General features: G+C 40.7%; 1 protein-coding gene and 1 non-coding gene across 12 annotated transcripts; both read right to left on the bottom strand.

Moving 5' to 3' along the window:
- Window positions 1-16,667: 16,667 nt before the first annotated feature.
- On the bottom strand, window positions 16,668-112,093 carry Mia2 (MIA SH3 domain ER export factor 2). 11 transcript variants are annotated; one of them, XM_028885114.2, is made up of 29 exons: window positions 111,771-112,093; window positions 106,115-106,248; window positions 103,427-103,513; window positions 98,173-99,421; window positions 87,697-87,879; window positions 87,486-87,586; window positions 74,973-75,104; window positions 73,507-73,528; window positions 73,317-73,405; window positions 67,289-67,360; window positions 65,616-65,642; window positions 65,049-65,159; window positions 63,875-63,946; window positions 62,110-62,214; window positions 57,402-57,524; window positions 53,143-53,263; window positions 51,508-51,554; window positions 50,696-50,786; window positions 46,609-46,747; window positions 42,347-42,448; window positions 40,737-40,797; window positions 40,229-40,264; window positions 38,065-38,132; window positions 36,868-36,950; window positions 33,608-33,736; window positions 30,754-30,909; window positions 21,050-21,108; window positions 18,199-18,400; window positions 16,668-17,206 (listed from the first exon to the last, which is right to left on the bottom strand). In XM_028885114.2, the coding sequence occupies exons 1-29, from the start codon at window positions 111,883-111,885 to the stop codon at window positions 17,043-17,045; spliced, it is 4,080 nt and encodes a 1,359-aa protein (XP_028740947.1). In that variant the 5' UTR covers window positions 111,886-112,093; the 3' UTR covers window positions 16,668-17,042. The 11 variants fall into 11 exon arrangements, with proteins under 11 accessions (XP_028740947.1, XP_037066456.1, XP_037066453.1 ...); XM_037210561.1 differs by lacking the exon at window positions 33,608-33,736; XM_037210558.1 differs by lacking the exon at window positions 65,616-65,642.
- On the bottom strand, window positions 76,949-77,072 carry LOC114704068. The gene has a single exon (XR_003736227.1). It is a non-coding gene; the product is annotated as a small nucleolar RNA SNORA26 (small nucleolar RNA).
- Window positions 112,094-113,420: the final 1,327 nt, after the last annotated feature.

Genomic DNA, 113,420 nt, shown 5'->3' with positions numbered 1-113,420 from the left:
CAGCTCCAATACCACATCAGCATCTATGCTGCCATGCTCCCTGTTACAATAATAATGGACTGAACCTCTGAAACTGTAGGAAGCCACCCTAATTAAATGTTTTCTTATAAAAGTTGCCTTGGTCATGGTGTCTCTTCACAGCAATAAAAAACCAAACTAAGAAGTTGGTAACAGAGACTGAAGTATTGCTGTGGTAGACCTGACTGTGTGTCTGAAGGAATTTGGACTTTGGTGCTTTGGGTTTGGGAAGCAGTTGGAATGCTTTAAGCCATATGAGTAGGAGCATGGAAGACAGTGGTACTAAGTTATTTGAACTATGGGGGGCTCACTCAAGGTTTCAGAGGAGAAGAATTTTAGTATGTTGCCTAGAGATCATTCTTGTAATATTTCGTGAAGAAAGTGGTTGCCTTTTGTCCTTGCCCGAAGAGTTTGAAGTGTTTTGGATTAATTCTGTTGGCAGAAGAAATCTCAAAACAGCCTAGTATAGACACTTGTGTGGTTTTTAGTGGTAACGCCAATGAAGATTTATAATGAAAAGGAGCAAGCTGTGCAGGGTAAATTACAAGATGTAAATTTTGTGGAGACAAAGAGCTCCAGGAAGTGGAATGGAGCTAAACCCTATGTACAAGAAGATAAACGGACTAAGAAATAGAATAAAGGGAGTGGTGACCTCAGGGCAATGTTGTTTGTTTCTGCTCTTTTGAGGGGCTCGACACCCAGCTCCCAAATAAATCATACACAGACGCTTATTTTAATTATGAATGCCCAACCTTAGCTTGGCTTGTTTCTTGCCAGCTCTCCTTAAATTATCCCATCTACGTTTTGCCTCTGGGCTTTTCCTGTTCTCTTCTGTAAATCTTAATTTTACTCCATGGCTTGCTGTGTAGCTGGGTGGCTGGCCCCTGGAATCCTCTTCCTTCTCTGGCTACTTCTCTTTCCTTTTCTATTCCTGTATAACTTTCTTTGTTTCTTACTTCTTTTTTTCCTTCTCCAAAATTTCTCCTATTTATTCTCTCTGCCTACCAGTCCCGCCTATCTTGTCTCCTGCCTTGCTATTGGCTGTTCTTTATTAGACCACCAGGTGTTTTTAGACAGGCACAGTAATGCAGCTTCACAGAGTTAAACAAATGCAACATGAACAAAAGTAACACACCTTAAAATAATATTCTACAACAGGGCAAGATCACATCCAGCTAAGCTTCCAACTTGTGAAAAGGAACTGAAGAACAATTTAGAGCCGGTGTGGTGGGGCACACCTTTAATCCCAGAACTGGGAAGACAGAGGCTAGCAGATCTCTGAGTTTAAGGCCAGCCCCATCTACAGATCTCATTTCAGGACAGCCAAGTTTAGACAGTGAAGATGTAATTGAATGAGGGTACCATGTTCCAGCCCCAGCAAGCAGCAGAACTTGGCAGCTTTCCCCATGTAGTTCTAGCCTTAGGGAAAGAGAAGAAAGGAAGTATGGAATAAAGCTGCTGAGGCCAGGCATGTGTCAGCAGTGTCCCTGAATGGAGGCCTAGCAGAGAGGTCATTGAGTGAAGCTGTGAGGATGAAGCCTGGATTGCCTTGGAGAACCCAAAAGAGATGCCAGAGTTAGGAATGCCAAGGGGAGCTACTAGGAGGGAGTGGGACCAGCCCAAGAGAAAGATGTGTGCTGCGGCCAACAAAGCTGAACAGAGTTGGAGATCTGGAGTGTTTTGACATCAGACATGGAGATGCAGAGTTTGGAGTTTGCCTAGCTGGTTTTCTGTCTTGCCTTTGTCCAGTATTTCCTCATAATGCTCCCTTCCCTGCAATTTGAAATGATAATGTATATCCTGTGCCATTATATGTTGGAAGAATGTGATCTGCTTTTTGATTTTGATTTTTACAGGTGATTACAGTTAAGAGATTGCATGAATCTCAGAAGAGACCTTGGACTTTGGACTCTTAAACAAGTTTGAGACAGTTATAGACTATGGGGACTTCTGAAATTGGATTGAGTGCATTTTTTGCATTGTGATATGGCTATCAGCCTTTGGGAGCCAGGAAGTAGAATGTGGTGGTTTGAAAGAAAATGGTGACAGTCAACTTCTTGTTGCCTACAAGATGTAGCACTCTCAACTCCAGCACCATGTCTGCATGCATGCTGCCATGCTCCCCATCATGATGATAATGGACTGAACCTTTGAAACTGTAAGCAAGCCACCCCTTTAAAGAGTTGTTATGGTCATGGTGTCTCTTCACAGCAATAAAAACCCTAACAAAGACACCAGCACTGCCAAAAAGACAGTATGAACAAAATGAGTCAAACAATTTTTCCATATCTCCCACCACCCCATGATTAAAGAATTTAGGGAGCCAGTAGTGTGGGGCTGGGAAGGACAGTGTTCTTATGGTTGAACACAAAGATGCAGAAACTGCCTTGCTTGGGCTTATGACATGACACATACTTTAGGATGCATTAACATTAAAATGGAATTCAGAAAATGTATTGCTTTGGGGAAGAGGTTATACTTTAGTTTCCACAGAAAACGAAAGGCTGTGGATTCCTTGAAGATTGATACACATCAGGTTTGATTGGGGAAAAACCCCTGAAAATCCTGGCTGGAGACTAAAAACATAAACCTAGAGAACTACTAGACAGGTCACATATATTTTACCTGTTCAAACATAAAATAATCGTCTTTAGCTGGCTTGCATATAGTGCAGTCCATATGTGTGTTAATGCAGATATATATGTTACCTTTGAAAGTTTGTATTTTCAGAGCAAGGAGACCAGATACTAATGAAAACAGGTGGGCCAAGTGATCCAGCCCCTCAGAGTGCCTGTGTTGCAGTTTGCTCAAGAGTTCTGTATCCAGAACAGCTTCAAGGTTGCTGGCTGAAATAGTCCAGCCTGATAAGACTATTCCAGCCAGGTCTACAGATAAGTCTTGTGCTTTCCCATTGCACAGACACTGGACAACAAATGTTATGGCTAGTTTTTCCAAACGACCATTATCCTAATTTTCTCAGGGTTTCCCAAAGATGTCATCACCCACAGACAATAGGAAGCAGTCTAGAGAACATGATGACCACTTTCCCAAGAGGTGGGAATGGTTAGTTTTTGGTCATTCAATGGGTTATGGACATTTGTCATCATTTAGGGGGTTTGGCTACAAGTTGTTCATGGCTGGGGAGAAAACTAAACAAAGGACATTAAATTCAAGAATCTCTAAAGGCAAAAAGGGGGAACATAATATAAAAATGATGAGATAAAAGGGTGGATTATTGAGTCTGCTTTTGAACAATCACTAGTCTCAAATATTTTACATTTTGGTATGGAGTTTTGCATATTGATATAAATTTAAGGGTTTTTTTGTTGTTATATTGTATATATGTTTCTATTCTTGTTTAAGATATTGTACCAATGCAGCTTATTTAAAAAGGTAAAGTTTTAGTCCTTAAAAACTCTTTAGGATAATAAAGAATACAGGTTAATAGTCATCTGTAACAATCAAACTTAGTCATGTTAGGCATGTTTTCAAGGCCATACAAAGATATATTTTAAATAGATAGTCTTCAAACACTTTAAAGACCTATAGAACATGGCATTTAAAATGTTTTAATAACCTAAGGCTTTTCATGACAATGAGACATATCTGTAGCGGGAATTCAAATTGGTCTTAGTAATAAAAACCCAGAGTCAGATATTAGGATAAATGCTGAAAGATCAAAGAAGTAAAAGAACAGCCAAAGTCAGCTCTTACCTACACGACTCCTCAGACCAAAAAGAGTTGAGCTCCTATCTATACCTGCCTTATATTCCTCTCATCACCAAGCCATATCATTTCCTGTCTCCTTTCTACACAGACCTCCAGACCTCTATGGTTAACTAATGGCTAGCTCCACCCTCTGATCTTCTTGCAAGCTTTATGTGTTAGAGCACAAGCAAATTATCACCACATACATCTGTTCCTGGCAGCACCAATCTACTTCATAAAAGGAAGATGGACACCAAAGAAAACCTCCTTATGGAGTTTGCTTTCATTTGTGGTAAAGTCAGCCAATGGGCAAAGAAACTGCCCTTGCCTCAATTGCTGACATGCTGCCCAAATTGGATAAGCAGGACACAAAAGAAAGCATCTGCCAAACTGCCAAGACAAGGTAGGACAGCCCTTCAAAATTCCTGCTTCACAGAACAGTCTGTCAGATATTTTAGGCCTGTAGGCTGAAGTTGGATGACCCAATATTACAGAGAAACTTGGGGTGACTGTCCAAGGCAGCAAGATGTCTCTGTCATTTCTTAGTTATGGAAGTTGCATTTTCTGCACTTCCTGTTAACTCAAGTAATATTTTATCCTTCATGCGTCTCTGATAGAGATTGAAGACTAGATAGTTATAGTTTTACAGTTTCTCTTGTTATCAAATTCAGGAAAGAACTTACATAAGAGATGTAAAGTTATAAGGTTAAAAAATATAAAAACTTTTGTTTCTCTAAAACCATGTTTTAGTTAAGGTCTACAAAGATATTTTTAGGATGGTAGTACAAGTTATAGTAAAAAAAAATGGTTTAGGTATAAAACTTTGAATTCAGGGCTGGAGAGATAGCTCAGAGGCTAAGAACACTGGCTGTTCTTCCAGAGGTCCTGAGTTCAATTCCCAGCACCCATATGGTGGCTCACAACCAAATGTAGTGAGATCTGGCTCCCTCTACTGGCCTGCAGGCATACATGCAGACAGAGCACTGTATACATAATAAATAAATAAATCTTTAAAAAATAATAATAAAAACCTTTGAATTCAACAAGATAGGGTAGATAATGGAGCATTTTCTCTAAATATGCCAAATGCACATGGATTGGATTTTGTGAATTAATTCTTGCTTGATGATTGTTCTTATTATATATAGTTTATTAGAGTTAAAATCTTTCCTTTTTATTTAGACAAAAAGAGGAATTGTTGTGGAATAATCTTTTTGTACACTGTGACGATGTGTCACTTTGATTGGTTTAATAAAAAGCTGAACAGCCAATAGCTAGGCAGGATTTTCAGGGCAGAGAGGATGCTGGGAAGAAGGTAGCATCGCCAGGAGATGCAGAGGAAGGTCATATAGGAGATGAGGTAACAAGCTACGAGCAATGTGGCAGCCATTAGATTAATAGAAACGGGTTCATTTAAGTTATAAGAGCTAGCTAAACCACAAGCCTAAGCTGTTAGCCAAGCGTTCACAATTTTAGTAAGAAGTTTCTGTGTCATTATTGGGGAGCAGGCAGCCCAAAGAAATATCTGCCCACACTACACCATAGAAATCTTTGAAATTCTTTTTTTTTTTTTTTTGAGAGGATGGGTGGGGGTTCTCTGTGTAACAGCTCTGGCTGTTGTAGAATGCACTCTGTAGACTACTCAGGCCTTGAACTCCTGAGTCCTGATAGTACAGTAGATACACATATTAAAATGTAATCCATATTTAACTTTTTAAAGTTTATTAATTTATTTGGGTCATTCATATCTAACTACAAGATATAGGATACATATTTTATAAGATCACAACATGCTTTATCTTTTCTTAAAATATAATTTTATGTGTGCAGATGTTTTGTCTACATGCATATCTGTGCATTACATGCATGCCTGGTGCATCTAGAGGCCAGAAGAGGCCATTGGATTCCCTGGAGCTGGAGTTACAGAGGCTTGGGACTGCCATGTGGATTCTGGGAACCAAACCCAGGTCCTCTGGAAGAGCAGCCAGTACTCTTAACCACTGAGCCACCGTCTCTGCAGCCCCAACTGCTTGACTTTTGAACCACTGAATTATTGCTACAGGTAAAAAGACTAATTTATGGAACCATGTTCATTATTTTATTACTGGTTTTATTATTAAACAGTGCCAAACAAGACTTTAAATCAATTAAAATTTATTTCATTATACATAAAGTTACTTTTACATTTGTCTACAACCACGGTGAACACATTCCTGGTATAAAGACACAGCCTTTTGAGTTTAAGATATCCCCAACTATAAGATTACATACATAAAACTACCATAATTTGCTTTTGGGATACCATCTTACAAGGACTCCAATTTGCAGTAAGGCTCGTTAAGGAAGGGAATGGCTCAGTTGCCTTTAGCCTACTGGCTATGGGTAGGTTAGGACTTCTGTTGGTCTTTTCTCTGTCGCACAGATTGCAAGCCCAATGCCACTTTGAGTTCTTTGGCAGCAGTTAACTCTGCAGCTCACACACAATTTAGCGAGTATGATAATGAGTATTCAGAGACGGGTAATGCCTAGGGAGGGGGGCCGCTCACCAACCTAAGACAGAGCACCTGTGTGGCCTGGGCAGGCATCTCCATGACAGGTAAGGTGACCTGCTGACGTCCCATGCAACCTAAATCAGAGTCTCATTTATTAGTAAAAGGGGGACATGTAAGGCCCTGGCCCCCGTTTTGGATAACTGTTGCCTTGCTTGCTGACCTTGACGTTGATATCCACCCTATGCTAATTCCCTCCCAGGTTTCACCCTCCTGAATGCTTAAGGGAAGTTCCTTATCTATGTATCCTGCACAATGGACGTTAACAGCTTATATGCAAGATTGTAAAACATCTATAGCGAACTTCTGCCCTCCAGGGTTCTCCCATTGTGCTGTAAGCCTGTATTTAAGACCTCCTCCCTCCTTCAATAAACGGCATTTGGCATAAAAAAAAAAAGATATCCCCAACTATAAGAGTACATATATAAAACTACCATAATTATGGATGAGGTAATCAAAGTAAAATATACTATTCAGAATAAAATAAAATGGAAATAACTTACTCATAAGATTCATATTTAAATCATATTTATTTACAAAATACTATCCTAAGAATTTTAATTCCCTTAAGCTTCCATTTGAGCAAAAAATAATTGCATAGGGAATAGGAGTTATATAAACTCAATATGGGAAGAAAATGACACCCGACGTCTCTTAGGTTTCTGAAGTTCCTCTGCAGGTTCTTTTGAAGGTGAAATCAAGTCTGGAGGGAGCTCATGTCTGCTTTCAGGATGTGGGGGTGGGGGGAAGAACCCAGCTCTTGGGGGAAGGTAAGGTGGAAAGCCCCTCGGTGGGTACACATTTCTCCCTGTTCAAAGAGATTAGCAAAGGACATTGGAAGTTGAAACCCCAAACTACACACTTGTTAAAAACCACTAGCTCCGGTAGTTATTCTGATATTCAAACACCCACACCAGAATATTTGATCTCACAAATTAATTTTGATATTGAAAAATGTACTTCTTCCACAACATAGGAATAATAAGAATATCATTAATTTCAGGTATGTTTGTCTTATCTTTGCAGTTACACAAGATCTCAATACACTCAAGGCTTACTTTAAAACAGGTTTTCAATGTAGTCAGATTTTCAAACTTAGCATTCAGGTCAGTGATTCTGACCTGATAGTCTACTAAAAAACATTTTCTGTAATGCCAAGGACCTTCTTAAAACTTACCAAACAAAATTCATTTGATTCACCTAGAACTTTAAAACTAGAGATGAGATCAGAGAGCAGCTACCTAGGACAACCAAGCTGGTTCTTGTCTAGTACTTGAAAACATCATTTACTGTGTAGAAACCTGTGGTTCCAAAGGGTAAAGTGTGCTGTAAAAGCAACAAATTATTTTTATTTTAAAATGTAAGGGTATGAAGGAATTTCAGTTAAGTTCAACAAATAACTAAATATGATCTTAGATTTTAAATAAATATGATCAGGTGGGAACTATTTATGAAAAAGGCTTTAAAACACTTTAGTCAGTAATCTTGACTAAAATGTAAGTATTTTAATAATGAACACAATACATTTCTATCAAATTAAATACACATAATTTTAAACTTAAAACTGCTTATACATTCAGTGATTCTCTGAACTATCACAATACAGTTAAAATTCAAAATTAGCTAAGGTGGATCAAGGTGAAGCCTTGGCTTTCTTTGTTGCTGGACTGTAACCTGTGAGCCATGTAAACGCTCTCCTCTGCAAGCTGGTTCTGGTCAGTGTTTATCACACCAGTGTAGATGTAACCGTCTTATTAAATAAGAAACACAGAGCCAAATACAGAGTTAAAAACCCAAGCGGTCAGAGCAGTAGCTGAGAGCTGAGACTTAAAACCACCTTTCTTACTCTTCGCTGCCGCTATCATCCTGCCCCTCAGAAAAGGGTAGATTAATGAACCTACTTTTAAAGAGCAATAACTTGTTTAAAAATGTTTTACATTGGTATAGATTTTAGTTTATTGATACAATTTTGAAGTTAATTTTGTTATACTGTATATATATTTCTACTCTGTTTAAGGTATTATGTTTATGTAACTCATTTAGATTGTAATGGATAATTAAGAAATACAGATTAATAATTAATCTTCTATAATAGTCAAACTTATAGTCATGTTGTTTTCTAGGTATACATAGATATATTTCAGATAGACAGGTAATCTTCAAATACTTCAAAGACCTACAGAATATGACATTTAAAATGTTTTTAAAAATTTAGACTTTCTGGACAGTGAGACATGTCTGTTCTTGGCAACACCGATTTACTTAAGAGAGGAGGATGGGCATCAAAGAAACTCTATATAGAGTTTATCTTCTTCTTGACAAAAATAGCCATTTGGACAAAAAAAACTGTTCTTGCCTGTACTGCTTAAAAAAAATATATCAACTGGACATACAGGACCCATAGGAAGGTGACCATTGAACTTTCCTTGGCGAAATTGTCCTTCAGGTTCCTGCTTCACAGAGAAAACTTCCAGACATTCTACAGGACATAAAGAAAAATGACTGACAGAGTTGGCTATTTGAAACCTGGAGTTTATGCAGGGACACTTGGCTCAGGCTGGGAGGAAGGGACTGGACCTGCCTGAACTGAGTCTACCAGGTTGATCACAGTCCTTGGGGGAGGATTTGCCCTGGAAGAGGTGGGAATGGGGGGTGAGCTGGGGGTAAGGGGAGGGGGTAGGAGGGGGGAGAATAGGGGAACCCATGGCTGATATGTAGAACTGAATGGTATTGTAAAATAAAATAAATAAAAGTTAAAAAAAAAAAAATGACTGAGAGACTCTAGGACTGTGGGCTGAATACAGATGCCCCAACTTTGCAAAGGAACATTAGGTGACTGTCCAGGCTGTCAGCTGTCTCTGTCTACCCTGCAAGACTCCCGAAAGTTGCTTACATCCTTCTCCCATTCCTCAGGTAATAATATATCCTTCTGGGGTCTTTGATGTAGTTAAAGACTAGATTGTTATAATCTCCTCAGTTATGATAAAAAATAAATTAGATATAAAACCTTAGACTCATAAATATAGGTTAGATAGGATATCTTCTTTTATTTTGCCAAATACAAATAGACTAGATATTATAAATAAACTAGATATTGTAACTATAATTCTTGCTTGATAATTGTTTTGTTATATGTAATTTTACTATGTAAAAGTTAAAACCATCCTTTTAAAAAAAAAAAGAAAGAAAAGGGGAAGTGCTGTGGGATGTTTCGTATGTTAAATGGGTTACTCTGATTGGTTAATAAATAAAACACTGATTGGCCAGTAGACAGACAAAAAATATAGGCGAGACAAACAAACAAAAAAATTCTAAAAAGTAAAAGACAGAAAGGAGCCACTGCCAGCCACCGACAAGACAAGCAAAATGTAAGGTACCGGTAAGCCACGAGCCACGTGACAACTTATAGACTAATAGAAATGGGTTAATTTAAGATAGAAGAACTAACCGGGCGGTGGTGGCGCACGCCTTTAATCCCAGCACTCGGGAGGCAGAGGCAGGCGGATCTCTGTGAGTTCGAGGCCAGCCTGGTCTCCAAAGCGAGTTCCAGGAAAGGCGCAAAGCTACACAGAGAAACCCTGTCTCGAAAAAACAAAAAACAAAACAAAAAAAAAGATAGAAGAACTAGATAACAAAAAGCCTACCATGGCCATACAGTTTATAAGTAATATAAGTCTCTGTGTGTTTACTTGGTTGGGTCTGAGCAGCTGTGGGACTGATGGGTGAGAGAGATTTGTCCTACCATGGGCCAGGCAGGAACAAAAAAACTAGCTACACAGCAGCAGGAATCAAACTTGAAGAAAAGCACAGATAAATGTTGACACATACATGGACTCTTTAAAAAAAGCCTACCTGGGAATGGAAGACATGGTGGGCCAGGGATATCGTTAGGTGGAGAATAATAATCTGGAGGAGCTCCATAGATGTTTCTTGGAGAAGGTGGGGGGAAGGGGCAGGCCCTTCCCATAAACTGGCTCCTTGGGTCCACAGGAGGAACTGGGGGACCCAGTGAAGGGACAAAGCCATGACCAGGAGAATCAGGCACTTTTGAGTTCTGTAACAGATTGACAGTCAGCAGTCAGTAAAGTGGCTCGATTCACAGCTCCTTTCCTGGGAGCATCAGGCATAGAAGAAAGCATGTAGGCACCTACACCAAAAGTGGTCCATGATATTCTAGAAAGCCGGAGAACAGGCTCAGGTTTTCACACCAGTGTAGGAACCGCTTGTTCCCTATCCTAATAAGTATTTTTACTAACTCAACAGAGAACTTAAGCATGGCAGTAATAGTCTCTACCTAGCTCACACTTAAACAGGAGTTTATCAAATATACACTCAAAAAGAAAATGTGAAGATACTGATCATCTCAAAATGGCCAAAATCAATGTTATATTTTAAAACTAAAATATATTTTAAGATTCAAATAAAACTTCAAGGAAGAAACTCTGAAATTGTGTTCAGCTAGTGAAGAAGCTTTAAAATCCATCTAAAAGTACTTGTTTTTAAGGTGGGAGCTGTCAGGTTTCTTTCTCATTTCTTTTAATATGTTCTATTTATTTCACATGTATGGGGGTTTTGCCTGCATGTATGTCTGCATGTACATTCAGTGTTCTTGGAGAATAGAATAGAGCTTCAGATCCCTTGAGACTGGAATAGAATAGTTGTGAACCACCACGAGGGTGCTGGGAACCAAACCCAGGTCCTCTAGGAGAGCAGCCAATGCTCTTAACCTCTAAGCCAATTCTCTAGCCCATTATTTGTTGGGATTTTTTGTTGTTGTTTTTGAGACAAGATCTCCTTATGGAGCCCACACTGACTTTGAATTCACAAAATTCCCTTCCCTCAGCCTGCCAAAATGCCAGGTTTACATACATCATCAAAACCTGGCTTATCACTTGTACTATTTCACCAAAGGTTACAAGCCAGAAATGAAACAGTGCTAATAATGCTAAGCAGAAGTATATTTTATTAATATCTTGATATTCACAAGTAGAATAGCTCTAGCCTTGTTCTAGTAAAATCAAGAAACTGGTTATGGATACATAGGTAGAATTCAATTTCCAATACTTACACCATGATCATCTTTGGTATCATTTCTACTAGATTGCATTTCAGAGAAGACTGGCCCATCTAGACAAGAAAATTAAACCAGGAAAAATTCATGAATTCTCACTTATTCCTAGACCATTTCCACATCCAAATGACACTGGTATGTTCCACTCCCCTTGCTGGACAGGCGAACAACTCAAATGAATACAATAGTATTCCATATTAAAGTTCCCAAAGCAGCCTGAGGTTTGTAGAAATTTCCACAGAACAAACATTCTTTTGCAGTGTGGTGAACACCTTTCCAGGTGGTTCCCGGGCAACCTTGCTGCAGCAGTCTCCTAGGTAAACAACTTGGGAGGCAGCACTCCACTTCCTGTCTTTTCCGGTTGCCCACCTTTCCCTCAGTACACAACATATACTTTTATGAAAGTACCCTTATAGAACTCAACAAATGCACAATGAAAAGGTAAATTAATTTTCTGAATTTTATTCTTTGTTAATGTTATGGACTTTGATAGTACAGTAGATACACATATTTTCCTGGACAAGAATGTTATGGCTAGTTTTTCCAGGACTTGACCATTATCCCAGTTTTCTCAGGGTTTCCCAAAGATGTCATCGCCCACAGACAACAGGAAGCAGTCTACAGAACATGATGACTACTTTCCCAAGAGGTGGGAGTGGGTAGTTTTTGGTCATTCAATGGGTTATGGACATTTGTCATTGTTTAGGGGTTTGGTTACAAGTTGTTGCTCATGGTCGAGGAGAAAACTAAACAAAGGACATCAAATTCGAGAATCTCTTTCTAAAGGCAAAAAGGGGGAATATAATATAAAAATGATGAGATAAAAGGGTGGATTATTGAGTCTACTTTTGAACAACCACTAGTCTCAAATATTTTACATTGGTATGGAGTTTTGTATATTTATAAAAATTAAGGGTTTTTTGTTATACTGTATATTATGTTTCTATTCTTGTTTAAGATATTGTACCAATGCAGCTTATTTAAAAATGTAAATTTTGGGCTGGAGGGATAGCTCAGCCGTTAAAGGCTAGGCTCACAACCAAAAATTTTAGTCCTTGAAAACTATTTAGGATAATAAAGAAATACAGGTTAATAGCCATCTGTAACAATCAAACTTAGTCATGTTAGGCATGTTTTCAAGATCATACAAAGATATTTTTATTTTACTTGATTTTTTTTTTTTTTTTTTTTTTTTTGAGACAGGGTTTCTCTGTGTAGTTTTGATGCCTGTCCTGGATCTCACTCTGTAGCCCAGGCTGGCCTCAACTCAAGAGATCCACCTGGCTCTGCTTCCCGAGTGCTGGGATTAAAGGCATGCGCCACCACCACCCGGCCAAACATATATTTTAAATAGATGGTCTTCAAACACTTCAAAGACCTATAGAATATGGCATTTAAAATGTTTTAATAACCTAAGGCTTTTCATGACAATGAGACACACCTGTAGTGCAAACTCTAATTGGTCTTAACGATAAAAACCCAGAATCAGATATCAGAGTAAATGCTGAAAGATCAGAGAAGTGAAGGAGCAGCCAAAGTCACCTCTTACCTCCACGACTCCCCAGACCAAAAAGGGTCAAGCTCCTGTCTCCGCCTGCCTCACATTCTTCACTCCCCAGCCACAGCCCAGGATTAAAGGTATCTGCCACCTTGGCCCAGCTTGAAATTCTTACACAAAGAAATAATCCACTTACTTTTTTTCAAACCGGGTTGAATCACATTTCTGTCTTACAAACAAGAGTTGTCCACCACCACCCCAACCTCCTACCCCGCATTGTAGTTTAACTCCTCTTCAAAGATCCTTTTCAAGACTCTCAAATTTAAAAAAAAAAAAAAATCCTTTCTTCCCTCCTACCCAGTTCTGTGAAAACTGCTACAAAACAACCAAGTGGTCTAAGTTGTGAAAATTACAGGTCTAAAGGTGTTTCTAAACAGGCTCATAGTACACCTGAACTACTGCTGCAGATACATTGATTATCAACAAAGTTCACAAAACAGTTGTGTAGTTTCTCATCCTATCTACTAGTAAACTCTTAAAAGCCTTCTTCAACAAACCTGGTGCCAAAGAATGTGATTTTTTTCTGACCCAAACTCTAGTAACATATTTCAAAATCTATACAAAACACAGGAAAAAATGTATATACAAAGGTATTACACTGTCTTCAATTTTTTCACATCTTAATTGTGTGTATATGTGAGGGGGTGTGTACATGGATCCGGGGGTGCTGAGAGAGGCCAGAGGCATCAGATCCCATGGAACTGGAGTTACAAGTTGTGGGTAATCTAAAATGGGCATTGAGAACCTAATTCATCCACCTTCCCAGCTTTAAGAAGAGGTTAGTTACCACTACCTTCACAAACTAACTTCAACAGCATGAAGCTCGTAAAGACTATATAACAAAAATAGTGTTATATTACTTGTAATAAAAAGTAATGGATCTATATAAATATATGATATGATCTAAATACCTATATTCCAAAAGCCATTTGAAGGACTCAAGCCAGAAGGGACCATCACCTGAAGGGATGTAAACGTCACTTCCTAACAGATGCTTTCTCCTGCAATCATCTACTTTTCTGCAATGATTATATTTTGTGTTTCTGATTTGGTTTTTAAACAAGATGAAGCAGAGAGAATTACACATATAACCTATAATTACACATTCATACTAGTCCAAAGTAATGCCCAATTCAGTTTCTTGAGCTTTGACCCATTATCACTTCAATTAGCCTAAGTGTAAAGGAAACTAAAATATGTCACTGTTTCAGGCTCTCAGTCTTGATGCACAAGAACAAACTTACAACTGAGCCAGAAACTGGGTCACTGGGATGTGGTGGTATTGTGTTCCCCGAAATATTGTGCACTCTAATAAACTTATCTGGGGTCAGAGAACAGAACAGCCACAATATTAAACATAGAGGTTAGGCAGTGGTAGCACACATGCCTTTAATCCTAGCATTCCAGAGGCAGAGATCTGCCTGGATCTCTGTGAGTTCAAGGCCACACTGGAAACAGCCAAGCATGGTGACTCCATGCCTTTAATCCCAGGAAGTGATGGCAGAAACCAGAAAGGTATATAAGGCGTGAGAACCAGGAACTAGAGCTGGTTAAGCTTTTCGGCTTTTAGCAGCAGTTCAACTGAGATCCATGTGGATAAGGACTCAGAGGCTTCCAGTCCGAGGAAACAGGATCAGCTGAGGAATTGGCGAGGTGAGGAAACTGTGGCTTGTTCTGCTTCTCTGATCTTCCAGCGTTGACCCCAGTACCTGGCTCCAAGTTTGTTTTTTTTTTGTTTTGTTTTGTTTTTTTTTCAAAACTTTATTTTATGTACATTGGTGCTTTTGCCATGGTTGTCGGGTCCCTTGAAACTGGAGTTACAGACAGTTGTGAGCTGTCATGTGGGTGCTGGGAATTGAACCCAGGTCCTCAGGAAGAGCAGGCAGTGCTCTTAACCACTGAGCCATCTCTCCAGCCCCCCAAGTTTGTTTTTATTAATAAGAACTTTTAAGATTCCTGCTACACTGGGATTCACAGGGAAGGAAACTGAAACTTAGTATGTGATTCACTATGGTGCTGAGTTAACACTTAAATTACAAATCTATTTCTTGAGTTGCAAATTTTAGGTCAGGTATGGAACCGTTATTATACATGTTTATATGCACAATAAAGTAGCATTCTTGAAAATATAAAACACATAGCTAACAAAGACTGGTCCAGGGAGAGAAAAAAGAAAAGTGGGTTTAAACAGAGATTCTAAGGTGTTAAGATTACAAAGGCATCAATATAAAACTTGATTGTGGATAAATATCAAAATCCTAAGTTCTTTATTCATGGAAACAATGCATAAACTGGTCAATTTGCTAAATCAAGTAATAAAGTGGGAATGAAAAGGTAGGAATGTATGTTGCAAAAATCTAGAATCAGAATAGGGGGAAACAGTGCCTTCCGTGTAAAGCCTGTCTTTCTAGTCTAGAGAGCAGAAATACCTCACAAGACCAACGTTTCCCAGTAACACACAGGGAACATTGCGATCACAATCGAAGTGCTTTGCCGAGAGATGTGTACTATGCTGTCCTTTGACAGGGAAGGAAAACCCAGCTCAACAAGTGAAGACCACTGGCTGAGCACACTGTTGTGAAATGTGTTAGTGAGGCCCCACTCTGTCAGTGTACAAGACTAGGAGCACAGACCCTGAGCAGAAGACACCTACCTCAGAAGGAAGACACGGGGCCTCATGGCAGTTCCACTGTGGCAACTCTCTCGGCGCTGCCCACAGGAAACAGTCAACGTCTCCCAAGTTAAGAATAAAATGACGGCCAGGTGTGGCGGTGCACGCCCTCAATCCCAGCACGCCCTCAATCCCAGCACTGGAGGCAGAAACAGGCTTATCTCTAAATTCAAGGCCAGCCCGGTCATCACAACCAGAGCTACACATGGAAACCCTGTCTCTGAGACACAAACAAACAAAATAAATCAAGAGATAAGTAGCTACAGGGAGAGAAAGAGAAGTAATGTAAGAGAGCCAGTCAGTAGGGCTGGCAGGATAGGGGGAAGTGTTCGCTGTGTGATCCTGAGACCTGAGCTGTCCACAGCGACAGAAAAAGTCAACCGTCCAGCTGTCCTCTGGTCACCATACATCCCTGCATGAGACTGTGGGCGTGTGGGCTTGGGCATACGCTCGCTCGCTCTCGCTCTCGCTCTCTCTCTCTCTCTCTCTCTCTCTCTCTCTCTCTCTCTCTCTCTCTCACACACACACACACACACACACACACACACACACAAATTGTTTTTAAACTGCTAAAAGAAAACTAGTCAGTAAACTAAGTTTTAAAAAATTCTGAAATTCATCATTAGACAATATCCTGGCTTTCTTTAAAATGTAATCCATATATAAGTTTTTAAAGTTTATTAATTTATTTTGGGTCATTCATATCTAACTACAAGATGTAGGATACATATTTTATAAGACCACAACATGCTTTATCTTTTCTTAAAATATAATTTTATGTGTGCAGATGTTTTGTCTACATGCATGTCTGTGCATTACATGCATGCCTGGTGCATCTAGAGGCCAGAAGAGGCCATTGGATTCCCTGGAGTTGGAGTTACAGAGGCTTGGGACTGCCATGTGGATTCTGGGAACCAAACCCAGGTCCTCTGGAAGAGCAGCCAGTACTCTTAACCACTGAGCCACCGTCTCTGCAGCCCCAACTGCTTGACTTTTGAACCACTGAATTATTGCTACAGGTAAAAGACTAATTTATGGAACCATGTTTATGTGAAACTGGCTGGTTTTATTATTAGCAATGCCAAACAAGACTTTAAATCAATTAAAATTTATTTCATTATACAGAAAGTTACTTTTACATTTGTCTACAACCACGGTGAACACATTCCTGGTATAAAGACACAGCCTTTTGAGTTTAAGATATCCCCAACTATAAGAGTACATATATAAAACTACCATAATTATGGATGAGGTAATCAAAGTAAAATATACTATTCAGAATAAAATAAAATGGAAATAATTTACTCATAAGATTCATATTTAAATCATATTTATTTACAAAATACTATCCTGAGAATTATAATTCCATTAAGCTTCAATTTGAGCAAAAATATAATCACATAAGTAATAGAAGTTACTTAAACTGAAATGAGAAGAAAATGACTGCTGGGGGGACCAGCACCACTGTCAGGTCTCCTGGGGTTCTGGAGGTTCGGCTGCAGGATCTTTTGAAGGTGGAATCAAGTCTGGAGGGACCGCACGTCTACTTTCAGGATGTGGGGGTGGGGGGAAGAACCCAGCTCTTGGGGGAAGGTAAGGTGGAAAGCCCCTCGGTGGGTACACATTTCTCCCTGTTCAAAGAGATTAGCAAAGGACATTGGAAGTTGAAACCCCAAACTACACACTTGTTAAAAACCACTAGCTCCGGTAGTTATTCTGATATTCAAACACCCACACCAGAATATTTGATCTCACAAATTAATTTTGATATTGAAAAATGTACTTCTTCCACAACATAGGATTAATAAGAATATCATTAATTTCAGGTATGTTTGTCTTATCTTTGCAGTTATACAAGATCTCAATACATTCAAGGCTTACTTTAAAACAGGTTTTCAATGTAGTCAGATTTTCAAACTTAGCATTCAGGTCAGTGATTCTGACCTGATAGTCTACTAAAAACATTTCCTGTAATGCCAAGGACCTTCTTAAAACTTACCAAACAAAATTCATTTGATTCACCTAGAACTTTAAAACTAGAGATGAGATCAGAGAGCAGCTACCTAGGACAACCAAGCTGGTTCTTGTCTAGTACTTGAAAACATCATTTACTGTGTAGAAACCTGTGGTTCCAAAGGGTAAAGTGTGCTGTAAAAGCAACAAATTATTTTTATTTTAAAATGTAAGGGTATGAAGGAATTTCAGTTAAGTTCAACAAATAACTAAATATGATCTTAGATTTTAAATAAATATGATCAGGTGGGAACTATTTATGAAAAAGACTTTAAAACACTTTAGTCAGTAATCTTGACTAAAATGTAAGTATTTTAATAATGAACACAATACATTTCTATCAAATTAAATACACATAATTTTAAACTTAAAACTGCTTATATATTCAGTGATTCTCTGAACTATCACAATACAGTTAAAATTCAAAATTAGCTAAGATGGATCAAGGTGAAGCCTTGGCTTCCTTTGTTGCTGGACTGTAACCTGTGAGCCATGTAAACGCTCTCCTCCTCCAGCTGGTTCTGGTCAGTGTTTATCACAGCAGCAGGAACTTGAAGAAAAACACAGATAAACGTTGACACATACATGGACTCTTTAAAAAAAAGCCTACCTGGGAATGGAAGACGTGGTGGGCCAGGGAAATCGTTAGGTGGAGAATAATAATCTGGAGGAGCTCCATAGATGTTTCTTGGAGAAGGTGGGGGGAAGGGGCAGGCCCTTCCCATAAACTGGCTCCTTGGGTCCACAGGAGGAACTGGGGGACCCGGTGGAGGGACAAAGCCATGACCAGGAGAATCAGGCACTTTTGAGTTCTGTAACAGATTGACAGTCAGCAGTCAGTAAAGTGGCTCGATTCACAGCTCCTTTCCTGGAAGCATCAGGCATAGAAGAAAGCATGTAGGCACCTACACCAAAAGCGGTCCATGACATTCTAGAAAGCCAGAGAACAGGCTCAGGTTTTCACACCAGTGTAGGAACCGCTTGTTCCCTATCCTAGTAAGTATTTTTACTAACTCAACAGAGAACTTAAGCATGGCAGTAATAGTCTCTACCTAGCTCACACTTAAACAGAAGTTTATCAAATATACACTCAAAAAGAAAATGTAAAGATACTGATCATCTCAAAATGGCCAAAATCAATGTTATATTTTAAAACTAAAATATATTTTAAGATTCAAATAAAACTTCAAGGAAGAAACTCTGAAATTGTGTTCAGCTAGTGAAGAAGCTTTCAAATCCATCTAAAAGTTCTTGTTTTTAAGGTGGGAGCTGTCAGGTTTCTTTCTCATTTCTTTTAATATGTTCTATTTATTTCACATGTATGGGGGTTTTGCCTGCATGTATGTCTGCATGTACATTCAGTGTTCTTGGAGAATAGAATAAAGCTTCAGATCCCTTGAGACTGGAGGTTAAGAATAGTTGTGAGCCACGAGGGTGCTGGGAACCAAACCCAGGTCCTCTAGGAAAGCAGTCAGTGGTGGTTTTTTTAAATAATTATTTTTAATAATGGGGAAAGAAATTGAAACTTGAACTTATAAGACTAAAAAAAAATCCTCAAGATACATAGTAACTAACTATAACCCATGAACCTTTTGTGGATCCTGACATCACAGACTATAAGCAATTAACCAGACATTTCAAAAATAATATGATATAGATCTTATATACACACATTAAACACATATGCATAAATGTACATTTGCATTTTAGTTACTTTTCTGCTTCTGTGGTAGAACCCCTTAACAAAAGCAATTTCTTAAGGCAGAAAGGGTTTATTCAGATGCACACTTCAAGGATCGTGGCAGAGACATTCAAGTGGAAAGGGCTTGAATCAGCTGGTTATACCACACCCACAATCAGAACGCAGAGACCTATGAGTGGATGCTGCTGTTCAGCTTCCTTTCTCCACTTATACAATGCAGGATTCTGTGGTGGTATTGTGTTCCCCAAAATATTGTGTACTCTAATAAATTTATTTGGGGTCAGAGAACAGACAGCCACTAGATACAAAGGCTAGAAAATGGTGGCACTCACACCTTTAATCCTAGCATTCCAGAGATAGAAATCCCTCTGGATCTCTGTGAGTTCAAGGCCACATTGGAAATAGCCAAGCATGGTGACACGCCTTTAATCCCAGACAGCCAGCCTTTAATCCCAGGGAGTGGTGGTAGAAAGCAAAAAGATATATAAGGCGTGAGGACGAGAAACTAGAAGCATTTGGCTGGTTAAGCATTTGGCTGGTTAAGCTTCAGGCTATGGAGCAACACAGTTCAGCTGAGAGCCATTGGGATGAGGACACAGAAGCATCCAGTCTGAGGAGACAAAACCAGCTGAGGATCCGGCAAGGTGAGATAGCTGTGGCTTATTCTGTCTCTCTGACCTTCCAGTATTCACCCCAATAACTGGCCTCGGATTTGTTTTTATTAATAAGACTCTTTAAGATTCCTGCTACAGGATTCCAGCCAGGGAATGGCGCCACCCACAGTGGGCAGGTTGGTCCACCTCAGTGAACACAATCAAGATAATTCCCCACAGGCTTGCCCCAAAGCTCAGCTCCTAAGTGATTTGAGAATCTATCAAGTTGCCAATTAACAATCATCATCAGAGTTTGTAAATGTATGTACATGAAAACAAATACACGCAGTGTGGACACCTGGTGAAAGGCAGTTACTCTTCAGTATATCTCATGATCACCTTTAAGTCCTTATCTTTCAGAGATGTACACAAAAATATTCACAGAGGAAATAACATACACAAGGGTTTGGTTCCAAATAAACTGGGAAGAAAACGAAATAACAGAGGATATAAATCAGCTGTGGTTTACTGCTATAGTTTAAGTCTGGGTGATGGAGTAGATAAGGACTCCCATAATTCTAACTGGTATCCAAAGGTCCACACCCACCTGCCCCTCCCCTTAACACTTCACTATATGTCACTAATGCCAGGTTCACATCTACCTCACTCCCTTTGTACTTACTCTTCTCTTACTGTCTGGATCTTAAAGCTACCCCCACGGCCTCTCAGCCCCCAGCCTGTGGTACTACTTGAGGTGGGGTAGAACCTTTGAGGTTAAGCCTACTGGAAAGAAGTTAGGGCATAGCAGCCAGTGCTCTAACCTCTAAGCCATTTCTCTAGCCCATTATTTGTAAGGGTTTTTCATTGTTGTTGTTGTTTTTGAGACAAGATCTCCTGATGGAGCCCACACTGACTTTGAATTCACAAAATTCCCTTCCCTCAGCCTGCCAAAATGCTAGGATTACATACATCATCAAAACCTGGCTTGTCACTTGTACAGTTTCACCAAAGGTTACAAGCCAGAAATGAAGCAGTGCTAATGCTAAGCAGAAGTATATTTTATTAATATCTTGATATTCACAAAGTAGAATAGCTCTAGCCTTGTTCTAGTAAAATCAAGAAACTGGTTATGGATACATGGGTAGAATTCAATTTCCAATACTTACACCAGGTTGATCTTTGGTATCATTTCTACTGGATTGCTTTTCTGAAGAGACTGGCCCATCTAGACAGGAAAATTAAACCAGGAAAAATTCATGAATTGTCCCTTTATTCCTAGACCATTTCCAAATCCAAATGACACTGACATGTTCCTTGCCAAGTTGCTTTTGGTCATGGTGTTCTATCACAGCAACAGGAACCCTACCTAAGATCCTATCCTACTACAAACAGCAACAGTGCCAAACTGTCTCCCTGGCCTCACAGCAGAGTTCATACTGTGAACTCCCTGAACTCAGGAATGGCTATGTCACCCCTCATCTGATTTAAGCTCAGGAGACTCCCCTGTAACATCGCTCCTGCACAATGCCAAGGAAACCACCTAGGTGAAACAAGAGTCAATGAAAAGAATTATTTTAATGAGCTCCCAAGAGTAAGAGGACAAAACTAAGGAAAGTTCCACAACTTCTGAAGAGAAGGCTCATTTATACCACCTTTCAGATCTTAGCAAAGAGCTGTCTCAGAGGATCAGAACTAGTCCCATGAAAGCAGAGGGCTAATAGAAAGCCTTATATCTACACAGAATGCCCCACTTTTCTTCCAACATGGGCTTGATTAAATATTAGGATGACGTAGAGAAAACTGACAACTTAACTCATCCTTAATCAGGTCTCAAGATACCACATTAGCATTTTCCTTCCAATGTTCATCAAAATATCAGAAACTCAGGGTTTATTTTTTCACAAAATATATACATTTTTGCCCTCCACTGACAAAAAGTAACCTGTTACTTTAGATCCAGGGCCTATCTATTGCGTGGCAGGTACAAAGCAGTGCACTGTAAGACCCTATTTCTAAGGACACAACGTATTTCTGTTGGAGGACAGAGAGAAACCAAGCTGGAACTGGAGACTTCTTTCCTGCAGGCTAGCTTTTATAGTGCAGAGGTGCTATGCAGTCCACTAGAGAAGAAAAGTCACCAATGGAACCACTGACGAGGCTTGGATGCTACATTAATGACCTTCCGGTCAAGATCAGCTGCTGGCCCGGTAGTGCCATGACTCTTTGGGGGATGACCAACCATATTCTGACTGAATTCGAGGCCTGCCTCACAGGAGGGAGTTCATGCAAAGCACTGCTCAAAAGACTGTGGCTCGGGAGGTCATGGTACCTGGAGGGGAACCTACTGCTGTTGTTTATCTAAATGGATTTGTTATCAAAACTAAGCCAAGCCGAACACAGCTCCAGTCACATGGCTCTCTGGTGGGGCAGGGGAAGCGTGCCACCCTGGTGAGAAGGGACAGACCCACAGTGTTCACTGACTCAAACAAAACTACAGGTTTTGGTGAGACTCTGATTCTCCCAGCAGGAATCAGCAATGGAAAGGAGGCCCATTCTGTTACTCTATAATGACTTGGAGGGTGAAGGCTGAGCACCATCTTGAGAGGGAACCTATGAGAACAGAGATCAACTACAAATCAAGAAATCTGAATTCCAGAGACTATCCAAATTAAAAAAAATCAGAAACAAATTAAGGTGCTGTGAGATGTCTTTCTGTATGCTGTGAATATATGTTGCTCTGATTGGTTGATGTAAGCCACGTGGCAAAGTATAGATTTATAAAAATGGGTTAATTTAAGATGTTAAGAGCTAGCTAGCAAGAAGCCTGAGCCATTAGGCCTATAGTTTGAAAATAATATAAGCCTGTGTGTGTTTATTTGGGACCAAGCAGCTGTGAGACAGGGATGGGAGCGATTCATCCCAACTGTAGGACCCAGGTGGGGGGGGTGGGGTGGGGGTATGGATATGACAACAGATACCAAGGAAATACAAAGAATTATCAAAGACCTGTATTATACAAAATTGGAAAATGTAAAAGAAACAGTCAATTTTCTTGATAGATAACACTCACAAAAGTTAAGTCAGGATCAGATAAATAACTGAAATAGACCAATAACACCAAAGAAAATAAAAGCAGTTGTTAAAAGTCTCCCAACCAAAAAAAGCCCAGGGCCAGACAGTTTCAGCACACAATTCAACCAACATTCAAAGACCTAATAATACCAATAACTCCTAAAATTATTCCACAAAATAGAAAGAGAAGGAACACTGACAAATTCAGTTTATGAGGCCACAGTCACGCTGATGTCCAAATCACACAAAGATGCAACAAAGAAAGAAAATTACAGACCAATTTCACTTGATGCAAAAATACTTGCAAACCGAATCCAAGAACACATCAAAAAGATCATCCACTATGACCTAGTAGACCTCATCCCACAGATGAAGGGATGGTTCAACATAAGAAAATCTGTCAATGTAATCCACCATATAAACAAACTGAAAGAAGAAAATCACGTGATCATCTCCTTAGATGCTGAAAAAGCCTCTGACAAAATCCAACACCCCTTCACAATAAAAGTCTTGGAGAGATCAGGGATACAAGGAACACACTCAACAAAATAAAGGCAATTTACAGCAAGTCTATAGTCAACATCAAGTTAAAATGGAGAGAAACTCACACCAATTCCATTAAAATCAAGAACAAGGCAATGCTGTCCACTCTCTCCATATCAATTCAATATAGTACTTGAAATTCTAGCAAGAGCAATAAGGCAACTAAAGGAGATCAAGTGGATACAAATTGGAAAGGAAGAAATCAAAGTATTGCTGTTTGCAAATGGTAAGATAGTATATATAAGCAACCCCAAAAATCCTACCAAGGAACTCCTACAGCTGATAAAGACCTTTGGCAAAGTGACTGGATACATGATTAACTCAAAAGATATAAAAAGAAAGAAGTCAGTAGCCCTCCTATACACAAACAAAAAATGGGCTGAGAAAGAAAGCAGGGAAATAACACCCTTCACAATAGCCACAAATAATATAAAATATCTTGGAGTAATTCTAACCAAGCAAGTGAAAGACTCACATGACAAGAACTTTTAAGTCTTTGAAGAAACTGAAGAAGATACTAGAAGATGGAAAGCTATCACATGCTCATGGATCGGAAGTAAAAATGGCCATTTTACCAAAAGTAATTTACAGATTCGACACAACCCCCATCAAAATTCCAACACAATTCTTCACAGACCTTGAAAGAACAATATTCAACTTCATAGGAAAAACAAAAAACCCAGGATAGCAAAAATAATCCTGTACAGTATAAGAATTTTGGAGGTATCATCATCCTTGATTTCAAGCTCTGCTACAGAATTATAGTAATAAAAACTCATGGTATTGGCATACAAACAGACATATCAATCAATGGAATCTAATCAGACCCAGATGTAAATTCATACACCTATGTACACCTGATTTTTTTTATAAAGAAGCAAGAAATATACAGTGGAAAAAGAAAAGCATCTTCAACAAATGGTGCTGGTCTAACTGGAAGTTGGCATGTAGAAGAACGCAAACAGATCCATATCTATCACCCTGCACAAAACTTCAGTGCAAGTGGATCAAAGATCTTAACATAAATTCAGACATACTGAATCTGATAGAAAAGGAAGTGGGGAATAGCCTAGAACAAACTGGTACAGGAAACAACTTCCTGAACAGAAATCCAATAAAAAAAAAAAAAATAAAAAATGAGGTACAGATCTAAACAGAATTACCAACAGAAAAACCTCAAAAGGGCAAAAAAACACTTAAAGAAATGTCCTTTAGTTTGTTAGTCTAACCCTTAGTTAGTCATCAGGGAAATGCAAATCAAAACGACTCTGAGATTCCATCGTATACCTGTCAGAATAGCTAAGATCAAAAACACTAGTGACAGCTCATGCTGGAGAGGATGTGGAGCAAGGAGAACACTCCTCCATTGCTGGAGGGGTGCAAAATTATACAGCCAATTTAGAAATCAATATGGTGGTTTCTCAAAAAATTGGGAATTGATCTACCTCACGACCCAGCTATACAATTCCTGGGCACACACCCAAAGGATGTGCTATCTGTGGCAGTTTGAATGTAACTGGCCCCCATAATCTCATATGGAGTGGCACTGTTAGGAGGTGTGGCTTTGTTGGAGAAAGTGTGTCACTGTGGGAGAGGCTCTGAAGTTTCCTATGCTCGGAATACCACTCAGTGTATCAGTCAACTTCCTGTTGCCTGCAAGATGTAGGACTCTCAGCCACTACTCCAGCACATCTGCTTGCATGCCACCATGCTCCCTGCCATGATAATGGACTGACCCTCTGAAACTGTAAGTGAGTCACCTCAAATGTGTTCTTATAACAGTTGCTGTGGTCATGGTGTCTCTTCACAGCAATGGAAACCCTAACTATGACAGAAGTGGGGTACCCAGGAGTGGGGTATTGCTGAGACTATGTGTTTGTTGGAGAAATTTGGACCTTGGTTCTCTTGGTTTGGGAAGCAGTAGAATGCTTTAAGCACTGATTAATGTGCAATACTAGCAGGAGCATGAAAGACACAGGTGCTGAATGTGACTTGATGAACTGTGGGGATCAAGAGGTTTCAGAGAAGAAGAATGTTAGTCTGTGGCCTGGAGACCAGTCTTGTGATATTCTGGTGAAGAAAGTGGCTTCCTTTTGCCCTTGTCTGAAGAGTCTGCCTAAGGCTAAAGTGAAGAATTTTAGATTAATTCCACTGGCAGAGGAAATCTCAAAACAGCCTAGTATGACACTGTTGTGTGGTTATGATGATGATTTATTGTGAAAAGGAGCAAGCTGAGCAACAAAAAATATTTGAGGAGAAAAGGAGCACCAGAAAGTGGAATGGAGCTAAGTTCTATGTTCAAGGAGATAAACAGATTAAGAAATGGAATAAAGGGAGTGGTGACCTCGGCGTAAGATTCCACCCATCTAAGTTTCCAACTTGTGAAAAGGAACCAAAGAAATGCTTAGAGCCAGGTGTGGTAGTGCATGACTTTAATCCCAGCCAGCACTGGGAAGGCAGAGGCTGACGGATCTCCCAGTTTGAGGCCAGCCTGGTCTACAGAGCAAGTTCAAGGACAGCCAAGGTTAGGCAGTGAAGGAAAACAGAAAGCTGGTGAAGAGGTAGTTGAATGAGGGGGCCATGTTCCAGTCCCAGCAAGCAGCAGAACTTGGCAGCTTTGGCCACATGGTTCTGGCTTTAGAGTTAAGGATAGGAGAAAGGAGTTATGGAATAAAGTCACTGAGGCCAGGAATGTGTCAGAGGTGTCCCTGAATGGCCTAGTGGAGAATCCATTGCATGAAGCTGTGAAGGTGAAGCCTGAATTGCCTTGGAGAACCCAAGATGTTAGAGATGCCCAAGTCATGGGATACCTGCCAAGGAGAACTGCTGAGTGGAACCAGCCCAAGAGAAAGAAGTGTGCTGCAATTAACAAAGCTGAACAGAGTTGGAGATCTCGAGTGTTTTGACATCAGACATGGAGATGCAGAGTTTGGAGTTTGCCCAGCTGGTTTTTGGTCTTGCTTTTGTCCAGTATTTCCTCACTATGCTCCCTTCCCTACATTTTGGAATGGTATTGTATATCCTGTGCCATTATATGTTGGAAGTATATGATCTACTTTTTGATTTTGATTTTTACAGGTGATTACAGTTAAGAGATTGCATGAATCTCAGAAGGAACTTTGGACTTTAAAACATTGTTGAGACTGTGAAAGACTATGGGGGCTTTGAAGTTGGACTAAATGCATTTTGGATTATGATATTGTTACAAGCTTACAGGGGCCAGAAAGTGGAAATGTGGTAGTTTGGGCCAGAAAGTGGAAATGTGGTAGTTTGAATGTAATTGGCTCCCATAATTTCATAGGTAGTAGAACTGTTAGAAGGTGTGGCTTTGTTGGGGTGGGCAGGGCCTTGTTGGAGGAAATGTGTCACTGTGGGAAAGGGCTTTGAGGTTTCCTATGCTCAGGATACTACCGAGAGTTTCAATTGACTTCCTGTTGCCTGCAAGAGTAGACCTCTCAACTATTCCTCCAGCACCACGTCTGCCTGCATGCTACCATGCTCCCTGCCACGATGATAATGGACTGAACCTCTGAAACTGTTAACGAGCCACCCCAATTAAATGTTTTCTGCCCCGCCTGCAGGGCTTCAACGGGTTCTCGACCACCCTAAGGAGGGAATGTAGGGACAGGAGATACAACGGAAAGTCACCAAGTCTAGATTCTGATCAAGGTGCCACTTTATTTCTCTTCCAGAAAGGTTTATATAGTTCCGCAGGGTGGGGGAAGCAAGAAACTGTCATCTGCATAAGGTGGGGCAAGCTAACAGGATGTTTGTATAGGATGTTTATAGGGTGAGAGGGTCAAGGGCTCTGACTCAATGTCCTGTTGCTAGGCAACCTGACTGTTCTAGTTCCCTGTCTTATTGGGGGTCTGTATTTTTCCACTAACTAGAGATTCTGTCCTTGTCCCTGACAGTTTTCCTTTATAAGAATTGCAATTTTCAGCTGGGCAGTGGTGGCACACGCCTTTAATCCCAGCACTCAGGAGGCAGAGCCAGGCAGATCTCTGTGAGTTCAGGGCCAGCCTGGTCTACAAAGCGAGATCCAGGATAGGCACCAAAACTACACAAAGAAACCCTGTCTCGAAAAAAGAAAAAAAAAAGAGTTGCTGTTTTCATGCTGTCTCTTCACAGTAATAAAAACACTAAGACACCGTTTTACTACAACTTGCTCACCTATGTTCATAGCAGCTTTATTTGTAATAGCCAGAAACTGGAAATAATCTAGATGTCTCTCAACAGAGAATGGATAAAGAAAATATGGTACATTTACACAATGGAGTGTTACTCAGCTGCTTAGAAAAAAATAACATCATGAAATTTGCAGGCAAATGGATAGAACTAGAAAAAAAAAAATCATTCAGAGTGAGGTAACCCAGACCCAGAAAACAAACATGATATATACTCACTTATAAGTGGACATTAGCTACTAAGTAAAGGATAACTATGCTCAGACCCAGAGAGGTTAAGTAACAAGGAGAGCTCAAGGTGGGATGCATGGATCTCCCTGGGAAGGAAGATAGAGTAGATTTAGTGAGTGAACTGGGGCAGATGGGGATAGGAACAGAGGGATCAGGTGGGAGTGGAGGATGGGGAGAAAGAGTACTGGGAGTGGTGACTAGAATTGGGGGGTATTTCAGGGGTGATCTAGGAACCTAATGCAATGGAAACTCCCAGGAATCTACAAGGGTGACCCCAGCTAAGACTCCTAGTAATGAAGGATACAGAGCCTGAACCTGCCATATTCTGTAACCAGCGAGGCTTCCAGTGGATGGATTGGGACACCAATCTAGCAACAAAACCTTCAACCTACAATTAGTCCTGCTGGGGTAAAGTTGGCTCAGAACTTGTGGAAGTAGCCATCTGTGGTGGTTTGAAAGAAAATGGTCCCTAAAGGGAGTGGCACTATTAGGAAGTATGGCCTTGTTGGAGGAAGTGTGTCACTGTAGGGGTAGGCTTTCAAGTCTCCTATGTTCAAACTATGCCCAGTATCAGTTCACTTCCTGTTGCCTGCAGATCAGGATATAGAACTCTCAGCTCCTTCTCCAGCACCATTACTGCCTGCATGCCACCATGTTTCCCACTATGATGAAGATGGACTAAACCTCTGAAACTGTAAGCCATTCCAATTAAATGTTTTACTTTATAAAAGTTGCTGTGGTCATGGTGCCTCTTCCTAGCAACTGAAACCTTAATGAAAATACCAACCAAATGGGGCTGAGAGATGGCTCAGCAGTTATGAGCACTGGCTGCTCTTCCAGAGGACCTGGGTTCAATTCCTAGCACCCACATGGCAGCTCACAACTGTCTGTAACTCCAGTTCAAGGGGACTGGCATCCTCACACAGACATACATGTAGGCAAAACACCAATGCACATAAAAATAAATAAATCTAAAAGAGAGAGGGAGAGGAGAGAGGGAAAGAGACAGACAGACAGACAGACAGATAGACACCAACCAATAACTGGTCCAGCTTGAGACCCATGCCCTAAGAGGGACCACCCCTGATACCGTCTGGAGAGTGAAGAACCAGAGGCTGGGTAGCCCAGAGACCTATGATTGAACCTACAATAGAACCAAACACAACCAGCAGAAAAAAAGAAGGAAAAAAAAAAATTCAATGGAATGATTCCTAGTGATACTCTGCTATACTCGTAGACTGGAGCCTAGCATAACCACCATTGGAGAACCTTCATACGGCAACTGATGGAAACAGATGCAGACCCACAACCAAACATTAGGTGGAGCTCAGGAAATCCTGCGAAGAGGGGAAGGAAGGAATACAGGAGCCAAAGGGGTCAAGGACATCACAAGAAAACCCACAGAATCAACTAACCAGGGCTCATAGGGGCTCACAGAGACTAAACTGACAATCAGGGAGCCTGTGTGTTCTTGTGGCACTCTTAACAGTGGGAGTGGGGATGTCTCTGACTCTATGGTTAGGATGTAATATAGGAGAGAAGCATAAATAAAAAAAAGTAGTAGTAGTAGTAGTAGTAGTAGTACTCTGAATTCAACCACCCACAAGCAGTGTGAGAAAAGCCCAGGAAGCAGCTGTGACAAGCCGGACAGTATATGCAGCAAGGGCATAAGCTCAGGCTGGAAGTGAGAGAAAACCAGCCTCTGGGGCACCCAGCTTGCTCTTCACTGCTGAAGTCTGAAAACCTGAAGCTCCAAGACTGCACTTGGCATCCACAGATGCATCCTCGTGTGGTGGTTTGAATAGGAATGGCCCCATAGATGCCTATGTTTGAATGCTTGGCCTACAGGGAGTGGTACTACTAGGAAGTACGGCCTTGTGGCCTTGTTGAAAGGAGTGTGTCACTGTGAAAGTGAGCTTTGAAGTCTCATATACTCAAGCTACACTCCGTGTGGCACAACCTGTCAGCCTGCAGGCTTTCATGTTTCACACCATGATGATAATGAACTAAACCGCTGAAATTAATTGTAAGCCAGTCCCAATTAAGTATTTTCCTTTATGAGAGTTGCCGTGGTCATGGTGTCTCTTCACAGCAATTGAAACCCTAACTAAAACACCTCTCTATAGGCAAGCCACACCTGGGAAATTTAGAAAATAGAAGGTAGGTCCTGAACCTGTACATTTCCATCACTCCCAAATAGGAGACACCTGCCAGCCAGAACATTGGTCACTTCAGGGAGTATGATCTGGGTAGTCTCAAGAGAGGCCGGCTAACTGCTTAGGATGCAGGAGGATTGCTGAGAGTTCAAGCAGCAGTAATAAAAGAATTTTAACAACTATATTTGTGAACATATATATAAAATCCCTCAAGATAAGTAACTAAATTCTGGGCAAGAAATGTGTGCTAAAACAAAATGGAAATTTTTACGTTTGTAGCTCTACATCCCTAACATTGTTCAGATTTTCAAAAATAAGCATGTATTACTTGCATAAGCAATAATAACTGGGAAAGCTTCCTGTAATGTGAACAGTCACCTCATAATACTTTTTAAATACTCTTATTTTTAAGTTTTTTTGTTTTGTTTTGTTTTGTTTTGTTTTAATGTATACAGTGTTCTGCCTGCATGCCAGATCTCATTACAGATAGTTGTGAGCCACCATGTGGTTGCTGGGAATTGAACTCAGGACCTCTGGAATAGCAGCCAGTGCTCTTAACCACTGAGCCATCTCTCCAGCCCCAAGGTAAGATTTTTAAGATAAGAACACATATAATCCTCTTCACTGTGTCCCAAACACAAGATGTCATGCAAATATGAGCAGTGACTTGTTTTCACATACCTGGTGGAGGGGCCATCATCCTTCGGTCTTGTTCCCATGGAGGCGACAGGGACTTGTCAGAAGGTGCTCTCGGAGCACCAGATAACCTGTCACAGCTTGACTCTCCTCTTTCAGTATTCATCTGATGGTCCAGAAGATTCTCAGGGCCTCGTGGGCCTAATTAAAGAAAAGCCAAATCTATATTATCTCAAAAAGTGTCACAAAAGACCCACTGTCAAAATCAAGATGCTTTTTCAAAAGTGAATACAAGTTCAAAGAAAACTTCCCTGGAAAATATTTACATTATAATTCTACCAAAATCATTTCTAAGAAATGGGAAAATAATTTTGCAATGTGCATAAATAAATACTTTCTTTCAGACTGGAATATAGCTCAGAGATTAGAGTATTTTTGCTTAGCTAACAGAAGGCTCTGGGGTCAACCCATAGCACAAAATAAGTAAATAAATATCCAACAACACTTGCCTATAAAATTCATCTTTATGAATTACCATCATGATTATTTTATAATTATAATCAGTGGTTAGATAGTAAGTCTGAAAAATAAGGTATAGAGAGTAAATTATAAAGACTCATACTAAGCAAAATTATGAAATAAGTAAAAGATAAGGATTTTATTGTTTAGGCATGAGTCTATCAATCATCCTAGAGGCTATATTCCTGCATCAGCAATTCTGATACTAATCAAGCAGTTTCAGACAACTTCTTTGGAAGTGTACTATGCTATGGAAGTGTACTATATACTAAGCCTAATGTTACAAGACCAAAACTTGCATCGGAAGTTGTAATAAGAATCTCTAACTCTATCCAACAATGGAAATCTCCACATCTTTCCTTTTCCTCCTATTAGCTCATGAGAAGAAGGCTGGGAAGGGAGAACACTCAAGAGTCCACAGGCCTTAATGAGAGGTTCTAAGACTCCTTCCTCATCACTCGCTACCAGGACCAAAGCCACAGGCCAAGTGACCCTCAGGTGGACATTGCAAACCTGAAAACACAAAAGCTTAAAGAGTTTTAAGAACAAGTTATCTACAATTCACTCTCTAAAAATAAATTGCTTTCCTTATAAACAATCTTATTCAAGCTTTCAAATTTCAAGATAATCAGATGAAGGAGAAGGAGCCACTCTGTCCTTTCACTGGTCATAGGAAACTTGATCCAAATAGAGATTTCAGGCCTGTTGGTAACTTACCAAGAACTTCTGTAGCTTTTTAACAGACAGGAAATAACCTTGCAAATAATCTAAACATACTGTCACTTAAAAACAATTAAATAGAAGAGGAAAGTACTTAAACAGGAGAGGAGAAAGGAAAGGTAATTTTTATAATTTCAAACATTCATTTGACTACAAGCAATCCTTGACTTATGCAATTCGACTTCCAGTGAGTTAGTTTTGCCAATTAAACTTATTTGTAGGGCAGTGATATTCTCACAAAGAACAGGATTCTAAAACAGTTACAATGACGTTGGTTTAGCAGAAGGACACAGTTTGCCTGAGAGACCCTAGCAGTGAGTGGACTCTGTGAAATGTTGATATGTTTGGTTTAGCTTGCTGTTTTCATAGTCTCACTTGTTCCTGCCTTACATTTAGTTTGTTAAATCACTTACATAAATGGTTAGAGACATTTCATTAGCAGTTCCTATACTTAACATAGCTATGGAAATTCAGAAAAAGCAAGGTGGTATGGGAGCAAGGCAGACAAGCCTGGCTTAGCCTCTCAAAGTGTCAGTAAGAGTCAGGACTCCTGAAAAGCCCCATCCAAAGTCTGCCTAGAAGAGCCCTTCTGACTTCCTTCATGATTAAAAAGGGGGGGGTTGGGTGGGTTAGGGGCTTTCACATTCTGATTTACTACAAAAAATATATAAAAATGTTTCTTAAATATATACATATCAAATTCTATATTCTGTTCGTTTCATCAAAACACATTTTATGCTGGTTATACTGCTATATCTTACATATTCTTTAAAAGGTTTTATGTAGTATAGTATAGTATAGTATAGTATAGTTTTAAAAGAAACACACCGACTCCTCATTATCCAGTATAGGTTGAGTATTCCTTACTGGAAATGCGTGGCACCATAAGTATTTACAATTTTAGATTTTTTTTTTTTTTTTTTTTGTGTGTGTGTGTGTGTGTGTGTGTGTGTGTGTGTGTGTGTGTGGTTTTTTGATTTTTAAGATAGGGTTCCTCTGTGTAACAATCTGGGCTGTCCTGGAACTTGCTTTGTAGACCAGGCTGGACTTGAACTCACAGGATCCACCTGCCTCTGCCTCCCAAGTTCTGGGATTAAAGGCATGCACCACCACCTCCTGGCTGTGTGTGTGTGTGTGTGTGTGTTTATAGACACTAAGGGTTGAACATCACAAACCCAAAACCTGCAATATGAAATGCTTCAAAATTCACAACTTTTTGAGTGCTACACCAAAAGAGTCTGCCATTCAGAGCACTCTGGATTTCTGAATTTTCAGAGTTGGGGTGGTCACCCGCCTTAAACTGTGTGCAAGAGAGAAACATGAAAAACAAAGTGGTATGGAGAATTTTGCTGTTTGTTTTTGAGCCAGAATCTTACTATACAGCTCCAAATGGCCTAGAACTCGCTATTATATAGACCAGGCTTGCCTCAAACTCACAGAGATCCTCCTGCTTCTGCCTCCCAACTGCTGAGATAAAAGGTGTGTGCCACCATATCTGGCCCAAGATTTTTTACCCAGTTAAAAAAATAAGTGAATCTATGATAAGTGCAAGGAATGCCTGTACGTTCCAAATGTCTATTTACAGATTATTTTAAAGGTAAGTTGAGTTGAAAATATAAAGGAAGAAATTTAGAGTAATAAAAATGTTTAAACAATATACCTCTTCTTCCTCCCCCTGGAAGCAAAGGTGAGAGTCTGAGTGGACCCTCCAACAAAGTTGGAGGAGAGAGAAAAGCTCTCGTTTCAGATGAAGGTCGGCCCAGTGGTGAGGGACCATATGGGGAGTGCTCTGGAATAATTAAAACAGCAGATGTACATGCATATCCAGTTAGCTGTACCATAAAGTTAGAATCCCATTCAACAACTGTCATTGGGTCATCCTGCTCTCAGCCCATGTCTAATCTATGCCCTGAACACTGCACAGGATTAAACAGAGAACCTGGAGTTTTTAAAGCTTTTCAACAAATCAGACATTTAGTCAATTAAAACATAAGGTTGTATATATAAATGGTCAGAACTTGAATTCTGTCAGCTTTACACCTATATACAAAGTTCCGACATTGTTAAGGTTTTATTTTGTTTTTAATTTGGCATGTGTGAGTCTGTCTATGTGTGGGGTGTGTACATGTAAGCTGCAGTGGCCTATGAGGCCACAGGCATTGGATACCCTAGAGCTCGAAGTTTACAGGGACCATTAGCTACTCAATATGGGTGCTAGGAACTGAACTCAGGTCCTCTGCAAGAGCAGTATGTGCTCTTATCAACCACCTCCTTAGCCCTGAGAGAGGTCTGACTTTTAAAATGTGAAGGTGGTAAGTAAGGTCTCTGTTAAATGTCACTCTTTTTATCTGTGCAATGCTGAGGGCAGGCTACAAGCTCAAGAGAAACTTTACATGAATAAATAAACACAAGTCTCAAGACGTGTACATAAAAAACCAAACAATAAACGAAAGAACCACAAACAAAACAAAACCATCAGCTACTGTAAGTAACCACACAAGTTAAACAAAGGATGCTGGCAGTACTCAGGAGTTACTGAAGGATTTAGGGAGCAGGAAGTGAGTTTGCTTGTTCTGTTTGTTCATTTCCTGTGTTGTTGTTTTGTTTTGTTGTTGGGTTTTTGTTTGTTTGTTTGTTTGTTTGTTTTTGAACATTTGTCTTAATATGTAGTACTAGCTGGTCTGGAACTGGGTATGTATGTATACTTGATTGGCCTTAAACTAAGAGCCTGTCCTTGACTCAGTAGTAAGATTGACGGTGTCTGCCACCATGCCCCGGTGGTTTGGGAATTTGGTGACATTATATTTCCCAATATTTCCACTGGGAAGGTTTACAACAAGGAAATGCTTGATTGAAGGCACAGCCATACAGGCCACATTCAACCTGACATGTTAGTGTCAGTCAGTTTTTTGAGTTTTGTTGTTGTGGTGGTTGTTTTGTTTTTGGTTTTGGTTTTTGGAAACAGGGTTTCTCTATATATATAGTCTTGGCTATCCTGGAATTTACTCTGTAGACTAGGCTGGCCTCAAAATCAGAGATCCGCCTGCCTCTGCCTCCCAAGTGCTGGGATTAAAGGCATGTGCCACCACTGCCCAGCTAAAAGTAAGATTTTGAAAATGAAGTAAATGCATAAAGTACTCTGAAGAATCAGAAATTACTTTTGAATTGTAAAGTCAAAGACTCGGTTAGATATTATCATGAATCCAATAAATTTCTCTGTAATCCTGGTAACCAAGAGCCCTACCATTTTACAAACGTAATCACTCCCAAATTGTGACTGTACTTCCAAAGGTTAAAAAAAAAAAAAAGCAATAAAAAAGAACTTAAACACCAGGGAATTCACACTTAAAATACAGTAAGTCTTATAAAGTGTGTACCTGGTACAACCAAATGGTTTACAGAGAAGATCAAAGCATTCTTTACCCTCCCATAGAATCCTGATTTGAAGTTAAACAAAAATTCTGCTTATATACTTGTCCACTCCAAGCTTTGTTATGACTTGAAGTCTTCAATAATCTGATATTTCAAAATGTAAGACACATTACATTTAATGAAAGTTGACTCTCAAAAGTGATTTGCTGCCGGGCGTTGGTGGCGCACGCCTTTAATCCCAGCACTCGGGAGGCAGAGCCAGGTGGATCTCTGTGAGTTCGAGGCCAGCCTGGGCTACCAAGTGAGCTCCAGGAAAGGCGCAAAGCTACACAGAGAAACCCTGTCTCAAAAAAACCAAAAAAAAAAAAAAAAGTGATTTGCTGACTTTCAGAGGTTATTAAAAGTAGATTCTACCTATAAAGATTTCATTTCATAACTACAGGACTTTAATTCCACTTCAACTAAAATCACTCTGAAAATGATTAGCTATTTGGAGATCATTAAAATGCTAACTCAATAATGAACCAGCAGAGGTACTAACTGCACCTTTAAAGGGCTAACCTCCCTGGGATAATTATAGTCATTGACTATGGGCTACGTTTGCCCTAACTTTTAAATCAATACTTTAAGAATTTTTTGATGCTATGTTAATTCTCACTCTAATCAAGCAAATTTCAAAGTACTGTTAATATATAAATAGTCACAATGCTATTCCACTTAAGTACTTCTCATTCATTCTCCCAAAAATCAGCTAATGGCACCTTATTCAGAGTGTGAGCTTTTCACGGAGGTGACAGCACTAAATACCTGTGAGGACATTTTACTGAGAAAGGAGACACCAGTCATTTTCACTACAAAGTTAATGAAACAGTTTCAAATAGAATCCTTTCTACAAAATCCAAAATACTGTTAGGTGAAAATGTTAACTTACAATAAAGTAAACTACATACACAATGTGTATGTGTGTGTGTGTATCTGTGTGTCTGTGTGTGTCTGTGTGTGTCTGTGTGTGTGTGTGTAGTTGGTGTAGTTGGAAGTTTTCCTGTGTCCCCCCCCCCCCCCGGCCCTGCAGCCACTCAGACCCAAGTAAACACACACAGGCTTATGTTACTTACACACTGTATGGTCTAATGGCTCAGGCTTCTCGCTAGGTAGCTCTTACAACTTAACTCAGCCCATTTCTATTAATCTATGCATTGCCATGTGGCTTCATGGCTTATCAGTATTTTCACATCTTGCTTCCCCCAGCGGTGGTTGGCAGCATTTACCCCACTTTCCTTTCTTCTTCCTCTCTGGAATGTACCACCTAACCTTATTCTGTCTCACCATTGACCAAACAGCTTTATTTATCAACCAATCAGAGCAACATATATTCACAGCATACAGAAAAACATCCCAGAGTTAATGAAACAGTTTCAAATAGAATCCTTGCTACAAAATACAAAATACTGTTAGGTAAAAAAGTTAACTTACACTAAAGTAAACTATATATACAATATATATGGATACACAATGTGTATTTTAAACAAGGGGTTAAAAAAAGACTACCTCTGCCAAATGCTGTATTTGGAACATCAAGTGCATAAGGATCTTTTTCTAAACGTTCTAATTTCAACTCTGCTTCAGTTAATCTGTAAACAAATAATAAACATCTCTAAGTTACTCAAAGTTACTCAGCCAAAAAAACAGCACATTTTAAGCAAAGGCCACTTCCAAACCAGCTTCTCTCACAAGCTCAACCTCTGATGAAAAGAAAAAGGCCCAGCACTGGTCTGCCCGGATACCTTTCTACAATTCCCACACTTACTTGGAGGTGACTAGCTTCTCCTTAGAGATACTCATGTTTAGAACTGCTTGGCTCTTTAAAACTAGACTTTGATGACTGCTATCTCGCAGAATCTACACTTCTGAAGTAGAACCATCCAAGATAAACTAGTGCAAATGTGTCATTTTATAACTAAGGAAACTGAGGCAGGGACTTAACTGACTCCTAAATGAAAAGGCCGGGGCTACAGCACAGAACCTCTACTCTGAGTCACCTACACTTCCCCTTGTAAAATTGGAAATCCCATTAATTGATACAACTATTATTTCTAAACTTTGTATCTTTAGATTTGCATTTTTAAACAACTGTTTAGTTCCTGATCCTTAGACTTGAAATAAAGCAACTGTTTGACTTTAATTTCTGAGCTATAAGCCAGAAGACAGAAGGAAGTTTTTAATGATGCCAAAAGTACAATTTGGCAAGCAAGTCTAACACTCTTCAAGACTGTTACCACCCATAGATAAAAGCATTTATGCTTCCTTTTTATTGCACACTTTTATTTTTTCTTTCACTTTCTTATTGCATAACATGATGCCAAACAACAAACCAAGGCTGAGACAAGAATCACTTTATCTACTTAGAGATGGAGAACACTGATACTCTAAGCATCACTGTGTCAAGAGACACAGCCTTTCTTTTGCCCACTCTTCTTTTTCTCCACTCATACTGGCTTAATTTTTTTTTAAGTGACACTTTTTACAGTGTAACTTGTAAAACCTTCTTTAAAGTGTAATAGCCACTGTAGTAGCCTAAGAAAAATACTTCAAACAAAAAAAATTAAAACTTCACAACTAGTAAAACTAGATATTTCATAACAAACTATGTGGATTTGCTACAATTTTTTTAAATTTATCCTTATACAAGTGTTACATACTGAAAAAATTATTTCAAGCTTTTAAAGCATTCCCATGAATACTTACTTTTGTCTGTTGTGAGCATTTTCTTTCCTTAAATCATTGAGGTTTCTTTCACAAGTCCGAGCTACCAGCTTGAAGAAAATAATACATTTGAAACTATATCCATACAAACTTAAAAAATGCAAGAGCAGCATAAATATCAGCATGATGGCACATAATGTCACAACCCAAACCAGACGAGTCTGCATTTATTTGAGTCAATATAAACATTTTAAATTTAGAGAATTATTCAAAAAGGGAATCAGTTTCATACCAGCCAAAAGCATGAACATAAAGCTGGTGTTTAATTGGTACTTGTTAATGAATGTTGCTATTTAAATGCAAAATTGGGGCCTAAAATTATTTGATGATGTAAATATCCAATCATAAGAGGCATGCTAGCAGATAAGCTTAGGGCAAAGTCAATGAAAACGGATGGTCATTATGCCCATAATTCTGGGAAACTACAAAGGTCTAAAACAGTTTCACAGAATGCCAATACAGATCATGCTTTTAATAACTACATACAATCAATTAAGTATAGAACAATGTACAAATACTAGACTCTACAGATTAGATGTAGAGTAGATAAAACATGAGATTGATCATGCTGGGGATGTCTAATAGGATATCTTCTTTAATTTTGCCAAATACAAATAGACTAGATATTATAAATAGACTAGATATTGTAACTGTAATTCTTGCTTGATAATTGTTTTGTTATATGTAATTTTACTATGTTAAAGTTAAAACCTTCCCTTTTGAAAAAAAGAAAAAAGGAAGTGCTGGGGATGCTGTGAATGTGTTGCTCTGATTTGGTTGATAAACAAAACGCTGATTGGCCAGTAGCCAGGCAGGAAGAATAGGCAGGACAAGCAGAGAAGAGAATTCTGGGAACAGGAAGGCTGAGTCAGGAGTCACCAGCCAGAGACAGAAAAAACATGATGTAAAAGTACCAGTAAGCCACAAGCCACGTAGCAACTTATAGATTGATAGAAATGGGTTAATTTAAGATATAAGAACTAGATAACAAGAAGCCTGAGCCATTAAGCCAAACAGTTTAAATAATATAAGCATCTGTATGTTTATTTGGGTCTGAGTGGCTTCTGGCCTGGGCGGGCTGGACTGGAGATAACTCAAGCAACAAGATCAAATGCAAAAAGTGAACTTACCATATCAGTAGACAAAGACTATAATATAATATAATATAATATAATATAATATAATATAATATAATATAATATAATATAATAATCTATAACTATTAACTATTTACAAGTAAAAGGAACTCTACTTTCAAATTAGTTTTCACATGAGAAATACACATGAGAATTGACTTTAGCCAACGAACAAACATTCACAGAAAACATAGCTTAAATATATTTTAGTACTATCAAAAAAGATTTTTTTGGCTGGGCAGTGGTGGTATTCGGGAGGCAGAGGCAGATGGACCTCTGAGGCTAGCCTGATCTATATAGTGAGTTCCAAGATAGCCAGGGACACACAGAGAAATCCTATCTCTAAAAAAAAAGAAAAAAAGGATTTTGAGTGTGTAAGTGTAATTATTTTCCAATATGTAATCATAAAATCAATTTTGAACAAAAAGGAATGTTGCACCAATGTTAGCTAGTAAAATGTAACAATTTACTTAAATGTCTTAAAATTTTATTTGGTTTTACGTGTATGAGTGTTCTGCCTGAATGTGGTACAACTGGAATTACAAGGTGCCTGCTGTGTGACACATACATATGCACACGCTGTGTGTGTGTGTGTGTGTGTGTGTGTGTGTGTGTGTGTAAGAGGACAGAAGAGGGTGTCAAATCACCTGGAACTAAAATTACAGGCACCTGTGCGCGATCTGATATGCTCAGAACCAAACGCACATCAGGTCCTCTAGAAGAGCAGAAAGTGCTCTTAACCACAGAGCCATCTCTCCAACCCCCAGAATTCCTTTGTGATTTTTTAACTAATTGTATTCAGAATGAAAAATATAAAATAAAAGATGGTTACTTCTTAGTGCCTCCTATGGTATGATTTGTAACATGATTTCATTACTGGTAAAATTAATTAAATTAATAGAAAGTGATTATTTTTTAAATACTGTCTCTATTTTTACCTAATCTAAAATGAGTTGTATATTTTCTGGAAGAAATTTGACAAAAGGGCTTTAGGTGAACTTAAAACTTACCCAATTATCATGTGCTTTTTTTTCATGAGCTATAACCTAAAAAATAAAATGATTAAAATTATTTTTAAATAAAAACATTCATTCCCACCACTAAACTTTAAGGCACAAACCATAAACTCGAACTGTCCAGGCATCTCTGAAGCACTATAAGCATTCTGAAAGCATCCTTCATGAATATGTATGATCTACTCTACTGAACTTTTAAACAAAAATTGAATGTAAACTTTTTTAATGCCAGCACACCTCATGTAATGATCAACTACAAAAGTTTCCAAGGAACAGATAACAAGCACATATGGGACTGCAATGGTGAGAGACATTTTTGGGGACTATATAATCCTCGTTCCCAAAGACAGAAAAGTTTCAGAATTTTTTGACTTCAGCATCTTTGGCTCCCTGGGACTATTTCACAGTTTCAGGAACACTTCAGCAGGGATGGAGCTGCAGTCCCGCAGCTGTTCTAGAGTCCGAGTGCTCTATTGTGTGCACACAGCAGCCTCACACATACCTGCCCTTGATAAGAGTGAATCGTTCTCTCCAGCTCTTCTTCCAGATCCTTGGCACGCTGTCTATAAGGAACAAGTAGTTATTCCACTGTAGTAATTCCACTGTAGTAATATATAATAAGGAATGAGCACATGGCTATAAGAATACAGAGTGTTCTACCTTATTTTAAGTATAACCCCAAGACTTGTCTTTGAGAGATGCTGAGAGATTTTAAAGTACATCCTTTCTTCCTCTAATTCTAACCTCAATCAAACCTTGTGAGAACTATTGCTTGGGTGTGGCTAAAACAACATCACAAAGGATTTATACAATACACAAGGTCTCACCCAGCCTGGCCTCAAGCTTAGTTTTAATCTTTCTATCTCTACGTCCTAAGTGCAGGAGTCACAGGTACATGCCACCATGCCTGATCCTCTGGTTTTCTTTTTCAGGAAGAAAAATCCTGAAAGAGTAACTCAGATCCTGTAATCTTAACAGAGTCCCAAGAAAGGAACTATTTATTTGGTTTTTTTTTTTTTTTTTTTTTTTTTTTTTTTTTTTTTTTTTTTTTTTGGTTCTTCAAGTCAGGGTTTCTCTGTGTAGCCCTGGCTGCCCTGGAACTCGCTCTGTAGACCAGACTGGCCTTGAACTCAGAGCTCCACCTGCCTCTTCCATCCATAGTGCTGGGATAAAGGCATGCACCACCCCCACCCAGCTCAGGAGAGGAACTCTTACAAGATAAAAACATAACTTACAAAGAAAATAATTTGTCCTTCTAGACAAAACCCCTCTTCCCAAGGTAAAGAATGTTCCTGAGACTCGAACTTCTGTGTCTTTTTCTAACAGACATTCTAGTGTTACCAAAAACTATACAGCTAAGCATTTACTACTAAAATGCTGTGTGCCTTGCTCTTCAGGGGCACACTCACTGAATGTTAATACTGTGTACATTCTTCCCCTTTGAACAAAACCCAAGGAACCTGAATTAGCTGCTCTCTCCGTTTTCTTCTTGAGACAGGGTCTCATGTAGCCCAAGATGGCTTCAAACTCACTATTTAGCCAGGGTTAGCCTTAATCTTATGATCATTCTGTTCCACCTCCCAGTGCCACCACACACAGCATTCATAACTATTTACAAACTTCTTGGTATTATTAAAAAATATGTCTGTACTTAAATATCAAAGTCCCTGAAAAGAAAACTTTTTTTTTTTTAAAGATTTATTATGCATACAGTGTTCTGTCTGCAAGCCAGAAGAGAGCACCAGATCTCATTACAGATGGTTGTGAGCCACCATGTGGTTGCTGGGAATTGAACTCAGGACCTCAAGAAGAGCAGACAATGCTCTTAACCACTGAGCCATCTCTCCAGCCCCAAGAAAACTTTTTACTTTTTATATTTTCTGAATATCTGCAAAATACCAAGATATTCAAATGCAAAGTAATGAAATAAAAATAAGCCAATTCACTGGGTGGTGGTGGCACACACCTTTAGTCCCAGCACTCGGGAGGCAGAGGCAGGTGGATCTCTGTGAGATCGAGGCCAGCCTGGGCTACAGAGTGAGATCCAGGATGGCCATTTTGTCACTGCTCCTGCTGGTGCTCAGCATCCCCAAGAGAAAGAGCACTTCATACCTGCAGGTCTCCAGCTCCTCGGCCGCATAGCTGATCCTCTCCTTTACTTTGGAAAGTTTTTTCTCTTTCTCTAATCGGTAATTTTCTTCTACTGTTAATTTCCTTAAAACAAAGAGTATTTTATTTCTTTTAAATTATGTCATACATATAATCAACTACATTTTTAAAATCACATTGGAACTGGCGCACCCCACAAAGCAATTTCCATACACCACTGCAAAGGTCATATGCAAAAAGTCTGTATATTTCTGATATGAAATTTAACATTATAAACCCAAGATCACAGTGTTCATTACAGTGCTATTGGTATTAACAGTCTCTTGTGTTTTACATTATCATAATTTGTCCATGATAAATATTAATAAAAACAGTAAAGACTATCATTTATCAAGGTTTTCTGTAATAAAGCATTGTTTGTAAACAAGAAACCAACAACTAAAATTATGGATTTTTTTTTTTTTTTTTTTTTTTGCTTTGGTTTTTTTGAGACAGGGTTTCTGTGTGTAACAGCCCTGGCTGTCCTGGAACTCACTTTGTAGATCAGGCTGGCCTCGAAATCACAGAGATCCACCTGCCTCTGCCTCCCCGGTGCTGGGATTAAAGGCATGCGCCTAGGGTTGTTGTTTTGTTTGTTTGTTTGTTTGTTTGTTTGTTGGTCTCACAATGTAGACCTGGAACTCACTCTGTAGACCAGACTGGCCTCTAGTTCACAAAGATCCTCCTGCCTCTGCTTCTTGAGTACTAAGATGAAAGGTGTGCAGCCCCTATATTTTTAATTGGTAGTTAATAATAATAATAAATAATATGAGCACCAGCACTAATCCTGCACTAATTTTTTTTTGTACTAATAGTAGGTAACAGGTAACCCGCTGAACCATTAGTGTGTGCCAGAACTGTTGCTAGACTTTTGTGTGAGCTATTTAACTAGTCAGCAGCTCTACAGAAGCGACTATTATCTCCATTGCCCAAAAATGAAAATACAGCACAGAGAAGCCAGATACAGGCATATACCATGTAACAACAGCTCTCTGAGACATGAACCCACAAGCCATTTCATCACTCTGTGGACGTCCGAGTGTGCCTACACAAACCAAGATGGCCAAGAGTCAGTGGGTGGCACTGTCAGGAGAGCACCATATCTGTGGCTCACAGTTCACCAACATGTCATTACATGTCACACGACCGTCACTGGGAGCAAGCTTGGGAGCACATAGCCTCGCCCTACTTCCATTTTTCTCCCTCTTCTTCAAGTTCAGGTTATGACCTCTCAGCTTCCTGCTCCAAGAACCTGCCCAAGCTCCCTCACCATCACAAGCTCTCTCTTTGAACCGTATGAGAGAAAGTAAGCTCTCCCTTCTACAAGGTGCCTTGATCACAGTGTTTTTGATTTTAGGGTTTTGTTTTGTTTTGTTACTTCGTTTGTTTAGTTTTTCATCATAGTGTTTTATCACAGCAACAGAAGAGTAACTAATACAGTTAAAATTATACTGTGAAAGTAAACCCCACTGATGGAGCCTCAAAGAGAAGTCACATATTTAAAACAGCACACTGAACTCCTATATTCTAATATTTCACTTCCTTCCAATATTAAACTTCAAAAAGTGTAAGCAACACAGTATATCAGTTATGAAAAACATTAAGAGATAACTGAACAACAACAAAAGAAATCTAGAAAATAACTGAACCTAAATTATACCCTACACAGGCAAGAATTAGTCGTCTAACATTTCAGCAGTTCTCCAACTTCCTACTCCCTACGTCCTACCCTGAAGAACACCTGGTGACGTAATTCAGAGTAGTAAGTGCCTTCAGAACAGAGCATGTAAGGTTTGGGGATTCAAAACGGCTGAGCCAACTTCTCACAAACTACAGCAATTTGGAAAAAGGGAAGCTCGCCGGGCAGTGGTGGCACATGCCTTTGATCCCAGCACTCGGGAGGCAGAGCCAGTCGGATCTCTGTGAGTTCGTGGCCAGCCTGGTCTATAGAGATCCAGGACAGGCTCCAAAACTACAGAGAAACCTTGTCTCGAAAAAAAAAAGGGGAGGGGGCCTCAACTGAGAAAATACCTCACAAGACTAGGCTGTAGTCAAGCTTATGGGGCATTCTTTTGATGAATGTTTGATGTAGGAGGGTCCCCACCCACTACAAGTGGTACGACCCCCTGGGTTGTATAAGAAAGAAGGCTGAGGGGCTGGAAAGATGGCTCAGTGGTTAAGAGCACTGGCTGCTCTCCCAGACAACCCAGGTTCAATTCCCAGCATCCGCATGGCAATTCACAGTTGTCTGTAACTACATACAGTTCCAGGGGAATCCAACACTTCTGCAGGTACCGGCACTCACGTGCACAGACCCACACACATACACATAATTTAAAATAGTAAATTTTTTTTAAAAAAAATGAATAAATAAAAACTACAATGGCAGCAAACACCTGTTCCAAGCACTTGGGAAGTGGAAGCAGAAAGATCAGAAGTTAAAGGCCATAGCTGATTGTGTATTAAGGTCAAGCCAGCATGGACTACATGAAACAGCATTGAACAAAATAATATTGTAGATTTCCTAGCATTAAACTTACAGCCAACAGCACTGTAAGTTATGACAAAATGAAGTTTACCTGATACATCGTATTTTGTCCACAAAATATCTCATGGCCTTCTCACCCTCAGGGACCCACCTGACAGCACTCACACATGTGTTTGGGGTCTATTCGAATAGCTAAGTCACCAAATAAACAGTTCTCAAAAGAAGTGGCCCTCAGAGAAGAACACTTGTTTCTAGAATGAGAACTGAAAGAAGTTGCTGTGTTAGTCCTCAACTGGCAGTGCTCACACTGGGCATCTCAGAATCTTTACCATTCTCAGCATGAAAGGCCATGAAAGCTCTGTAAGAACAGGCTTTAAGGTTATAAACAAATTTTATCAACACACCAACTTTACATCCAGAATGTATGATGGATAAGGACTTAAATCATTAACTTCCTCAAGAAAAAGGCAAGTCTGCTGGGTTGTATAATGAAAAATCTAGGCTATAATTCGTACTTGAAAATCTGCAAATTGCTGGATCAGTGTCTTAAGGGTCTTCTCTCTACCTATATCTGGGCGTTTCTATGCACAAGCACACCCTAACATCAAGATTTAACTGCACTGCACATATTTATCTGTAGGAAACCTACCATTTTCCTCTCAGCTGAGGCACTGGGAATATAAACAAAAACACAGCATTTCTTACAGAGTTCAAGTTCAGTGTGAGGTGAAGGAGAGCATGTTTGGAGCACAAAAAGAGAAGGAAACAGAAGAGCAGGCACTGCTTGAGTTGGGGCAGCCCTCTTTAAGATGACAGTTAAACCTGTCATCCCAAACTAAACGAAGGATCGAACCATGCAAACACATAGGAATACACCAGCCACTGCAAGCCAAAGGAACAGGCATCAAAGACTGAGATACAGATGTGCTTGGCACACCAAAAATCAAGAAAGCCGTGTCAATAGAGAGCAACAAAGAAACAAGACACAGAATAGGCTAGAGACAGCCAGAAGGTGAGTGCTGTAAGCTTGGCTCTGATAGGTTAAGATTAAGTTTTGCTTTAAATCTCTTTAAATGCACTTAGGGGGCCCAAAAGAGACCATAACAGTACCCATCATTCGTTTTTTTAGAGTTATTCTGTGATTACAGAGAAAAGACAGTGCAGGAGGTTAAGGTGTAAAGACATTCATGAAGCTACGGTGATAAGCCAACTACGGCCATAATGGCTTTAAGCAGAGTACTGGAAGAGGGTGAAATGCCATCAGATTACAGTTAGGGGGGCTGACAAGACCTGATGAGAAGACAAATACAGGATACAAAAGGGGCATTTAAGGATGACAAGCAGCTGCCCTGCACACAAGGCAAATGATACTGTCATTGACTAACTAGAGCAAAGAGCACAGGGGGAAGGAATCAGTTTTACATACGCCAGGCAGCTCCACCCAAAGAGACCACTCGAGATTCCCTGACCCGGCTGTCAGCATTAGTTCAAGGCAATAATTTGATAAATGCTTACTAACATTAAGGAATATTTTGTGAGATTGCTTGGACATTCCAACATTATTTACATAATCTTCAGAGAAGAAAAGTGTGCTTCAAGATCAAATAACGTTCTGAAAAGTGAATGATGCAATATAACGGATCATGTCTAATAATCACATGTTTAAGGCCTTGAATATGTAACACAATCTTTAAAACATTTTACTTGCCATTCAGTGGAGTTACCCAACACTTCTCACCTGTGAAGCTTCATTTCGTTTTCTTGGTACAGCTCAGTCATCACTTGGAGTTTCTGCTGAAGCTTCTGTTTCTCGTCTTCAAACTCTGTGATTTCTGACGGCAAAGACTCCTGCTCAGATTCCAGACTTCTGATACGCTCTAGAGAAATGTTCAAAGTCATAACGGAACAAAACTAAAGGAATTTCATAAAAATAAAACCTATCAAAGACAGACAAGATTGGGCGTGCCCGGGGTGAGACAGCTGTAGACAATTACTACAGATAATAGCAAACCAAACATTCTTCAGCAGCAGCACAAAATCTCTACGATATTTCATTTGCCTCATTGCTTTTTACTATTTTAACTAAGATGCTACATACACTATTTTAAATTGCTAGTATGATTATTATGAAGATCTCTCAAACTTCAACATTCTAATTCTGACTTTCAACTTGAGAAGTAACAGCCACTGGAGGAAGGCCATAAGGATGAGTGTTTCAGAGGCGGGCATTTCAGCTGAATGTCTGTTACAGCCTAAGGAGAAGTCACCTCAGGCGCTTGCTGTTCAGGCTGGTGGACAAAGCTGAGTGGTAGAGCCCTGGCCTAGAACACACAAAGCCCTGGGTTCAATCACCAGTACCATAATTACCCCGTCTTCTGTTTAAGCCAAAATTTTACATATGTTGTCATTCAAGCTAGCTGATAACAAATGCTCATTTTCCAGTTTAGAGAGAGACCGTGTCTCAGACAAGACTAAGACTGGAAAGAAAAATGACTTTAACTTTACTTCAACTGCTCAACTACCGACACCCGCAAAAATGGGGAGACGGCTCAGTCAGTAAAGTGCTGGCCACACAAACATGCTGACCCCATAAAAGCTGGTTAGCAAAACAAGCCCGAAGCCCTGTTACAGTACTGGGGGGGCAAAAGCAGGGTCCCCGGGGCTCCCTGGGCAGCTGTTGTAGCCAGATTAACACACTCCAGGTTTGCTGAAAGACATTTCCTCAACAAACAAGGTGGAAAGCAAGTAAAGAAAACACTGAGCATTGATCCTTGTCCTCTATACACACATACGAACACAGACACAGACACAGACACACACACACACACACACACACAGAGAGAAATGAACAATTCTACGTAATTGTGAATTCTGTATAAACTAGCATACAGCTGTTTTTTAAAAAATTCATTTTTCTTTCATTATAATTACTACAACTCTAAACAGCTCTAATATTAAGGGACCAAGAAGAGAACCTCAACTCTGAATTCCTCTAAAGCATCATTTCCCAAAACATGTCAATCAATCTAACATAAGAAGAAATGCACTATGCCTCAAAAGGGCAGTTTCAAAAGCTTAATAAACATGAAAAAGTTAAGTAATTAAATGTAATGGTATGTAATTATTCTAAAACGCCAGTTAATTAAACATACATACCAAAAGGACCATTTACGTAAACACCTTAATAGTAAATGGTGCATGTACAGGAAATAGTGTATAGACGTTTTCTGCAAAAATTTTACATCTATATCAGAAAAAAAAAATGTCCATCTATGCTGTCAGTCAACGCCAACAAGTCACTTAGCAAAGAAATCAATGTTGGATATAAGCTCTGCTAAAACTGAATCATACAAAGCCTTACAAAACAACATGAATTCTTTTACCATTATACACTCTAGCTCTTTTGTCTCATACTTATTCTTAAAACTTTTAAAAATTAGTATGTATATGTGTGTGTGAGTGTGTGTGTGTCTGTGTGTGTCTGTCTGTCTGTGTGTGTGCTGGTGCATCTGCATGCTCAGGGAGGCAAAGGTCAGAGGACAACTAGCAGGGCTCAGTTCTCTCCTTCCACTGTGGAGTGAATTCCAGTCATCAATCAGGCTCAGCAGAAAGGGCTTTTCTGCACTGAGCCATCTCGCCAGCCCACATACTTTAAGGGAGTACTATACAGCCAGGTATGGTAATTATGAGCCTATATAAATGCCAGCTTGTGGGAGGCTGAGGCAGAAGGGTCAGGACTTCAAGATGACCTGGGGTTACATAGAAACACTGACTCCAAAAGGAGAGCATTGTAAATGATCACCAAAAAGGGCAGAGACTAGAGGAGGAGAGAGACCGTTAGAAGATGTTCACATACAACAGAAATCAATTATTGAAAAATCTTATGACCCACTGAGACAAGAAATTTGGATCTGGAGGAACACTACACACAGACCTGGGTCTCCACTATTACTGGGGAAAGACTGGCCAAGAGCCCGGAGGAAGCAATGGACTAACTGGTGAACTGGTCCTTGCTGCTCCGGCAGCTCCCACTAAGACACACGTGTTATACATGCCACGTGAAGCCGCCTTGAGGACAGTCCTAGTCCTCTGTGCAGCTTCCACACTGCTAATACTACTCTTTGCAGACAGCAGCTTTTCTTTTTTCTTTTTAAGTTAGACTAATGTTTTTCAGGTCTAATCAAAATACAACTACTATAATCACTGAGTAGAGCAATGTCTATCCAGTATAGTTCAATCTTTTTAAACATTTTGCTCATTTAAAAAAGCAAATTGACAAGGACCGCTCTGGTCCAGTTCTCCTCTGATCTCAACACTGGCCGTGGAGGTCATAAAGAAGAAAGAGGACACTGAAGCTGGTCTCACAACGATGTCGTCCAGCACAGAGCACAGGTCCAGACTCACACAGGTCTGACTGCTCTTTGTAAGACAGAAGTTGAGGATTAAAGAGAGAAATGTCAAGTTCTGGGCAGCTGCAGCAATGGCTGACATACTTGGGGCATCTCTTTCTTGTCCTCATTGAGAAGACTTTTTGTTTGTTTCTGATTTGTTTGTTTTTAGCTGTGCAACCAATAAAGGGGCCCTTGTCTGTGCTCATTGGTCTGTAGTTGCAAACAGGCAGGGCAAGGACCAGGCAGGCAGAAACGAAGCTCTGTAAGCAGAAGCTTTTGGCTAATGCTGCATGATTTATGCACATGTAACTGGATCAATAAAGATTGTTTTGGAGGGGTTGGGGATTTAGCTCAGTGGTAGAGCACTTGCCTAGCAAGCACAAGGCCTTGGGTTCAATCCTCAGCTCCAAAAAAAAAGACTGTTTTGGAAATCAAAAAGGAAAGAAAATAAAGATGGGTAGAAAGAAAATAGAAAGATGCCTGTGGTCCTATACTCTGAGTTAACCAGTTCAGACATTTGAATATGTCCATCCATTCTTTTCAGATATAAAAATATGAATTTATTTATTTAATAAAATGAGACATGATATACTAACTTTTTAAATATCCCAAATACAACTGGAAGAACTTATTTTTCAATATGAACACTATCAGCAAGTTGTTTTAACGCTCTCAATAAAAAAAAAACAACTTATTTTTATAGGTCTAACATCACTCCTATACATGTTAATAAGCCATACACATAAAGTAGTAGACCATACTAGTTCCACTACTGAAGATCAATTTCTCAATTGAAAAAAAAAATTGCAAAGAAAAATTTCAATTTGATACTTTCAAACATCTAAAACTATACTACACATGTAACACTGTGTGGACACATATAACACTGTGTGGTGGTTTGAATGAAAATGGCCCCATAGGCACATAGGGGGTGGCACCATTCAGAGGTGTGGCTCTGTTGGAGTAGGTGTGGCCTTGTTGGAGGAAGTGTGTCATGTGTCAGTCACTGGAGGCTTTGAGGTTTCAAATGCTAAGCCTGACCCAGTGTCCCTCTCTCTTCCTGCTGCCTGCGGATCCACGTCTGCCTGTGCCACCATGCTTCCCACCATGATGACAATGGCAATTGTGAAAATGATCTTCAGTAGTGGAACTGGTATGGTCCTCTGCTTTAATGTATGTGTATAGTTTATTGGCACTAAAACTCTGAGCTGTAAGCACGCCCCAATTAAATGTTTTCCTTATAAAAGTTGCCATGGTCATGGTGTCTCTTCATAGCAATAGAACATTGACTAAGACAGACCATAATCCACAGTTCTACATGCTTTAAAAATTATTTTGTAAGTGTAAGAAAATTGATATGCCTTTACCAAAAACAATAAAACTCAGAGGTAATTCATTCTCCTTAAGGAAACATACTCATTGAGGAAACCTTACCTGTAAGATCCTCCTTTGTTTTATCTACTTCAGATAACTGAGTGTAAATTTGGTTTCTTTCTCCTTCTAAGGCTTTTAAAGAAGCATTTAACTTTAAAGAAGGGGAGAAGGGGGAAAAAAACAATAATAAGGTTACATAAAATCCACACACATCTCCTGATACACCCCACACTCTCTGCAGGTGCTTCTCCTCTGATGATGCCATCATAAACATAAAGCCATCAATGCAGCTGCTGTAAAGCAGCCTTCACACTACATTATCAGGACTTCTCACACAGGTTAGCTAAGAACAGGCAGAAGGAACAAACCAGAAGAAAACAAAGTAACAGAAGCAGCAGGAAAACACTGCACAATGGGAACTATGAAATAAATACAGTAAACATTTTTAAAGTATTTTTAACTTAAGGAATGAGGGTACAATTTTGAACTTTTCTAAATTCTCTAATTATGTGAATTTCTACAGTTACTATAAAAAAGCAATTGATAAAGTAAATTCTAGGGCTGGAGGGATGGCTAAGTTAAGAGCGCTGGCTGCTCTTCCAGAGGACCTGGTTTGATTCCCAGCACCCACATGGCAGCTCACAACAGTCTGGACCTCTACTTCCAGAGGATTCAACACCCTCACACAGACATACGTGCTGGCAAAACACCAATGCAAATAAATAAATTAAATCAAAAAAATTCTAATCACTTCTCATATAACCTTATAAGGAAACGATAAAAGTGATCTTCGGTTGGTTACTAAAGACAGCTAGACTGAATCCCTGCTATAGGTCCTCCACCTCCTCTTTATACTACATAATAATACAAACCTTAACGGCATAAATCAGCTTCTTCAAAGCTCCCGTGGGCTGATTATCTACAGAGAAAAATAAAACCATGTTATTGAAGACATCCAAACGACTGCAGTAGTTCCTAAGCTAGTCCTACAACCCCTCTTCTTGCCACAATAAACAGTCTGGAGCTGAGGTGCTGAACACTCCAAAGCTGAGACATGGGGATTACCATGAGTGAGGCCAGAAGGGGCTACACAGTGAATTCCAGGCCAGCTTGAGCTACAGTGAGACACTTCCTCAGAAAAGCAGTAATTAAAATAAAAAATAATAATTTGTATAAGGTAGAGTGACCTACTCTTAGGAAGCTAGACATTACAAGCAATCAAAGTACCACAGAGTCCCAACAAGAACTGAATCTTCACCTCAACTAACCATGCTTAGATTCTTCAGGCATTACAGCATCCAAAGTATTAGTGATGCATCACTCCAAATTAAGTAATATTCAGTATAAATTCTGTGAGAAAACTACTACTTACAGGATAAAGTAAAAATGAAAAACTGCAAATGTAGCTTTACCACAGTTCCCCTCATCTGTTCTAGTGGCAGTCTGTCCATCTGCCTGAAATGCCCTGCACCCTCAGCACTCCCACAGCTAGACAAAGCTTTCTTCACCTCTTCAGAGCTGCAGCCTCCTCCTCCTTTGTCCTGTCATCTATCATCCATGTCTCGGATGGGAACAACTTGAGAACTCCTAACTTCTGTTTGACATGCGGTCCTGGGCAGCATGAGGACATCTCCCCCATCCTACTGCTTTCCGCCAAGACGCGCCCACCCAGGATCTGTTCACTACTCCTCACTCAGCCATCTCGATTAGACAATCTGTTCCAGCACTGGGATGGGAAGAAACCACACTCCCGTCACTTCCTAACAGTATATTGTAATAACTATCCTGTTTTGTTATTGTTGCTCTCATCTCTTACTGTGGCTAAGTAAAACAATTAAACTTCTAAAAGTATGTAAGGACAGGAGAGGGCACAGTACACAGAGAGTTCGCTCAGCATGGCCTACAGTTTCAGGCCCTCCTAGACAACTTGAAAACTATGCTCTGTGGGTATAAGAAGTCTACTACTTATACAGCACGTCAGGGAGCCAAGAAAGAGGACACAAAGTCCAAGAATCACCATTGGAGCCGGGCGGTGGTGGCGCACACCTTTAATCCCAGCACTTGGGAGGCAGAGGCAGGAGCATCTCTGAGTTTGGAAATACAGTAAAAAACTAAATGAACCTTAGTTTTGTGACTGTCATAATATATCCAGCAACAGCAGTAACAATTTGTGGTGGCCAAGATTAAAGTACTATAATCTGTCTAGAGCAAAGGGCTTCAGGAATTAGTTATTCTGTCACTCATATGATTCACAATAAAGACAGGCACCAGAGTGGTTACGATTTTGAAGTTGTTGTCATGAAGAGATGTATGATAACACAGGACAAGGGAGAGGAGGCTGCAACTCTGAAGAGGAAAAAAAGGATTTACTAGAAAAGTCTAGCTATGTGAGGTGGTTCGAGTGCACGGCATTTTCGGGCAGATGGACAGAACGTGCCAAGTACAAGGGTACGAGGAGCACAGAACACATGCGGAATGAAGAGGAAGCAAGGGAGCAGTCACCATACCTAAGTGAGCATCGTTTTCTAGGTCACTCTTCACCTCCCAATCCAGATTACCGTCATCTGCTACATGTTCTCCAAACACAGCAGTCCAAACCTCCGTCTTTAGCAGGCTCTCCACCAGAGACTGGACAGTGAGCAAAAGGGGGAAACAAAGAGAAGTAACGACTCAGGCTATCAGCTGTTCAATGTCGGACTGCACAGTAGTTTACAATTCAATCCCGGCCAATGAGACGGCAGGTAAAGGCATCGGCCACTAAGCCTGATGACCTGCGTTGAACCCCAAGACCTACATGGTAGAAGAACTGCCACTCAAAAGCTGTCCTCTGAACTCTGCACACACATCATGGTGTGCACAAACCCCACACATACAGACACAAATAAGACTTTTTTTTTTTTTTTTGGGTTTTCGAGACAGAGTTTCTCTGTGTAGCTTTGTGCCTTTCCTGGATCTCGCTCTGTAGACCAGGCTGGCCTCGAACTCACAGAGATCCACCTGCCTCTTGCCTCCTGAGTGCTGGGATTAAAGGCATGCACCACCACCACCCAGCCCACAAATAAGTTTTAAGATACAATTTAAAAAAAAATTAAATCAATCTACATAAATAATTCCTCATGAGCTCTAATTTTCTACCTGCTATATCTTAATATATCTTAATGAAAATATTTGTTGGGTTTTTTTAACTGCAACGTTTATTGACTATTAAACCCTAAAAAATAAAAGACAAAACTTGCCTAGCATGGTACAACATCTTTAATCCCAGCACTCAGAAGGCAGAGGCAGGCAGATCTCTGTGAGTTTGAGGCCATCCTGGTCTACAAAGTGAGTTCTGGAAAGCTAGGGCTACCTCGTGAGATGTTGTATCCCAAGAAAAAAGAAAGAAGAGAAAACTAAATCAAACACAATATTTTATAATGGTTCATTTTTGCTAACCACACTATATGATTACAAAATAGTAAAGTATTGTCTTTTCTTTTGTGTGTATCATATGCACTTGAGTACGTAGGTGCACATGTGGCTGAAAGAGCAGGAAGTGTCTTCCTCTATCACACTCTAGCTTGTTGCCTGGAGACAGGACCTCTCATAGAATCAGTATGCCACTATTTCAGAAGCTTGGCCACTCAACAAGCTCTTGGATCCACTGTCTCTGTTCCCAGCGCTGGCCTTACAGGCACGCACAGTCATGCTCATCTTTTAAGTGGGTGCTTAGAATTCAAACTCAGGTCAGTTCTCCTGCCTGTATAGCAAGTGCACTAACCCACTACACTATCACCCTAGTACCGAAAGTATTTTCTTATGATTTTCTTACACGTCTTACTAAGTAAGAGTTGGACTGGAGAGATGGCTCAGCAGTTAGAAACTTGTTACTCTGCTAAAGGATCTAAGCTCATTTCCCAGTACCCACATCGGGCGGCTCACAACCATGTGTAACTCCAGCTCTGGGAAACCCAATGGCCTCTTCTGTCCTTTGCACACGTGACACTGACACACTGACATACACAAATACAGAAATTCAGAAGTTTTAAAAAACAATTAAAAGTAAGCCAGGAGGTGGTGGCGCACACCTTTGATCCCAGCACTCAGGAGGCAGAGCCAGGAGGATCTCTGTGAGTTCGAGGCCAGCCTGGTTTACAGAGTGAGTTTCAGGACAGGCACCAAAAGTATACAGAGAAAACCTATCTTTTAAAAAAACAAAAAAAAAAAAATAAATAAATAAAAGAATGGTCATTAACAAATGGGGGTAAAAGTTGTGTGATATTAAATCTCTGAGAGACACAAAATCTATTTTTAAAAAAAATCACAGCCCCCAGCACAGGCACTGCACTCATATGCACATACCCACACACGGGCACATACAAATATACACAAGTAAAAAAAATTAACATCTCTGGCTAGGGAGATGGCTCAGCACTTAAGAGCAGCTATTACTCTTGCAGAAGGCCCAAATTCAATTCAATTCCCAGCACCCACACCCAGCAGCTCACAATTACCTGTAACCTCAGCTACAGGGAACCCAACACTCTGCTCCCCCAGGGCAATGAAACTCACATGCATATACCCACAAAAAAAAAAATAAGCCATAGATTCTTGATTTATTCAAATAAAAGTAGCTGAAGAGTTCGACTAAGACAAAGACACACTGTAAAAGAATCTCAATGGAGCACTGCAAGTTCTCCAACAGCGTTTGTTGTTGGTGTTCAGACAGTCTCCATGTAGCCCTGGCTAGCCTGGAGCTCAGAGACCCACCTGCTGGGGTTAAAGGCGTGCGCCACCATGCCCGGCTCAGCAACGGTTTTTTTTTTTAATCTTCTGAAGTAAGGAACACTTTCTAGTAATATAGGTTAGTGTTTCTTCTGAGCTTATTGTCCAAAACCAACCAAGTAACAAGATGACTATGCACCATGCATTTCTCTGCAAGGGCCATCTAAAACTACTTGCTAATCTCTTCCCTTCCTTCAAGGTTTCTGGTACAAATAAAATGCCCTCCAGCTCTGAGCAGTGCTGAGTGTTCACATCCCATTCCTTTTCTATTTAGGAAGAATCGTAAGCTTCTTAAGTAGAAGAAGGAAGTTTAGAGAAGTACAGTCATCCCTCCGCACCCAGAGCACCGGCTCCAGGATGCCTGCCACTACCACTGCGTGGACACAAACTCCATGGGTGCTCAAGTCCCTTTACATAAAATAACAGTACCTGCATAAACCTGTATGTATCTTCCTATAGACATCAAACCGCTTCCAGATTACTCATAATAACTAATACAGCACAGATGCTACATTAACAGCTGCTTTACTGTATCATTCAGGGAATGGCGGGGAAAGTCTATGTGCACAGTACAGATGCAATGTTTTTCTTCTAGTTATTATTAGTGTTTGTTTTGGTATGTCTGCACATTAGGTAAGTAGGGCAAGCACATGAAGTCAGAGGACAACAGAAGTCAGGTGATTTGCTCCTTTTATTTTATGTGGTTTGGGGATCAAACTCGGGTCATCAGGTTTATGAGGCAGGCACTTTCACTCAATAAACCCTCTTGTCAGCCCAAAATTGTTAAGGGCACCGCTCTGTGATTGGTTGAATTCAGAGAGATACAGAGAGTCAACTATATGGCAAACTGTAAATAAAACTAAAGCTAGAATCTCTTGAAAACATCTTTATTATTTTTTTAAAGATTTATTTATTTATTATGTATACAGTATTCTGCCTGCATGTGTCCCTGCAGGCCAGAAGAGGGCACCAAATTTCATTACAAGTGGTTGTGAGCCATCACGTGGGTGCTGGGAATTGAACTCAGGACCTCTGGAAGAGCAGTTGGTGCTCTTAACCACTCAGCCATCACTCTAGCCCCATCTTTATTATTTTTTACATTTATTTATCTAGGTAGGGAACAACATGTGTCACGGCATATACAGGAAGGTCAGAGGGCAATTTATGAGAGGCAATTCTCTCCTTCCACAATGTGAGTCCTAAGAATGAAATGAACTCAAGATTGTCAGGACTGTACAGCAAGTGCTTTTACCCAGAGTGCTCTCAATGGCCTATATAATGTCAATTATTTTATTCCTATAATTAGAGTCAAGTTCCAGTTAGTGTATGTGTGTGTGACCCGAGAGCCATATGTATGGGTATATATGGGTTCAGGTACACACAGCACAACAAACCTACAGAGATCAGAAGACAAGCTTCGGGGTCAGTCCATTCCTTTCTACCTTGTTTGAGACAGGTCTCTCCACGCCTCAAACTTCTGTAGAGTCCAGACTCTGTCTCCCTCTCTCTACCACACAGCACTGGCATTAGATACTTACTATGCTACTATAATCAGCTTTTAGGGCTCTGGGGAGCTGAACTCACATCACTGGGCTTATGAAACATCTGATTTATCCAGTGAGCCACCTCCCCAGCCTGAGTTTCAATTTTTTAAAAAGCTTTTGTATCAACAAAACAAGTATCACAAACTTGGTAGAGATACAAAGAATATTCAGCCAATACATATAAACTATAAACCCAATTTTTTAACCAATAGCAGTGGATGTCAGTATAACAAGAAAAGGTAAAAATCATTATTTTCTTTCTTTATTGATAAATGCCAGGCTAAAATACTACAGGACAATCCATGGAATATTAACATACATATTACAAATCTATCATCAAAAAGCACCTGAAATGTGACAAAAGACACAATAGCAATAAAAGCTGTTAAAAGTGTTTGAATTTCCAAGTAGAAGTAAAATTGTGGCCAACTAGTCACGAAAGCCAAAAGGCCGTTTACCTTGATCTGATTGTCTTTATCATTTAGAACTTGCTCTGCCTGTACTTTGGATTCTTCAGATTTTACTTTCTGTTTATTGAGTTCATTCACTTTTTCTCTCATTACTTCAGCTTCCTGTAAAAGCTGATAGGAAAACAATAACAAGGATGTGAGAGATAACAATGTTTAGATGCATTCACTTAAATATTTAGATCATTATAAGATCATTAAAAATATTAAGAAGGTAGGGCTGCTACTTAAAAAAAGTAAGTCAGATGTGGCTCCCTTTTATAAAGAACTTTCAAAACAGAACACTGTAAAATAAATAAGTATTCTCCAACTGATTTACAAGGTAAATTCTTATCAAGTACAAGGTTTTTGACATACACTTACCTGATAAATTTAGTCAACTCTTTCTGTCTTTGTACCCCATATAATATGCCAGATCTGACTTACCTTAATATTTTTCAGTCACCATGCTGTTTTGTTCAGGGTTACCTGTCTTCAGGTAACTCTGAAGAATACTGTTAATCTCGATAGTCTAGATAGAAAACGCCAGCCGAACTGCACTGTGAGTGTTAGTCTAGCTTGGGCTACATGGTAGGACTTGGTCTGAAATGGAGAGGCACTTTTGATTACAGCAAGGGAAATTTAAAACAGGGTCACCACCACCACGTTCTCTGAAATCTAAGATGACAGAACAAAGGTATAGAAGGAAGAGGCGTCAACCCACACAGAGAAGGACAGAGAGAGAAGGGGGGGGGAAGAGACACACTGTGATAAAAGACACAGATAACACACAGAAGAAGCCTAAGCCAGGTGGAAAAGTAGTGAATAAGACGATTTGACATGGTCCAGAAAGGCTCATGATTTGAAAGCAGCACTAACAGGTGGATGAGTGGAAACCAAAAGGGAAGAACCGGGGGACGGGAGAAACAACTGAGCAGGTAAAAGTGTGCACTGCTTTTACCCACATCAGTTCCCTGCCGCTGCCCTGGGGCCTTTGGAGGCCAGAGGCACCAGATGCCCCACAGAATTCGAATTCGGATCAACAGGCACTCAAACACTGAGCTATCTCTCCTCCCTTCATTTCCTTCTGGAAGCCATTTTTCTTGGGAACTTAGTTACTCTCGGTCTAATAAGAATGTGTTCTGGGCTGGAGAGATGGCTCAGTGGTTAAGAGCACCGACTGCTCTTCCAGAGGTCCTGAGTTCAATTCTCAGCACCCACGTGATGGCTCACAACCACTTGTAATGAGATCTGGTGCCATCTTCTGGCCTCCAGGGACACATTCAGGCAGAATACTGTATACATAATAAATAAATAAATCTTTAAATAATAATAATAATAATAATAATAATAATAATAATAATATGTTCTGCTGGGCAGTGGTGCTGCACACCTTTAATCTGAGCACTCAGGGAACAGACATCTCTGTGAGTTTAAGGCCAGCTTGACCAACAAAACAAGTTCCAGAACAGATAGCACTACATAAATAAACCCTGTCTCAAAAAACAGACAAGCCGGGTGGTGGTGGTGGCGGCGGCGGTGGCGCACGTCTTTAATCCCAGCACTCGGGAGGCAGAGCCAGGTGGATCTCTGTGAGTTCAAGGCCAGCCTGGGCTACAGAGTGAGTTCCAGGACAAGCAGGGCCATGCAGAGAAACCCTGTTTCTCTACCAAGTGAGTCCCAGGAAAGGCGCAAAGCTACACAGAGAAACCTTGTCTCGAAAAACCAAAAAAAAAAAAAACAAACAGACAGACAAAAAAGAACAAATTCTGTAGATCTGCTGGGCTTTGTTGTCTTGAGACTATAGTTGACTCTGCCATCAAGGATTCTTGTTTTCTCGTCTTAAACACTCTATTTCCTGTACCGAAGACTTGCTCTTCTGTGGTTAGTTATTTTGATTAACTTTCAGATAATGAAGTACAGGAAGTAATTTCAAAAAGAGATAGCATAGCTGAAAATCTCTTGTTATCTTCCATTTTTTTAAAAGAAGATTTCATTTTAAAAATTATTATTTTAATTATGTGAATGTGTTTGCACTTGTGTGCATTTGTACTCATGATGAAGATGCCCTCAGAGGCCAGGAGAAGGTGTTGAATCCTCTGGAGTTGGAGTTGTGAGTGGTTGAGAGAAGCCTGATATAGGTGTTCAAAACTGAGATCAAGACATCTTAGAGCTGTGTTGTGGTGGCGCACGCCTTTAATCCCAGCACTCAGGAGGCAGAGGCAGGTGGATCTCTGTGAGTTCGAGGCCAGCCTGGGCTACCAAGTGAGTTCCAGGACAGGCACCAAAGCTACACAGAGAAACCCTGTCTCCAAAAACAACAACAACAAAAAAGACGTCTTGGAGAACAATACATGCAGCTCCTTGTCCTCTTTCATGGTTCTGATATTTAGACACTCGGGGGTTTTGTTTTTGTTTTGATGGAGCCTTCTTTGTTTCCTGCTCTTTTCTTCTTCTTCACAATCTGTTAATATCTCTCTGTTGTCTTTAGCTCTCTGAGATTATATGACAACGTGTCCCAAATCGTGTCTTTTATATGCTACGTTGGACACTTTCATTCTGGAAACTCCTCTCGATTCTGTGGGTTACTACAATTATTTCATATATTTATTGTGATAATTTAAAATTTTTGTTTACTGATTTTTGTGTGTTTGTGTGAGTGTGTTAATGTGTGCATGTGGATACATATGTGTAACTGTGTGTAGAGACCAGAGGCCTTCTTGACAATGTCAGGAATGGATTTCCTCCCTACCCCACCCCACCCCCTTTTTTTTTTTGAGACAGTCTCTGTATGTAATCCTGGCTGTCCTAGAACTCACTATGCAGATCAGACTGGCCTTGAACTCACAGAATCCCACCTGCCTCTGCCTCTTGAGCACTGAGATAAAAGGTGTGTGTCACCGTGCTGGGCTCGGTTCCATCTTGTTGAGCTGGCCTTAAAGCCAAGTAAAAAGTGGTTGGTTACTTTCATAACATTTATGCCACTACCGTATCAGTGGGCATATCTTGCCAGGCAGTTTGTTATTGTAGCCTGCATGGTTTGCACGTAGGTGAGATTGATGATTACTTTTTTCCTGTGGTAGTATGCATAGCACCTTCCAGCACTACTGAAGCTAGCCAGTAGGGATGAAACTTCCAGCTAGATGTCTGCACAAAGCAACCAAAGATAAGAGATGAATGGCAGAAGATGAGATGTGTGGATGCATGTTTAGGAAAGGACAGAGGGAGGAAAGGAGGAGGGAAAACAGGGGCATGGATATGTGTGTTTCTGTGTGTCGGTATGTGCATATGTGTGCAGGCACCCATGGAGGCCAGAAGAAGACATTATATGCACATATCCACACTCAAGAGACACATGCACATAATTCAAAATAATAAAAGCAGATGAAGAGGAAGAGAAGAGGTGGCAGCAGGCATGATGGCACAGAGCTGTAATCCCAGCAGTTAGGAGGCTGGGCCACAGCGAGCTCCAGGCCGACCCGAGCTACACTACAAGAGTCTCTCTAAAATGATGATGATGATGATGATGATGATAATAATAAACACTTCCATCTCTCAAAGGGCATAGAGGTAGATGACCAATATGTATTACATGAAAACAAGCAATTATTAACAAGAAAATAAAATGGGCAACACAGGATATATAATCAAGTCACATCATGTGGCTCAGACAGACTACTATTTAGAGACTCATAATAATGTTTTGTTGTTGTTGTTTTGGTTTGGTTTTTTTTTTTTTTTTTTGGTTTTTCAAGACAGGGTTTCCCTGTGTAGCTTTGTGCCTTTCCTGGAACTCACTCTGTAGCCCAGGCTAGCCTCGAACTCACAGAAATCCGCCTGCCTCTGCCTCCTGAGTGCTGGGATTAAAGGCGTGCGCCGCCACCACCGCCCGGCTGAGATGCATAATAATGTAATCAGAAATTTTCATATTGCTAGAGTGGGAAGATGAAGGGTTGCCATTGATGAAGACCTGAGTCAAATTCCCAGAACGCACATGAAAGCCAGATGGATAGCACAAACATCTATAATCCCAGTGCTTTACGGAGAGATGGAAGGCAGAGAAAGGTGAATCCCAAGAAGCTTGCAGACTAGCTACCTGGACATACACAACAGAAATGAGACAGTCTGTCTCAAACAAGGTGGAGGAAGGACCAACACCAAGCCATGACTTGTACACACTCAAACTCTCACACAACAAACACACACACACACACACACACACACACACACACACACACACACCCCTCAATATGCACAATGTAGATAGGAAGGAAGGGAGAGAGGGAGCAAGGGAGGGAAAGGAGGCAGCGAAGACAGAGTTTCATGCCAAACACTGTGTTGGGAGAACAGAAGGGAGAGCATACATGTGTGAGCGCCTATGTGAGAGGAGGGTGAGAACAGAAGCTAACTTCCCATTTTACGGCCCCCCAGAACTCCTTCCGTTAGGCCCCAAATCGCTAATATATTAACTCTTACTATATTTTCTGCTGTCTCCTGTGAATGTCAGAATGCTGACTGCCTTGGCTGATTTCTCACATGGGAGAAGACAGACAGAAGGACACACTTCTAAATCCTTTACGAGAACAGGAAGCATGCGTGGGAGATTGCCCGCTCTCAAAAGCCGACTCATTCGTTACAGGACTCCACACATGGTCAGTTGTGAGTTACCCAGAACATCAAAGTCTATATTCAGATCTAAGAGTCTCTCTAGACTACAGACCTGCTTATGGCTTTCCTGAAGTTCAGCAGTTTCATCCAAGGCATCTTTTATTGTTCCTACAAGTCGCTCTTTATTGATTTCAAATATTCTCAAGGTCGTTTTGGCCTAAGTAAAAGAAATACACAGTTTATAACAATTTAACAGAAAACCTCATGTTTATGTATTCTCCGCAGAACACAAAATTTAAGCAAAGACCAAAACATGCCACTATTAACAGCAGAGGCAGTATTAACACTGCTTTGATACAACAGACAAAGGCTGGCCAAGACCCAGGGCCCATCCTACCCCCTACCACTCATTTGCCAGGTAACTTGGGCAAATTATTGAACCTTCCATGTACTGTGCAGACAATTTTGTTAACCACTGAAATAGGAAAGATAGAAAAGACCAGTTATTAGATTCTGATTTATCGGTGTACTTAGTGACTCACTTAGAGCACTGCTTGGACTGCCTATTTGCCAAGCACCACTTCACCTGCTACCTGGGAAGAACGACCTGGAGGAAGAGCTGAAACAACAGGCCGTTGCCCTTAACAACCTGCTGACTGCCACGTATGCTTCGGAAAAACTCTCGCTTGCTCCTCTGCCCACTTTGTGGTTTTAGAATACAAACCAGAACCAGGATTGAAGCCTTTCAGGATTGTCCTGGCTTCAGTCCACTGGCGACATCTCCTCTCTTCCAGGCTCACAAGTGTCTGGAGTACTTATTCCACAAGATCCCACACTACTTACCCTTTGTCTCCTCCCCTAAACTTTATACTGTAGGAAACAACTTTGTTTCTATTGTTAAATGTTACACAACTTCAAGAGTGCTCAGATACAGACATGCTTTAAACTTATCAAAGGAAAAATGAATTTCATTGACAGTTACTCAAGTTAAAAAAAATGAATACTTAAGAGTCACTATATTTCAAATACTAATGCAATATTTTATTATCTGATGTGATGGCTATTCTTGGTTATCAATTATATCTGGAATTAACTAAAACCCAAGCAAGCTGTGAGTGATATTTCTTAATTAAATCATTTGAAGTGAAAAGACCCACCTTTAATCTAGATCTCAGATCCACCTTTTTTATGTTTTGTTTTATTTATTTATTTATTTATTTATTTATTTATTTATTTAGGGACAGGGTTTCTCTGTGTAGTTTTGGTGCCTGTCCTAGATCTCACTCAGTAGGCCAGGCTGGCCTCAAACTCACAGAGATCCACCTGCCTCTGCCTCCCGAGTGCTGGGATTAAAGGTGTGCACCACCACCGCCCAGCCTTAGATCCACCTTTAACCCAGATCTTTTGAGGTGGGAAGATCCACTTTCAATATGGGGACACCTTCTGGTGGCAGCATATCTAGAGGACATGGAAGAAGGGAGCTTTGCTCTTTGCCTGCTTGCCCTCACTCTCGCTGCCAAGTCCATTTCTTCCCTGGCATTAGAGCCTACTTCTTTGGGATTCTGGTGTATTCTGAATATCAGGTGAGACATCCAGCCTCATGGACTGAGCAACTACGGGATTTTGGACTCTCTGTTGGTAGAGTGCCATTGTTGGACTAAGTGGACCATAGCCTGCAAGCCACTCTAATAAATCCCCAATCAGATTGATCGATTAGATAGATAGATAGACAGACAGACAGACAGACAGATGATAATAGTCATCCCATTAGTTCTGCTCCTCTAGAGAGTTCTGACTAATATACCTAATAATAAAAATAACATGAAAACATAAATGTTTTTCAAAAGTGACAGACCAATTAGAGTAATTCAACTTACTTCAGCTACTTGTGATTTGAGAGCATTTGATTCATCTTCTAGGGACTGTATCTCTTTTAAAGTATCAGCCATCTGAAAAGACAGTATCAGACAGTAAGTATTTAATAAGTCCCTTTAGCTCCAAGACAACATGCATTAGTTAGGTGTATTTGCTAATTTATTGCCGATAAAAGTGAGAGGTGAGATGAAGAGGCCTTGTCAGCTTGCTTACCATGTGTTCACAAGTACTTTACAAATTACGTGACAACAGTACGTCTTCTCAACTTCAATGTATCATAGAACTCTTCAGGTTCGAGATGAACCACTAACGTCACATTATAAATAATCTCACACACATCAAGATTTTCCTTATGCCAGAATTTAAAGTAGAAAGTTATTAATATATTTTTAAGTTAAAAAATTATATACCCTTCACTAGGTATATGATTACTCAAGTTACATTATTCATGTTACTTCCACAGGGAATATGGGAAATTTCTATGTAAATGTACAAGAGAGTTAAGTGTGGGGGCACGCACTTGCAATCCCAGCTCTTAGGAGGCACAGGCAGGAAGATCAGGAGTTTGAGGCCAGCCTCAGTTATACAGTTACACAGTTATACAGACTGGGGTGTAGTCTAAGACTATGTCTCAACAGATGAAAACAACGGGGCTGGAGAGATGGCTCAGTGGTTAAGAGCACTGACTGTTCTTCCAGAGGTCCTGAGTTCAATTCCCAGCAACCAGATGGTGGCTCACAACCACCTGTAATGAGATCTGATTCCCTCTTCTGGCATGCAAGGACACATGCAGGCAGAACACTGTATACATAATAAATAATCTTAAAAAAAAAAAAATGAAAACAAGAAAAAAGGAATATGCAAAAAAGACCTAAAGGGTCTTCTACATTCTGTTTTTTCACATGCATGAGTTTTTTGTTTTGTTTTATTTTGCTTGGGATATATTTATTACTTGTTTGGATGGTTTGGGAGTTTTACTATTTTTATTTATTTACATTTTTAAAGATAGTGTCTCCTTTCCCTGTGCAGGTCAGGCTAGCTTGGAACTCCTGGCTCCTCCTCTCAAGTGCTAGGATTACAGGCTTGTATCACTATGGCTGGATGACATGTCATATTTTAATCAATACTGTATTAGTATGTAAAATTCATAATTCTCCTGGAATACACAAGACTCACCAAATCATCTTGTTCAGAATGTTTAGCTCTCTCTTCTTCTAGTTCTTTCTCTAGAAAGAGTATTTCATCTTCAAGCTTAGATTTCGAGCTTTCTAGATTTTCATAGGTTGCCTAAAATAGAAAGCCAAGTTTAACAAGCCAGACATAAGAACTTTTAGTTAGGGTAAAAATCAGATGAGTACAATCAGACAAATTTATAAACACTTTCTGCATTTGTTCATTTCTCTGATATTAAAATAACAGCAGGTCTAGCAGTTCTGTAAAGAGTCTAAGTATTCCAGGCTCCCATCAGCTCACCATGAGAAACAAAGACTACCCCTGAAGGAATTAATATGGTTGCATTCCAATAAAACTTTTATTTACAAAGACAGGGGGAAAATCCGCCAAGCACAGCTTGTCAACTGTTCTAAAGCATGTTAAAAAGCATGTTACGGGGAAAAAGGACAAGTTCAATTTATTATAAAATAAATTTTAAAATCAAGATTGCATCATCATATTTTCTGTAATCTTTTTAATTTAAGGTGATTAATTATTAGATTGATTTTTGGATTTAATACTATAACATACCTCTGATATTTGTGGTCCTTCAACAAACTTGTTAAAAAAAAAAGAACAAAACCAAAACGTGTTAAGTAGTTGTAAAAACTTTACCTATAATCTCCCCAAATTTGATTATTTTATTATAGGACTTCTTACTTGAATCAAGATTACTCTGTTGGTTTGATTTTTACCTGCAAAGTCAACTCTCAAGCTTTGTAAAACTTGTATTACATTATATTGTGTGTCCAACTATGACTACTACACCTAAAAATGTTTTCAATTACTAAAATTAGATAATCTTCTAAGGTATTCAGTGTGGCCAAATCTCAACCTACATTACTTGTAATTCACATAAATTTATTGTCATAACAACCTGGTATGTTTATATTACCTGTACACCAAGTCTGAATAAATATTTGTCTTTGTTACCCAGTAACAACTTTTCTTTTAGCATGCATGCCAAGCAGCTTCTAAAACTCCTTACGTGTTTTGTTTTGTGGCATTTGTTTTGTTTTGATTTTGTATATGTGTGTTTGTTTTTTGAGGCAAAGTTGGCAATCCTCCAACACTAGCCCCTCCACGTGCCGGGACGATAGGCATGCCCCACACCTGCCTAAATAAATCTCTTTCATTCGGGGAACCTAATAAATTCCCATTGGGTTAGCACTTGTAACAGAGGCTCGACAAATAACACACAGCAGCCACAAAAGGTTCCTCAGGCTCACCGAATCAAACACAGCAAGCAACTACAAAGTGTTCTTGAGGATATTCATAAGTAACAAAGAAAGAAAAAAAATTAAGGAATTTCTTTGGAGTCCAAACTTCTTGTGGATTTTACAAGGGCATTTTAAATCACAAGACACAGACTTTCTACTGGGACAGACAATGACAGAAACTGCCACGCTGGACTGAACACGTAAACCAAGGTACAAGGTCTGTTTTCTATTTCACCATCAGCAGGAGCAGCTTGCTTCTACTAGACAGGCTCACTACTCACTTTTTACAACCCTTCCATCTGTAAACAGTATCAAGGCACTCCATCACATCCTAATCTGTCTGCTAAGATGAATCATTGTGTCCTCTGAAACAGGAAAGTTAACTGTGTATCTCTCCTAAACTCCCGTTCAGTGACATCATGTTACTGACTGAAAACTGGCCATGATAGAGTGTGTAGACAGGGATTGGTCTGTAGACAGGAATTAAACATTTACCATGCCACTATTTACAATGTAAACCTCTGGTCTAATTCTCGTTAATGGGAATTAGAACATGGGAAGAAAAAATAATATGGTCACAACTTACTTGTCTCCTACTATGTTTAAATTAGTAAAGAGTTCTATGTCTCTTTCCTGGAGCAAACTATGTCAAAAAAAAAAAAAGGGAATGGTCTCTTCAATGCATTCTTAGGAATACAGAATAAAGTATTTCTTTCTATAAATCTATAGATTCTGATAAATTCATTATGTATTTCTTAAAACAAGTTAATAACAAGAGCTCGAACAAAACTTTTGTTTTTAAATGTTTTATGCTACTACAAATGTCCTATTTCTGTAAGTTTTAAGATCCAGATACGCCATTTCACAGTTCTCTGAAATAATTATTTTTGAAAGGATAATGAATTTTTAAAGTTTGTTATTTAATAAGAATCTTTTCCCTAGCTTTTAAATCATACTTTTTGGTTTTTTGTATTTTTTTTTTACCTTCAAACTTTGTGCTTCTGTTGACTCCTTGTCAAAGTTGGCCTCCTTTAAAGATGAGTCTAAGCCTTCATACTGAGTGAAAGAAGGCGACACGTGAGTAAAAACTACAAATTTTACCTCAAACTGTATCTAAATAGATGCGGAAGAAGCAAACAGAATCTACCTCCTCATGAGTCCAATTCCCTTGGATGTCCTGAGCTTAGTTTTGCCATCTAACAACTGTGATGACCAAAGCCAGGACGGCTAACAAACCACAACCACCAGCTGGGGCAACAGATGGCAGAGCTTTACCCCTGTGACCAGCAAAGCTGTCCCAAGTCTGCTAGGGTGAACACTGTACCAGCAAGAGTGTGCTGAAGAGTATCCAAAGAGTGAGTCGTCTCCCACCCTCTGAACAAATTAACAGCTCCTCCAGTCTTCATTCAATAGAGCAATGAGTAGTAACCGGCCATCAGACATTTACATCAGATGACAAATAAGGAAAGTAAGGAGGACAAAATCTTTAAGAGACAGAATAATCATCGAGGAATAGACACTAAGAATAATAAAATATAAAGCATCACAAGATTTGGCCAATCTTTAAGGGGGGTGATTAAATTGAGGACAGTTGTTCTGAATCAAGCTTCCTGCTAAACAACAGATAACACACCAAGGACAGAATCCGAAAGCCTCTGAGAACTATTTAGAGAGTAAAGATGTATGAGAGGAGAGAGCCCTGCAGAAAGGCAAACCACAGTGCACATCTCTTTTTCCTTACAAAAGAGACTCACACCGGCAGGGAACTCGGTAAGGACTTCAGGAGAATTAGAAACCATGAAGAAACAATGTATATACTTCAGGACCTGCTAAGTCAGATGGGCTTTAGGACAGGATCCTGTGCTAGCCTGAATATTTCAAAAAGTATCCTTTTGATAACTAAGCATGACAAAGGGAACACAAGAAAAAGAAAATAGGTCAATGTGTCTGGTAACCACTACTGCAAAATTCTCAATACATTTCTAACAAATGGAACTTAACACGAATCTCAAAAAGAGTATATGCCTAATCACGTGGGTTTTACCCGACACTAAGGCTGAACACAGTCAGTGTCATCCATCACTTCACCAGACCACGTGAGCAAACAGATAATACAAGCACAGAGATCAACAGAGAGCTCTGAACAAAATTCAGCTTCCTTTCTTGATCAAAACCTGCACAGGCTTATGTCTAAGAGAATGACCCTGGACATAATAAAGGCCATTTATGGAGAATACAGCCAACCCAGCAAATGGAGAGGAGCTGAAGGCAGGGCCAACAGCCGGTTAACACAGTGCTGGAAGTCCTGCTGAGAGCAATTACCAAGCAAAGATTCCAAAGGTAACCAGATCAAAAAAGACATTATCTCTGTCTGTAGACAGCATGTGAGGTGGCCATCACTGTTGTCAACTTGACCACATCTGTAATCAACTAAAACCCAAGCAGCCAGGCACCCCCTGGTCTTGACTGGATCGTCTGAGGTGGGAAGACACCTTCTGGAGGCAGCTCACATAAAAGCGCAGGAAAGAAGGAAGCTTCTGCTTGCTGCCTGCTCGCCCCCAGCGTCACTGGCCAGTTCATCGACCCTGCTGCTGAGGCGTTCCTTGCTGATATTAGAACCTAGTTCTTCAGGATTCCAGGGTATACGGAAATGGAGCGTCAGATTCTGGGCCTTTCGGTTGGTAGACAGCCATTGTCAGACCAGCCAGACCACAGTCTGTAATCCACTCTAACAACTCCCCTTCCCATGTATATAGATTCATCCTATTGTGTTCCTCTAGAGAATCCTAACTTACATAACATGTTATATGTAGACAAACCCCTAAGACTGCCCCAAAAGCCACAGATCCAATGAATGAATTCAATAAAGCAGCATGATAAGCCTATGACATATAAAATGAAGCAGCTTAAAAAGATACTAACAAGGCGATTCACCATGGTAGTTTAGAAACAGTGTTTGGGAGACCAGGAGCAGGGTAGAAGAAAGTCAAGATAATAATACCCAGCAGAGCACTAAGAGCTACAGAAAGGTGAAGCAGACTTCTTGGGATTTCCTCCACAAGCACATCCAGGCACACCAGAAAGCAGGCCGAGCTGAGCCCCACCAGGGAGGCGCCCATTAAGGATTCCAAGCAGATATTCAAATCTGAGGCTGGACTAAGTGACCAGAGAGCAAAACAGACCACAGCACTCAAAAAAGGGATAGGGGATCTGAGAAAGAGCCTTCCAATGACCACTATTCCCCTCCCTGCCACTGTGTAGAGGAGCAGGGTTCAGAACTGGGACAGACCATGGGAAGAACTAGCTTGGAGGCTGAATCCACCAGCAGAAGAGACTAGGTCAGCAGATTACAGACACAAAAGTGCCCGCCAGAACACAGGACCCTCAAGATGAAAAAACTACAAGCCTCATCCTCCCGCCCCAGCTATACTGCCCCATGGGACAAGTAATGCCTGGGACCAGAAAAGAAGCTGCACAACTTGGAAGAGCATCCAGATGAGACATCAGGCCCCAGCAGCACAGACTGTGGCGACAGCAGAAGGTAAGGGATTCCCACACCCCTAGTCCAGGCATACCAGGAAGGAGCTATACAAACCCCAGGAAACTTGGGAGTGCAGGAAGGAGCATGGACCAAGAACATAGCCTCTCTATTTCATTTTATTCCTCATTTTGTTTTTATCATTTTAACCTTTAATTTTTATTTTCCAATTATTTACACATAATGTTTAATTATTAGTTTCATTTATTTTATTTTTTTTTTTTTACTCTGAACACTTTTATACTTTAGGTGTTTGGTCTATATGTGGGAACTTGTGTCTTGGTGGGAAAGTCTCTTCTATCTGTCCTTTTTTCCTCCAAACCTAATACACAATATTTTCTCTGTTGCTTTTCATGCCTCTGATACTTACTCTTTTCCTCTTCTTCTAATGTCCCCTTCCCTACTCCCCTTCCATTCATTTCCTAAATACTGATACACAACCTTTTCTCTCTTCATACCTCTAACACCTTTAATCCCAGCACTTCGGAGGCAGACGCAGGTGGATCTCTTTCAGTTCCAGGCCAGTGAGGGCTACACAGTGAGACCCTATCTCAAAAAAAGCACGAAGGCTAGTTGATTGGACTGAAAATCAAGATCCAACTATGTGCTGTCTCCAAGAAACGCACATAACCAGGAAAGGTATCCAAAACTGAGAGTCCAAGTTGGAAACAAACCTAGCCGGCAAAAGGAAGCTGCGAAGGAGCTGGCACAGCGATTCTCATGTCTAAAGGAATAGACTTCAAACCAAAGCCAGGGAGAAGAGGCATGGAGGCCACTGCACAATACATTAGGGACGATCCACCAAGAGGCTGTAACTGAGGGAGGTGTAGTTGGAAAGGAGGCGCTTGGAAGAGCAGGGAGATAGGGGAGAAGATTATGATCCAAGTTCATTAAATAAATTATATATGTACGAATTGTGAAAGAGTAACTTTAAAGCAGCCAGAAAGCTTATTATAAAGCTAAACTATACCCAGCCTAATGACCTGTCAACCTTTAGTAAGGAGAAATTAGAACACATGCTACAAAAATAAACTTATAGAAAAAAAAAAAAGTTCATAACTTTATTCTTAATAGCCAAGATCCAGAAATAATAATACCAAGAAATGAGTTGATAAGCAACTATGTGCACTGATACAGTACAAATTTACTCAGCAGGGAAAAAAAAAACTACCTATGTTCACAACAGACTCTCATAAAAGCAATGCCGACTGTAAAACCAACACCAGACAGCTTGACTTCCTTTATGCAGACTCTTCAGCTAACAAAACTAATGTCTCGTTCCACGACCAGTCCATGGAGGAAGAATACTCTTCAGTTAAGTGGAGCTAAGAAAACCAGACAGCCAGATGCAAAAGAATGAATGAGGATTTCCACCTCATACTAGATATGAAATTCAATTCCACACAGATCATGGACTTAGAGTTAAATCTGTAAAACTACATGAACACAAGTGTAAATCTCTTGTCACCCTGAATTAATCTCTATTGATTTCTTTTTTTTTCTTTCTTTCTTCCCCCCCCCCCAGACAGGGTTTCTCTGTGTAGTTTTGGTGCCTGTCCTGGATCTCGCTCTGTAGACCAGGCTGGCCTCGAACTCACAGAAATCCACCTGGTTCTGCCTCCGAAGTGCTGGGATTAAAGGTGTGCGCCACCACCGCCTGGCTATCTCTATTTATTTCTATAACTAGAAGCACAAAAATAATAAAGTAAATAAACTGATCATCATCAAAATTTGAAAACATTTATGTTTCAAATGATACCATCAAGCCAGGGATGATGTCGCATGCCCAAATTTTCAGTACTCAGGAGGCAGAAGCAGGCGGATCTCTGCGTTAAGGCCAGCACAGTATACATAGGAAATCCCAGGCCTCCCTGGGCTAAACAGTAAGACACTGTGTCAAAAAGATACCTGGAGGAGGCTGGCTGGAGAGGTGGCTCACAAGGGCCTGTAACTCCAGTTCCTAGTGTCTTTTTCTGACCTCTGAAAGAACCGAGAACTCATATGGTATACAGATATACATTCAACAAAAACACTCATGCACGTAAAATAATAAATAAATCTTTTTAAAAAACAAACACACACACACCATTAAGAAAGTAAACAGAGGGGGCTGGAGAGATGGCTCAGCAGTTAAGAGCACTGGCTGCTCTTCCAGAGGGCCGGGGTTCAGCTCCCAGCACCCACATGGCAGCTCACAACTGTCTGTAACTCCAATTACAGAGGATCAGACATACATGCAAGCAAAAACACCAATGCACATAAAATAAATAAATTGTTGGAAAAAAAAAAAAGGAAGAAGAAGAAAGTAAAAAGAGCCAGGTAGTAGTCGTACACATCTTTAATCCCAGCACTCGGGAGGCAGGGGCATGAGGATCTCTGTGAGTTCAAGGCCGGCCTGGTCTACAGAGCAAGATCCAGGACAGCCAGGGTTACACAGAGAAACCCTGTCTCTGAATGTGTGTTATTTGGAGACAGAGCCTTTAAAAATAACTAGGCTAACATGAGGCGGTTAAGACGACCCTCACCTAATATGACTGGTATCCTAAGAAGAGAGCATTAGGTCCGGGGGAGACAGGGCAAGCAGACAGCGCTATCTACAAGTCAAGGGGCACGTCACAGAAGAAGCAAAGCCTGCCTACACCTCCATCTTAGACTCTTGTTTCCAGAACTGTAAGGAAATTCACTCCTGCTGCTAAAGTGGCATTTAATCACAGCAGCCCTAGCCAGCTAATACTATAAAGCCCAAATGAAAACAGTAAGTAAAGTCTCTACACAATGATAAGTAAAGGCACCTCTACATCCTTGATAAGCAAAAATCTGACACATTATACTACATTAAAATTCTAATTCTAAACCTCTACCTTCTAAGACACCAAACAAATCAGAAATAGAAGCCACAGGGTAGAAGATATCTGCAATCCCTACATCTGACAAAACCCTTATATATAAGATATAAAACATTAAAAACAAAAGCCCTGTTTCTACATGACATACGGGGGGAAAAGATTGTGAGTGCCTTTAAAAGGGTGGAAATGGGCCAGCAAAAGGGCTCGGTAGTTAAGGAGCTTGCTCCAAGACTGACAACCTGACTTCAAGTCCTAGGACCAGTATGAGAAAGGAGAGAACTGACTCCTCCACGTCCTACTTTCACCACACAAGTGCCTTGGGACATGCGCACATTCACAGACACATATAGACACACACAATAATAATAAAGTAATTTTTTAAAGTGAAAAAGACTTAAAAAGGCAATTTCACAAAAAAGAGTATCTAGATGAGCAGTAAGCCGATCAAGGCGCCCCACCTCGTTCGTTCAGCAGGGAGAGAAGCACCACACAGCACCAGGGTGGCTGCTAGGAGAATGCTAAGTGATGAAGGGGGGGAGCAAAGGCACTCTGCTCTGAAACAAAGCTCCCACGGAGAACCCGTTAAGTCCCACACTCGACCCTGACGTTATTTTCAAACATGTCTTACCTCCTTTTGAGCAAGGCTAACTTTTTCAAGTAGTTTACATTTTTCTTCAATTTGCGCAGAAAGCTCAAGAGCCAATTTTTTTTCTCTTCCTGAGAAAGCAAAAGAAAGATTATTACGACTAAACTGTGCTAAGTTTTTAAATTATATACAACCACGAGATCTAAAATAGAAAAAAAAAAAAACAACTTACCTACATAAAATCGGCTTCGAATCTGAAACAAATTTTTAACAAAATTACATTAAAACAAATATACCTTCAAGTCAATCTATATGACTTCTACTCCCAACTTTAAAATAACAACTTTCTTACCACCTTACATTGAATGAATTACCCAAAAGCATTCTATTTCCAATGAGACAATGCTACATAGTAAGGTCTCCCACTGAAGACTCACATTGTGTGTTATCGTATTAAAGGCTCAGAAACAGCTTCATTCTAAAGACACCTGTTTTAGTCCACTTAAACCCAGGTTTCCCACACAAGTATTTGGCCCTAAGACAAAGTATTTTAAGGAGCCCCTATTTTTAAGTCTCCTACTGTTAATAGCCTAAATAAAAGTCTACAAAATATTATGGGGCTCTGGACCTGGACTGACTCTTAAAAACTCATTAGCCTTTTTCCTCTTTACGATTCAGCTCTCAGTGAAGGAGGGATAAACCCGCCATGAGAGCAGTGGGCTAGGGTCAATGATCAGGGAAAACAAACAAACAAAGACTCATACCACCTAGGAAATACAGAGAGAGAAAATTGGAAGAGAAAAATTGAAAAGACAAGATATAATGGCATGTGTGTAAACAGGAGAGAAGGGAGGGCAACACCAGGTGGAGGGCTCCTTCGGGGGGAACCGGCAAACCATGAAGAAATTAGAAATGAAGTCAGAAGCACAAGGGCCAACATCTAAAAAGAAGTCTGAGAAAGAAAAAGGTATATTATCCCTCCCTCCAAAAAAAACTTAAGTACAGGAATAAGCAATGTAGTACCCAGGACAGGGGCACCTCTACACAGCAAGCCAGGGGGGGTAAAGTCAGGGGTTATTAACCGAATATAAATGGCAGCAGTGGTTTTATTCTAGGTTGGTAGGTAGATGCACCTTGCTGGCTTTTCATACTGTGAAAAATAAATACAGATACCCCCCCCAAAAAAAAGTAAGAAAGAAGGGTGGGGCTTTTGTCCTCGTGTATAGTACCCCACAAAGAAAATCCTTTAAAAAGTCCTTACACACAAAAACATTTCTCTAGATCTATACTCAGTTTCTAATAACTACATATTACTATGAGTAACCCAGAACGCTATGACCTAACTTATTTCCCTAAAATAACAAGTAAGTTTCTCCAATTAGTTGTTCAGTCTAAAGACAGAATAAGGGTTGGAGAGGTGGCTCGGTGGTTAAGAGCACTTGTTACTCTTATAGAGGACCAGGGTTCAATTCCCATCACCCACATGGTAGCTCACAATCATCAGTAACTCCAGTACCAGGGGATCCAATGCTCTCTTCTCACTTCCATGTGTACCAAGAACACATGTGATACACACACATACACGCAGGCAAAACAGTCATACATATAAAATAAAATAGATTAGATTAATTAATTAAAAATGAAATAAATTAAAAAACAAACCCCAGAATGACCATTCAGTATGCTGTGGTTACTTACTGATCGGAAGCCTCTCCACACAAACAGGAGCACAGTAAGCAATCCGAGGGTGAGCACACAGATCGCCAATTCCAATGAAAAACCGCTGGACTCAAAGCCTGCTCTCATGTCTTCAGGCAATGCTGCCACGACCTTCAAGACAAAGCAAGTGCCGCCTATAAACATGCACCTTCCACAGTGCTACTATAAAGAGGTACAGGAGGCTGTGGTCAACTCTACCACTACAAAATGGGCTACCATATGACACAAAGCTGAAAGCCTCCAACCTCGTTTTCCGGCAACTCACAATCACTCTTGCTGAGTGATGAAGAGCAGCAGTATGGTGAAACACAATGGTTTTCTTTTCTTTTTTTTTTTCTTTTTTTCTTTTTTTCTTTTTTTTGGTTTTTCAAGACAGGGTTTCTCTGTGTAGCTTTGTGCCTTTCCTGGATCTCGCTCTGTAGACCAGGCTGGCCTCGAACTCACAGAGATCCACCTGCCTCTTGCCTCCCAAGTGCTGGGATTAAAGGCGTGCACCACCACCGCCTGGTGTTGCGCCACAGCAGTTATGAGGCGTTTTCTCAGAGCTTAACTCCAGGAGGGTTCAGGGATAAGGACAGAGTGTCAAGAAAAGAATGTTGGAGACTCTTAGTTTAAGATGTGTTACATTCATCAATGCTATGCAATATTTGCTTAATGAGACAAAGATGTGTTGCATGCTTTTTTTTTTCTTTTTTTAAATTTTATTTTTAATTATGTGTGTGTGAACATGTGCAGGTGTCTGTGGGAACCAGAAGAGTCAGATCTCCTGTGATCTGCCTGACGTGGGTTCTGGGAATTGAACCCGGGTCCTCTGGAAGAGCAGCCAGTGCTCTTAACCCCTGAGCCATCTCTCCAGCCCCATGCTGCATTCTTTTATGTGGCATTTGTTTAACTCTGTGAAGCCGTGTTGCTTTGCCTGCCTGAAATACCTGATGGTCTAATAAAGAACTGAACAGCCAATAACTAGGCAGGAGAAAGGATAGGAGGGGCTGGCAGGCAGTGAGAATAAATAGGAGAAATAAGCGTGATCATGAAAAGGAGGAGAGGAGGACACCAGGGGCCAGCCACAGACGACTAAGAAGGAAACAAAGATATGTAGACTAGAGAAAGGTAAAAAGCCCAGAGGCAAAACATAGCTAAAGAGAAATGGGATAATTTAAGTTAGAAAGCTGCCTAGAAACAAGTCAAGCTAAGGCCAGACATTCATAAGTAAGAATAAATCTCCGGGGGGGGGGGGGGGGGGGGGGGGGGGGGGGGGGTCAGTGGTGCGCGCTTTTAATCCCAGCACTGGGAGGCAGAGCCAGGTGGATCTCTGTGAGTTCAAGGCCAGTGAGATCTAGGACAGGCACCAAAACTACACAGAGAAACCCTCTCCCCCCCCCCCAAAAAAAAGAATAAGTCTCCGTGTATTTATTTGGTGGCAGGCCCCCAAAGAGTAAAAAAATACCAACTACAAAAGACTATTAATGACCTGAGTTGGGTGCTTTTCCCCAACTTCAAGTTCATGTTTTATTTATATGCATTGGGTTTGACAAAAAATTTCCCTGCAGAGGAAAAACACAGGCGTGCAGTTTGTTGGTGGGGTCAGGTCTATCAGAAAGCAACTGATAGAGCTTTGAATTTAAGATTTAAATCTTTCCCTTCTATCTCTTATCTTGAGTTAAAATAATACAGTTTGATCACAAGGAAAAAACAACCCTAAGAAAGCTTGATTCTTTCCAGGCACCGACACAGACCCTCTAGAACCTCTTTCACCCGCAATCTTCCCACTCCGGGGTCTGACAAAATCAACACCAACAAACAAATGCTTCAATAGTTACTCTCTGTTTTTAGCTCTTATGTCTACAAGGACTCCTTCCAAGCTGCTATCTATCACTTATTAACTTCTATCAAATACACCCAATATTAGGCTCTTTTTTTGTTACAAATCCTTGTATCTTTATTTTCCTTTGTACATCTGTGACTCCAGACAGGATCCAAAGAGGAGGAGGTGCACAGCTCTTCTCTGGGTTTGATGAAGAGTTCCTTTACCCTTCTGTGTGAGCCTCTTAAGGTACAGCACCAACCTTAAAAGAGCACAGGAAAGGGTGAAAAACCTTTTATCCTGATTCTGTCTCTCCTTTCTTCACCTGGGTCCAATACACAAAAACAGGATACCATACTATTAAGCAGTAACAAGGATTTGCCTCCAGGATCACAAGGACAGAATTTAATAAAAGGCCACTATTTCCATCATCTCAGCCCCAAAGACCATGAGTATATAATCAAGGCCTCTCCATTCCTCCTCCTGAGGTGCTTCCACACCACACAGCTTAAGGCTTCCAGTGGACTGCATGTTTTACCTCTCCCTGGGCCCACCCCCTCCCTCCGTGGATTATTCTATTTTGTCACCAGGCCCCAGATACTAACTGATCATAAAAACAAGTGGACTGACTACTCTGATATCAGATTTTAAAAAAAAAAAACTTTCAGACAAAAACTGTTACTAGAAACAAAGACATGTGGTGGCAAAGGCTAGGTCAGTCTTTAAGATGTAGACTATTTTACCTAACAAGAGAACCACACAATGAAGTAAATCTGATAAGTAAAGGGAAAACAGACAATTCATCCATAGTTGTTAGGGATTTCAAGATCTCACTTTCAATGAGTCAGCATGAGAAGAGAAAACTGAAACAACACTACAAACCAGCCAGAGCTAACATACTAACAAAATAATACATGACAGCAGCAGAGAACACATTCTCAAATGCACACGGAAGAGTCTTCAGAACAACGCCACACATCAAGCTAAAATAAACCTCACTATGTTTTTTGAAATAATCAGATCACAGGGCCATCCCAGAAAAATGGTTCAGCAGCTAAGCACAGTCACTTTTCTTGCAGGGGACCAGAGTTCAGTTCCCAGAATCCACATCAGGCAGTCCCAAACTGCCTGCCCATGACTCCAGCTCTAGGCGATCTGATGCCCTCTTCTGGCCTCCTCAGGCACCTGGACCCACATGCACAGACACACACAGAGACACAGACATATACACACAGACACATAATTTAAAATAATAAAAATTCATTTAAAAAATTCAATCTTGAGAAGCATGTTCTCTGATTACAGTGGTTAAAATTAGCCATCAAAAACAGGAAGGGCTGGTGAGACAGCCCAGCAGGTAAGAGCGTTTGTCTTTCTTGTAGATGACCGAGGTCTGGTTCCCAGAATCCATCCACATGGTGGCTCTTCACTATCCACGACTCCAGTTCCAGGGGATCTGACCCCTCCTCCGACCTTCACCAGCACCAGACACACACACAGCATTCAAACATACATGCAGGCAAAATACTAAACACACATAAAATAAATCGCTTTTAAATGATTTTTTTTAAAAAAAAAAAAAAGGAAATCGCCGGGCGGTGGTGGCGCACGCCTTTAATCCCAGCACTCGGGAGGCAGAGCCAGGTGGATCTCTGTGAGTTCGAGGCCAGCCTGGGCTACCAAGTGAGTTCCAGGAAAGGCGCAAAGCTACACAGAGAAACCCTGTCTCGAAAAACCAAAAAAAAAAAAAGGATATCTGGAAATTTTACAAATGTGGAAATTAATGATAAACTACTAAATAACCACAGATCAGTGAAAAATTAGGTAATGAGGGAAATTACTGTGAGTCTAGGCACATTAATTCCGTGGGTGCATATGAAGTCAGAAGACAACTTCAGGTTTTCAGTTCGTCCCTTCTACTTTTTTTGAAACTGGGTCTCCTCTCATTCACGTTTACCAGGCTAGCTGGCCCATAAGCGTCTGGAGCCTCTGCCTCCCCCTCCAACTAACGGGAGGGATCAACTAGGACCACAGATGCCTACGCTATGTCCAACGTGAATGTGGGTTCTGGGGATCTGAACTCAGGTCACCAGGCCTGTCTTACCCACTGAACCACGCCTCCAGTCCAACTAGAGAAATCAGAAAATACTTCCAGCCAGGCGGTGGTGGTGCACGCCTTTAATCCCAGCACTCTGGAGGCAGAGCCAGGTGGATCTTCGTGAGTTCAAGGCCAGGCTGGTCTACAGAGCGAGTTCCAGGAAAGGTGCAAAGCTACACAGAGAAATCCTGTCTTGGAAAAGAAGAAAATATTTCCAGGGGCTGGTGAGATACACCAGCAGTTGGGAGTACTAATTGTTCTTCCAGAGGACCCGAGTTCAATTCCCAGCACCCACATGGTCTATAATTCCAGTCCAGGGAATCTGACACCCTCCTCTGGCATCTTCAGGCACTGCAAACATGTGGTGCATAGACACATGCAGGATCAAAATACCCATGCACATAAACTAGTGTTTTTTTTTCAAATAAAAATACTTCCAGATAAATTGAAAAAAAAAAATGCAACACAACAAAACTTATAGAATGCAGCTAATTCAGTGCATAAAGGGGAAATTTATAGTTCTAAAGGCCTTTTTTAAAAAGCTATTGGGCCAGGAAGATGGCTCAGCAGGTAAGAACTTTGCCACCAAGCCTGAAGACCTGAGTGTGAACCCCAGAACCCACATGGCAGAAGGACTTCTGGGTCCTTGGATCTCAATGCAACACACACACACACACACACACACACACACACACATGAATGTAATTTTTAAGCTAATAAAAATCAATACCACAGTAAAAGAAGTAAGGGAAAAAAAAGACATCTCAGCAGATACTAAGAAAATATTTAACAGAACCAAACACCCTCTAATAATCAAGAGACTCAGCAAACTAGGATTAGATTTCTCAATCTGACAAACAGCACCGATATTACAAAACCCACAGCTAACACCATCCGGAAGGTGAAGAGGAGGACTGTTCCCCTAAGACCAGCAACAAACACACCCACATAGCCCACCGAACCACAAAAAACTCTGAAAAGTCTGCAAAATCTCTCCATGTCCCTCATTATCAACCTTATCAAAACCAAGGGTTGCTAACAGTTAGGTGTGTGCGAGTGTTGCGTCTGCTGCAGGAGCATGCCCAGAAAAGCCAGAGGTTGACCTGAAGATGGATGTCTTCCTTCTCCACCTGAATTTTTCTGAGACAATGTCTCTCGCTGAATCTAGAGCTCACTCATTCTCTGCGAAGCTGGTGACCAGTGAGCCTGGGATTCCCCTACACACACACCTCCACCCAGTGCCAGAGCTGAAGGGCACTGCAAGCCTCGAATGTACGCATGTACGCATGTAGGCATTTGCGTTTACACTTCGTGTGAGAGCTCCAACTCCAGATCACGCATGTGCTTTACCCACTGAGCCAACCACCACCACCACCACCACCACCACCACCACCCGGGGCCCTAATGCTTGATTTTAAGGGAGACGTGTGTGTTTTGGAATTACCTCTCATCTACAATTTGCATCTCAGTAACTTAGCAGACACAGCCAGAAACTTATGACTGTTCTAGATTCTTCCCACATCCCACCCCTCTCCACAGCTAATCAGGAAAGTCATACCCATTTTAGCTCTACCTTCCTATTTGCCCCATTCAGGACCAACTTCTGTATCCTTACCACTGTCGTTTCTCCTGCCTGCTTTTTGTCCCCTGTCGCCTGAACTACACACTATCAGGTAAATATATATATATATATATATATATATATATATATATATATATATATATATATTGACTTTTGCACCCTGCAGCAGTCCTTGGGACCCAGTTGTCTACGGCGGGCATTTTTTCACATCACACCCTTGGCTCACTTTATTATGCCCTGGGCAGCAGAGCTCCTGTCCACGCTGTGTTTTCACATCTCATCTGCTTCAGCTATTTGCTCGGCCTCTCAAGACTTCCCCAACAACCCAAGAAAAGACAGTCTCTCCCTCCCTTTGTTCTGCATGTGTGCTCCAATAAGCAATAGGCTTCTACTGTGAATTAAGTTTGTGGGTTCTCTCCCTTCAAAGACAACCAAAACTCTGAAGTTCATTGAGAACCTCCACAGAGCTTTTTCACTCACGAGCGGGTACACTCACTACACTACGGTTGGATAAACGAACCATGAGCATGACAACACTACTTTAAATTCACAGAACAAGAAGATAATCAGAACTGGTTCATCCAACAGCCGCAACGTTTAAATGGTCTTTTTAAAAATGCAATGCAGTTTCCAAAAACTGTGTGTATGTGTGTGTGTGTGTGTGTCCCTAAACATGTCAACAGCAACAACAAAACCATCTACAAACACTTAAGGAGCAAAACCTCTGCCACCTGATTACGTGTGTGTGTGTGTGTGTGTGTGTGTGTGTGTGTGTGTGTGTGTACACACACACACACACACACACACTTTGGATCCTGATCCTTCACTATCTCTAGAGTTTACAAGAATGCCTTTTGTGTTGTTACTACAATACAAAAAGGAGGGAGGAAACTACCGTTAAAGCATCTCAAAAGGGCACTCTTTATTGGGGAAAAATAATGCAGAATTAAAATCTCAGCTCTGGCCCCAGCTTAGGCATCCTCTTAAGCCAAGAAGTTTCATCAGCAAGAAACTCCAGTTTCCGGCAGTCAGAAGCACCACGTGTAACTGACCCCCGTTCAAAATAAATAAACGTTCAGGCAAATCTGACTCGGAAGTAGGGAACGATCCGGGCCCCTCCGGGACTTCCACGTTGCCTTCCGGGTCCCCGGGCCCCCTCCTTCCCCCCCACGGCTCGCCGCGGTCGAGCACAGGCCGACGAAGCTCCAGGTTTCCCCGCCGCAGCCACTCGGCCCCGCCGGGCCCGCGGCTCCCGGGCCCAGGACTCACCCCGCGCAGCTGCTCCAGAACCCACCGCACGCAAGTCGCGGCGGCCCCGGGCCACGCCATCGCCGCGCCCACGGGCGGAGGCCTCGCAGCCGGCCCGCCGGCCAGCAGCAGGGCCGGCGCGGTCGGGGGAGCGCAGGGAAGGCGAAGGCGCCGGCAGGCGGCGCGCACCACTGCGGCCCTGCGGGGGGAGCCCGCCTATACCCCCGGCCTTGGTCTCGCCGGCGAGGCGGAGACGCCCCCTCTGCTGCGCTTAAAGGGCCCACGAGCCTCGGCCTGGCCTTCAGCCCCGGAGCACGGGGAGCGGGAGCACGGGGAGCTGGAGCACGGGGAGCTGGAGCACAGGGAGCTGGAGCCGCGAGGCTGCGGGGGTAATGCCCAGGGAGGCGCTATGAAGAGTGGGGGGAGTAGGGAGAGCGGGATAGAGCCGGGGGAGGAGAGGGAGTGGGGACAGGGGTTGGCATAGAAAAGGAAAAACTTATTTAAATTAAAAAAGAGCCTAAACCAAGTCAAGCATTTAAAACTAAACAAGAAAGAAAGAAGGACGAGGCCCCGCGTCCGAGAGCTCGGCGCGTCCGCGTCCTCTCCCCGAGGCCGAACCCCGCACTGCCGTTTGTATCCCCGGCGACCCCCCTTGGAGCACGGAGAGGTCGGCCTCGGCCATCATTCACCCGCGCGCCCTGCCTGCCTGCCGCGTCAGAACTTCGAACTCTGGACGCGAAGGCGGCCGGGTCAACGGTGTGCACTGGTCAGTTGAACCCCCCTCCGGTGCACGCACGCTTCGGTCCTCCTCCGCCCAGCGTTCGGGGATCGCTCACCTGAGTCCACCTGGCCGCCCCTAGCCACGCACCCCAGCTTTAAACTCCATTGAGCGCCTAGGTTACCTAAATCAAGCCCGCGTGGACGTCTGCCCAGCGCGAGGCGCCCACTGAGAAAAAGAACTAAATGTAGCCGCTTGCCCTCTAAATTTAGGGCTCTATTTTTGGAGCCGTTGCATGAAGGGCTGGGAGAGACGATTTTAAACATACGGTTTAAAAGATAACCTGTCTCTAATGTATGTCTTCTTTCCCAACACCCTCGTCTTGTCCAAACGGACGCGTCTTCCGTGGAGCAATTCGGAAAGGAGCAGCCGCCCAAGAGAACTTAATAAACAAAATCATAAACCCTTTGTAAATCCCTGTAATAAAATCTTCGAGTGAAAACATCACTTTCATGCCACAAGCACTCACACTCAAAATCACAAACACCCACGGTTCCTTTACAGCCAGCGACTTAAGACCAAACTGAGGCCTACTTTGTCGAAACTCGAACTGTTCTTTGCCACATCACCCTAGGGAGTTTCAGAAACTGCTGCTATCGGAGACAGCCCAAGTTGCTCAATACTCCAGTTTTAAGGTAGTGCACAACTTTCCTACGCGTTAGACTGTGTTGAAACTAACTTAGGTGAATATTAACGTCAGAACTGTGCTTGACATTTTATCTTTAGAATTTCAAAGATGCTTAAGCTTTGATTTAAACACTGCATTACTCAAATGAAAATTCTTCAGTGAGTCAGAGCCCACCTTTAATGGGCTCCAGAATCTTATTGGGATATTAGGATTTGTAAATAGGAAAGAAAAAAATTTGCTTTGCTCGACCGATCTCCCCTGTGTTCATCTGTGCCTCTTTCCAATCTGCAACAGTTACCATCCCACATGCTAAAAGCAGAAATGAGACAAGTGAAATTTTAGAAAGCAAAAAAACCCAAGCATACCTATAGCAAAAATTTCTCCATAGCAAAAAATAGTAAACTTAACAGTCAGTACAAAATTCTTAATCTAACTTTCTGAATGCATTACAGTCACGGAGACACTTATTACAGTCACGGAGACACTTACCTCTTCACCCAGACCTTCCTGTTCCATGTCTTAGGGAGTTCATGTTAAAATACCCTAACATACAAGTAAAGCTCTCCTGAACACTTCATATCCTTGAGAAAGATTCCAGATTTTAATACCTGGACTCGTGTTTCCACACAGAGTGTGATCCTGTTTTGACACTGAGACAAAGGGGTGCTGTAGGTGGAGCTGCGACTACCAACCCATAATCCACTTTCATGGACCTCATAACTTAGGAAATATATGTGTGCACACATATTTATGCCTATATATAGGTATTTTCGTAAATATTATACATATCACACATTAAAATCCACAACTGAAAACTGAAACACTAAAGATTTTATCCTATAGTCTACTCACATAGAATACATAATTTCTACCAGATGACAGATATTCAAAGAAGGTTCTCCATAAGTGGACATGAGATTTTATTATCTTATAAAGGACCTGCTTTCAAGGAAACGGACAGCAAATGTTATAGTGCTCATAACAGCTACGAGAAAGCACCCACTGACCCTAGACATCGCTAACTGGAAAACCTAGTCCACAGCCTAGACCCTCAGGACGGCCCTATGTCAAAGCTGTAAGGACGAGCTACTCCCACTTCGAGCTACTCCCACTTCGTTCAGTGACACACAGAGAAGCACTCCTCTTTTGAAAGGAAATCAGCACCGGTGTGCCACATTGCTCTTCTCTGTATCTGTGATGTAAGAGTTGTTCTCGGGATATATCGAACCTGGAGCTTCCTGTTCAACAGGAGTGGGCATTTCCTGGTTTACGACACCTGTAAATGAAGTATTCTAGGGAGTAGATGGATGTTAGAACGTCAAGAGGTTCCTCAGCCATAGGATAAAGCTGATAAAAAGTTGTGTTGACTGCTATTACTTGAGTGATACAAGGAAGGTACGCCTACACATAATCTACCTGAAATACTGATTAATTGAAACAGTCGCCTCAACTAGGCAAGAAAAATTTCATTCGAAATTAACCGGGAAATTGCTCCAGTTTTTTGTTTGCAGGAGCTTTTCAGATCAGCGTTATGGGTGCCTCAAAGCTGTGCCAGATTGCTAGGCTCAGGTCTGTTAGAGACTCTTCAGAACATCTAATCCAATGATTGTGGGCTGCGGGCCCCAGAGAAGCCAAGCAGTTGGAATACAGGCAAGCAACTGTACAGTTACACGTCTGCATTCGTCAGCGGTAGCAGCCTGAGCCTCTGGTTGCCAGACTAGAGACTTTTCTACTGCAATCTTGTAGCTGTTCGAGAGAATCCGGAATTGGTAAATGAACTCATGTTTTAAATATTGACAATTGACTGTGTATGTGTGTGTGTGTGTTGTGTGTGTGTGTGTGTATTTTTGTTTGTTTTTTGTTACAGTTTTCAATAAGTTCTCTCCTCCACAGAGCTGCATCACCAGCCCACAGTGATTTTGTTTTTTGGGGTTTTTTTTGTTGTTGTTTTTTTTTTTGTTTTTGTTTTTTGTTTTTTGTTTTTTTTTTTTTTTTTTTTTTTTGAGATAGAGTTTCTCTGTATAACAGCTCTGGCTACCCTGGAACTCCCTTTGTACACCAGGCTGGCCTCAGACTCTCAGAGATCTACCTGCCTCTGCCTCTAGAGTGCTGGGATTAATGGCGTGTGCCACCACCTCCACACACCGACAATGATTTAAAAAAAAAAAAAATGTAAAAGTCTACCTCACAGGAGCCTGTTAGCTAGTCTCAGCCTCTAACACTGAAGGTGTAATACTAAGATGCCTTCTGCAAAGATGTAACTTTCCAAGACCACAAGATAATTAAAATAAACTTAAATTCAATATCTTCATGTCTAAGGAATTTCAACTAAGACAGCTAAGGAAAATCTATTTGACTATATTTACTAAGCCCTCAAAAATAAGCATACTTAGTGGGTTTCATTAAATAAATATTTTATAGAGACTCAAATATCATGTTCTAACTGGTAAATTATTTTTGCAACTTCTTAATTTCTCTGGTATAATTTTTAGTGGAGGATATTCTTTTTGTTTGGTATTCTCTATGGAGCCCTGGCTGCAGTAGAAGATTATTTTAAGGTGTGTTACTTTTGCTTATGTTGCATTTGTTTAGCTCTGTGAAGCTGTGTTACTGTGCCTGAGTAAAACACCTGATGGTCTAATAAAGAACTGGCCAATAGCAAGGCAGGAGAAAGGATAGGCGGAGCTGGCAGGCAGAGAGAGCTGGGAGGAGGGACCTGAGATCTGAGATCTAGGAGCCAGAAAAGGAGGAGGACCCCAGGGGCCAGCCATCCAGCTACACAGCAAGCCACGGAGAAAGAGTAAGATTTACAGAAGTAAGAGAATGGGAAAAGCCTAGAGGCAAAAGGTAGACAGAATAAGTTAAGGAAAGCCGGCAAGAAACTAAGCCAAGCTAAGGCAGGGAATTCATAATTAAAAATAAGCCTCCATGTATGAATTTATTTGGGAGTTGGCTGGCAGGTCCCCAAAAAAGAACAAAAAATCCCAACAACACCTGGCTGTCCTGGAACTCACTCTGTAAACCAGGCTGGCCTTGATCTCAGAGATCCACCCACCTCTGCCTGCCAAGTGCTGGGATTAAAGGCATGCACCACCACCACCCAGATGCAGAAGATTTCTTTTGTGCTAAGTACTAAAGTGAGGCCCTGTTGCAAGGCTATATCTCATTTAGTAATAAGTTTTTAAAGATGCATTTATCTTTATTTTATGTGTCTGAGCATTTTGCCTGCATGTATGTATGTGCAACATGTGTGTGCCTAGTGCCCTGGTGTCCAGAAGAGGGTGAGAGGTACTCCGCAACTGGAGTTAGAGATGGTTGTAACCTGACATGTGGGTGCCAGGAACCGAACCCTGGTCCTCTGCAAGAGCAGCAAGCGCTCTTAACCACTGAGCCGTCCCTCCAGGGCCCTGTCCCCTTTTTGAGATGGGGTTTCACTTTGTAGCCTAAGCTGAACTCCAGCTCACAATCCTCTTGCCTCTGCTTCTCAAATGCTGCGCTCTTGCAGATGTAGGATACCACATCTTGCTGATAATCAGGTTAGCAACAAGTGAGAATGTGAACAGAATTTGGAATTTTTGCTACAGTAGTTAAGTATTACAGTACCGGTTGGTTTTATATTCCTATTATACCTCTTCAAGATCATAACTGTCATTTGGTACTAACAAGTTGCTCAAGACTCTTTAACTCATACTATTTCTAATTGACTCAGTTAGTATAATTTTACCAAAAAAAAAAAAAAGGCAGAAAATCATTATTCACAATCTTTTTTTTAAAAAAAAAAAAATTCCTGCTGGGCGGTGGTGGCGCGTGCCTTTAATCCCAGCACTCACGAGGCAGAAGCAGGCAGATCTCTGAGTTCAGAGGCAGCCTGGTCGGTAGATTGAGCTCCAAGACAGCCAGGGATACACAGAGAAACCTTGCGTCAGGAAAAAAAAAAATACTCCTAACAACATTTATTAACAGAACCTTTCTCTAAGGAGAACTCACACATAAGATTTCATGGAAAGGGAAGCACTGTGAGGCAGGTAAAGGGAAGAGCCTATAAGTCATTCCTATATTGGGTAAAATATATATATATATATATATATATATATATATATATATATATATAGCAAAAGATTTAAAAATCCATGGGGTGGGTGAGATGGCTCATCTGGTAAAGGCGCTTGCTGCCAAGACTAATGGGTTTGATCCCCAAGACCCGCATGGTGGAAAGAGAGAACAGACTCCCCTAAACTGTCCTCTGACCTCCACATGTGTATCATGGTGTGCGTGCGCGCGCGTGCACACACACACACACACACACACACAAAACACTAAAGAAATATAAATTAAAATTTCAAATTTGACTCACCCTTTCTATAAAAATTTCAGATGGTGAAAAAGCAGAATTCATGAAGCCGTAGACATCGATTTGAAAGAAATACTTCAGAATCTGAAACTCTGCATCTTGCTCTGTTGTTTTAGAAAAAAACAACAACAACAACATATCACCACTTGATATATAATTTCTGGATCTAATTTCTTCTTCAGCTGATGAACTGGAACAGATAACCATTTCTTACCTTTTTGAGAGACCAGCTGACTACCGAGCAGGGCCCCTCCCACAGACCTGTCGGTTTCTGCCACAGCAGGCCCTTCAGAGGCTGCCCATGACTCTGCATCTTCCTCATTCCCTTTCAAAGATGAGGTTTTGAAATGGATTCCTTCAGGGACTCTCACAGGTAACTCTATTTCAGAGGCCGTATCTGCAAACACATGAAGAGAAATGTCTTTGCTAAAATACTTACTTCGTGGCTGGCTTCCTTTTATTTTCTGGAAAGTTACTGTTTGAAACAAGATGGCCAGTATGACACTTCATCTGAGAAAACGCACCGAACATTAGTGTGGCCTGTACAGGTTCTTAAAGAAGTGTGACAAATGAACACAAACTGTTAGCTTAAGTGTGACCTAGCAAGATCCAGGCTTAAAAAAAGGGGGGGGGGGACTAATGAACACCAGCAACTTTTTTCTGCTGTATAAGTTCATGATTAAGAATAATAATTTATCCCAGCACTCGTGAGACAAAGATAGGTGGAGCTCTGTGAGTTCGAGGCCAGCCTGGTTTACGGAGAGAGCTCCAGGACAGCCATGACTACACAGAGAAAAACACCCCCCCTCCAAAAAAAAAAAAGATTTCATTTCTTGGACTGACCAAGAAGGCTCAGTGGGTAAAGGTACTTGCTGCGAAGCAGGACACACATGGTGAAAGAAGAGAACCAACTTAGGGCCTGAGAGATGGCTCCGAGGTTAAGAGCCTTGCGGTCCTACTAAAGAACCTGGGTTCAATTCCCAGCACCCACCTGTCTGTTCACAGCTTTCCTGTTCCAGGGGATCTGACACTCTCACACAGATATACATGCAGGCAAAACACCAATGAGCATAAAGTACAAATGAGCAAGTTTATTTAAAAAAAGAGAGAACTAACTCCTACAGTTTGTCCAGATTGTCACACATACACCATGACACATACAGACACACATACACATAATTAAAAATAAATATTTTTAAAGTAATTTTTTTTAAAGATTTCATTCCTGGGGCTGAGGAGACGGCTCAGTGGTTAAGAACATTGGCTGCATTTGCAGAGGACCCAGGTTCAATCCCCAGCACCCACATAGTAGCTTGCAACCATGTGTAACTCCAAGTCCAGGGGTCCCATGCTGGCTTCTGGTGGTGCACAAACACACCTACAAGCAAAACACTCACATAAATAAATAATAAAGTTAATTTAAAAAAAAAAAGATTTCTGCCTGGCATAGTGGTACATGCCTTCGATCGCTGGAGGCAGAGGCAGGTGAATCTCTGAGTTGGAGGCCACTCTGGTTTACAGAGCAAGTTCCAGGCCAGTCAGGACTACACAGAGAAACCCTGTTTCAAAAAACAATAAAAATAAAAATATTTCATTCCTGTTAGAAACATGTATCCAGAAAGATATACAATGTAGACGTCATTCAATGAAACAAGTTTTGCTTACTTTATCTGTTAGATAACCAGGGAGTCAGAATGAGAAAAATTTACAGGATACTTAATATTGGTAGCTAAACCTACGTAATAAATAGAGCAAAATAGTTACTACAGCAAAAAAGCCATGCTAGAACTTACAGTAATGGATTTCCAAGTTCCAAAACTGAGCCCACTAGATCATGTGTGTGTAATAATATGCACTATTAAATATAAAAACTATCGCTTGAGCATGTGTGTGTGTATGCACGTGTGCCACAGCATGTGTGTGGAGGTCAGAGGCCTTTTGCAGGACTCAACGTACCATGTGAGTCCTGGGGATCAAACGTTTATGCAGAAAAGGGCCAGCATCCCTAGGCTTTTAGGAAGAAATTTGGAAATGATAAGGTGCTAATCAAATGTCATACATTGTTGTCCTTTATGTTCTTTTGGGGATTTGTTAAGTTCAAACTCTATCCTTGGTTGTCCCTTTAATCCTATGTCTGTTCCATTCCATTATATATACCATGCCATACTACATAGTTAAGGGAGCATATTAAGAAAAACAATTACTTGGGGCTGGAGAGATGGCTCAGAGGTTAAGAGCACTGACTGTTCTTCCATAGGTCCTGAGTTCAATTCCCAGCAACCACATGGTGGCTCACAACCATCTGTAATGAGATCTGGCACCCTCTTCTATATACATAATAAATAAATAAATAAATCTTTAAAAAAATTACTTTTAAAAAGGCTTTTAAAATCCCACAATCAAACCCATCCTTTATATGAACTGAAAATTTTAGAGGAATACATACTCTAGAGGAATCCTTTTTAGCTAACAGGATGTCTTATATACTTTTTGTATTTACTTATTGCAACAGGGTTTCACTCTGCAGCCCAGAACGGTTTCACACAGGATGTGCTCCTGTCTCAGCCTTCCAAATGCTGGGGTTATAGATATGCACAGCCACATGCAGCTCTTAGTATGTCTTGTCTTTAGAGTACATTATGTTAGTGACTCATATACTGGAAGGTGTTGTGTAACACAAATGAAGTAGAAAAAAATAGTCTTAGCCAGGCATTATGGTGCACACTTATAATGCCAAAACTTGGGAGGTAAAGGCAGAAGGATGAAGAGCCGAAGGTTAGCCTCTGCTAGTGAGTTTAAAGCTAGCCTGAGCTACATGAGACCCTGTCGCAGAGAAACAAACAAGAAAAAGATTAGCAGAGGTAACACAAGGACATTTTGTAGTTCTTTGTTGGCTCTGTTACGTGGAAGATACAGATATTGTAAAAATATAAAAATAGCAACTGTGAAATCTATGCTGCCATGAGTTTGTACACACAAATGCCTTTCTCTTTCAAACTAAATATAGGACAAGGCTGTGCTGAGAAATTAAGTTAAAAACAATACTAAGCTGTATTTTCGATCATTTTGGCTGTGACCACTTCAGGCAAAGGAAAACTCTCACACAAGATTACTGTTTCCTTTGGTGACTTCGGGAGGTTCACACACTGCTTCAGCAAGATAAGAATGTCAAACTACTAAAAGCAATCTCAGAAATTATGAAACTTATCACTGCCTTCCCCCTCCCTCAGAAATTAATTAGATCTGTTTAAATAAAAATCCATCTTATCAACCAAGCATGGTGGCACACTCCTGTAATCAAGCACTCATGAGACTAAGGCAGGAGAATCATGAGTTCAAGGCCAGCCTGGGCTACATAGCCAACCCCTGTTTCAAAACTCAAAAAAAAAAAAAATTAAGCCAGGTGGTGGTGGCTCATGCCTATAATTCCAGCACTTGGGAGGCAGAGGGAGGTGGATCTCTGAGTTCAAGGTCAGCCTGGTCTACAGAATGAGTTCCAGGACATCCAGAGCTACACAGAGAAACTCTGTTTAACAAACAAACAAAACAAACAAACAAACAAAAACTCAAAAAAATAGATGTCAGCAAGGGAGCTCCTTAGAAAAAGGCCCTTGCCGAGCCAGAAAGCCCTGAGTTTGATCCCTGGGACCCACATGGTGGAAGGAAAAAGATAAATTTTTACAAATTGTCTTCTGACCTCAAGATGTATACTGCAGCACAACTGCCCCCTCCAAACAGATACACACAAAATATATGAACAGATGAAAAGAAAAAAATGTTAGCAAAAAAGGGGTGTTGTGGAGAGTCCAGGGAAAAGGGAGGGAGCAGAAGTGGATTTGATCAAGATACATTATGTACAGATATAAAATTGTCAGTCTAAATTAAAAATGTTTTTGAAAGCATGTTATCTGGAGATGGAAAGATGGCTCATCAGTTAAGAGCATTGAGTGTTCTTCCAGAGGACGCAGGTTCAATTCCCAGTGTCCACAGGGCAGCTCACAATGAATCTGATGTTCTCTTCTGTGATGGACAGACATATATGCAGGCAAAAATAGTCATACACAGTTATTAATATTTAAAAGCATGTTATCCAACTAATAATTTTTCTTTTTCTGGGTTTTCATGATAGTTTCTTTGTGTAGCCCTGGCTGTCCTAGAACTCACTTTGTAGAACAGTCTAGCCTCGAACTCACAGAGATCCACCTGCCTCTGCCTCCTGGGTGCTGGGATTAAAGGTGTGCAACACCACCACTAGGCTAAAAGTTTTTATAATTTTAGGGAAATATAATTTGATTTCTGTGTTTATCCTACAATTTTTTTTTAGACAGAGTCTCACTCTGTAACCCAAGTTAGCCTTGAATTCTGAATCTTCTTCCCTCAACCTCTTTTTTTGTTTGTTTGTTTTTCAAGACAGGGTTTCTCTGTATAGCTTTGCACCCTGTCCTGGAACTCACTCTGTAGACCAGACTGGCCTCAAACTCACAGAGGTCCGCTTGCCTCTGCCTCCTGAGTGCTGGGATTAGAGGCGTGCGCCACCACCACCCAGCTTCCCCTCAACCTCTTAAGGGCTAGGATTACAGGCATATGCCACCATGCCTAATTCACAAACTTTTTGTTGTTGTTGTTTTTTGTTTTTTTCGAGATAGGGTTTCTCTGTGTAACTTTGGAGCCTGTCTTGGAACTCACTCTGTAGCCCAGGCTGGCCTCGAACTCACAGAGATCCGCCTGCCTCTGCCTCCCGAGTGCTGGGATTAAAGGTGTGCGCCACCAACGCCCGGCTCACAAACATTTTTTAAACAAACCAAAACATGCCTGAATTCAGCTTCAGAATAAAAATAGGTGTGTGCATCTCCTGAAAAACCTACATTTAATTTTTTTGAAAGAAAAAACACCAGAATTTATTGAAGAAAAAAAAAACATAAAAGACAAAAATGATAAAAAATAAAAAATGAAAAAAAAATAAGAGGATGATGAATTAATTTAGAGTATTATGAAACGTTCCAATTCTTCCCCAATTAAGCTGTGGTGAATCCTATATGAAAGCTACATTTTAAAAGGATTATCTGAGGGGCTGGAGAGATGGCTCTGCGGTTAAGAGCACTGGCTGCTCTTCCTGAGGTCCTGAGTTCAATTCCCAGCAACCACATGGTGGCTCACAACCATCTGTAATGAGATCTGGTGCCCTCTTCTGGCCTGCAGTCATACATGCAGACAGAACACTGTATACATAATAAATAAATCTTTAAAAAAAAAAAAAAAAAAAAGGATTATCTGACGGGGGGGGGGGGGGGGGGGGGGGGGGACACGACTCAGTAGGAAAAGGCCCTTGCCATCAAGCCTGACGACGTGAGTTTCATCCCTGGAACAATGGTGGTGCAGGGAGAAAACTGGGTCCAGGAGATTTTCCACTGACCTCCACTCAAGCACCATAGCATGCATGTGTCCACACCAAATAATATAAATAAGCGTAACAATTTTTAAAGAATTGTATTTTCCACAGAATTAACTTTTAAATTTCCAATTTCAAACACACATAGGTCAAAAAATGCTCTTTATAATGGTGTACCATATAATGATGCCCATGTCAGGTGAAAAGAGTCATCCGTTTATTTCACGAAAAAGTTGGACGGCTCAGCCGGTACAGACACTTGCCACACATTCCCTCAGGTGGGAGGCTGAGGAAAAGGGTTGGGAGTTAGATCACAGCCTTTGCTGCATGAGAGATTGGCAGCTAACCCCAGCCAACCCAGGACCTTGTCTCAAAAACAAAAACTAAAAGAATAATCCCAGCACTCAGAAGGCAGAGGCAGGTGGATCTCTGTGAGATTGAGGCCAGTCTGGTCTACATAGTGCATTCCAGGACAGCAAGGACTACATAGTTAGATCCTGTCTCAACAAACAAAAACATAATAAAATGACATTAAAAGTTAAAAAGATAAGTTAAAGTATGGTTGGAGAAATGAGTCAATGGTAAAGTGCTTGCCCATTGAGGTCCTGGGTTCAGTTTTTGGTCACACACGCACACCAAATGATCTGCAGTTGCTTTCACCTACTCCATACATGTGTTAGAACACCCTGCTTTGTTTATATGTGGAGTATCTACTTCCTGAAACTTTAAAGAACTTCTAAACATTTTCACCAAAGTTCTCTAAAACTGGTTATAATTTGTACTTGCTGATTTGTTAGGAGCTTGTTTTTTTCTTTCTTTTTGGGATGTTTTGAAAGGAAGTCTCATGTAGCCTAGGCTAGCCTTAAATTTGTTTGAACTCACTATATAGCTCAAGTTGGCTTTGAAATTCTGATCCTCTTGCCTCCAACTCCTAACTGCCAGGGTTACAGGGGTGCATCCCCACCATGCCAGGGTTACAGGGGTGCATCCCCACCATGCCAGGGTTACAGGGGTGCATCCCCACCATGCCAGGGTTACAGGGGTGCATCCCCACCATGCCAGGTTACAGGGGTGCATCCCCACCATGCCAGGGTTACAGGGGTGCATCCCCACCATGCCAGGGTTACAGAGGTGCATCACCACCATGCCAGGGCTACAGGGGTGCATCACCACCCTGCCAGGGATACAGGGGTGCATCACCACCGTGCCAGGGATACAGGGGTGCATCACCATCATGCCAGGGCTACAGGGGTGCATCACCACCGTGCCAGGATTACAGAGGTGCATCACCACCGTGCCAGGGATACAGGGGTGCATCACCACCCTGCCAGGGATACAGGGGTGCATCACCATGCCCAGGTTTTCTTGTTTAGAAATTTCCCAGTATTACTTTATTAAATGATACATAAAATTTAAAACACTGATTTTTTTTTCAGGATACCTTGAAATCACAAAGTTAAATTGTGACAAATTTTTATATATCAATCTCTTTGAGCAGTAAATAATTGTATTGGAGATTAGGCACAATCTGTTGGGACTCTCATTTTCCATGAATTCTTTTTTTCTCTTTAAAACATTTTTAAAATTTTTATATTTGGCAGTTTTATACATACATACAACGTGCTGTGAACATATTCGCCCTGTATCGGTCTTTTAAATTGCTTATATTTCTAGACTTGATATTGCTCTGATTTGCTGTAGTCTCTCTTCTTTCCAATGGCTCTGATCAGCTTTTCCTCAAACGTTTTTTGGGAAGATTAACAAGTTTAGAACAAGGGAATGTCCTTTACAAGAAGCTCTGAAAATCTAGATCTCTGCTGTTTGTGGTCGTGCACCATGCTCATTTGGAAAAAAAGTGAAGTCTAGATGTCCATGTTACATGGGTGCTGACATCCAGCAAGTAGAAGGCTCATATTTTGGAGAATATTGAGATGTTAACAGTTCTTGAAATATAGGAAAATCTATTGGTTCTAATGCAAATATGTTCCCTTCTGAGTTCTCAGCATTTTGGGCTACTTCTGAAAGGTTTGATGTCATCCTAAGGATCAGTTATTTATGTATTATTGATCAATATTTTCTGAGGATTTTTAACATCTTTTCTTTCTATTTTCTGTTCATGGGTATGTGTGTGCGCCTTCTTCTCTGTATGTGCATGCAATGTCCCAAGGGGCCAGAGAAGGGTGTCATATCATCTATAATTGGGGTTACAGGAGTTTATGAGCTGCCCAGTGTGAATGCTGTGAACTGAACTCAGAGCCCCAGGAAAGCACTGAGTGCTCTTAGCCACTGAGCCTTCTCTCCAGTTCTTTTCTGGGTTTCTGATCTATTCATCACAGACAAATCAGAATGGAGCTGGGAACTATGTGATTCCTGTATTCACTTTACAACCCATATGAGAGGGATTTTTTGTTGTTGTTGTTCTGTGGTTTTGTTGTTGTTTTTGTTTGTTTTGAAACAGGGACAGGGTCTCTGTGTGTAGTAGCCCTGACTGTCCTGGAACTCACTCTGTAGATCAGGCTGGCCTCGAACTCACAGAGATCTTCCTGACTCTGCCTCTGAGTGCTGGGATTAAATGTATGCATCACCACAACTGGCCCAACCCATGTGGTTTTAATCATAGAAGTGGTTAATAAATGGTCATCTAAATAGAGCTGTGTCTTCCAATATTCACCCACTATACAGCCCTCTGGTGAACTCTCAGAAATAAAAAGTTGAAAAATATCTTTTTACAATATTTGTGTTTGAAATTTTTGTAGTGTCTTATTTTTATGCGTCTAAATGTTTTGTTTCCGTGTGTGTGTGTGTGTGTGTGTGTGTGTGTGTGTGTGTGTGTGTGTGTATACCACGTAGAGAGCTGGTGCCTACAGAGGCCAGCAGAGAGCACCGTATCCCCTGGATACAGGTGAGTTACAGGTGATTGTGAGCCACCATATGGATTCTGGGAACTGACCTCGGCTCCTCTGCTAGAGCAGCAAATACTCTTCTTGCCCCTTAAGCCATCTCTCCAGCCCTGCCTGAAATTCTCTAGAATCTAGCACACTTAGAGAAACCCCTTATTGTAGTGTTTCTTAGGGAGACAAACAAAATATAACTGAGGATGGAATAAAATAATATTTAAGAATCAAAACTAGCTGGATGTGGTAGTGCAGTCCTTTAATCTCAGCACTGGAGCCAAAGTCAGGCAGATCTCTATGAGTTTAAGGCCAGCCTGGTCTACATAATGAGACTTTAGCTTAAAAAAAAAAAAAAGAATCTGGACAATCTTGAATTGTCGAAGTTGCCATTAGTTTAGGTTTCAAAGAAAACCATTGACATATGATTCTATCGGGAATGTCTTAAAACTGAGTATCAATAAATGAAATCCTTATCTACTAGAATGGAAAGTCAGAAGGCCTTGAATAAAATAGACTAATCAAAGCAAAATAATATAAAGACTTTTAAAATTTATTTATTTATTTTATGTATGAGTGCTCTATCTGCATGTATGACTTTATGCCAGAAGAGGTCATCAGATCCCACTGTAGATGGTTGTGAGCCACCACCTGGTTGCTGGGAATTGAACTCAGAACCTCTGAAAGATCAGTCAGTGCTCTTAACCACTGAGCCATCTCTCCAGTCGCCAAAATAATATAAAGATTTTATTTAGGAAATAAGAGGGAAAAAAATTAAATGGACTTCAAAAACCAAAAAAGGAAAAGAAAGAAAGAAAGAAAGAAAGAAAGAAAGAAAGAAAGAAAGAAAGAAAGAAAGAAAGAAAGAAAGAAAGAAAGAAAGAGAAAAGAAATTAAGACCTCTGGGACAATGGTAAGAATAAAGACAGAGAGCAGAAATTGCTTTCACTTTTAAAAGGCTATCACCCTATTTAAAATTTAAAATCTATTTACATAATATAGTTCTCTGATAATTAAAATATACTGTAAATATTTTTAAATCTTCATATAACACCAGGACACTGCTAATCATTCTTTTCCTTAGATTTTATTTTCTAAGTCCCAGCGTAAATCAAACAGTAAGAGTAGTTCTTGTTGGTTGTTGACTATTCTGAAAAACATGGACATTTTTCTCTTTAGAGTGTGTACGTGGCCCGCAGAATCAATTAAGCAGGGCTCACAGGGGCTCACAGAGACTGAGTCAACAATCATGGACCCTGTATGAGTCTGAGCTAGGTCCTCTGAATGTATGTTATAGCTGTGTAGAATGGTGTCCTTGTAGGACTCTTAACAATGGGAATGTGGGGTGGTGTCTCTGACCCTTTTGCCTGCTATTTGGACCCCTTTCCCACTACTGGGTCACCTCATCCATCCTTGATATGAGGCTATGTGCCTAGTCTTATTGTAACTTGTTAAGGCACGTTCAGTTGACATCTCTGGGAGGCCTGCTCTTTTTTTTTTTTTTTTTTCTTTTTTAAGGGAAATGGAGGAGGAGTGGATCTGGGGAAGAGGTGAGGTGTGTAGGGGGGGATACTGGGAGGAGTGGACGGAGGGGAAACTATGGTCAGGATATAATGTATGTGTAGCTGGAGAGCTTTTCTCTCCAGGTCCCACCAAGTCCCGCCAGTCCCGGAGCCCACTTATAAAATAAACACACAGACGCTTACATTATTTAAACTACTTGGCCATTAGCTCAGGACTATCATTGTCTAGCTCTTACTCTTATATTTAGCCCATTTCTATTAATCTATACTTTACCACGTAGCTCGTGGCTTACTGGTACCTTACATCTTGCTTGTCCTGGCGACGGCTCCAGGCAGTCTCCCTCTCTGCCTTCCTGTTCCCTCAATTCTCCTCTCTGTTAGTCCCAGCTATACTTCCTGTCCCAGCCAATCAGTGTTTATTTATACAGAGCAATATCCACAGCATGTATGAGAGAAGAATAAAGTAAGCAAATAAATAAAAAATAGAGTGTGTATGTATTTGGCTATGTGTGAGGGTGTGTGTGTGTGTGTGTGTGTGTGTGTGTGTGTGTGTGTGTGTGTGTAGGCCTGAGTGGACATCTTTTGTCTGCCTCAGTTACTCCAACTAAGCAGGATCTCTTACTGAATTTGGAGCTCAACAGTTCCAGCCAATCTAGCTAGCCAGCTTGCTCCTATAATCCTCTGCCTCTGCCTTCTGGGTGCTGAGCAGCCACCATGCCTGCCCTACTCTTCATACTTGGGGAGAATCCAAATTCATCTTCATGCTTATGCAGCAGGTACTTAATCCACTGAGCCATCTCCCCAGCGCAAACATGAACCTTTCATCTGATGGGTACTTATAAAAATACATTACCTTAACAAATATGTTATAATCTTTTCATACCAACCTGACAGGCTGTATCTGCCCTCCAGCATCATGGGGTCTTTCATGATCTCTGTGGCAGACTTTTCAGTGGAGAGTTCTTCAGTTTTGTCATTTTCAACTATATCATCTTGATCCAGCATCCGTTGGGAAAATGGTAATTCTGTGTCCTCTGGGAGGTTCTGGAAGCTCCAAGGGTTATTAAAGAACCTCGTCAGATACTGCATAGACTCAGAATCATCTGTCTTCTCCAAGGCCCTGTCCTTACTTACTTGAACTTCTGTTTCCACCGCTGTTATCATTTTCCTTTCTCGTTCCTTTCCAGGGTCAAAGTCATTTGCTAGAGGATGTTTGTGGGTATCTACCTCTCCTCCTTCACTTTCCCCATCATCTGAAATACTTTTGTCTTCATCAGCATAGGCAAAGCCTAGCATACCAAAACCCAAGTTAAACCAGTTTGGACTGAGAGTTGAGCTATCATTAATGACGGCATCTTCCTCGTCCGTTGCTGCTTCTCTGTGTGGAGCTGGGGCTTCTTCATCAGGTGAAACAGAACTGGGAACATCTTGTGATGGCGGATTGCTTTCTTTGGACAATAACTCAAGTCCTGGATCCTCCTCTCCAAAACCCAAATAACTTGTAAATCCACCACCAAACCAGCCAGTGGTTGGAGACTTGAGGGCGTTCTCCAACTCAGACACTGGTTCATACTGTTCCTCTGGCCCGGGACTGAATTCTGGTGTCTCTGAGTCAAACTGGGATTCTGGATCCTGCTCAAGTTCCATTTGGGGTTCAGCATTGTTTAATTTCTCTAGGTCATTCTCCTCTTCCACTGTTAATTTTCTACTTTGAAATGAGCTTTCTTGTGTGGGTTCAGTATCTGCTTCAAAAGCCTTCTCTCTAGTTTCTTCTCTCCCCAGTCCAAACCGTTCTTGCGTTTCAGGCAAGCTTTGGGATGGCAAGACATGGTCCACATCTGGAGTATAATCCTGATCCCCACTGCCCGCACTTCCAGCCTCTTCCCAATCCTTAGACTCATTAGAAATGCTGAAATCTTCAGGAGCTTCTGATGCTGAAATTTGGTCTTCAAAAAAAGGTCCTTTGGAAGCTGCATAAAAGTCAGGTTCTGGCTGAAAATCACTTTCATATATGCTATAGTTTGGGTCTTCATCTTCCTCATATGGGTACACATTTCCATCACCATCTCTGTTTAACTCACTATGTTCACTTCCAAATATGTAGCCTTCCCCAAGAAGACAAAGAAAGTCAGACTCCTAAAGGACAAAAAAAAATCATAAATGTCTCTCCCTAAACATTTTAAGATAGCAGACTATAGTCAGGTGTGTTGTTTCATACCTTTAATCCCAGCACTGAGGAGACAAAGAGAGGCAGATCTCTGAGGTCGAGGCTAGCCTGGTCTACATAGGGGTTTCCAGGATGACTGGGGCTACACAGAGAAATCCTATCTTGGAAAAACAAGACAAAACCAAAACAAAACAAAAATTATATAAGAGCACTTGTTGCTCTACAGAGAACCTGAGCTCAGTTCCCAGCACCTACATCAGGTGGCTCACTCACTAACTATAACACCAGTTTCAGGGGATCCAAGACCCTCTTCTTTCCTCCCTGGGCACCTGTTCACAAGTGGCATATACTCACAAAGACACACACAGAGACAAGTAAATAAAAATAAATGTTTTATTAAAAGACTATTACAAAATAAAGTAAACAGATGACTATGATTTTCCCAAAAATATACAACTAGCTTAAACCCAGAGCAAAGCCTAAAATTAGGTCTCTGACCCTCAAATACATGTGTCACAACTGACTTCTAAGGATTAATGATATAAACTTAAATGAAAACTCTTAGAGTATGGTTTATTTGTTATCAAATAGTTGAAAAGCATAGATTATTAATGCTTTGAGTATATTCCACAAATAAGTTCTGTATTATATATATATGTACATATATATATACATATATATATAATACACACACACACACACACATATATATATAGTAGCTACAAAATCTGGTATTTCCTAAGAGTATGCTAAGTGAATGCGAACATTTGTGCAGTGATTTCAGGGCACAGGCTTATAGCTTAATATGTTCCCCCAAAAGTATATATAGGAAACTTAATGCAACAATCTTAGGAGATGGACCCTCATGGTACGTGATTAGGCCATGAGGGCAGTGTGAATGTCATGGGAGTGGGTGCGTCATCCCAGGAGTGATTCTCTATCACACGATGGGCTCACCCCCCTGCTCTGTCATGACTTCTCTCACTCTCTCTCCTTCCACCACAGTCATATAACAAAAATGCCCTCAAAAGATGTCCGCAGCTTGATAGTGAACTTCTTAGCTGTCATAGTTTGAGTGAGAATGACCCCCACAGGCTCATATATTTGAATTGTTCAGTAAGTAAAGGTGCCTACCACCAAGCCTAACAACCTGATTGTCAAACCCACACAGTACAAGGACAGAATCAACTCTAGCAAGTTGACCTCTGACCTCCACACATAGGCTGTAGCTCAAGGACACACCACACCACACACACACACACACACACACCTAATATGTGTATTTGAGGACATGTATACTATGATGTTCATGGGGCGGTCAAAGGACAAATTTGTAGAGTTGGCTGTCTCCTTCCAAGGTCACAAGGGTTCCAGGGATCAATTCAGGGTCTCCAGCTGAGTCATCTCACTGGCTCCCATTTTTTTTTTTAAATTGCAAACTAATTACAACATCCCCCAATCTATATAGAGTAATAATCAGCTCACCAAAAATGCACATAATAACTCATTATAATAAAATCGATTTTGTGAGTTTACACAAATCTATTATTGTTACTATCACTGGAATCTAGGGAAATACTCCAAAAGTTTCCTGAGAGGCACCCATGTTTTAAATCGGGACCTACAGGATGAGAAGAAACTAGCTAGATGGAAACAGTGCTGTGTGTTCTCACCAGAGGAAGAGTCCCTTCAAGTCCCTGGGCTAAGTAAGAGTAGGCACATTCTAAGAACAATCCAAAAGACAGTCTGTCCAGGGTATGTGTGGCTTATGGGAGAAGAACGGCACAAGACGGGAACAGCGGCATGAACAGGACCTGTGAGGCCGGGAATGGAGTCTGAGTTGTATGCCAGGTCCAGTGAAAAGCCGTGAAAGGGATTCAGTGAAAGGAATGACATGACCTGATCGTTTGTTTTTGTGTTTACAAGATCCATTGCTGTTTGAAGAATGGACTGGAAAGGGGTCAAACAGCTAGAAAGCCACTGTATTCCAACCAAGAAGTGATGGTGCCTGGCCAGTGAAATGGTTCCGTGAGTAAAGGCAATCACTGTGCTAGCCTGGGATGTCAGTCCGATCCCTGGAGCTCATACAAGTACTGAAGGAGAGAACTGACTCCTCCAAGTTGTCCTCTGATCTCTACAGGCACTCCTTGGCAGTGACTCTTCCCCCTCATCAGGTACATAATGCATAATAATAATAATAAAATAAAATTGTGAAAAAGAGGGACGATGATGCCTTGGAAGAGGTCTACAAGAGTGGAAATACAGAGACGAGAACGTGCTAGAGGTACGGTACACAGACAGCAGCCACGGGGCTAAGGATCCGGCAGGAAGTGGACAACTAATCCCAGTGCCAACAACAGACAGTTTGTAGAAGCAAACAGTCTTATTTCACAGTGGCCTTCCGCGTGGTAAAACCTGGAATCTGAATTAAATTGGCAAGTCAAATTCATGTATTTAAATATCACTTTCTGATTCCTTTTCTTTTCTTTTTTTTTTTTTTTGTTTTTTTTTTTTTTTGTTTGTTTGTTTGTTTTTTGTTTTTTGAGACAGGGTTTCTCTGCGTAGTTTTGCGCCTTTCCTGGAGCTCACTTGGTAGTCCAGGCTGGCCTCAAACTCACAGCGATCCCCCTGCCTCTGCCTCCCGAGTGCTGGGATTAAAGGCGTGCGCCGCCACCGCCCGGATCCTTTTCATTTTTTAATTACAATTTTATTTAGAGTGTGTTGTGTCTCTGGAGGATTATATATATAATTATTATATAAATTAAAATATATAAATATAATTATATAAATTAAAAATAATCTATATAATTTATTTTATATGCATTGGTGTGAGGGTGTCAGGTCCCCTGTAAAAGACACATGTGAGCTGCCATGTGAGTGCTGAGAACTAAACCTGAGTCCTCTGTAAGAACAGCAAGTGCTCTTAACCCCTGAGCCATCTCATTAGCCCCATGATTCCTTTTCTTATTACCAAGCTTAACATTAGGGTGGAGGTGGCACACCCCTTTGATCCCAGCACTCGGGAAGCAGGGGCAGGCAGAGTTCTGTGAGTTCGAGGCCAGCCTGGGCTACAGAGTGAGTTCTAGGACAGGAACTAAAACTACACAGAGAAACCCTATCTCGAAAAACGAAAGAAAAAAAAAAGCACTGGCTGCTCTCCCAGAGGACCCAGGTCCAGTTCTCAGTACCCGCATGGCTACTCACAACTGTCTGTAACTCCAGTTCCAGGGGATCTGACACCTTCTTCTGGCCTCTGCCGGCACCAGGCATGCATGTAGTGCACAGACATACATGCGGACAAACACTCATACACATCAAATAATAAAATTAATTAATTAAAAAAACTGACTAGCCAAAATGTTTGTACAGATGTGAGAACTCGGGACATGGCAGAAGAAATAACCTTTGGTCCTAGTAGGACAATAGTATCAGCTACTGTAGCGAAAGAATAGAAACTGTGTGCTGCTCTATGTTTTTTTTTTTCTTCCCCCCACGCCCCAGCTGAGGACTGAACCCAGGGCCTTGCACTTGGTAGGCAAGCACTCTACCACTGAGCTAAGTCCCCAACCCCTGTGTCCTTTTTTTATGCTCATCTAGTCTTCAGTCTGTTCAGGTAGTGCTACACTATGTTCACAGTTCCTATTTTCCAGGTGATAAAACTCAGGCATCCAGTACTACAGCCCTCGTAATTGGTTGGGTCAGGCTTTAAACCTACACTCTCCAGAATTCACTCACTGTACCCTACTGCCTGTCAATTGCTTAGAAAGTCAAGTCTTTAACTGTCCTCCGTCATGCTTTATCTAATTATATTCACACAGCCAAACCATACCAAGAACAAGTTCTTAATAACTGTTGTTTGCAGCCACTAAATGAGGTACACAATCAATGAACATTTATTTCAAGGAAACCTTTTTTTTTTTTTTTTGCCAAGAACTTTTTTAATTCAATTAGTAGCTGAGAATGAGTTTACTCACTTTAGTTGGCATTTCGACTTCTTCAGATATGAACACCTCTTCAATTTGGACTGCGTCTCTGGGAAAAAATCCAAAGTCCTTTCCCTTCTATCAAAACAAAGAACAAAGGTTATAAAGGAAAAATGATTGAAGCAGTAATAACTATTGAGCCTCATTTTGCCCTGTGACCTTGGCTTTTAGCTACATTAAATCACAAAACACTAATTGGCTATCAAATACCATCTAAAACTCAGGAGTGGGGACTGGGGATATAATGAAGTGGTAGAGTGCTTGCTTAGTATACATAGGGCCTTGGCATTAAGCCAAATAAACAATAACAACAAAAAGAACATGAGCGACGCCTCATTTTTCTGTAATTTGACGGAATAATATTAACTTAAGGGCATAATGACCTGCACTGTAAAATGCCCTTGTCAAAAACTTCAGTATGAGAACTGGATTATATACTCCTTTTATTCTCGCTTTCCTTCTCTCCATTTTCTTTTTCTAAGATTTACATATTTTTACTTTGTGTGTATGGGCATTTTGCTTGTAGTACCTTTGGAGACCAGAAGAGGGCGTCAGACCCCCTAAAACTGGAGTTACAGACAGTTGTGAGCTGCCACGTAGGTGCTGGAAATTGAACCCAGGTCTCTGGAAGTATAGCGAGAGCTCTTAACCACCAGCTATTGTTCCAGCCCAACCCCTCCCTTATTTCCTAAAGACCCTCTTTGCTCAGGTTCTGCAGATATACACTTTTATGTCTGAGATACCAAAAAGTAACAATTCAGGTGATAGCTAAGAAAGACTCCGGAAAATGTGACAAACTTGGAGTTTTCAAGGTGTCACATTCAAGAAAGGGATGTAGGGTTGGGGATTTAGCTCAGTGGTAGAACACTTGCCTAGCAAGCACAAGGCCCTGAGTTTGATCGTGTCCCCAAGGGAGGATGCAGTTCCTTTTTGCTCCTTTTGGCTTTTCTGGGCTAGCCTGGTTGACCCAGTTCAAGCACATGTAGGACGTCCCCCAACAGTGAAGTCACCACTCAACCACTCACTCTGTAGCCCAGGCTGGTCTCAATTCACAGAGAGCTGCCTGCCTCTGCCTCTCAAGTGCTGAGATTAAAGGGTGTGCCACCACCGCCCGGCCCTCACAGCCCTTCTTACGTCTGTTAAAGTTTCACAGGTATTTTTCTGTCTTCTGATCTAACACCATCACATATTAAATATGATTCTTCTAGCTCTCAATTTAGTCTTCATTTATAATATATAGTATTGTAAATATAATAATATAATAATATTGTAAGTAGTAATATGTATCACATAGTAATAATAGTCTGTGTATTACAATACATAACTATTTGGAAATGGTCTACAAGTCTGTGCACAGTATGAGTCCTTAAATGGTTATAAGCACAGACTATTCATCTCTATTTCATCTAGCAAAAAGGCAGAGAAGCAATTAGACTAAACATTCAATATACCAAACTAAAAGCAGCTGGGACTTCACCCAGAGTTTTAGCCATTAAATACCATTTTTTGTAGAATTATTATTTTCATGCTTAGTAAACAAACAAAGTTTGCTTTCTTTGCCCGTTATGACTTATACTAAGTCATTTTCTTGTACCTGCATCAGATTTCTGCGATGCATTCAAAACACAAACTGGCATTTTAGAGCCATTCTAAGCAGTAAGGAGTCCTGGGAGTTACGGAGCAGGAAGCACATCTGGCCAGTGGCAAAGGTTTGGTTATGAATCTCCTGGTGCGAAGAGGACGGTTTTAGATACAGTCTGTGTGGTATGGTATTGTACACCAGCAACATCAACACTCAGGAGGATCTGGCATTCAGACTAATCCTTGGCTACATTGGGAGTTTATGGATGGCATGGGCTACGTAAAACTCTGTCTCATTCAGCCAGTGAGCATGAGACTATATTAGGGAAGAACATGATGCATACACAATATGAAAACTATGTGGGACTCTATCAGATTGGTCATGTTTATTGAGCTTGGGAGTAAACTTATCTATCACAGCATGCTGTTATTATAAAACATAATACACATCAGAGATACAAATCTTTTCAACCGGAACCATTAATTATCATCCTCAGAGATAGCTTAGGCTGCTTTTAGTTTGGCCAAATAAAAGGATCTCACAGTTATTATTTTATATTCCATGAAAAAATTATATACCTTTCTTCCCTAGAGCACCAACCTCTCTGCTGACCTCTCCAGCACACTTCAGCCCTCTCTCTGTTCATATAGACATACTTTGAAATCTGATGAACTGACTTCTCAGTCTTTCTCACACTTGGTCACTGACAGCACAGAGAGGTTGCCATTATACAGGTCAGTACTCCTAAAGACTTTCTAAACAAATATGAACTCGAAGCTTAAAACCATGTATGTTATGTAAAAATAATTTCAAGGCACTCCTTTAGTCCTTCATTTCAAGATGTCTACCCAAAAACTTAGAGCATCAATAAATGTGATTTTTTTTTAACCCTGGCTGGTCTGGAAGTTGCTATGTAGAACAGGCTGGCCTTGTATCGAGTGCTTGGATTAAAGGCATGCATGTGATCATTTTTGTTTGTTTCCTTAAATATGACGAGGGTTTTGATATTTATACAGAGATCAGAGGTCTTTTAAAGACTAACATCGAGGATCCTCGGCCATTTATTCTACGTTCAGTTCTTAAAACTAGATACTTACGCTTCCTGCCCACAAATCTTCTCTCTCTCCTGCAAGTTTAACATAAACAGATATCTCTTCGCCCGTAGTGAAGTTTAGGTACCGACAGTCAGGTCCTGTATGATCTCTCAGGGCTAAGACTCTGCTGATTAAAGCTGCAAAGACACATAAAGAAAAGCACACACTTTAAAATGTTGTGGCTTCTCATTTACTTTTTACAAATAAGGTCTTGCTATATATCCTACACTGGCCTCAAACTTAAAAGCTTCCTGGTTCAACTTCTCCCAAGTGCTAAGACCATAGTTATATACCACCATACTTGACACCTCCATCCATTTTGCCTTCCTTCAATTCATCCTTTAAGTTTTGAAATGATAGCTGGGCTTGATAGTTCACACTTGTAATCCCAGCATTCATGAAGCCGAGGCAGGAGGATTTCAGGAGTTTGGGCTATGTCTTAGTTAGGGTTCTATTGCTGTGAAGAGATACCATGACCACAGCAACTCTTATAAAGAAGACATTTAATTGGGATGGCTTACAGTTCAGAGGTTCTGTCCATTATCCCTGCCATCATGGCAGGGAGCATGGAGGCATCTTGATCAGAAGGCAACAGGAAGTGAACAGAGACACTGGGCGTGGTTTGAGCATGTATGAGACCTCAAAGCCCACCTCCACAGTGACACACTTCCTCCAACAAGGCCACACCTACTCCAACAAAGCTACACCTCCTAATAGTGTCACTCCCTATGAGCTTATTGAGGTCAATTACATTCAAACTACCTCAGGCTATTTCTATAATGATAACAACAACAACAACAATAATAAAGTTTGAAATGCTAATTTACTGATATTGGTTATGATCTCAAAAGCCAAAATAAACTTTTCACTACACACAGATGCAAGCCCAGATTTTTTGGCACAGTACTGAAGATTATTCACAAGCTGATCCCACTTATCTATTTTTTTTATTTAAATTACATTTGTGTGTGTGTGCGTGTACATGTAGTACACATGTAGAGGTCAGAGTACAACTTTTGGGAGTCAGTTCTCTCATTGTATCCTATGGATCCTGGTTGTCAAACTCAGATTGTCAAGGCTTGGCAGCAAGTGCCTTTACCCACTGAGTCATCTCACAGGCTCTCCCTTCCTTGTTGTGTCTTATGTCTTAAAGGTTTTATTTTATGTGTTTGAGCGTTTTGCTTCCATGTATGTATATCACCATATGTTTTGCTTGCATGTAGGTATATGGGCCGTATGTGTGCCTGGTGCTCACAAAGACCAGAAAGGGTACTAGATCCACTGGAGTTGGATCTATAGGTGGTTGTGAGCTGCCCACCATGTGGTTGCTGAGAACTGAACCCAGATCCTCTGTAAGAACGGCAGGCACTCTTAACTACAGATCCGTCTCCGAAGCCCTTGCCCTTTCCTATGTTCAGCAACCTCTTCTATTCCTTTGCACAGATTCAGGACTACACTCCCGCTTGCAAATATATTGTTCTCAGAGTAAGTCACCACTGTTCTCTGGTGTGGAGGACGCTGGCTTTCTTCCTGGTATCTTTACATTTCCATGCACTATATTTTCATTTTGTTAAATCCTCAACGCATATCCACAAGCTCATTTCATTCTAACAAATGAGCCTTTAGCTAAGGGTTAGGGGACTGATCATATAGCTCTGGTTGGATAGATCTGCCCTGAGATTTTTTTTCACTGTAACATCACCTTCCTTATCCTAATCTTCCCTCAGGCCAGGAAAAAAAATTCATCTCTCTTTTTGCTGTAGAACAATCCTGTCTACACTATTAATTTATATTACTCTCATTGGTTAATAAAAAGCTGACAGGTAGGTAGCTGGGCAGGAAGTTAGGCGGGAAAACCAAACTGAGAATGATGGGAAGAAGGAGGGCGAAGTCAAGAGACACCAGCCAGCTGCCCAGGAAGCAAGACATGCAAGACATGCTAGAGGACAGGTAAAGCCACGAGCCATGTGGCAATACATAGATTAATAGAAATGGGTTAACTTAAATGTAAGAGTTAGCTAGTAACAAGCCTGAACTATCAGCCAAGCATTTGTAATTAATATAAACCTCTAAGTGATTATTTGGAACCAGGAGGTCGGGATGCTGATTATATCTTTATATATATATATATATATATATATATATATATATATATATATATATATATGATTTATTTATTTATTATGCATACAGCATTCTGTCTTGCAGGCCAGAAGAAGGCGCCAGATCTCATTACAGATGATTGTGAACCTCTATGTGGTTGCTGGGGATTGAACTCAGAACCTCTGGAAGAACAGCCAGTGCTCTTAACCACTGAGCCATCTCTCCAGCCCCGATTACATCTTCTTACTTAACTCATATCTCCCTTCCTCTCTGAGTCTGAACTCCAGCATTACCTGCTATCCTTACAATTTTATATCACTATTTTTCACCTTGACCTGTTTTGTCATTATTAAATAAAACTAATATTCCTACAGAGTAAGAAACAACTTCCATTTCACTTTATTACCTTTAAAACACATTGTATTAAGACACACACCCTGGAAATATAGTAGGCCCTCAATAACTCTGAGTAAATCACATATGCTTGATTCAGTCCTTCAGTGTCTAATGGAACACACTTATCATACAACTATTATGGTACTCATGGGTAAAATTTAAAAACATATTAAGTTCTTCAATAAGAGTCAAAATAGCAATACAAATTACTATGAATTTGAGTTTCCATTGGACCCTAAAAATATTAAAGTGTTGATACAATGCAAAGCAGGAAAGAATTGTCACTATCAAGTACCGTGGTTGCAAACTTTTCTACATACTGAATGGCTTTTCCAAAAGGTTAAGAAAAAAGGATTATGAGTAAAAATATCACATGGAATTTATACGTTTAAACTAGCCATAGTTTGCATTTTTAAACGCTGTCTTCTGGATAGGAGGTGGGTATTGCCTGCCAAAGACCTGTACAAGATCAAGCCCTTGACATCCCCAAAACAGAGCAGGGAGAGTTTCGCAAGCCCCTACTGCTGGCCGAGGAGCTACTGAGTCCAGGGCTTCTGCGGGAAAAGAGTCACTTTTCTTTAGGGGTGTGGCCACTGGTAGGTTGCCCATGCTCCAGCTGATGGCCTCACACCCACCCACAATGGTGCCTCACACTGATCTGTAACTACAGTTCTAGGGAGCTCCATGCCCTCTTCTGACCTCTGCCAGCACCAGGCATGCACTTGGTACGCAGACATACATGCAAACATCCATGCAGACAAAACACTCACACATGAAATACAGTGAATAAGTCTTTGAGAAGAACTTTCTTTAAAAAAATTAAAAAAGAGAATATGGATTAGGAGAGGGGATGTTACAGGGGCTGCAGGTGGAGTTGGAAATAGGATATAGAACAGACATGATAAAAAACACATCGTATAAACGTATGAAAGTGCCAAAAGATAAATAAAAATACTACTAAAATATAAAAAGCAGTTATTAGAGAAAAATTAAAGGATCTTATGAAATACCAGGTAGTTGTCAGGGAGTGGTGGTGCAACCCTTTAATACCAGCACTCTGGAGGCAGAAGCAGGCAGATCTCTGTGAGTTCAAGGCCAACCTGGTCTACATAGAGAGTTCCAGGACAGCCAGGACTAGGTTAAAAAAAAAAAAAAAAGGAAGAAAGAAAGATAGGTAAGAAAAGAAAGGAAAGATGTAGTAAACATATGTTTCAAATGACTTCTGAGAAAGGTCACCAAAAATTTATTCATAAAAACATTACTACTCAGGGGATGATGGTGTACTGCTTTAGTCTCATCTTGAGAGGCAGAGGCAGGCGGATCTCTGAGTTCGAGGCCAGCCTGGTCTACAGAAGGAGTTCCAGGAATGCCAAGGCTACACAGAGAAACCCTGTCCTGAAAAAAAAAGTTACTGGGGCTGGAGATATGACTGACACCATGGGAGCATTGGCTGCTCTTCCAGAGCATCTGGGTTCAAATCCCAGCACCCACTTTGTGGCTTGTGGCCATCTGTGACTCCTGTCAGTGGATTCAGAACCTTCTCTGGCCTCTAAGGGCAGCAAGCACACACCCAGTGCCTTTACACGCATGCAGGCAAACACTAACACACAAAAAAATAGAGGTAAATAAATCTTTTATACATATATATGTTAGAATTTTTTGTTTCATTTAATTATATTTTGTATTTTATTTATTTATTTTTATTTTTTATTTTTTGGTTTTTTCGAGACAGGGTTTCTCTGTGTAGCTTTGCGCCTCTCCTGGAACTCACTTGGTAGCCCAGGCTGGCCTCGAACTCACAGAGATCCACCTGGCTCTGCCTCCCGAGTGCTGGGATTAAAGGCGTGCGCCACCACCGCCCGGCATATTTTGTATTTTAATTTTGCAAAATTAGAAATAGTTTTCATGTGGGAAAGATATAACTCATTTTTCAGCAACTCTAAGATGAAGATACAATATTTTCTTTTTCTGTTTTTGTTGTTGTGATTTTATTTTGAGACGAAGAACTCACTATGTAGCTCAAACTGACCTGGAACTAGAGATCTGGCTGCTTCTGTCTCCTGAGTGCTGTAACTAAAGGTGTGTTCCATCATATTCAGTAGGATAAAATTATTTTACGCCATCATGTGGATAACAAAAAAATCTTGGAGGTGGAGAGATGATTGGGTGATTAAGCGTTCTTACTGCTCTAGCAGAGGACCCAGGTTTGGTTCCCAGCACCCACATGGAAGCTCACAACTGTCTGTAATTCAAGTGCCCAGGAATCCAATGCCCTCTTTTGGATTTTGTGAGCACTAAGTGAATATGTTGTATAATACATACATACATACATACATACATACATACATACATACCTGCGGGCAAAATACCCATATATATAAAATAAAAAATAAAGCCGGGAGGTGGTGGTGCACGCCTTTAATCCCAGCACTCAGGAGGCAGAGGCAGGCAGATCTCTGTGAGTTCGAGAACAGCCTGGTCTCCAAAGCAAGTTCCAGGAAAGGAGCAAAGCTACACAGAGAAACCCCGTCTTGAAAAACCAAAATAATAATAATAATAAATAAATAATTTAAAACGTAAGTTCTTAAACAACAAAGTATGATTAATTTCTCATCCTAGAAACTCAAGAGAATTTAATATTGAATGTAATACGTCATAAATATCTATATTGGAACACTTATTTTAGCATTTTTACATAAAAAATTAACATTTGATATTATTAGCACTTGATAAAATTTAGACAGCTAAATCACCATGTTTGAAATAAAATCATTTTTGGGGAAACTCATGAGAATCAGAAATTCTTGATTGTAAAATAGAAACTAAAATGTAGAAGCTTCATAAATAGTGAATTACCAAGCTGCCTGATATTTTTTTAAACAACTCAATTGTCTTTAAAAAATATAGTAAAAGCTTTAGTTTTTATTTAGTTTTTGACACCTGGATTAATACCATTTCTGACATATTTCTATGTCGAGTCTTATTTTTGTCTTGTATGTTAAATGTATAATAATGCTGTCACAAAATATTTTGCTTCTAGAATTCCTTTTCTATGTCAAGCTACACTTTTTCATTCAAATATTTCTCAGTATTATTAATGCTGATTCATCATCCAGGGCCAGAGGAACATTTAATGTGAGAAGAAGAAATGCAAACTTACTTTCACATTCCAAGTCACCACACTTTTTGAGGTGTGCCAGCAGCTCTGTGCCCTCCAGACACTTAGCCAGAGAAATAACCAAAAGAAGGATTCTTCGAACACTGATTTCCGCCATGCTTACACAAGACACCAGGGATCCTGAGGAAGCATCCGAATGCCTGTCAGGTCGCAGACACACCAGCAGAACAGCAGACACTCTCTCCGGCCATAAAAGAGGAAAAGGTTGAGTGTTGTTCTGTGCCTTCGTAGCTACATTTTCCGGTTGGTGTCGTGGCTCAGCTTCAGGAGTTAACACTCTCTGTCTCAAGCTGCAGTGTCAGTTAGACAGATAATACAGAAGGGCTTAATCATTAACGGGGGTTTTTAGTTGGACTAATGTTTTATAAAGTAGCCCATGTGAAACTGACTCACTTAAAGGAACCTTGAGCCAAACAGGACAGTTCTTAAGCCTCCACAAAAGGGTAGTTAATCTCTACCATTGTCTTCAGGCAGATCAGTCAACAAGCACAAACCAAATATTTACTGCATGTAAATTCTAACTTCAAAAGAGAAGATATAGAGCCAGAAAATAGTCAATAATGCAGTGAGTAAATGCATTTACCAGGAGGGCTGATGATCGAAGTTTAATATTACCTGGGACCTACTTGGTGGAAGGACAGAACTGATTCCCACAAGTGGCAATCTGACCTACACTTACACACACACACACACACACACACACACACACACACACACAGAGGAGAGACAGAGAGAAAGTTTTCGTAAATAAATAAATGTAATTTTAAAAGTTTAAATGAATAATCCAAAATGAATTTATGGCCTTGCAAAAAAGCTTCAAATATGGAAATTAAACTAGAAACAATTGCTGTACACATGGCATTTAAAAGAAGGTATATAGTTGTACAAAAAGCAGTATGAATTTATGTTAAAAGTATGATTTTGAAATATGATTATCAGAAAAATTATTTCTTTGAGTATTTTAAAGAATCTTCAGTGTTACTCTGAAGTCATAATCAGAATAATAGTTAAAACATAATAACCACTTCCTATGATCCACATATGATCTGAAGTACCCAGATAATGTGCACAGATATACGATCTGATTTCAACTTCATACCAGCTTCGGGGTAGGCGACAGTATCACCCTGATATTTGCATATGAGCCACAGTAGAGACAGGCTAAGTCACCCAATGTCATTCAGTGAATGAAAAAAAAAAAAATTAAACGTATGTACTATGAAGAAACAACACAGTAACTACTGTGTTATAAGTCACTGCTGTGGAAAACACAGAAGTGGAGACTTCTTCTCATTTAAAAAAGCACACATGTATTTCTGAACTCGGAAGGAGAGAGAGAGATGGGAGATGACTGGCTAGGCTCCCCAGAGGGTGGAAATGTGATTTCAGAATGGATTCTCCTTCATAGCTTTCTTTCCTAAAAAACAATGAGCATGTGCATTTACAAATAAGTTAGGGAAATTGAGTCCTTTGAATGTTGTTGTTGCTTTAAAAGCTCAAAGTCCTATATTGAGAAATTTTGTCTAACAGACTAGATCTAAAGGTCCCCAGGTCCCAAGGCAGCACACTGCACTCTAGGGCCAGACAGAAATGACACATATCCACCACCCCCGACAAGCTAAAGTAAAGGAC

This window comes from Peromyscus leucopus, chromosome 14, assembly GCF_004664715.2.
Source record: "Peromyscus leucopus breed LL Stock chromosome 14, UCI_PerLeu_2.1, whole genome shotgun sequence".
NCBI classification, from domain to species: Eukaryota; Metazoa; Chordata; class Mammalia; order Rodentia; family Cricetidae; genus Peromyscus; species Peromyscus leucopus.
This window is presented reverse-complemented; position numbering and strand designations above follow the sequence as displayed.

Excerpts from the sequence above, each read along its gene's own strand:
- Mia2 (XM_028885114.2), bottom strand. The coding sequence starts at position 111,885 with ATGGCGGAAATCAGTGTTCGAAGAATCCTTCTTTTGGTTATTTCTCTG. Across the intron at positions 46,748-50,695 it reads AACAAAGGAGGATCTTACAG|AGCGTATCAGAAGTCTGGAA; the intron begins GTAAGGTTTCCT and ends ACATTTCTCTAG. Across the intron at positions 18,401-21,049 it reads ATACCAAAGATCAACCTGGT|AACTCAAAAGTGCCTGATTC; the intron begins GTAAGTATTGGA and ends AATCTGTTACAG.